Genomic DNA, 115,644 nt, shown 5'->3' with positions numbered 1-115,644 from the left:
AAACTTTTTTATGAAACCTTGATCAATATCACTATCATTGAAGTCATCAAATTAAAATCTTACGTAGCAAACAATTATGAGATATGTTGACGCATGGAAGCGCTCAATAACTAACTATAGTTGTGTAATATTTATATGTCAACAAATGTTGGTTTAGTCGGTAATAATTCAACTCAATTTGAAACATCATTGTACAATACTAATGTATAGGGTGTTTAATATATCTATCTATAAGCAAAGCCTGCCTCCTAATTTAAAATTTGAATTATTTTCTTGGCTCTAAACCTATGGTAACCTAATAAAAAAGTTGTATGTAATTAAGTTTGAATAGCCAAGAATTTCCCAAAAGGAAGCAAATATGAATCTGTACTTAGGAAGCCAGCAAAGCAAAGGGAGAAGGAAGTGAGTGACTAGTGATGAAAAATTTGAAGTATATAATGAAACAAAAATGGATGTACCCCACTTAATTAAGTTAAGCTATTGCCAGGCTAGCTCTCAACCACCTTGGGTGGGTAAATATGGCAACCTAAGCTGCTTGACTCCTAAAATAGACAACGTATCCAAATGAAACCAACACACAAGGTTCATTTTGAGCCAAAGCTAGTAACCCCACCACCATCTGATGCCTACCCACCTCAAATATCATCCATACATAACACTTGGTACAATTATTGTTTTTGTTTTTATACAGGATATCCAACAAAATCTTTTATTCAAAAGTGTTCTGTATCCTCCTCAGACTCAAACCAATGCATAGATTTATTAGAAATTTAATTTGGATTTTTAGAATACCGACACCATCCAATCTTTTCATTAGTCATCTCATCCCTGCCTTTTCTGCATTCTTTTAAACAGTATTATAGTATACATCAATTTTGTTCATATTATCAAACATTATTTTTTCATAAATCTATCAAACCAATCAATAATAATAGTTTAATGCATATAGTAACACAATTTCATAATTTTAAAATGTAAAATACACATCTTTATTCTTTCTTATTCAACATCAATATTTTGTCAAAACAACTCTGGACCAAATAGGTCAATTGGTTGAACCATAAACCGATCGATCAGCTTGTTGGTTGATTCAACCACAATCAACTTAGAGATGCATAGAACTAAATTGAATTGGGTTAAATAGAGTTTAAACCACAACACAATATATAGTACTATTTATTTATTATTAGTTATCCAATTTAACTATAATAATAATTTAATTCAGAAATGTTATTTAAACATTAAAACCCAACAAAAATACCAATAAAAATATGGTGCTATTCATATATACCTTCATTTTTTTTTTATTTTGTTTTATTTTCTTCTTTTCCGAGTTACTACCGTCCTTCCTCCTTCCATCACTGAGTCACCGCCCGTCAACACCACCACCATCACTGTTAGCCTCGCCGCAGATCTGGAGCAGTGCCAGTGTCCTCCATCTTCCTCCATCATAGCCACTGCCACCGCCACCACCATCCTCATCCCTCTCACTCGCCGGATCTCTCTCTAGCTATCAGCCCTCTATCCCCCTTCGTCCACGACATCCGTTCTCACCACCACAATCTTCGACCTCCACCACCACCGCCCTCGTCCATCTCACACTACAAGAAAAACTGGATTTATTGGCGGAAATTATCCCTCACTAAGTGCCATTTTCCGCCAGTAAGTGTTAATTTAGTGGCAGAACAGGTCTGCCACTAAAACGCTCGCCAGTAAATTTTGTGGCATAAATATCTGCCAGTAAATCCGTTAGAATGTGTGTGTCAGGAAGGCTGCAGATTGCTGGATGTAGTGGCGGAAATATCCGCCAGTATGTGGGTGTCAGTAAAACAGATTTAGTGGCAAACGTTTCTGCCACAAAGTCAGTCAATGAATTTTTAATATTTTGTGGCGAAATAATCCGCCAGTTAAACAGCCACAGTTTATAAAAGAAAAAACAAATAAAATTAATGTTGTGGCTGAATATTCCGCCACTAAATGAGTCGTTTTAAAAAATATATTAATTACGTTTTATTTCATTATAATAATTATATTTCTATATCCCACATTTTATAAATATATTAATTAAAAACAAAAATTTAAATTCAACATAAAAATAATTAAAAATATTACATATTTAAATAAATATCATACCACATAAAATATAATTTTGTTTTTTGATAAAGACATAAAAATATAAAACTAATGGCGATGAATGGCGAGCTGGCATCTGTGGCTGCGGCACATATCGTGCGTGTTGCTGATAAGGATTCGAGCTGGCATATGCTGAGTGGCGAGCTGGCATGTTTTGGGAGTTTTGTTGTTGTGGTTGGTGTTGTGATAATCTCCTTTGGACAATTAATTCAATGTCATCCCTTGCTTCAGCTCGGAGCCGCGACCTCATTGTGTCCATATGAGATTGGAGCTGAGATGCAACCTCGGCTTGAACCCGAGCATCATTGTCAGCTTTGAGTCGACGTTCCATCTCTTCAAAATCAACAGCTGCATTAGATCGAGCGAAAGAACTACTCGAGCTAAAAGTGGAGCTAGGATCAAGTCTATATCCCATCGGGGTCCTTATGACCAATGAAGATGCATTGCCTTGCCCCCCTAAGATGATTTCTTTGCATCCCGCCAGCAACCTCGACAAATTGATCCAGCATTATTGTATCTCTAACCTCCTCAGGAGCCCGCTCACTATAATTAAGTTTTTTTGTTTTAAAACCAATATGAATAATGACAAACTTTTCAACTTAAAATTAATCAATAACGAACAATTATTACACTTACATAATTTATTTTAAAGATTAATTAAAACAGAAAGTAATATAGAATTTTCTTTATTTTACTTACTTGGTATGCCGAGTAGAGTCTGACTTCGCGCTTTACCAAATAACCCGGAACCACTTAACGAAACGTCTGCCATCCAAATTGACTCATATGCCAACGAACACTCCTAAATTAAAATAATAATAAAAATTAGGACAATTGATTATTAAATTAAAATTACAATAATAGATAAAATATAATTATGAAGACTAATAGACTAAACTTTTTAAAAATAATACACTAAACACTTACCGAGAATATATGAATTGAGTTGTGGAATTCAAATGGTAATAATAGAGAAATGAGAAAACGAAATTTGAGGTGAAAAAATTTGATATGACGAAAAAAATTCAAAAGGTTCAAAGATGTTGGAGTGAATTGAGAGACAAATTAAAGAAAAATGGAGGTGTATAGGTGTATGAAGAGAAGAGAATGAGTATTATTTTTTGACTGTAAAGAAGAATGAGTATTGATTTTATAGAGGGGAGGAAAAACTAGCCGTTTAATGCTCTTAAGTTACTGGTGGAAATTCGAATTTACTGGCGGAAATATTCTGTTAGTAAAGATTTGACTGTTTCCATTTACTGGCGGAATATTCCGCCACAAAGTGGCTGTGTCAGATTCCGCTCCCCGATGTAACATAGTGGCGGAAATATCTGCCACAAAGTAATAGCCGTTTGATTTCGACTTAGTGGCGGAAAATTCTGCCACAATGTCTGTCCTAAGATTTCGCCCTTAAATTTAGTGGCGGAATATTATGCCACTAAGTTTTATTTTCATTTTTTTTAAATTTTGTTAAATGTTCTGGCGGAATTTATGTTTTAGTGGTGGAATGTTCTGCCACTAACTTATTGAGGGAAATATTCCGCCACTAACTGATTTTAAATTTTGTTTGTAAATCAAGGTTTTCTTGTAGTGTCACTCTACAGATCTCTCGCCATTTGTTGTTGTTTCTAAACCGGTGTACAGTCTTTGTTTCCATAGATTTCATAGATCCATCTCACTCTCATCGATGTTTTTCTTTTTTGTGGTTTCGATGGAGACAACAATGGTGTTGTTGTGGTTGGTCGGAGATACGGTGGTGGTGATGAATGCAGATCCGGTGGTGGTCTTTGAGGGAAAGAGAAAGGACATGAGTGGTTTGACAAAATTAGCCTTGTTTTAATTATGGAAATGACAGAAGCACCCTTACTTGTTGTATTTTTGTCTTTAACAATGTGTCAACATAACATTTCTGAATTTAATTTTGTTAAAACTTGAAACATGTGCCACATATAAGAACAATATTGTACAGTACTTAGGAACATGAAATATAATAATATATAATTTTGTTAAGGGTAAAATTAAAGTCAGTGTACTACAGATAGAATTTATCTGCGTAAAAATACGGAATAAGATTTCCTACCATAAAAATCCATGCATTTTTCTCACAGTTTTAAATCATGACTGAAAATGAAAGGCTGAGATTATTTTGTACTGATTTTGTTAAGATACAATATGAGTTGACCAATTTGAAATGATGACTAGGATCTACTACCGCGTGTAACTGTGGAATTTTGTTACATCAGTGCATCATGATCCAAACAATACTCAGATACATGAATATCGACAAACAGATGTTTGAGAAGCATGTATGTCATAGGGTTTGTGGCCAGAACTCCATCTCACAAACTCTTCTCGGTCTCAATCTCTCAAGTTCTTCTTGTCCTCCATTTCCATGTTATTCTAGCATTGTCTATGATTAATGTTACTTTGTCATCATACGTTTGAACGTCAATGTTAGTTTGACCAACATCTTTCACGACAACAAAGTAACATTATTACAACAATGCGAAAACCAACATATTTCACCTCTTTAACAAACAAAGCCCATATTATGTTGTCTGAACCACTCTCGTTGTCTTTCTCTGACATACATATTTCCATATCTTCTAGCTCTATGGTTTACACAAGCCCTAAAAATGAAAATCGGTAGAAAGACAAAGTATTGATATGTCTTGTTGCCTTTTGTTGTAGGAAAATATTTGAATATGTAGCACTTGAGTTGGATTTTTTTTGTTTTGTTTTCACCACCAGTTTAATCTGGTTCGGAGGTTGAGTTGGATTATTAAGAATCAAATAAATATTGATCACATGTTATTTATGATACACCAACTTAGCATCGAACATGTATTTAGTCACTCTTCCCACCTTTCTTTAATATATTAATAAATTTTAATTTTCTCGAGTTTGTTTTGTGTTTTATGTCTCCCACCTTTATTTATGATTCACCAACTTAACCGAACATGTATTTAGTCACTCTTCTCACCTTTCCTTTATAATAGATGAAATACTATCCAATTTTGTTTTTAAACAAAATTGGAGAGGATGAACACTTATGTTGTACTCCAATGCAATAGTAATACCAATTCAATCACTCTAAAAGATACCACACTATTGATTCAATCATAATTGGAACTAACTTACCACTCTTGGGTTTAGGTTAGTTAATCAGTTTTATTCTCCAATCAATCAATTCAAATGAATTTGAATCATAAAATAGATATTAACATAAACACAAACAATCTATAATAATACAATATTAGCGGGTATATATGCCCTAAACAATGAAGCCTAAAGCCTATATAAACTTATCTTATGAATAAATGATTGGGATTGTCTACAAGTCATACTTTTTCTAGCAATCTTGATATTGTTAAGTTTGATGTTTTTATTTGGATCCGAATTTGATTTTCCTAGTATGCGAACTTTAGTTATAGTATTTGTCATTTCGTCTAGAAATAATAAAAAAAAGTGATTAAATTGATTGATGAACTACATATTAAAAACTAATTTATCATACAACAAATTTAAAAAATTAAATTATTTCACCACTACTATTTAAAAAAAAACCAAAAAATAATGATTCAACAAATAAAATAAAAATACCTTAAACCAAAACACTGAACTCAAGTAATTAATCAGCTCTCGACGGATCTTTGTTTGGCTTTAGAAATTAGAAGGTAAAATAAAGAGAGAGAAAAAAAAAAAAGTGGGACCCACGTAAATATTTTAACTAACCCCTCCGCTGCTAAGAAACGAAACCGGTGAGATGAAGGAGAAGTAAATCTACATTTCCCTACTACACCTTCTCTCACTTACGCCTCACTCTCTTAGCAGAAACCACCGCATCTACACGTGGACTCCAGATCGTAACCGCTTTTGCCGCCGTTGCGATTTCTTCCGTTCCGTTTCCAGAAATCGCAACTCCGGCTTGTCGTCATTACAGGTAGGAAACTCTTCACTGTATGATCAATTTTTCCCCCCAATCTTTAGATATGATTTGCAAATGTAAATTTGTTCACGAATTTCTCACCTGCACGAATCAAATCACGTTTTCTGTTTAATATGATTTGAGAAATTTCATCAATCACCACACTGTTCTCTATTTTTCTCATTTTAATTTGAATACTTTGCGCGATGGATCATTACTTAATGCTTTGTTTACTCTTGATTTGCGTGCGAAGATTTACTGTTGCTGGTAATGAAATTTGAGGTAGTAATTGGTGCAATGGAAAGAGAGAAAAATATGGATTAATAGGATCCTTCCTTATACATTGAGTTGGAGGAAAGCTATTATTTAGGGAAATCTGAAATATCCGAGTTCTATATCCGAGCTCTTAGCATGACTTGATTGCAGCTAGTGTTTTCTTTAGATTTCCATTGTATGGGGTTCAACTTGAGATTATGCTGGATTCCTATTGCATTTTTCAAATTCACTTGCCTTGCATCCGTTTGCATAGGTTTTAGATTACGAAGAAACTGAATATTTTGGAAGGAGGAGGTTTGAGAATTAGCATATGAATTATAAGTTAGTTTTACATTGAAGTTTAATCTAATGCACTACTTATTGCTGGCAGAATCTAGAGTGTACTTCCAACTGTCAAGTTGTGTTAACTGGCATTGAGCCGTGGAAATCCCAAAACAACTGGGATGAAATAGGCCCAAATACGACGTTGCTTTATTATAAAGGCTCTGTTGCCCCCACATTGGTGATAGGCGTCAGAGAACACTCAAAGCCAGCGAGACTGAAAATCGAAGAAAGAATTGGGCATGATATCCACACATTCTCTTTCTCTTTCCATTTGAAACTTCAAGCAACACAAAACCTAGTTTCTGAGGCTCTTGTCTCCAATCAAATTTTCCAGTCATGGACGACGCCTTTGCTAGATCTATTCCCGAGGTAAATTCCTACTCCATATCTAACTTTATTTTATTCTAATGCCAGATAAAAAATCTGGAAGCAAACATTTTTTTTTTAATATAAAATATGGGTATCCTAAGACACTACCGGCTTGGAATGTGAAATTGGTGGTTTTCTGTTGTGCGACCTTGATCTGGTATCTCTACCTTGCACAATTTCTAGTGCTTTTAGATGCTGAGTTTTTAGGAACACACAATGTGATAATGTTGATAAACTACTCTCAGTGACCTTCCTCTTGGAAAATTGATTATAAATTTTAATTCAACTTGTCTCTCTAGTCTCTGCAACTATGATTAGGCTTGTACTGAGATTGCCAGAGCCAGTTTATTATAGAATGAACCAGTGAATCACCATTTTGGTACTCAAAATTGTAGGGGTCGGACAATTTGGTCCCCCAAATTTACGAAATGCCCAATTAGTCTCTGGAATTGAAGGTTGTCAATCAGTTTAGTTCCTCTGTCAATCAATTCTGATGAATCTTGATCGATTAGTGGAAGCTCTAAACAAAATTTCGGAAACATGCTCCTACTAAGCATGCCCTAAACAATGTGGCAACTAAGATTTCTGATGTGACACAGAGACTAAATTGATTGACAGTTTTCAATTTAAGGTACACTAGCCCTCTCGTAAATTTGAAAGACTGAATTGCCTAACTCCACAATTTCAAGGACCGAAATGACGATGCACTCATTTATTATATTTAGAAAATGCCTCTCAGTAGCAATGATTATTATTATTTTCTGGTTGGTTAGGTCCTTGATTTCTTTGGGGTGGACCCAACAAAGGGTTTATCAGACACTCAGGTACTTCAATTTTCTTTTCTTTTCCTTTTTTGGGGCCAGTCAGATTTAGGAGTACTGTACTGGGGTTTTCCCTATCTTCTACGCTCGATCATGATGTTAGTGGTTCCAAACAATTTATTTTTTTTCATTTTTTTTGTCTCCAGGTTGTACAACATGGTAGACTTTATGGTGAAAACGGTATGCCTTCTATAGGGCCATGCACTTATTAACTTTTTTCACTTCTGTAATTTGTGGTTTATGCATGGATAAGAGATATCATGGAACATGGTTTTATATTCAAATGAGTTTGTATTAGTGTATGATGTAACAACCTAGTTTATATTTAGGGTGAGCTGGGATATGGTATTTTAAAATTTGAAAGAATTTAAAATACAAGGGAGTTTAATTGTTTTACTTGAATTCTCTTTATTTTTAAAATCTTTTGTTGTTATAAAGTGATTGAGTTTCCTTCATTTATAAAATTATTAAAATTCCTTCGCCCCTCTGTGTTACAAATACTATTTCATTCAAATCACTCAAGAAGAAAATCAACAGTAAGGACACCACTTTGTTGTTAGAACAAGCTATGATACATAATCCACAGCACTTGCACATATACAATCTAAGACTCCAAACATTTGTCACGAACTCGAAGCATATGATCTAAACTGTTTCAAACACAGAAAGCAGAACAAACACTCATTTTATTAGCAGTTTACACAGAAACAAGCATGAAAATTTCATTGTACACTATTAGCTTTTTATACCGAGCCTAACTCATCCTTACAAAACCGACTTGTAAGGTGAAGGGTGACACTCTTTATAAACTCATTTCAGGCCTTTATCTTTTTCCTATGTGGGGATTTGGGTTTTTCCCAATACATCCCTTCTCACGCCCAGCATAATTGGGCTTGGTGCGTGCATAATGGTGGGTGGCCCGATCGATAGGCTTTGATATCATATTATATTTTTATATTGGGCCTAACTCATACTTACCAAACCGGCTTGTAAGGTGAGAGGTGTCACACTTTATAAACTCATTTTAGGCCTTATCTTTATCCTATGTGGGACTTGGATTTTTCTCAATATTCACGACATTCCAAACCCATCTAAACACTAATAGAGAAGAAGGGAACTGAAAGGTGTGAATGAGAGAGAAGGGCTAAACTTTAACAGGAGAGAGTAGAGAGGTGATTGATGCAAACTCTTTTGAGTGTGCTGGCTCAAGGCCAAGGATGAATAAGCCAAACTTTCAACCATGAATAGATTTTGAGAAGTCTGAGATAGCTAAGTTACAATTCCACCTATCCAGGTGGAAATAAAAATTCCCTATTTTAGGCAAAGTAAATCCTGGATGAATAAAATTTCAGTCAAATCACTATAATTTAAATTGAAGTACTTTGAATCCCTTAAAATTTGCATGTCACAGTAACAGTACATTGTAAGGAAGTTCATCTAATGCATATGTTCACGCTAGTTTTATTCAAGTATTCAATTTGATGCTTTTTTATTGATCTCATAACACTTCTTTCTTTTTCTCTTGCTGCATGGTATCCGCTTGCTACACAGTGCTTCATGAAGATCAAAGTAAGTATATGGTGTTTGTACTTTTTTTTTTTTTTTTAATATAAAAAATATGTAATGTCAGGCAACTCAATGGTTTTTCTTTTTATGCATTCACATTATGGTTTGCATTTGATCTCAATTGGCAATATTTCACCAATACTCTTCAATATTGCATCTGATAGATGGCAATTTAGGTTTGGTAGATAGGTAGTTGTTTTCTGGCTAGTCAAGGCTGTGCAAGTTATAAAACAATATAAATTTATATTTACTGTATTGTGGATGTAAGCAATTTGAAGGTCATCCAAAAACCCTATTAATGATTGTACTACTACCGCTATTAAAAACCTCATCTTATACAATTGAGGCATTCAGAATTCTTGCTCCAGTTCATTGTTGTTGCATTTGCAGTACTGTAATTTTTTTCTCAATGTACAAAGCTCATCTGATGCTTGTTGCAACTGATTAGTTCCTGTCAATTTTGAAATGCAGGAGCTCCGTTTTGGAAATTGGTTTTGAAGCAATTTGATGACTTGCTTGTGAAGATACTAATTGCAGCTGCTCTTATATCATTTATTCTGGCATTAATTAATGGTGAAACAGGCTTGATGGCATTTCTGGAGCCTTCTGTAAGATTGTTGTGCACTTATGTGTTGTGTTTAATGTTTTTTTTGGACAGTTCTATTCAGAGAAAGTATAATTTTCTTTAATGGGTTCATGAAACTTCATGTCTAAATAATGATTTTACACAAAGATTTGAAAGTTGTATCCTTCCAATAACAGCTGTAGATTATGAGCTTATTGAGTTCTTTTGCAACTTGTTGAGTTCACATGTACAATGCTCCATGACCTTGACCTTATCATATTGGGAAGATTATCTTGGATTAGTAGATTAGTTTCATTATTGTACTGGTTTTCTGATACCAAAAGAAATTCATTGCATGTGCAGGTTATTCTGATGATATTGGCGGCAAATGCAGCTGTGGGAGTGATCACAGAAACAAATGCTGAAAAAGCTCTTGAGGTAAATTTGAAAAAATTAGCTATCCAAACAATATTGACTATAATAATATTGTATATCAAAATTTCACTGGTTTTGCACAAGATTTCCCAAATTTAACGCTAAGGACTTGTTTGGCATATTAGGCTTGATAGGCTAAAATTAATGTATTCTATATGACATGACTTAATTATTAATATTTGTTAGGTCTGAATAATGTATTCTATAAACTAATTCATTACATTCTTTTTATCCGCAAAATGATGGATAATTTGATCAAACATTAAGTGTGGGATTATACATGACTAGATTTTGATGTATAAAGCTAAGCTCATATATAAACTTCCACATTATAAGTTATGTATCAATATTTTATAATTAATACAAATAATTTTTTTTAAATAAACACTGTAGTAGACTCTAGTATTATAAGGTGGCTTGGTGGTTTGGGGGAGGAACGTTGGGGTTGGAGTGATAATGTGGTCATAGCTTCAACTCCCCCCAACAACAAAATAACAACTAACATTTGCCATTTCAAAATAAGAAATAACAAGTTCATTTGACTAGCCTAAATAAAATCAATTTTTTTAAAATTAATCAACTATAAACATATACCATTAAATTTAAATTAATTATAATTTTAATTATATATTAGTGCATAGCTAATAAAAGAACTAGTTTAATTTGCCTCTGACTTGGAAGCTTTGCTCCCTCTTTGTCGCCAATAAAAATTGTCATTTAATATTGTAGCTCGATTATGCATAGCTAATAAAACAACTTGTTTATTTGACCACCAAAATATTATCACAGACACACACACAAGCTATAGCCTATTGTGAGAACTCGATACTCTTGCAAGAGCTTGTTAAATTTGTTTCTGACTTGGAAGCTTTGCTCCCTCTTTTTCATAAAAAATTGACATTTACTACTGCAGTCTGCAGCCCAATTTTTGTTATAATTTTAGAGTCTTTATATGCAAACCTGATTTTTTTTTTTTTTTTATTAAATGTATACATTGGTCATATTTCCTTCTGCTATGGTATATGCTGTTATTCCTCCAAAAGTGAATATAACATACCAAATTTATTTAAATTTAGTATATTCATAGTAAATTGTATTATGTATAAACTTTTGATGTTATTTTAATTTTTTTTATCCAATCTTACATTTATTATAATTTGAGTATACATTCATCTATTCCCATTTTTTCCCCATTGTCTTAGGAGCTGCGTGCCTATCAAGCTGATGTAGCAACTGTCTTGCGAAATGGTAACAAAAACTTCTGTACCTGTCTGATTCTGTGTAGTAAGAGTAGTACGATAGTTTGATGCACTTTGATTGTGATATGTTTGATGTTAGTTGGTTCTTTTTTTTAATGACGAATCTGTAATGCTAGTGCAGTGTGTTTTACCACAAATTTTCTATAAAATACCTTGCAAATAGTGGTAGTTTTAGCAAACAAATCTGATCTTGATGATAGGCTTTTAATTCAAATTCAAAAGAACTTGGTAGTAGTTTATTTTTCTGTTTTCACATTGTCTAGTAATTTCTCTGCTTCTTCCTTTATTGGGGTGTGGGAGTGGGTAGGTGGAGGAAACTTAATTAAAAGAGGGTGTGTTATAATTGATCCATATAATCACATCACCTTTATTTAAATAAAGGGTGGAATAGTTTTTAAGATAATATATTGTTGTTGCCTCTTTTATCGGTAATTTCTATTAGGACAAAACTTATATGTTGTTCTATAGGGGTTGTTTGTGCTGTTCTCCAATTTTAACATGACACATTAAATTGACTATATTTAAAATGGTTCTCTTTATACTATTAGATACGCCATCAATGTGTTGAATTGTGATTGGAGAAGAGTAAAAATAAATAGCACACAAGGAAATACACCTTAATTTTGTGTTACCTATTAACAATTTAGATTAGATCCATTTCTTTTCTATTCCCTCGCTATACTTGGCTTGTTCCCATAGTCTATGGCTAATGGCCGTATCATTGTTGACAACTGAAAAACCTTTGTATGTTAACTTATTTATTGTTGTGTCTCTACATATTTCTGAATTGTTCTCCATATTCAGAGTTTTGGGAAACAAATTAGTATTATCCTACTGCTGGCATTTTTGCAACTTGCAATAATAAGCCATATTACTGGTAGAAAAACACTTTGGTTGTTGTTGTTGTTGTTCTCCATATTTTGAGTAGACTTCCCAATCCATTACGAAAGTTAAAAGGAATGGAAACGAAAAAACAGAAAAACATTTGTGAGTAGTTTTAATGTTCACCTGGGATAGAGGATAGCATGTGTATGTTCAAACCCCTGTATTCCACTCTACCTCTGTTTCCCCTACCCTTCTTAAGTACGTGTAATTTAAATTAGTAGATTTCATGATTTAAAATTATTTTATATATTTTCTTCCATCTGGCATGATGATATTATGGGTATTTTTTATATAAATGGTTAAACCTAGTTCAGCACATACAAAATTTGAAGAATGTGGGTCTATTTCTTGCAGGTTGTTTTTCCATACTTCCTGCAACTGAACTTGTTCCTGGGGATATTGTGGAAGTTTCTGGTGAGCTGGTTTTGCAGTGCCTAAAACAAACTGGTTTATTTGAGTATCTGAACCTGGAATGCTGAAAGTTGATTTTATTTTGATTGTGAATTAAATAGTGGGGTGCAAAATTCCTGCTGATATGAAGATGATTGAGATGCTAAGTAATGAAGTACGTGTTGATCAAGCTATTCTAACAGGTATGCCTGGTGTGTGTGTGCGCGCGCGCACACGTATTGTGAATAGAACTACTGAATGTTTCCAACTGGGATTATTTTCAATTGTCTCTCATGTGGCTGAAAATTGTGAAATTGTACCACATAACCTTGTATTGACACTAACAAGCATTAGGGTAATTTATTGCTATTGCTTTATTTGATTTGTATTCACACTAACAGGCATTGTGGTAATTTATTGCTATTACTCTATCTTTTGAAATAGACTGGGTCATTAACTTGTAGTTTTGTCTGATCTGGCTTATTTTCATACCTACACGTGTATGAACATATCAATTTTGTTGAACACTCATACATTAAAGCCCTCCTGCATATATTAAATTTAAGTTCTCACTCAAAATTATTAAATTCTCCTAATTTACTCTCCCTCTCAATGCACTACACGGCATATTTATTTTACCAGAAGTATTTCTTTTTCTTTTCTTAATACTTATATTCCATTTTAAAATCATAGAATTCTCAGATACTCATATCAAACCTTTTCATAATTTTAAGTGTAAATTTAATATTTATGTATCTATGTTATAATTTCAAATATTTTTTCTTTTAATTTATATTTTTACTTTACAAATTTTTACTTTACAAAAACTGCACAACTACAATGCAAAGGTCACTTGCTTCTTAACTATATCTATCATTAAGAGGCATCTCATTTATTGGATGGGTGGCCAATTTTCTTCCTAATTGTAGGCGAGAGCAGCTCGGTGGAAAAAGAGCTTACAACTATCACAGCAACAAATGCGGTATACCAGGACAAAACAAATATTCTGTTCTCGGTATGATTAGTCCATCCTGATTATTCCATCCTGTATTCAACCTTGTAACTGATATGCTTAAGAAATGTTTTATGACTAGTTGTTTGGCTATTATCAGTCCAATTACTAATCATTTATGATATAGATGATGTTGAAGGTATGGGTTTTAGATAAAATTAGTAGAAGAATGAAAAGAAATATGATCATGGTGTAAATAGGGAACTCCAAAAACAAATTATAATAATATCCAAGCAATATGGAAAGTAATCTTAAGAGATGATCTAAGATACTCTAAAAATAGAAATTAATCTTCGGAGATAAACTAAGATATTTTACTATATTGTAATAGATAGTTCCATGTTCTTGTAGATAATTTGGCACGGTGTTGTGTCATTTACCAATGAATTTTCGTAATATTTATTTGAAAATAATATATGGCAAATATATATAAATCTAGAATATTAACAATACATATATTAAAAAAAAAAAAAATCAGAATAGCGATCGTTCTAGTTTTTGCTCCCTTGCTATAACATTTTTGTGGTCACCTGCTCCTCTCTGCTTTCCAGAATTGATAACGCTGTTCAAAACTAGGCAAGAATATAATGCACTGTTTCCTGTAAACTGGGATCTTTTTGCTAATTGAATTGACATTGTTTCTCCTAAGTTCTGTCTATTTTCTTCTATATAAGAGTTTATTTTGTCTGTCAGGGAACAGTTGTAGTTGCTGGTAGGGCAAGAGCTGTTGTGGTGGGAGTTGGTCCTAACACTGCCATGGGAAGCATACGTGATTCAATGTTGCGAACAGAAGATGTAAGCATTCAATTTCCCTCACATAGATGCTTTTATTGTGGTAATTATATCATTACAGCATGCGATTTTTGTGTGCTGCTGACTTTCCCGTAATATTCAACACACACACACACAATAAATTTCTAAATGTTGTCATATCATTATTGGAAACCATAATTACAAACATCACAAAATGGTGCTTGATTTTGCAATGTCTAGATGATATATAGAATCTTGTTTTTATTATTTTCTTCAATGATACTGGAGTTGTTATACTACATAAGGAATATAAGGGTGGATAGACAGTCTTGTGTGCTATGTTGTTTGCTTGAGGAAGCTTAAGTTTGGCATCCATTAGTGTTGTTGGGCGATAATTTAGTGCTTCAGATGAAATCAAAGGAAGGTTTGGCAGACTTCTAATGTTTGTGAATTATTTGTGATTTTAAAGAGTCTAGCTGATGGTGTATAAATCTGTGGATTAAGAAAGGTGGATTTTTTTTTAATATTTTTTATCATTTTTGTAAATTTGATATTTCCAGTTGTAGTATGAACACTGTTAGTCTGTATCTTTGCAACCTCTACTGTGTAGTCGTACTGACTCAGCTGATGCTTGGTTAACTCTCAGTCAGTCAGTTAGTTAGTTAGGAATTAGTTTCTGTTAGCAATCTTTTATAGATTGTAGATAGTAGATGCTCTTGTGTAAAGTTTAAGATTTAGTCACAGTTATCAATAATAAATTTCAGTTTTCTCCATACTTTACACTTTCTCGTCCAACCTGTTATCTATACCAATAATGTAAGTATTGCCATGTTTAGAGATTGTTGTTTGACAGGTAGTCATTTTAGGGGTCTAACATGTGTATATGAAGTCGAAGGAAACCATGGTTTACCTTCAGAATGCACTCACAGTTATGACTGTGGTACTAAAGCCAGGGAATCTTATTTGATTGGAACAAGTTACTTTGGACTGTTAGAAACACATCTTAAGCATTTGCACTTTTTTCTATGATTGGTTACAGGAGGTGACACCATTGAAAAAGAAGCTGGATGAGTTTGGCACTTTTTTGGCCAAGGTGATTTATAATTGTCTTTTTGTTTTTGGTGATGATTGCATTGTTTTATTATAATTTATATCAGATAAGCTATACGGTGTTTGTATTTTCAGCCCGGCAAATTTAGTTATCTGATTTTAGCCTACATTTGGTTTTTAATACAAAGTTCTATTGAAGATGAGCAAGTAATTGTTTTTGATTAAAATGGAATTTCCATCTTGGGACCTCATTTTCCACTTAGAAATTGTCATGCTTCAGTAAATAAAATTTATTAATGGAAAATTTATATGGCATTTTTTTATTGCTTAACATTTTACTGTGGATCCCACTTATTACATTTATTTTGAATTCTAATGATGGTTCTTATATTTCTGTGTTACAGGTTATTGCAGGGATATGTGTGTTGGTTTGGATTGTTAATATTGGTCACTTTCGTGACCCTTCTCATGGTGGATTCGTGCATGGTGCAATTCATTATTTTAAGGTTTGTTCTGAAATTTAATTTTAATTTTGTTTTGGGAGTTTTATTAGCTTAATTGTTCTCTGTATAGAGATTTCTATTTACCCTTGTAACATTTTGCATGTACTGTGTTCTTAATTTATGCCTAATCCCTCTTCGGTTTGGTTTGCTGTTAGTTATATCATGTGCTTTTCAATAAAAGAAGATATCATAATTAGGTCTAACTCATCATACAAAACTAGTTTTTAGGCCTTATCTCTTTCAATGTGCGACTTAGATTTTCCCAATACACCTCATGCCCGGTACCATTGGCTTGGTTTTTGAATAATAAAGTGGCTGGTCCCACGAATAGGCTCTGATACCATATTAGGGTTTTTATATTGGGTTTAATACCTCCATACAAAACCGACTTGTAAAGTGAATGGTGTCACTATTTATAAACTCTTTTCAGACATTATCTCTTTTCAATGTGGGACTCCAGATTTTCCCAATAATCATATAATTATTTTCTCCTTAACGTGAAAATCTTTTAACTTCTAATCACATTCCTTCTAGATTGCAGTTGCTCTAGCAGTTGCAGCAATTCCTGAAGGGCTCCCTGCTGTTGTAACAACGTAAGTCTATGATTTTTCTTTGTTTCTTTGTTCATATTGAATCTAAAATTTGTTTTATATAGTTAATACCAAGCAGCTTATTTTTTGGAGTTAGGGTGCGTTTGATTTAACTTTAAAAAAAGTGATTTTTTCTTTGTATTTTTAAAAATGATTATGATAACTTAATTAAAAATAGTAAAATTTATTTCAAATTTATCTTTTTATAAATTAGAAGAGTGATTTTGACATTCAATAATTTAAATATTCATGTTAGAGATTTCAACTTAATAAAAATCGTAATTTTTTAAAAAAGTTATCTCTAAAAAATGATTTTTATAAAAAACTATTTAAAATAGCTTCTTTTTTAGAGATTTTTTTGAAATTTTATGATCCAAAAAAATTTGTAACATTAAAACGAGATTATAAGAGAAGCTATTTAAATCAATTTTTCATCTGAAGCTTTTATAAAAAAAAAAAATCTTTGTTAAAAAACTTTGAACACAAAAAGGAAGAAATATGCACCAAAATTCTAAGTTGTTTCTTTGTCCTGATGTGTACTAAAATGATATTGAGTTCACCTCTCAAATAAGTTGTAGTTTATACTATGTTGATGATGTTCAGTTCACTAGTAGTATATACCTTCTTTACATTGATCAGAAAAGAAATTCATTTATACATAGACTAACCTTTAACCAGTTTGGATGATAAGAACTTGTTAACGTAAGAAAAATAATAATAATAATAATAATAATAATAATAATAATAATAATAATAATAATAATAATAATAATAAAACATTAAAAAGAGAAAATTCAATGAGTAAAGCTGTAGTTCGTCAATATAATTGTCGAGAAAACTCCTATAAAAGGCCACACGATTTACTCTAAATATTACTAATTAGGTGCTAATATCTAATCTTAGTATGCTGTTGTCTTAAAAACTTTTCTAAATTTGTGCATCAGAAGAATCATTTGGTTCCCTGTTAAGCTTATGCTGAGATGCTGTATTTGAATATCTTTTTATAAGATATATCCAATGTATAAAAAAATTAATATGTGCTTGTGTTTTACTTTTTCTGTAATTATATTTTATTGATTGATTACTTTTCTTTCATAATAGGTGTTTGGCTCTTGGAACAAAGCGAATGGCTAGGTTGAATGCAATTGTGCGCTCTTTGCCATCCGTTGAAACCTTGGGCTGTACCACTGTAATTTGCAGTGACAAAACTGGGACTCTAACTACCAATATGATGTCAGTTGCAAAGGTAAATTTTGCTTTACATTTATTACGTTTGTGTGTGTGTGTGTGTGTGTGTGTGAGAGAGAGAGAGAGAGAGAGAGAGAGAGAGAGATTACATGTAGTCATAATATACAAACTGAACGCTTGCTGGCTCTAGCTTCTAGCTTCAAGAAGAATCTAACTCCTGCTATATTACAATAGGGCAACCAATACTATTACTATTTTCCATTGACATTAATGCATTCAAATTTATGTATGCATTTGTTATTTTTATTTTATTTTATTGCGATTGAGCTGAAGGTATTAATCACAGTCAATCTTTGGGTCCTGTATTATTTCAATTAACTTATACCAACTGCTGCATATGGGAAATATGCACATATTATTAGGCTCAGGTTGAGAATGCGATGCAAAATTGATATGAGAATTGCTTTGTCTGCATCTTCATGAAAATTCAATCTGTATGTTATTTTGGTACATTGATTCAAGGACACTAATATTTCAAATATTCATGTCCTAATCTATTTTGTTTCCTTGGGGCTTACAGATGAATATTTGTAGCAATTTCTTTAACCATCATTTGCCCTCCTCATGCTTCTTTATGTACAGATATGTGTTGTTGAAACCGCAAAAAGTAGTCCTTTTGTTACTGAATACGGTGTCAGTGGAACAACATATGCACCCGAAGGTAGAATCTTTGACAAGGAAGGGTTGCAGGTATGATTCTCTTATTTCTCATACTTATACATTCATGCAGAAGTAAAACATATCATATTTAAAACTAAGTAGTTAACTAATATATGGAGGGAAAGGGTTGCATATTTCAAAGAAGGGGACCTTAAATTCCTCCCTGAAGATCTGAGGATATTGAGTTTTATGTATGTTGTGTCTATGGCTTTGTGGTGGGGATCCATGCTGCTTTACTTTGAAAATATTTGCACGAGTAAGAACTGCATTAGATTGAACCCTCTCTGTTATGTCATTTGCAAAGCATTCATTTATAATTGATACCGTTGCACAGGTAATATACTGAGTATGTCAGTGTGTGCATAAGTATATGCAGCTTTATTTAGAGTTAAATCAATGTGGCATTTGATTGTTTTGCAGCTTGACATTCCAGCTCAATCGCAATGTCTTCTTCACATGGCAATGTGTTCTGCTCTTTGCAATGAATCAACCCTGCAGTATAATCCTGATAAAGGGAAGTATGAAAAAATTGGTGAGTCAACTGAAGTAGCACTACGTGTTTTGGTAGAAAAGGTATGTATTTGTACCTTTCCTTGTGTCTCCTATGTGTGAAGCTCATTCCTTACTCAAGTATAATTCTTGGTCATTTGTATCATTAGGTCGGTCTCCCTGGTTTTAATTCTATGCCGTCAGCATTGAATATGTTGAGCAAGCATGAGCGTGCTTCTTACTGTAACCACTATTGGGAAGAACAATTTAGAAAGGTGTGGTTCAGCAAGTTTGTTACGTTTCTTTTCTATTTATTTTCTTCCATTAATATATTTTAGCAAAGTAAGAATATTGAAGAGTACCAGCAAAGTTTTTGATTGCCTTTTTAGTTGATCTGAATACACTATTATACAAGAGAGGTTTCATAAATTCAAAGAAACACACAAAGGCAAATAAAAAAATAGTAACTAATAATATATACACAATGTGTGAATTTGGGTTAGGCCTGACTCAACCTTACAAAAATGGCTTGTAAGGTGAGGATTGCCCCAACTTATAAACATATCTTCAAGTAATCTCTCATCCAAAGTGGGACTCTTAACACACACCCTCATGCCCAACACTATTGGGCTTGGTGCATGGATATAAATTGTAGGTAGCCCGATAGAGGAAACTTAATAACAGGTGGCCCAATGGATCTTAGAGGAAGCTTTAATACCATGTCAGAATTTGGGTTAGACCTAACTCAGCCTTACAAAATTGGCATGTAAGGTGAGGGTTTCCCCCACTTATAATCATATATTCAAGCCATCTCTCATCTAATGTGGGACTCTTAACACAATGAATCTAGACAGGTGCAACTAATCTGGACACAGTATCTAAAACAATGTCAGCTAAAATAGATTTAAATAGTTTGACCACCAAGGGTGAGATTTCATCCAATAAATATGAAATTTCTAAATGTCTATTGTTTGTTAGGGCTTTTAGTATTTATTCTCACTCTTTGAGCTTGATGTTTTGCAGTTAGATGTTTTGGATTTTTCTCGAGATCGGAAAATGATGAGTGTCCTTTGCAGCCGGAACCAGTTGCATGTTTTATTCTCAAAGGGTGCTCCAGAAAGTATAATTTCTAAATGTACAACTATTCTATGCAATGGTGATGGTTCTGTCATGCCACTTACTGCTGATATTCGAGCAGAGCTGGACTCAAAGTTCAACAGGTTAGGTTTTGATTATTTATCATGTTATCTGCACACACACACACACACACACACACACACACACACACACATATATATATATATATATATATATATATATATATATATATATATATATATATATATATATATATATATATATATATATATATATATATATATATATAGGTCAGGATCGAATGACACCAACTAGTTTGACACCAAATGTTACACCTCTCAATAACGTTTTAACCGATATAAATTTTATAAAATCCACCGTTGGATTGAAAGATTATATCATATAGATCATTTGTGTAAAACTTATATATATGTTTTTTCTAGGTTTTACATTCCTTTTGGTGCTTAATTCCAAATAGGCATGTATAAGAAAAACTGAAAACTATTTGTGGTTTACCAGCTTTCCTTGCTAGAGAATTAATTCCCATATTTATTAGCAAAGTGTATGGGGACTGTTAGTTATATAACCTACATCCCTTATTCAGGGAACTGGGGCAGCAAATCAAGACCAGAAACAAAGCTTCTAAATAAAAATAAGTTGCCATACAAGTTTTTGAATATAATATTATTTATTAATATTATACATCACCTGATTTCACAGTCCGATCTAACCAGTTGACCTGAATTGAAATTTTTTTACTGGTTTGCTGTCTAGTCTTGCTTCAACATAATAACATAGTAATCCTGTGACATCTGCAACTTAAGTGGCATGCGACCATTACTGCCCACAAAGAAGAGAATTTTTCATCCTGTTAAGGAGATAATGGATGGACTGATGGAGTAGTTTAGTTAAAATGATCCTTATAAATTATAATGATACCTCTTGTATTATGCAGCAGATAAAAAAAAAAAAAGTAATGCTAATTTTGAATAGAGAACATACCAACCTAATAGAACTTTTTAGACAATTGCAGGAATCTGATTAGAGTGGTGGAAACATAAAGGTTTAGTTGTAATTTTGATTCCTTTAATTTGGACTGTGATTTTGGTCCATTAATAACTATTTGAGTGATTTTAATTTCAAATTTTTTATTTTTTACAAGTAAGTCCATCGATGATCCATCCCTTTCTATTTATTTAAAACTCAAAATCTCATAATCCACTAAGTATTTTTGTAAATTCAATTGATTAAATTATTTAAACATTCCTTGACTTAAAACTCATTAAAATATCAATCTTTATTTTAAACATTCATTGATTTAAAACTCACTAATTAAAATATCAATCTGAACCCCCCCAGTAATTTTATTTTTTTACTTTTTCCCCAAATTTTTAACTTTCAACATTCTTTCAGATTCTAAATTCATTACCAAGCCCCAATTATTTATATAAAAAAAAATGAGACTTTTAAGGTTTTTAGGTGAGAAAGTAAATTGACAGCAAGATCATACTTCCTTAATTTTTTGGAATTTGGTTTGCTCGGAAAAGTTTGAGTGACCAAAATTGTACATAGCCCAAATTAGAGAGGAACATGAAGTGTATTTAAGCCAGACATAAAGGACCTTAGTGTCACACACTTCCTTGTCTTGTTTATTTCATAAGATTAATATGGTGATGACGGCTAAGCACAGTTTCAGTTTGGCCATTTTGTATTCTTAATACAGTTCCGTTCGAAATTCTGATATAATTTCTGGACATAAATAATATGTCTGTTGATTGTTGTTTCCCTCATCTTCTCTATCCATTTTTGGTTTTTAAACTCTTCACTGAACACCCTTTCATATACGTTGTGAACATACATTTGTTGGCCAGTTTTGCAGGAAAGGAAACATTGAGATGCCTAGCTTTGGCCCTGAAATGGATGCCCTCAGTTCAACAGACACTGTCCATTGATGATGAAAAAGATCTCACATTCATCGGATTGGTATGCTCTCTTTGCAATGTATAATACGCGATATAGCTTGCCATTGCGGCAAGAAGTAGATTGTTAAAGTATGTCACTTGTTGAGATATTGATATTTATTATAGTATGATTTGTTAGTATCTTTTGGAGTTATGATAGGATTGCATTCCTATTTAGATTGTATCTCTTATGTATATAAATAGTTGTTTTCAAACTTTTTCAAGTTAATGAGAAATATTCATATATGTTTATAAGTGGGAGCAATCCTCGCCTTAAAAGCCGGTTTTGTAAGGTTGAATTAGGCCCAACTCTCAATTTTAAGATATATACTATATATATTGAAAACAATGGGGAAATTTCAATAGGTTTAAAGAACTCTATTCTTGTTTTGACTTAGTTCTGTTGTCTTAATATGTTTGTTTTACTATATTAACCTTTTCATTTCTGGGTTTCTGTTATCCCTTATGTAGGCTGGGATGCTGGATCCACCAAGAGATGAAGTAAGAAATGCCATGCTTTCATGTATGACTGCTGGCATACGTGTTATAGTTGTCACTGGAGATAACAAGGTTTTTAAATTCTGGCTTTTTTTTTGGTTTTATCCTTCAATATTCCATGTGACTTGCCTAATGTTACTTCTTACTTAATCAGTCCACTGCTGAGTCGCTTTGCCGCAAGATAGGTGCTTTTGACCATATGATAGATTTTACTGAACATTCTTACACTGCTTCTGAGTTTGAAGAACTTCCAGCAATACAACAAACTATAGCATTGCAGCGAATGGCACTTTTTACCAGGTATATTATCATATTATGGCATGAATAGAAGCAACCACACTTGCTGTCTTTGTTCATTCTTTTGTAGATAAAGAGAACTCATATATTAAGATTTGCACATCTTTATTTTGTTAGGGTCGAGCCTTCCCACAAAAGGATGCTGGTTGAAGCATTGCAGCACCAAAATGAAGTGGTATGATTGCTTCTACGTTCACAACATTAGCTGTAATTACTAACTGCTAAAGGTTTTTCCTTTGGGTGGGTTCTTTTTCAGAGGTCTCTTTAGTTCTCAGTTCTTGTCATAAAAAGTGGTCTTCATGAGATTGGAGTTGTTGTACGGCACTTTTCCAGCAGATAGATCATGAGGATCATCTTTGGCTACAATCCTTCTAATCTTACACCTATAGCTGTTGGTCAAATTGTCAATAGATAGACGCACAACACAACTAACCCTAGAGATCATATAGAGGAATAGAAGATCTCAAGAGTGTCCGGCATACCAAAGATAGCATAAAATTGTAAATAATTTATAATACACACTTAAATGCTTAAAATTAAATACACTTTTGCCATTAATAATTTAAAATCACGGCTTCAAGACTATCACCATTACTATGAAGTACAGCTAACAATTCAATAATAGTCCAAGAGCATGACAAATACAAAAGTACATTACCAAATGAGTGTTTGGGGCCGGAAAATCACTGAGCTGCTGAACAATGAAACAGAATGTTTGAAAAGAGTCTTGCAAAGTACTGATAGCGTAGGGACAGAGGTGAAAAGTGCAAAACGGATTTACAGACAAGTCTGCCTGGCTGGTGACCCCCTTATCCGGTGGAAAAAGGGTTTCAATGCAAGACAAGTGGTTCGCCTGATTTTGAAGGCTTTTGTGCCTGAAGTTGAAAACAGAGGTAGTTGCAGTGGGTTTTCTTTAAATAAAAGGGGTTTCGAACCCTAGAAGGCAAATATGCATTAAGGAAAGATTACTGTGATATCCATAAAGTAATGGTCAGGGAAACTCAGAAGGGTGGGAAAATATTGGTTTTTGACCCTGTACGTGGCACGACAGACCCAATGAGTAGCACTGCAATGGCTGTAGTTAGTACCCTTGATGTGCACGACAGAAAAGATCAACATGATGGAACATCATTTCTGGCTGGGGCCATGAAGCAATGCAGCTGCGTTAGGGCATTCTATAGCTCTCCTATCCTAACTACTCTGGGACCTGATTTTTTAGTTTTTTGTATCATTATCATTATAATGGTGGAAAACTGGACATCAGTATTTCTACAATTACTAAAAGCATTTATTTCAAATTTGGGGAAATTCATTATGTTAATCTTTTAGGTTGCAATGACTGGTGACGGAGTCAATGATGCACCTGCCCTGAAGAAGGCAGATATAGGAATTGCTATGGGTTCAGGGACTGCTGTTGCTAAGGTGTTATCAACTGTCCCTACTTTCCCCATTTTATTCCTTGTCTAGTCAATAACCCTGAACAGTTTGATGTTTTTCTCCTTTTGTTGTTTACAGAGTGCTTCAGACATGGTCCTGGCTGATGACAACTTTGCCTCAATCGTTGCGGTATGCTAGCATATCCATTGTTCTTATCACGTTTCCTTTCCTTCTCTTTGCTTATTGCTTTATTTCCCTTTTCCTCTTGAATGGAAACGAAATTTCCTCATACAACTTCAGAATCTGTCTCTGTGTAGGCCGTGGCAGAGGGAAGGGCTATATACAATAACACAAAGCAGTTTATTAGATACATGATTTCTTCCAACATTGGTGAAGTAGTATGTATATTTGTTGCTGCAGTGCTTGGAATACCTGATACCCTGGCCCCTGTGAGTTTAGACTATTATTTACCAATTGATTTCGTAATAAAAGAGTTTAAAAGGAATTCTATTATATATTTTTGTTGATTATCTTATAATCCTAACTTTTATATAATAAATACTTCAACCCCTATTTACCCAATATAAATTTCCTAATATTTTATTATTTTCAATGACTCTGGACCCTGGAACTTATAGTTGGTTCTTCATAGTTAATGTATTATCACTGGACCTGGAACTTATAGTTGGTTCTTCATAATTAATGTACTATCACTGGAAAATAATTAATGTATTATCACTGGACTTGGAACTTATAGTTGGTTCTTCATAATTAATGTACTATCACTGGAAAATGGTAGAATGTAACTTGAAGGTGGTAGACAGTGTGTCTCCTCATTCAGTGCTGCACAAAATGAGATTTTCATTTTTCCTTCAGTGAATAAAATAGCTTTTAATGTTTTTCATTTTATCTCCCCTAATCCTACCAGGTCCAGTTGCTTTGGGTCAATTTGGTTACTGATGGATTGCCTGCCACTGCTATTGGCTTCAATAAGCAAGACTCTGATGTGATGAAGGTTAAGCCTCGAAAGGTACGCTACTAAAAGTTCATTGTCGGAGTTGTATTTGATTCGGTCATTCAAAACTTTAAGAATCAAGATCATTTATTGGAGCCCATGTGAAATGTTGACTTGAAAACTTTAGCATACTTCTTAGAAGACATTCATTTGGTATGTCTTTGGGAGGTGGAGTGGAATTGTTCATACTGGCATACAGTGAGAAACACTTTTTATCTAGATGTTTTAGAGGCGGATAGAATGGTCAGTCTTTAGTAAGATATTGATTTTGACAACCTTGCTCTTAGCACTCTTTGACTACATTTCTAATGTGGAATGATACTACATAGCATGAAAAAGTCAACCAGAATTCTTCTAGAATTTAGCTAGATTTGTGAATGGTTGTTGGGTAGGAGTAGGAACATATGGTGGACCGCAAATCAGCATGCCAACTCATTCTGTCTATTCTAATGAACAACGTTCTAGCTTACTTGCATTTTCTTATGAATGCTATTAGACATTTCTAATAGGGCAGCTCTATATCGGGGATTCTTTATCTCTTTCCAGATTATGTTGCAAAGTATTATTCTGTTTTATTTAGCTGTGAAAATAAGACTGTTTACTTAAAAATATATTATATTTGTTATGGTTTTACAATTGATTTAAAAAATATCAATTTATATTTGGATATGTTATTTGATTGATATAAAAATGATATTATCTCTCTCAGACCTGTGAAATAAAATAACCAATCTCATTAGCCAAGTGAACTTTGGACACCAATACAAACACTGTAATTAACCAAAAATTGCTTGTCATAAAAAAGACCATCTTTCAGAAAAAAATCCCAATCACCCTCTTATTTTGTCATGTTTATTCCATCTTGCATCTACAGGTGAATGAAGCAGTTGTTACTGGTTGGCTCTTCTTTCGGTATTTGGTAATTGGAGGTAATCACAATATCTCAATTTCATTTGTTTTTATCGACTTTATCAATTAATTGAAGCATATGCTGGAAACCATGTGTCTGAACCATATCATGGACTTATATTTGTATAATGAATACAAAGTGATTATGTGTTTATGATACACTGAACCTAGGATTTTATATTAATGTGTTTTAGACACATGGAAATAACTAGCTATTTATTATTCCAAAGAATGTTGGAACTTGGGTACATGTTCTTAGTGCTGTTCATGTTGCTTCGTTAGTTGAATAATCTTAAATCTTCTATATTTGATGCAGCTTATGTTGGCCTTGCCACGGTTGCCGGTTTTATTTGGTGGTTTGTTTACGCTGATAGTGGTCCTAAACTACCATACACTGAATTGGTGAGTATGTATCATATACTCGTTTGTGGGCTATGCTTTTGAGTCTTGTATTTTCTTTATAGATGATAACATCCGAGGATATGTGACACAATACAAAAATAACTTTGTATCATGAAATAAAAGAAACAAAAATGCTAAATGATACGACGCGATATTCGCACCAAACCCCACAAACGCGTCTGTACTGTACTTGCCTTCCCAAGTGTAGTCTCAATTATTTTTAACTTTTTATTTTTAATTGACATAAAATCACCGATTTAGCCCCAAATCTTTGACAATGAAATTTAGGCGGTGCTACGTCGTTGCCGGAGAACTTGATGGTTCTATTATTCCGTCATACGGTGATACTTGAAGCCAACCCATTTATTCAAGAAATCCGAAGCACTATATCAGTCATTTTTTTCTTCTCTAGATGCTTCATCAAGTGATTCTCACTTCTCCAACAATCTCAAAACACTGAATATCCTCCCAAAGACTTAACCACCGTGAGGATATCTCTCATGTGATTTGTTGATTGAAATGTTTTTCCAAATGAACTTGGTTGATCGGAACCAATTATTGATGCGAACCTAAGATGATAATGGCCACAAGCTTAGTTATGGAACAAGTCTCGCAGCAGATGGATAAGCTTTGAAGCTCGACGGAAACCACACTATCCAGTTTGGAGATTTCCGCTGTCGATGGATAAGTTTTCTTTTGTAAAACGATAAGTGTTTTATTTTGATCATTTATTTGTGAGAGAAAAAACAATTTTGCCAAAAAAAAAGTCAAGTACAGACGCGTTTGTCGAAATTCGTGAGCAAAGGAGTCGTGCCATATAGCACTGCTCTAAAAGAAATTCCAAACTTTGAAAGCTACATTCAGGAATAAAAAATTAATCAGAAAACGGTGCAAAATAGATATGAACAGAAATTTTTATTGTTGATTGAACTTAAATTGGGCTTTTACTAATTAACTCATGTAATGTTTTTGTTTTCTGATAGAAAAGAACTTTTTTTTGAGAAAAGAACTTGTATAAAAGGATGTGTTGCAATATGATTTTATTTCCTTTCCTTATTTTATTTTTTTTTAAAAGATTTCCTTTCCTTATTAATCATCAATTACGAGGGTATCAAATCTGCTCCAAATATCAATACTGATATTTGGGCCGATCATATGTATGTCCTTTTAATGTCAGCAGAATTGTTTCCTAGTTTAGAACCAACTTTGCTCCTATATTAAGAGCTGTATTCCTTCAGTCTTAAACATCAAAGAATAAAACAGTTTTTCTACTCTCTGTTATTTTAAGATGCACCAACATTCAAATAGTATTATTTTCTGAGAAGGTAGAGTAAACAATCAACGTAGCTACTAAAAAGGCTCCTAAATCTTTTTGCATAGTAAAAAAATAACACTTGTCAGAATCATTGATAGATTAGAGTTGAAACCATTGTTGATACTCAACTATTACTATTAAAGAACACTAATTTGAACACATGATTAGTTGTTTCTTGATTTGCTTCAAGCCACAACAATGTGTTTTTTTTTATTCCAAAATAAAAAATGTTCCTTTTTGTCTGCAAGTAATAAAGTGGCATTTGGGTAAACAACTTAATTAAGTGCTTATGTATAAGCTACTTTTACAATTAAAGAGGGGTTGATTCAATAAGCTATTCTAAAGAGCTTATGAAAATACAATGAAAACAACTTATGGCATATTATAAGCTATTTTATAAGTTTTCCAAATATTGGCACAAGTTTTTATGTCATCAGATAAGATATTCCAAACTGCAGGCTACTTGACAAAAAAAAAGTATTCCAAACATCCCCTAAATCTATTTCAGGTAACCTCAGTTTGACGTTTTTCATTTGCAGATGAATTTTGACACTTGCCCGACCAGGGAGACAACTTATCCATGCACTATATTTGAAGATCGACATCCATCAACTGTAGCAATGACTGTGCTTGTCGTTGTTGAGATGTTCAATGCTTTGAACAATCTTAGTGAAAATCAATCCCTCCTGTAAGTAATTCTAATTCTGTCCAATTTAATTTGACTTCATTTGGATTTTTGTTCCTTCATGGTTCCTGCATAGTATTGAAAGGATATTGGATGTTACTGTTGCATATCAAATCATTAATGTGTTTTTGTCCATCGACTTAATCTTTTGGAATAGTTGGTTGGTGACATGGTATCGAAGTTTCTATGACCAGGTGATAATAGGTTTGATCATTGTCCTCCTTTTATATGCAACTTGTTTTTTCCAAAGATAAACTAGGGTAATATGTGCAGTTTCCATGCTGTACATACTAAATATGAAATCATTCAAGTTCTTCACCTATAAGTAAAAGTTTTTGAGACGGTTCACAACAATTACTAAACTATTAGGGTAGGAAGTTGTTAAGATTCATATGCCAAGAAAATGAAGGATGAAGGAAAATGAAATCTTAATTAACAAACTGAACTCAATACACCAGAGGCTATTCGTAGAGGTGACAAACAATTGCAAACTGTTGAACAGATTCTGTTGACAACAGAATCTTACATACTAGAATATTCTATAATGTGCAGCACCTAAATAAGCCATAACCTAATCTAGTGAATACCAAGGTCTGAGTCCACAATGTAAGCAAAGTTTGATTCACCTATTGATGAATTATAATTGGAAATTGTAAGAGCAACTTTTGCTGTAACAAATTTTTAATAATGATATGACAATGACAATATTCATTTATCTGTTTCAGGGTCATCCCTCCCTGGAGTAACTTGTGGCTTGTTGGTTCAATAATCCTTACTATGCTTCTTCACATACTAATTCTGTATGTTCGACCACTGTCAGTTCTTTTCTCTGTAAGTAATCTTCTGAAATAGTGATTGGCATTTTATTTTCGTGACAACTCTATATTTATCCTGTTCATGGAGAATCAGAAATATTTTATTACCATTTGTCTTGGCAGGTAACACCATTATCTTGGGCTGATTGGATGGCTGTCCTCTATCTTTCTCTACCGGTACATATTTTTGTTCATTCATTCTCAATGATTTTTTTATTTTTTTTGGCCCTTGCATCCCATCCCTGTTCCGGTATTTAGGTAGATAGTTCCTTGAATGAGCACTACGGTGAGTATAATATATAGTTTTGGAATGCTATGCTTTTATTTTAGCTTAGAACATTAATATAGATCATGATAGGATTCAATTTAGTAATCTAACAAAAATCAGTAGTGAAACAGTAGAAAATAGGGAAAACGACTGTATATTATTTCTGGAAATCCAATTAGAGTTCAAATGGGATCTAATTGTGAAGTACAACGGAATAGTAAAAGAAATAACAATGGATGAAAGCATAAACTGAGTAATTCGAGCTACTCAGGGTCTCCACATGCATAGAAGCATCTAAAACTTAGACATGACTGACTCCAATGATGAGTCCATCATTAATAATGCCCAAATCTGTCAGATCTGTTTTTCTCTCTCTGCCATCTGCACCATTAATGGTGTTTAAAAGGCAATTATCTCTCTGTCATCTATCCATCGCACCCCTGACTCACTGCAACAGAATATTTTCCTACATTCCTTTTGTTTCCTCTTCTTTTGTAGACCCTACCAAAGCTATCAGATCATAATGACCAACATTTGCTAGATTGCTGAAATCTACCAACACTTACCTAGTTGTTTTCTTCATATAAGGCAAAGTATCAGGATGCTATTAGAAGTATTTATTTACATTTTTTCCACTCGAAGATGCAAAGTGTCAGAATCCCATAGCAACTTAAATAAGTAATGTATTGAGCATTTGCATTACTAACTTATCAGTAACCAAAATAGTTGGCAGAAAATCTTAATTCGAATTTTGAAAACTAGATTAGGGCTTGATATCTGCTTTTGCTTTCTTCATTTTTTTTTGAAATTTGATACAAGAGTAATCAAATTTCTGAATTGGGGATAAACTTCACTCTTATCTATTTATATTTTATGCTTTGTGGTAATATTCTCCTTCAGAATTTTACTATACTGTAAGGAAAATAATTTATATTATTTAGCACTCCCAGTACGAACCATTCTTCAAACCGGACGTCTCTATTTGGGGAAGAAAAGTGGTTTTTACTTTTTTAAGCTTCTGCGCTTTTCACCTTTTAACTTGCAAAATGCAAATGATTGTCCACTTTGGTTTGGTGACCATCTTCTAAGAGTAATTTGGTTTTATGGCTGTATCACATGTAATATCCGCAAAAAGCTCCTTGTTGATCTTGATTATTGGGATCTCTCTGGAGGGTTTGTTTACTGCCAGATGCTGAGTCCTGCAACTCATCAATGTGTTGTTTTATCCTTTGTTTTCTTATACAGGTTATAATGATTGACGAGGTGTTAAAGTTCTTCTCCAGAAATCCTAGTAGTGGTAATCTTTATCTGATCATGTTAAATAATTACATATTCCCATTTTCTGTTTCAATTAATAAATACAAAAAATATCATTCTGCTGGTGTCTCGGTTTCTTTATTCTTGAGTTATGTATAAGAAATGGTGAAAAAACCAAAGTTTTGTTTGCAGTTTGTTTATGCAAATCTCGAAAAACATAACAAAATTAAAACAAAGTGTTCTTTCTTCATTATTAAGACACTGGAAATTGCAGGACTGGTTGTCCCATTTTCATTATGGAAAAAATTTCAGGGGATACATTTTCTACCGTGCTTTGTCATGGGATCTATATAGCATTTTGTGATGCAATCGGACGTCTATATAAAATATTTTCCTCGTTGCTTATGTGGTAACAATTCCTATGGTTTTAGGTTGGAGGTTCAGATTATGGTTTAGGAGGTCTGATTTACTTCCAAAAAGAGAAGTGCGTGATAAGTAAGATAGTGTGTACTATTCGAGCAAATTCTGCACTTGCAAAGTACATATTTAAAGCGGTATCCTTGATCAAATCTAAATCGTCAACCTCCACATACATGTCCAGGAGTTAAAAAGGTACCATGAAAGATACTGTATAATATTTACCTTTTTGTATTATTTATATTTCCTGAAAATGCCTGTGTTGTAAAACAGCCAATGTAGGTGTCTATAGGGTTTTATTATCATCAATTATTCATTTTTATAAGGTTTGTATTTAATCAATTTTGTTAGCATAAGTACAATAAAGGCCCTCATGTTTCCTTTTCTGAGAATGTTGTATTTTTTTCATTTGTGTTTATCTTTAAACAAGTAACCTATATATCTTTATGTCAACGCGTTGATGGGAACAAAAAAGGAATCCACATGAAAACCAGAGAATAAAAACAGTTTTGATCATTTACCTTTCATCACATTTATTTTAGTTGCATTACATCATGTATATCTTTTTATGTCAATAACATTGAGTATTTTTAACATTCTATATTAGACGTGGTGGCACACAATTGATATTTAGTGATATAGTACCTTTTGCCATCTATAAATATGATTAAGTCCATCTTCTTAGACTAAGTATGCTCCCGTTGATTCTGTGACAGGGTTTTGAAAGTTTATTCATTTGATTATATAGTCTATAGGCTATATTTTAGATTTTATTTCTATTACTGAACTTTTCTTAACATATTTTGGGCATGTACTCGAGTGACATGTCATCTACCTTGTAAGTAAATTCCTCACTAACACAGATCAGGGTTAATCAACTAGTTACACCTAACAAACTAGAATATTCCTATTTTCAAATTAAATTTTCAATACCCATCTTCTCTGTTTCTACGGGTTCTTTCTCTTCAATTCCTCTTTTTTCATATTTGTCATCCATTCTACCCCATTTTCACAACCATTTTTGCAGTCGATCTTTGCTTCCATTCAATATACCCGCACGCCACCAGGCAAAATTGAGCAAATTCATGTGTCACCTAAAAGCAACATTGTGATAAACCCCTTCACCTCAAATTGCATAGTAACATATCCTTTTGGATTGCCTCAATCGCAAGAAACAAACTTCCAATTCTTAATTTACCATACTGACGCAATATCAAACTTCCCCTTCATAACTAAGTTCACGTATCTTAACCAAAAAAAACTAAGCTCATGTATGATAAGTGAATTTAGGTAACGTGCTAATCCTCCTATAAAACAATATACACGTGATTTTATTTTTATTTTTGACAACTCACAATACACACGTGAGAATTATTCACGTAATATGTAATTCCCAATAATAAGGGTTATGTTAACTTGTGCCCTTAAGGGCACATGTTAAGGAGATAAATGTGGAAAAAATTTATTGAACTTGTGGTGTATTCAATTCTCTAAACATTAAATTTTTTCTATCATTAAATGTTATATTTTTATTTTTAGGTAGCTTAACATGTGCCCTTAGAACACAAGTTAACATAACCCTACTGTAATAACGCAAAAAATTACTTAAATGCATAAACCACTTGGTATTAATAGAAGATCTTGTATTTCAATCGTTAGACCATCCTTTTGGCAAACATGATCATATATCTATCCATAGATATTTGTGAAGATTTTGAGTGAGAGATGAAAAAAAATTGAAAAATTTATATAAAAAAAAGGACAATTTTGTATTATAATTACTTTTTAAATAAATTTGGACGTAACTAGATATTATTTGGGTGTTAAAAGAAAAATTCTTAAAGTTGATTTGTTGAATTCAAGTAATTCAAGTTCAAATACCGCCTAGAATATTTTTTTTTGTCGTATTTTATTTACTATCAAGCCAAAAATTCAAATTACCAAAACTACTTTTCTCTAAATATCTGTTTAGATAAAAACAAAACTTTCGTAGCTTGACCAGCTTGTTTGTTAACATTTCAGGTCGGGTTAAACAGGTCGCACTCTAACCTACGTAATCAAACTAGAAAAGCAATCCCTTTCTTTTATTTCATCGAAGTTCACTCCTTTCTTCTTCTTTTTTTTTTTTTTTTTTAACTCAATAGTGTTGTTTTAAAGTAACGAAAACACTTTGTCATTATTATTGTTTTTCTCCCACTTGTCTCATTCACTGGAATTATTTTTCCACTTAAGACAGACAGATAAAACAAGTTTAATATATTTTCTCTATCCCACATTATTAACCGAAATGTGTGTAAAAATTTTATATTTTAACAATTGTGTCTTCTAATTTATTATATAGATCATTTTAAATTTCATATTTTTCACTATATATTATAATAATGATAAATACAACAACATTTGATAAGACTAATAATTGGGATCCTCTCCATTTTCTATTGTTTCCATTTCTTCCATTATCAAAGTTTTTAAATATTTTTAGGTGTATAAATGATATTTAGACTCACTTAATATCACACTTTTACATTTATATTTCTAAAACTATATAATAATGGAAAGAATTGAAAATGGAGAGATCCTAACTCCATTTATCTATACATTTTTTTTAACCCGTATAAAATGGTCAAATAGAGCGATTATTATAGAAGGAAGAGATATATAGAATAATAAACTTATCTTGACTAACTAACTTGTTTGCCTATTACTCTTACACTATTGATGAATGCAAATATTCTCATAAAAAAATTGCTGAAAGGACCATAAATTAAAGAAAATAGCAGAATGAAAATATTGAATACATTTTATGTATGAGATATTAAATTATACTTGGTATTTTATTAAATTTTATAATAATAATTTTAGAAAGTTTATCTTAGCATACACTTTAATTTAAAAAAATCTGGGATAGTATGAATAATTGAACTGCATTGATTGAAGGGGCATATCAAGTATGAATCAAGCATCCAAAATGAAAAATCACATAAAAAAATTCAATCAAATAATAGAAATTCAAAATTACCACAACATGAAAATTGAAATAATCAATTCTCAATAGAGATTGATTTTTCTGAATTTACAAGGCACCATTTCTCTTTCCAACAGCATAGCTTCTACTTCTTGGATAAGAATTTGTCACAACAGGAACATCACCTTCACCTAAATCACCAGCTTTTTCTTCATCAATCCGACCCATACCGACACTAACAGATTTAGGTAACCCGTTTGAAGAAACGGGGCGTGAAGTAGTTTCTTGTTGATGTTGTTTTAGAACCATATCCATATCAATTCGGTTAACCAAAGTTCGCGCTGAAGCAGCTCTCATAAGTTCATTAAAATCTTCACTATTGTCACCACCACCGGATCTAGAAGTTACTGCGCTATAACTTCGCGGTAAATTCTCGAATCTTCCAGTAGGATCTATCGGGTTGCTATAATTCATGTTGTTACCACACTTTGTTATACTTCTTACGTACATGTCTCTTGCTTTTCCCAACACTCTTATTGGTGTTGTTATTATTCTCACAATCTTGTTTTGTTTTTGTTCTTTCCCACTTTTCCTCATCTTAAGGTTTGTGTTGTGAAATTGTGTTATGTTGCGGTGGCTTCAAGTTGAAATGAAAAGTAATAATAATTTTTTGAATTATTGAATGAAATGAGTACTTTAGGATATGAAAATCTATAGATATAGGAGTTGGTGTAATAAAGAGGAATTTATTTATTTAATATGTTGTGGAGAGGAAGGTAGGTATGAAGATGTGAATTATCACACACACCTGATGATAAGATCAAATTATGGAACGTGTTGGCCTATATTACTATTCTTGTTTATAATAATAATAATGTAGCCTTATATTAGAGTCAAAAAAATTAAAATAATGTAGCCTTATAGATATGCAATATGTTTAATTATTGGAGTTTTTTTTTTGCTTATCTAATAAAAAAAATCATTGGAGTTTATTATTTTTAACTTTTAAGGTGGCTTGGATTAGATGAACCGGTGTTATACTTTAATTCAAATTAGTGTTCTGTTTTAACTCTTTTATACAAGAAAAATACCCCGTACTGTACATAAAGTACATTTTCTACCGTAACCGTTGGTTATAGTAGATTATCATCACTTAAGATATATTTATTATTTTGTTGCTTTTCTTTTAACAAACAAATTTTTTTATTATTTTGTTGTTATAATTGAAGTGGTATCAATTAAGCAATTATCTTAATCTTAAAAATAAAAAGACCATTAACTAATTCTTCTAAGAGAACATTTGTTATCACTAGAGTTTTTAACATTTTCTTGGTGTTAGCCTAGGTTGACCGTGCTCTAGGTTAAAATTTGTCCATGAAATATAACATACATGATATTTTCGTGCAATTGCATTGATAGAATTATAAAAATAGTTTGATAATTGAGATAGACTTTTTTTTTTTTTTTTTGTAATTTCATTTTTTATTTTTTCATTCAGACATAACCAAAGACCGTTTGAAGTTTTAGGTGCCCGCTCAAAATGAGAAAATCATATCTTATTGATTAGTATTTAAATATTTTTTGTCGATGAATAAGATAAACAATTATTTTTTATATCCTTCAACAAATGAATTTAAATTCAGTTGAAATTACACGAACAATTTCTTTTTTTTTTTACTAATACATATAAACATAGACAAGTTTTTTTTTTATGCAATATACATAAACAAGTTCTTGACATTAATAGCTGTGTTCCAGTTTTTTCTTAATGAAATATGTTTAACCTCAAAAAAAAAAAAAGTTCTTGACATTAGCTCAACACGTCTTTATATATAATAGTTTTTTTATCAATTCGTTATATCAATTCGTTTTCATGAGGATAAAGTTATATTTTCCCACTCTAGGTATCCAACTAAAATTACAAGTATTCGCCAGTTTCTAGTTAAAGTTGGTAGGCCGAATGAAAGGGAATTTCTGAGAAATGTGTTATTGCTAATAAGAGGTAACTATGTGTTATCAATTGATGGGGAACAAATGAAAATTTTATGGCAACCTAATCTTAATGTTACACTCATTTCCAATAGTTTTTCAAATACCAACATTTTGTTGCCTTGTTAAACCTTTCCTCTAGTTCTCACTAATCATTGTTTTTTATTTCGTAGGGGTGAGGATTCAAGATGAACCGGTGATTGGTAACGAACCAATGATTGAGGAAGACGTTGTCCAGGAGGATCCAAAAGCTGCAGAGATCTTGTCATAATATAAAATCGGTTATTGATGGTAGAGACACAATTAATTTACATTATTTTTATTGCGGTCGTATATTGTTTTTATTGTTAATTTATTTTTATTGGCAGGTGACTCGAGTCAGGGTTCTAGTTTGACATTAAGTTCCGAGATTGATAATTTAAAGATTTTTGTTGGAAATTTGTCAAAGGAGACTAACAATAGAACCGTGCGACGATATTTTGAGCTATTTGGAGAAATAACCAAGGTCACCGTCAAAACTGATTATAACACCGGAGAATCTTTGTGCTACTCTTTTGTGAGTATATATTAAAGATTACATTATTAAGCACCGACTTTAGTTGGTTTTATGAATGATTTGGATGTGATGTTTAACTTATAATTGATATAGGTGAATTTTCGTGAAGAAGAAGCTGTTAATAGAGCTCGTTACAATAAAAATCCTATTATAGATGGAAGAAAGACTAACTGTAGATTGGCTTTGCCTTCTCGTCCACAACAATGTATCTCTTTTTGTATTATTTTCGTACTCCTTACTTGTTTACATAAAATAAAATATAGATCTCTTATGTCATATGTTTGCTTTTTATATTTGGTAAAAGCAATGTTTTAAGAACCGGACCGGAAGTCGAACCGTTGTGACCACCGGTTCAAGGTTCAATCGGTCGGACCGATTCGACCGTTATTGAACCGTTTATATTGAACCGTTCATATAATTTTACTATAATAACAAAATAGAATAGAATTTTTTTTCTCTATAACAAACTAAGAAAACACAATTTAAGAAAGTAATAAATAAATAAATATTAAATAAAATAAAAAGAATAATACTTAGCTCAGCAATAAGCCCAATTTATTAGTGAAAAAAGAACATACTTGACCCAAGCCCATTTACTAAACCCTAATATAAATATCTAATCTAATCTTAGTATACAATACAAATAATATGCAAAGGTAATGTAATCAGCCGTCACTGTTCATCTTTCTCTTCTCAATCACGTGAGATTTTTTCTTTCTTATTTTTTATTGGCACATCCTTTCTTATATCTCTTCTTCAAGCTCAATCTTGTTCTTTTTCTCTCTTTTCTTTCTCTTCTTCAAACAAATCTCTCTCCTTTCTTTTACTTTTTTAAACAAATCAGTTACTTTTATTTGTATAAAAGCAAAGGAAAAGAAAATTGAATCCTTCTGGTCTCTGTATTTCTATGTACAGATCTTTTTACAACTCTGTTAACTAATTACCGTAAAAGACAAAGGCAAATCTTAATCAATTGATAAAAGGAAAAAAAAATCTTGACAATAAAAAAAGCGTGAAAAGAAAAAAATAGGGAAAAAAATGTTTTTTTTTTTTTAAAGCTAGATTCCGAACCGGCCGGTTTTTTAAAACCGCCCCCGGTTCAACGGTTTGAGCAGTTCAGGGCGGTTCAGAACGGTTCCAAACGGTTTTTTTCCGGTTCTACAGACTATCGGTTCTTAGCACTCATCCGGACCGCTGCTGTGTCCGGTTCCCGGTCGAACCGGCTGGTCCGGTCCGATTCTTAAAACATTGGGTAAAAGGACAATGATTACTATCCAAATGTCCAATTCTATGGCAATTGAGTTGTTCTACTGAATTGAGATAGTAAAGGGACAATTCAGTAGAACAGATTGATGTGTTTATGCTAGAATAGACATGTTTTAAAAAATATATATATGTCTAAGGTTTTTATTTAAACAAGCTTCAGCAGATATAAATTATTAAATTAATAATTAACATACGAATATTGTAATTTAAAAAAATAAATTGAGCTGAAAGGAGTGACTTATGATGTGATGATGAATTGTTGATTCACAACAAGACAATTGTATTATTATTATTATATAACGAATTGATAAAAATAAAAAAACAATTATATATATGAACGTGTTGAACTTGTTTATGTATATTGCGTCTTGCGTCAAAATTTACTTATATCTATCATATTAACTGCTACTACTAACACAGAACAATTATCATCCTCTTTGAAATAAGAATCAAACGATTACATTAAAAACAAATTACTAATAAATGGAGGCTTTGACTCTTCTTGAACAAGACATAAAAGTCTTCAATTCCCATTTTGGCAACTAGTTCTATTATTAAAGATATTTTTTTATTTTATTATTTTTTTTTTTAACCTTCAAAAAAATAAAAATCAGTTTTCAACACACAAATAAAAATCAACTACGTATTTGAAATTGCCAATAACTGTGTAGCCGTCTTCCATTAAAAGATGTCCAAATGAAATTAACTTAAAATACTATAACACCAAATACTATACAATACTTCAAAATATAATTTTTTTTAACAAGCCAAAATTACTTAAAAATATAGTAATATTGTTTTGCAACATATAATATTACCGAATATTGAAAAGGTTATTTCTTTCTTTTATGACAAAATAAAGGCTAAATCGTCTCATTAGAAATGATTTTTTTTTCTTATTTTTACAGTAAATAGAGTGAAAATCTTGAAACAACATAAATTCATAGAACATATAGAAGCTAGCTAGCTAAATAATGTGATCACCATTGTTAAGCATTGGGCAACGTCATTAACTTGTACACCGATAAATTCAATGTAGAGTTTCACAAAAATAAAAAATAAAAAAATTGAGATGCTAATCTCTACATTCAAATAAATTTGCACCAAAATTAGAGACATTTTTTGAATGTTACTAATGATATTCTAAGATGTTACTAAAATCCTTTAGTAACATAAATTTTATGTAATATTTTTTTAAAATGTTATTGAATCTAAATAGTGACATTTTTTTGGATTTAGTAACATTTTTTAAATATTAATAAATTCCTTTTTTTTTTGTTTATAATAAATTCCATATTTATTGTAGTGAAAGTCTTCATAAAAATTAATACTAAATCTTAGAAATGGGTAGGTGGTCCGATAGCGGAAACCTGATAACAGGTGGCCCAACGGATCGTGGAGAGGCTCTGATACCATCTTAGAAATGAGTATTGGGCCTAACTCAACCTTACAAAACCGGCTTGTAAGGTGAGGATTGCCTCTAGTATATAAACACTTAGTCAGACCATCTCTCAACCGATGTGGGACTCTTAACACTAAACAAGTCGTTAAAAGGAAAGTACACGAATATGTCAAGAATATTGAAGGGGAACCATATATGCTTTGTTTGAAGCAATTCAGCTAGTCATCGACAAGAGATTTGATCATGCGGTATTTGACACTGACTATTAATTATTTCTCATTCAAGATTGATATCTTAGTCAAACATAGTCATTTACACAAAGATAATTGTCTTAAAATTGAGTTTAACATGACTTAGTTATTTTAGTTTTTGGTAGATATATTACAAATGATAAGTCGATGGAAGTTGTACATAAAATGAAGGGATCGAAGTTTAAATTCCGATCATGTATCAGATCTAATAATTTTAACATTTCTACTTAGTTAAATTATAATTTGTAGACCATGGCTTAATTCTAAAAATTCAATTTCTCCACTTATAAATATATTTTTAAATTATCGCTTATTTAATGTAAACCTCTTAACATATTGTTTTAAGAAAAATGCTTTTGTGCACCACATCCCTAGAACAACACATGGAGTATTTTACATGCAATACGTAAAAGCACACTAACTTAAAAAAAATTAAAACAATAAAAGACTTAGATAATAAGTTTAGAAAATCGTAGAGATTAATTGAGATGTTTTCTCTTTTGACACCGTGTTTCTTTTATATCCCTGAATTTTCAATTTTTCCTTTGCAAAAAACTTCGATTTGTAGAAATTAAAGTTTTTTTTTGGTTTGAAAACAAAATTCGATTTTTAAAAACCGAAATTTACTTGCACTAGAAAAAATTCGATTTCTACGAACTGAATTTTTCTACAAATTAATTAATAACAACCGAAATAACATGTGTGTTGCAAAAGCTTTGGACGTAACAATGGATACAAAAATGAGCCCAGTCCAACAAAAAAATGAATTGGGCCCAACTATATACCCTGCTATCTCTCACAATTTCTTTGCGACTCAATTTATTTTCTAACAGAATCAAAAATTTATAAAACTTAAAGTGCAAGTTGTTGAAGTGTAATTCAAATGTGCTAATAGATGTTGGAACATCTGTAGAGTATAGATGTCCACAGTTTTGATACTTTGTTAGTTTGAAAGTTAGTTTTAGTTTGTCAATAAGTTGGTTACAACAAATAGTTAGTTAGTTGGTTATAATCAATTGTGGAGTTAGTTGTTTTATGTGTAAGTGAGTTAGTTTTTGATAGTATAAATAGTGATCAATTGTACTATTCTATAATAGCCCTATGTGATGAATAAATTTTTTACTTTGCTTTCAATCATCTTTTTCATTCTTTTCATTCATTCATCAATTTTCTGGATTTTGCTTATCTTACCTTAGTTTATGTGTTCTTGTTCATAAGCTCGTCGCAAGCCTATGAGCACCAAGCCTGCAACATTTCAAAGCTTGCCTAGATTGTGTGCTTATGACATGGGTCTTTTGTCTTAAAAAAATATACAAATAAGTGACGATGTGGCAGCTTCGTATCCGTTATTTTTGATATATATTTTTTGGAATTTTCAAATGCAAAAAAATTCTCCACCACCCATCTACACAATCCATTTATATCCAAAAAAATTCCTCACAAAATACAAAGCATATTAGTAACTGAAAGGACTAACTATATATCTATTAAATTATCTTATCATATTACTATACACAGTGTATTGTGATGAAGAAACATAATCTCAAAATTTGCATTGCCACAACAGTGAGAGTATTTGTGATGCTATCATTAATATGTTGCACAAATGTTGCAATTAGCACAAACAACAAAAACAACCTTAATCCGCTGATTCTAGTACCAGGTAATGGAGGGAACCAATTAGAAGCAAAATTAACCAAACAATACAAATCTTCTAGCTTAATTTGTGATCCATGGTACCCACCTTTCAAGAAGAAAAATGGTTGGTTTAGATTATGGTTTGATTCAAGTGTCTTACTTGCTCCATTCACTAAATGTTTTGCTTCACGTATGACTCTTTATTATGATCAACAACTTGATGATTACTTTAATGCCCCTGGTGTACAGACACGTGTCCCTCGCTTTGGTTCTACATACTCTCTTCTTTATCTTAATCCTCGTCTTAAGTAAGTTTATTTCATAATCATCATGCTTTTAGTCTTTAATTTTGTTTGCTGCACTTTGTTTTTGGAATTTTAGTCTCTCTCTCTTTGAAGTTAACATACTAGTAGTTCATTATGAGACCATCCAATTTTGGTATGTACGAACTCTGCTTGGATTGACTTATTTGAGCTTATCTAATTATATACGCTTTGTGAGACTCGTGATACTTTCATAAGTTTTTTTTTACTTATGTTTATAAGTTCTCTAATATAGTTTATGAAAACGGCTTATATTATATACAAAATAGTTTAAGTGTTTATTTTATAAGCTGCAAATAAATTATCTATACAGGGTTAGTCCTTGATTTAGTGTATGCATGTTTAGACAAATTTATCATCACTCAAAACATGCACTTTAGTTATGTATATAATAGAATATTCTATCTTTCATGTACCAAAGAAAAAGAGCTTATACACTAATGTTCAATGTTTAGGCTTGTGACAGAGTACATGGCAACCTTGGTAGAATCATTAGAACAGCTTGGTTACATAGATGGTGAAAATCTGTTTGGGGCTCCTTATGATTTTCGATACGGTCTAGCAGCACCAGGTCATCCATCTCGAGTAGGATCCAAATTCCTAGATGACCTAAAGAATTTGATTGAAGAAGCGAGTAATTCCAATGGAGGGAAACCGGTAATACTTGTGTCACATAGTTTAGGAGGTTTATTCGTTCTCGAACTCCTTAATCGGAACCCTTCGTCTTGGCGCAAGAAATTTATTAAACATTTTATAGCTCTTTCTGCTCCGTGGGGAGGAACTGTTGATATAATGTTCACTTTTGCATCAGGAAATACTTTGGGGGTGCCATTAGTAAATCCTTTGATTGTAAGAAATGAACAGAGAAGTTCTGAGAGTAACCTATGGCTTATGCCTAATCCTAAGATGTTTGATGCTAAAAAATCATTAGTTACTACTCCGGATAGAACCTATTCAGCTCATGATATGGTTGATTTTCTTAAAGATATCGGTTTTCAAGAAGGGGTTTATCCTTATGAAACTCGCATTTTACCTTTGATGGCGAAAATAGAAGCACCAGAAGTGAATATGACTTGTATTGTAGGGAAGGGTGTGAAGACTCCGGAGGAATTAATTTATAGGAACGGTGATTTTGATGAACCGCCAGAGTTCTCTTATGGCGATGGCGATGGAACTGTGAATATGGTGAGCTTGTTAGCACTTGAGAAACTATGGAAAGATGAGAAAAATCAGTATTTGAAAGTGATTAAGATTGGTGGGGTGTCTCATACTTCTATATTAAAAGATAAAGTTGCACTTGAGGAAATAATTGGTGAGATTAGTAGAATTAATTCTCATGCTCAACTTGGTTTGAGCAATCTTTCTTTGGCTACATGGGATGAGAAATGATCGCGGACATGTATAGTACCAAACGAAAAGCTAGTACTTGATGCGATGGAATCATATATCCATTGTCAGCAAATTTAATTTTCGGTTGAGTTTTGTATTGTCATTTTACTTATTGATATAGGGATCAACTATTATGATGTGAATATATGAGACAATTTTTTAAGGATTGATGTTTCGAAATTGTAGCGAGTTTGAAGTGTGATAGTATGTCCGTCTCAAAATATAAAAGCACAACTTTTCAAGTATGAAATTGTGCTATACTATACTGATGAATGAAATTCCAGAATTGTTAAGTTCGATAGAAGCACAAACTTTTGAAGTATGAAATTGTAGTGTGTTCAACTTGGATAGAACCAGAAGCACAACTTTTTTCAAGCTTGTAGAAACAAATTTATGAAGCACTTTTTCCTTCAAATTTTGCAACATTTCAAGAAACAATTATAACAGCGAAATCAGTGACAATAGGTTAGGCCTAAAGAAACATGAGATTATTATCTAATTTTTTATTAGTGGCCATGTTGAGTGCTGTTACACAAGTGAGGATGAGGCTTTCAAAAAGACTCAAAACACAATAAATAGCCTCCACTACAGTGGAGTTTAGATTCTTAGTTGCAAGGATAAATATGGCTTTTTCACACATGTTTGATTAACATTTTTCATTCAAGTTAACCTTAAGATCATATTAAAGGGTGAATTACACCAACTAATGTTAAATTAAGATGTAAAATACTTAATTTAATAAAAGAGGGTGGAAAGTGCAACTAGGCTAATAATTTAGGGACATAAATGTTTTGAACTCTTATTTTGATAAAAGAAAACGATATTAAACCAAGACAAAAAGAAAGTATATTTTAGACAAACAAAAAATAATTCTCATGATATGCAGAGAAGTTGTTAGGACTTAAGCATATGAGGAGAGTCTAACTCAAAAAACTAGTTTAATAAGTGGAAGATCGAGCCTCATGACTTAGTATCACATTGAGTCTTTGAAATACTTGACTTGGGACTCCTAAAATTGTCACGCTCATTGCCACACCCTTTAAGAGTCAACGTCCACAACAGTTTTCACTCCATCGACACTGATCCGATGGTAGCCCTCTCCTTTTTGGCGGCTTCACTCACATATCAGTATTCGGTGGAGCACCTTAATCCAGCCTATAGATATCCCTTTTTGTGATCCAGCTCTCAATGAAAGCACCAATTGTTAGGACTTGAGCACATGAAGAGAACCCAATGCAAAAGACTAGTCCAACATCATGTGGGAGAGCCTCATGGCTTAAGTAGGAGCACTTTGAAATACTCGATGTGAAACACCTAACAAAAAAATTATTTAGTTTAGGTCTTAAAGATTTGACTTAAATAAAATTTTACGCCTAATAATATTTGTTATTTTGAAACTTACTAATCAATTTTCTTTGCGGTTGCACTATATTGGAGCCTTTGCAGAGACAATAATTTGCTCATCTTTTATGGAAAAACGAAGTTTCAATTGAATATTGACTTTCATGTTAATCGTCTGATTTGTTTTATTTGACGCGATCTTCTTAAATCGACACCTATATATTTTGGAAAAAAAATAACCGAACTTCATATTTCTACTAACTATTCTTTATCTTGTGGCAGACTTATTAGAGATTAATGTAAACCTATAAAATGTTTTCATAGAATATTATTGGAACCTCCACTATTGTCCATGTCGACCTTTATGGCTTGTATTATGATTTATGGCCTAAAACTTGCTTGCCAACTTCTTTTTCCTTTGATCTCTTCTTGCTAAGGTTGACTGAAAATTAGTGGTTAGTTTTGTCAACAATGAATATTGTGGGAAATGGATTTACTGCAGTTTTATATGGTGCAGTAAGTGTTTTTTGTGAGAGATAAGACTTTTAAAATAATAAATAGGGATCATTTTGTGTGTAACTTTGGGACTGGAGGAAAAGTTGAACTGCAGTAGATCTCAATCCATCACATTTATAGAGAAGTCAATAGTTACGCTCAACTTCTTGATCATAGACTTCTATGATCACATGACTATATAGACACAATCACATAATTATTTTATTATAATTTACAAAATAATTAAAAGCATAAAATGAAAAAGTAAATTTTGTAAACGTGACTAAGAGAATTATATTTGATCACATATATAAGAATAATTCCCCTACAATTTCTTAAAGTAGCACCTTCATTTTTATATTTATTTTTATTTATTTTTTGTTAAGTAGTCTAGTGACTAGAAAATTCACCTTAAAGATGGATAAGTAGAGTGTCCCGAGTTTGAACACGAACTCCTACATATATAGTGCGATACCAACTGAGCTAAACTCACGTGGACAATTTTTATTTTATTTTATGGAATAGTATTATTTGGGTTAATGAGGATGGATTAAAAGGTGATAATAATAATAAGCCCAATACCCAATGGGGGATGTAAGAAAAGAAAACAAAACAAAACAAAAAACTGAATGACATCTTGCCTGGTTTGTCTCATTTATTCATTCAATTCAAAATTCAACTGTTCCGTATATATTAATTTGTTTTGTTTGGCTGTTGACATCTCATCTCATCTCAGAGAGAGGGGCGGTGATATGATATGTTTGCGTCTAAATTCCCAAAAGTAGACGACCACCGTAGTGAATCAACCACCTGATCCCTCCACCCCACCTCAAAAGTAAAGTTAGACACAACAACGTTGGTTAAAGTTAAACCATTCGCAGCTCCTTTTTGTTCATTTCAAAATGTCATCATGGCTCGCTCGTTCCCTTGCAAATTCTCTTCGACTCGATGACGTCGACAACATTGAAAACGACATCGTAACCGATTCCTCAACCACCACCTCACCCACAAATCAACATCAACAACACCAACACAATAATAATGCTCTTAGATCACAATTAGAACAATATAATGATGAAGACGATGAAACGCAAGGTCGTGGTGGTGGTAGTGTTAAAGAAGACCTCGACGAAATCAAACAAACCCTAACCCGCCAATTTTGGGGTATGGCTTCATTTCTCGCTCCTCCTCCTCCTCCAACTATTTCGAATCAACAAGTTGATGATGCTGTAATTTCGAATCAATCTTCGGATGTGGAAAATGGTATTGTCCGTAGGGATGATCCTGACCCGAATTTGAATACATTTGGATCCGATTCGGAAGGGGAAAGAGAACAGGAGCTTGATATTCAATGCGCGGTTGGAATTACGGACGAGGTCCTCACTTTTGCAATGAATATCGCAATGCATCCTGAGACTTGGTTGGATTTTCCTATTGATGAGGAAGATGATACACATGGTAATCTTCTTCAATCAACCTTATAATCATTCGATTATTATTATTATTATTAGTCATTTCTTTGTTTAATCGTATCACATGATGATTTTTATACATGTTTTTTTTAAAATTGATTATAATGTATCCATTCCATTGTTCAATTGAAGGTAAATTATAGCATAGGAGTAGATTTTAAAGACTTTAACGGACATTACACTGTCATCCAATAAGAAATCGTCAATTTTCCATGTCATATAATAAATTTCAAAATATCATTATGGCTGGCGGAATACAAGTTGTTTATTGGATGTCCGTGTAAAACTATTTTACATTGTCGGTGCATATTTCATTTTCTCTGATTTAAACGCCTTCATAACTTAGATAACACTCGTGCTAGTTTTACTTTTACCTTTTTATTATTATTTATTTATGGTAGCCTTCTCGAAGGAAAATATTTAATTGTTAACCCGATCTAGTTAGGGTTGTCAAATAGCAGCTATAGCGTAGCGTAATTTGAAACTACTATTATTCTGTGATACACTAGTTAGTACAAAGTGTTCTCCAATAAAAGCTATAGCGGCATTTCAGCATTGTGGAATTTGAACAAACCACTATTTTCCGCAATCCATGATTGACAACACTGGATTTAGTTCATGGATATAGCGACATTTGATCTGTTACACGCATCGATTTCTGCAACAATGAATTTTGAATGTAGGTGTTTTTATTGTAGATTTTTACATGTCCGACGTCCAACGAGATCATGCTGTGGTTGTTGAAAGACTTGCTCCGAGATTAGCTGCGCTCAGAATTGAACTTTGCCCTTGCCATATGAGTGAAAGTTACTTCTGGAAGGTCTATTTTGTACTTTTGCATTCAAGGCTTAATAAACAAGATTCAGAGATTTTGTCTACACCCCAGGTCAGTTACGTGGCAGTTTCCTTTGGTTCTCACACTGCTATTGTTATTTCTTGAAACTTGAAAGATGTTTTCGATGAAGTACAGATTTTGAATAATTATTCATATATTTATAATTGCTTGAATACTTTAGACTAGAAAATAGAAATGATGTTGCAGTATTTCTAGAAATAGGTGGTTTTCAATGCTGCCTTTTGTTTTGGGACTTCAAATGGTTAACCTATGAAATTCTCTCATTATAAGTGATCAGTGTAATTTATTGTGCTATGTAATTTATAGATTCTAAATGTTAAGATATTTCACTTTTTTCCTGTTTATTGGGGGAACTCACTCTGTGTTTCTGCTCTGTTTTAAAAGATAAGCCACTTTAGTCTCTACATGTTTTTGTTATTGTCAATAGTATACTCATTTGTTATGTAAAGAATACTTAAATTTCTACTTCAGCTGGGGGGATCTATTTACCATCAAAATGTTGCTTGCATTATAAGTCTATCTCTGTCTTTTTTCCGCCTAGCGAGATGTCAATAAGGACATATATTTCTGATGTATATTCTTGTCTGCTTCATTCCGGAAATTCCTTTTGCTGTTTAAGTTTTCTAATTTTGTAGAACACATTAAACAGTTTTAGATGCAGACTTAAAGTTTCCAAATATTGATTATTGTTATGCGTCCAATGATAGAGATTATTGGAAAGATATAATGGATATTGTTATAACCCTTCTTCCTTGTATGAATTTTGGTGGCTTGTATTATTAGACTTTTAAGTTATAATACAAATGGTTTTTTTTTTTTTTTGACAGAATAATACAAATGGTTAGTATGCTTAAAATGTACCCTTCTCGTATATTAATGTCTAATGCGGCTATGTTTGTATTGATGAAAAGGGATAAATGGATGGAATCGTTAAACATTCTATTGTTTGGATTGTTTGAATTAGGATAGAAAAGAATGCAACATGATTTCATGGATTCTGCCTCATACCATCCAATATCTAACTAACCCTCGCCCCCATTAGATTTTAGCGGAATAGGATGGAAGAAGTCTTTTCATTAAAAGTAACAATTGATGGAACAGCAACATTATTTCATTATTATTGCAGTCCTCTCTACTCTCCATTAGATATCTCTAAATATAGCCTCACACACAGATTACAATTCTTGAGAAGAAAGTGTTATTTTATGCCTTAGGTGTGTTCGTGACTTCGTGTTATATTTGCCCCAACTTCTTATAGCTATGCATTTTGATTGGTTGTCTATAATTGAATTGGTAGCAGAAGTTGTTTCTTTTGGATTGCAAATTTCAATGCTTACAACTATTTTTAAAGAGAAAGGTTTGTCATCGGGATACGTTTAGATCTATTATTGATTTACTATGGAGAATATTTGCTTTATTCTTTATTTGAAAAGGTTAGGGTTGTTGAAGTGTTCCTTTTTGACCCGGAAAGTAGTGTTGAAGCTTTCCTTATCTTAGTTTGGTTCATTGATCACAAGCAATATTTGTCTCTGATGCTCATGTCTAAAGTATACATGCTCTTCTACATTCAGCTAGTATTTTACTTCTGTGTTAATGGGTAGATCAACTTTTTTTGCAGGTCATGGCAGCCAGAGCTATGTGGATGCAGGAATTGCAGAAACAAACTAAGCCTGAATTTGAACTTTACGGAAGAAGTTATCTCTACTCAAGAGACAATGCTCAGCATCATGATTCTACTCCCAGCTTATTAGATGACACCTATTCTGATGACATGCCTCATCAAACATATGGATATAGAACAACCTCTTCCTCTGTGGTGGCAGATAATGAGTCTGAGAAGTACACAGTCGAAAGTTTTGGATCACATTTCTATGATAAGTCAGTTACTGAGCAAAATCCAATCATTAAAACTGAAAAAAAGGATCTAAAAAGTGGTCGACCATCTCAAATTATTATTCAGGACCATGATGACGACGGAGATGATGATTGGCCAGAAGATGATTCTGGATATGGAGGAATAACACTCCCTATTGTTAATGAAGAAGACATATCTTTCAGCGATCTTGAGGATGATGATTATGGCATTAAGCATGTTAATACCAATTCAAGTTCAAAGGTGGTATAAACTTCAATCCAGATGACACAGCTGTGGTGATTTTAGGGGCACCGGAACCTCACTCGAAACATGGAATCATAAAGATGATTGCCGCATGTTCGGAAAAACATGGATACTGGTGTGTGAACTCTAGCTTTTTTTGTTCATAATGGTGAGCGAAGTTGCAAAATTGTTGTGATGCTATTTGAGGTTGTTAAGCGAATATGTAAATCCTTTTCTCCCAACATTTTTTTGCCACATGGCTAGGTGGCTTGGTAGTTGGGTCTTTCATATGATGAAAACAACTCAAATGAAAAGGAAAAGGAGCAAAGAAAAGGGATATGATGTTGTGGGTTGAATTCAATACGAGCATCAATCCCAGGGACAACTTGTTCGAAGATACATCATATAGGTGCTAGAATGTATATAAAATGCCTTGTTTGTCATCAAATATAGATTTTTAATTTCTCTTTGATTTAATAGGGTTCGGAGTTTGCTCCCCCGGTGTTGTTCTCCTGAATCCTAATTGCCTTGGTGTGTCAACTGTGTTTGAAAACCATAGTGATTATTTCAATAACTTGATTGATGATCAACTGGAATGTGTTTTTCATCTTAGGATATACCCCTTCAGAATTCTTGGCATAAAGTTTTTAGGTTAAACTAAGGAGAACCTGAAGGATTTTTTTTCTTTTTCTGAAATGATAAATGTTCGTGTTTGCTGTATTTTGTTGGAGTAGGGATTCAACATTCTCTACATCAAACTGAACTTATATCTCCTAGAAACCGAAGGTTAATTACACTTTGGCCGTTTGTAAAAATGGATTTTCAACTATCTTATTACTTGCAGATGTGTGCAATTTATTCCTGCTGTTGATTTAGTAATTAGTAGTTTGGTCCTTGTGATACAAGTACTACGTTTTACACATCTCTACTTCTTCCTACAATGAAGGGGGAGTCGTCATGTTCTTTAATTTCATCGCCCAGTTGGTAGAGTTTGGAAACCACACCACACCTAATTGATGGTTTTGGTTCTAAACCAAAACCATTTCAATGACAAACTGGTTATTTTTTAAAACTAATTTGGATTTGGTTATTAACCGGATCGAAACCAATTTATAACTAGTTTGTAATAAAATTTAGGTTATTCACATGATCCAATTTTAAATAGGTTTTTTACTTAAACTAATTTTTTTTATTAGATGATTAAAAAAAATAGATTTATTAATTATTTTAAAAACATAATTTTTCATTAATTTTATGATTGAGTTGGTTTATAATCAACCCACAAAGTTTTTTTTCTAAACCCAAATTATTTTTTACTTAGCCGAAAACTTGTTTTTTATATTGTTTTAAAAATATTTTTTATTATTTAAAAAAAGAGTAATTTTTAAAATTAAAAAATCTGATTTTTAAATACAAAAGAAACTAATATATATTATAGGAAAAAAATTAAAGAGTAGATTACACCGTTTTAAATAAGTGTCCCTTTAAAAATATAAGTGTCTTTAAATTATAACGAAATAAATGCGGAAATATTATCTTGAAACTCGTGTATTCAATGTTTTAAGTGTTAAATTTTCTATCTTATTAATAAATGCTAATTTTAACATGTGTTGGGCACATATTAAAAAAAAATTACTACTTCCTCCGGGCTCATGTGTAAGCAAAAGTAGTTTTTTTAGATTCATTGAAAAATGATGTATTTGGTCAATGAATCTAAAAAAACTACTTTTGATTCTATACGAGGCCGGAGGGAGTATACTTAAAAGATGGTTGTAGTTTTCCTTTCCTAATGTGACATTAATTAACTTGTTTCAATGTTATCTTCAAGTTTACAGAACTTTGAATAATTTATCAATATATTTATGATAGAGTAAAATATATTTATGATAGAGTAATTGTTAGCAGCTACGTGTTCCATAGTTTTTTTTTTTGTAAGGTGTTGATGTTCTAGTTGATGGGATAGTTTTATAAAATTATTACTATATTTATTGGTATTCTTAACGTGTTTAAAACAACACTTGTTTTAATAAAATAGAGTACTAATAAAACTCTAGTATGACGTTTGTTACAATCAAATGACTTTTTTTTTTTTCTTTGATAAAGAGGGAATCATATTTCCTAGCCACCATAACATATAAAGACCATCTAATTTTAAATCGACGGCTATATCTATATATATAAATCCTAGATAGTTGTGGAATTGCCTATCTAAACCCTAATCCAAAAACCAATGAAAACTTTTCATTTAGCCACATCATCCACTTACATCCATTTAATGTGGGGTACTAAATCTAATTATTATTATTATTATTATTATTATTTTGGGTTATTATTCATTTTAATTTTTTTGTTCATTTTATTATTTTGTGTATTTTATTGTTTTTTTTTTTCAAAAAAGTTAATGTTTTTGCTAATAATCTTTTGTCCAATCTTTGTAAATATAAGGAGTTGGTCGATTGTCAGAACTACTTTCTAATGTTAGTAAAAAAAAAATAGATAAAATAAAATTTACTAATGGTTGTTATGCCCTGTATGATTTTTATCATATTCGATATTTGAATATGAGTTAAGTTAGTTTATCTTTGCTGCAATCAGTTTCAAATTAATATAAATGTCAAATTCGATAATACAGTAGTTTTTTGGTAAGAGATAATGAAGTAGTTTATCTAACTCAGAATCCCCCAATGAGATTTATAATATAAATAAAAACTTATGTTTCAACATCGATTGTTTTTCATGGTCAATTATATGTTGTCATTTCCATAGTTATTTTGAAGAATGAGTTAAAGATATTGCTAATCAATGTTAATGAAGAAAATACCAAAGTAACTTCAAATGTGATGTATAAATAAGTTTTTTAAATGTATAAACATCTATCTATATCTATCTATATATATAATTCCTAGATAGTTGTGCAACCACTAATCTAACCCTAATCCACGTCAGCCACTTATATCCAATTAAATCACTCAATAATGCCACATCACTTCTACTTACATCATTGTCATCTCTATACACTTTTTCATATGCCTACATTTATATATACCTATGACTTTTCATTATACACTCACTCAACTAATAATAATAGTTTTTACTAAATTATACGCACTAATTAATCTTTTATACTATATATTAAATTATAGTGTCCAATTAAGAATCAAATGTACAGTGTATGAGTATGACCACAAACCGTTTTCATAGTGACATGACAATTTATGGATTACCAACTTATTTTGGTAGATGCAATAGGATCCATTGTAATCTTTTCGAAATGTATAAATACATCTTAAATATCTATCTTATATTTATATCATAGGTATTATTATTATTATTATTATTATTATTATTATTATTATTATTATTATTATTATTATTATTATTGTTATTATTATTATTATTATTATTATTTTGTTGTTGTTGATGTTATTATTATAATTTTCATAATACTTATTGTTTCAATTTATACGAATGATTTTTCAACATTATAATATAAAATACCGCATAACACCCGTGCATCGCACGGGTGCGGGACTAGTAATTTAAAATAATTAAATAGGCAAATCTAAATCTGAATAAAATTTCTCTGATTTATAGGTAGTTAAGATATACTATTTATGTTTGGGCCTTGTATAATTTTGATCTTTATATTTTTCTTTTTGTCTCTTTGTAAACTTTAGTAGCTCATCTAGGCACACCTTGTGCTGAGGTGACTATTTTTGGTTAATATATATATCTCATTTTAGCTTCTTCAAAAAAAAAAGTTAAGATATACTATTGGTAGTTGAAACTCTTTAATTTATAATTAAAGATAGGAGATAGCAAGTTGAAAAAATTAGTTGGAATAGTATTATGGACTATGGAGAAAATGTTGTAAAAAAAAAAAAAAACTATGGAGAAAACAACATCTAATAGTTTGTTTTTGGTCTTTTTTTTTTGTCATCATCCGAATTCCACAACCAACCACTTATTTGGCGCGATAATCTCTCCTTTGCCCAAAACGTCGTCGTTCCCACCACATTCAATTCTCTGTGCTGCAAAATCAATTATAGTAACACCACAAACTTAATTATACTACTACCTTCTCAAGAGATTAATTTCCAACAACAACAAACACATTCCAAATCATCATTAATTCATTTCCCTAACATTCATAATTCACTCATTTATTTAATTCAATTTTCTTTTAACCTCAAGATCCATTCTTGAAATTTCACCTTCTAGGGTTTCAATTTCCCCTTTCTTCTTTGAATGGACCTTCTCCCATTCTCTCGAAGAAACCAAAAACGACTTCTCCTAATCGCCGTTTTAGGAGCTTCTGGTTATGGTGCTTACAAAGCCTATCATTTACCCTATGTTGTTCAAAAGAGGAACCGTTTCACCAAGCTTCTCAAAGCTTTCGTTTCTCTTGCTGAGCTTGCTTCAGATTCCGCAGAAACAGTTTCAATCGTTTCTAAGGATTTGAATCGATTCCTCACCTCTGATTCAGACGAAATTCCCAATAGTTTGAAACAATTATCGAAAATTGCTACATCGAATGAATTTTCGATAACAATTTCTAGGGTTTCGGAGTCTTTAACAAAAGGAATTTTGATAGGGTATAATGATTGTAATAAACCCTCGGAAGTTGGTGCAGAAAGTTCGAATTTTTCGGATAGGGTGTTGGAGAGGCTATTTTCTAAGGCTGGAACTGGTTTTGTATCGGTTGTGGTTGGAAGTTTTGCTAAGAATTTGGTTTTGGGTTTCCGTTCGAAATCGGAGAGTGTTGATGGTGAATTTGATTCGGGGTCTCGATCGGATGTTGTTCCTAGATGGGTGAGTGTGCTTTGTGATGAGAAGTGTGGGAAGGTTATAGGAGATTGTGTGCAGATTTTTGTGAGTACTGCTGTTGCTGTTTTTCTTGATAAAACAATGGATGTTAATACTTATGATGAATTGTTTGCTGGATTGACTAATCCTAAACACCATGAGAAAGTGAAGGGGGTTTTGGTTTCTCTGTGTAATGGTGCTGTTGAGACTTTAGTTAAAACATCTCATCAGGTTTTGACGAATCCGAATGTGAAATCCAATTCTAGTTCGCCGAGGGAAAATGAGTGTTTGAAGCCAGAGGCTTATGTTGGGCAATTCAAAATTGGGAGCTCTGTTAGTGGAGTTGAAGATTCTGGGTGGCTTGAACAGATTAAATCAACTCTTTCTGTGCCAGCTAACCAGAGGTTTGTGCTTGATGTTACGGGGAGAGTGACATTTGAAACAGCGAGGTCATTTGTGGAGTTCTTGTTATGGAGATTATCAGAAGGCTTCAAAAAGGGTGCTAATAAGGTTCATGATGAAGTTGTAGACAGAGGAATGCAGGTCGTTAGATATGTAGGAGCTAAGTCGTCAGTTATTCTTACCTTGTGTCTTGCTTTGTATTTACATATTTTGGGTGGTAGTAGGATTATAATGCCGGCGTAGTATGATCACTCATCCTAGCCTCTTGTAATGCAGATGGAATATAATTTTCAGTTAGAATAGATCTTTACACTCTTGAGATTTCCAATTGTTAATTAAGGTCATAATTCAATGGATGAAATAACTAGTCAATGTAATCTGTAAATTACTCCACCTCTTTTAGCCTTTTTCCATACCCAAAAATGAATGGTTTGAGCCATCTTTATTGCTTATATTCATGTTGCTTTGGCTCTGGATGCAATGAAACATAACTCGTCAGGAAGAAACAATAATTTACACTGTTTTCTGGAAATGAAATACCATTGTGATATTTATAGTAAGTTAATATGGATTGTGGATTCCCTATAGTCTAAGAATCACACATTGTTGCAGTCAAGAAATAGCTCTGTTGGATAGATATAAATTCAGTTTAATAAGGGCACAACGTGAACCTTATGATTTTGATCTAACGTAAATATGTTGATTTCTTGGCTACAGTGGTGTTATGTTTTTTTTACTGCAGCAGTGTATGAATAAGTTTTCCATTTTACCCTGCCTCCGCAGTCCTCATAATCTTATTCACCATTCAAAAAGAAGTTTTGAATCGATTTGTCGGTTTGTAACTGATAAATTGAAATTGCAATTGATTGACAATGTTTTCCTTCCTTTTTTTTGTCTATAAATTTGAGATCATATAGCAGATTTGACTTTCTGCAACTGCCAACTGAAACTTATGGCTGGGAATGCATCTCAATCCAAGTAATTTCAAGATTCTTGATGTAGTTAGGTGAGTTTAGCTTCTCCTATGGTTAAGTAATGAGCATTAATCCGTTTCTTTCTGTTGGGAATCCCTAATCTTTATGCACCGAGACTTTGGTTTTGTCAATGTTTAAGGTAACTTGATATACTCTATCATAAGATATCACAAGCATATACTTAATACATTCTATACATCATTGTTAATATGTATTATTATTTATCAGTATATTCCTGTTTCATGCATCTTTATTCTGCAACGGTATGTTGTAAATATCTAATATTTTTGTATTTCTAGTTATTAGCCTTATATTTTTTAATAATTAGTGATTATTGTATTTGGACTTTTAATCAGGTCCAATAGGTAGAGTGTACTCTATTTAGTTAGATTAGTGCTAGTACACTTTACTCAATTGAATAATAAGCCCAAATATTTTTACACATGGTATCAGAGCTTGTACTTGATATGTTGTTGGGTGTCGGTGTTGTGTACAGGGGCGTGTACAGGAGCTTGTACACCCCAGGCCCATTGGGCCTATGTGTGAAGGGGCGTGTTGGAGATCCTGCCTTAATTATAGCATCATTGTGCTACAGTTTAGTCCCACGTTGCCTAGAGGTATGATCTTTGTAGTGGTTATAAGACTTGGTAGTTTGCAGCTTGTAAGTTGATTTTGTGGGGTTGGGTTAGCTATAAGCCCAATTTCTAATATATCTATGGGGATTAGGTTTACAATTCATCATCTTGAATTGTTTTCCATATTGTCACTTCTGTTGAAGCAATGATACACTCAGAGTTGTCAAATATCTGCCATGGCGGATATCAGTGGTGGATTTTTGGAAAACCGATATGGCCATTTGTGAAGGATGGGGGTGCCATATGTCGGATGATGTTTTACTCTCCACCATCGATAACATTGGATACGAGTAACTAATCATTAAAATCAGAGTGTTTTCCCTGTATAGCCATTAGCCTCGGTATTCTTAACTGTTGTACACTTTAAAATGGAATAGAATCATAGGTGCATTCTGTTTATTGCAATGATTGTAGGACAGTGCAAAAGAGTTTCACGTTTTGTTTAATGCAATCACTCTATTCAGTTGAAGGACTTCCCTGTTTAATCACTTCTGTTGAATCAGTGATGCAGCTCATGGGTACCTAAATCTTTAAAATCAAAGATTTTTCTCTGTAGAGCCTCAGCATTTCCCTGCTCTACACTCAAAGGGGTCAGATGCCTTCTATTTTTGGCAATGATTCCAGTACCATGTCAATAGAGTTTGAAGTTTTCTTTAATGTGCTCAATTCAGGTAAATAATTGTTGCTTTTACTAACCTTTGAAGTATCATTTTCACTTTCCCCTTAAATCTTCATTTTCCTCTTAACTAAATAGGCGTATACACAGGGTAACTCAAAAAAAGGGATCATATACATACACCCTGCCACATCATACCTCTATTTCTTTTTATTTCATTTTAAGGTTATTTGCCCAAACCAAGCAAATCAATAATTTCTTATTTTTTATGAAACTTTTTATGTGATGCATTGGAATATTTATTATCTTAGTGCTCATATTTCTCCCTCTGTAGTTAATAGATACTTAAGAAGTATTATTGACAAAAGAACAATTAACGTAACATTAACCTGTTATTTCTAAAAATTTACACCTATAAAGGAATGGAGAAATTGTTATTAGATCATGCCTATGGTCGTGATTGATTGAAAAAGTGTGGTATGTAGACTATCTCCAATGTTGTTCTTAAAACACAAGAACACATTTTAATTATCTCAGAGAAACATGCTCTAGATGCAACTGTATTAGAAAATAGTAGAAAAAAAGAGAGAAAATAGGGGAAAGGGAAATCACAAAACTAGAAGAAAAAGAAAATTGCAGACCAAATGAGATGATAAGTGGACTGAGGTGAGGGAGAACATTCTGATCATGGATCTCGTCTTTCATGGCTGCTGCGCATCTTGGCTGCCGTACTCGTACCTCTGGATTTGCTCTGATCTTTCGAGTTGTTTGTGCGCTATGAGCGAAGTTGGGGAGGAAGGCCAAAAGGGGAGAGGGAGGAAGTGAAAAAGGAGAGAGGAGACTATCATTGGAGATGCTCTTATCCATGTCAAGTAGTACTAAAATAAAGGAGTTTGGTGATTTGAGAGTGACAGCAGAGACTTTCTTAATTGTTATGGGCACATGGCTCGAAAACATAAACAAATTAGTATGATCCATAAGCAGGAATATTGTGGTATCAATTATAGAGGGTTATGCCGGTGGAGGTGAGTAGTGTCTTCAGAATTTGACAAAGAAGGTTCAATCATCAATCAATATAAAGAATTACACAATTGTAAACATAAACATATTATTGTTAATTGTTATAACACACAAGAATATCTCCCAAAAGAAATCCTTCGACACATATCGCATGCTTCTAGTGTCTAAATGTGGAAGAAAACACTCTTCAACTGTTTTGCCACTGTCCTTGTGCAATTAGGTATGGATTAGATCAGTTTCTTTTGACTGTATAACTTTTTATTCTTTTCTCGCATGGATTATATTTTTAATAATATCAGCTAGAACATTATTGATCATCATTGTGCTATGGTGCCCCCTCTTTATGATATTTTGATGGTACCTATGAATGTAGTAGATCATGCTTGACCTAGAAGTCCAATGGGTCCATTTTTGCTGCTATGCTAAAGAGAATAAAAATGACAAACGTTTGAAGAAGAATAACCTTCACATGCATTTAGAGTTATTCACGCTCATCGGCAGCATGATTAACATAATTGGATCAAACTCAATTGCGATGGAGTTTGAAAGCCCAATTTATGGCTTTTACGAGACTATTCAAGCCGTTGGGTCAAAGAATGTGCTAAATAAAATGGACGCCACGACGCTCTTACTCTTGATGAGCGAACTGTTGTGTTATTATTATTATTATTTTTTTTGACGAATGTTGTGTTATTATTATTATTCTTATAATAACCATTATATATTTCAAAAGTCATTATTATTATTATTATGGTTCGTCAAGCCACGTTTTTTATCAAGTCCTTATGAATAGAAACCACTACTCAGCATGATAATCTCTTGGGTAAATAGTGTTATACCCCCCTGCAAAATAGACGAGTTTTGCGTTACCCCCCTGCAAAATATTTTTTTGAGATTACCCCCCTGCAATGTCAAGATTCTTTGCGTTACCCCCTGGCTTAACAAGTGAGCATATGACATGAAAGAATCTTGACGTGGCATGACACGTGGAAATTAATTTATTTTTTATTTATTTTTAATTGCCAACTCATTAATTAATGTGGGTTTTCAATTAAAAAAATGAAAAAAAAACCTTAAAAGTTGTTATATTTTTATGAATTTACTTAAAAGAAAGTTTTGTTTTTTTTTTGACTAAAAGTTGTTATTATATATATAAAAAAATTCTTATATATATATATATATATATATATAATAACTAATAATAGAGTAACAAAAAAAAACGAAGATGAAAAAAAACTAATAATAATAATAATAATAATAACTAATAATAATAGAGTAACCAAAAAAAAAACTGCAATCACATATTTTAACTAATATAACCAAAAAAAAAACTGCAATCACATATTTTAACTAATAATAATATTAGTTATTATTATTATTATTAGTTTTTTGGTTACTATTATTATTATTAGTTTTTTTTCATCTTCGTTTTTTTTTTTTTTGTTACTCTATTATTAGTTATTATATATATATATATATATATATATATATAAGAATTTTTTTTATATATATAATAACAACTTTTAGTCAAAAAAAAAAAAACAAAACTTTCTTTTAAGTAAGTTCATAAAAATATAACAACTTTTAAGTTTTTTTTTTTCATTTTTTTAATTAAAAACTCACATTAATTAATGAGTTGGCAATTAAAAATAAATAAAAAAATAAATTAATTTCCACGTGTCATGCCACGTCAAGATTCTTCCATGTCATATGCCCACTTGTTAAGCCAGGGGGGTAACGCAAAGAATCTTGACATTGCAGGGGGGTAATCTCAAAAAAATATTTTGCAGGGGGTAACGCAAAACTCGCCTATTTTGCAGGGGGGTATAACACTATTTACCCTAATCTCTTTGCTGCCAAAATTCTAGGAACCTAAGAATCCAAATGACCATATATATTGATACATCAGTATAGCATCAAAAGACAGAAAAATAACGCAGAACAAAGTTCTCACAGTCTCAAAACCAATTACCACTGTTTCATTATTTTCTACCCTCACATATCGAGTCTCTGAGTTTAACATCAACTTGTTCTAAATTAATCCTTGCTAGTTCTTTTTACCTCAGATATGATTCATATCTGGGATATCAACACGCCTCAGGTTTGTATCATGTTTTACAATTTTGCAGGTCTAATTCGTGGTTGTTTACTATACGGTTATCGACATCAAATTACTACACTCACAAGAGATAAGTTTCTATGAACTTTATTTTAATTTTTCTCTATAATATTTGTTGAGTATTTCAAATTTATATGTTGTTTATTATTGTGAATATGTCCAATTTTTACTACACGAACAACGTGCATGGAATGGAGATAGGATGGGAGTGATAGAGTCACAAATGTTGTTGATGGAGAGTGACTCTTAAGTCTTAATTGACATGATTATTGATGAGGCTATGGTCCTAGGGATGATCACACTTTACCAACTTTGGTCCGAATAATAACAGAGTTGGTGAAAATGGATTGACACATCAATTTCAATCATACATGACATGAGGGAGATCATTGTGAAAAATTCAGCGTTTACTTGTACAATATGGAATTTTTTCATTCTTTCATAGTATTCCTAATTAATTGAAGATTTGTTTAATTGATAACACTCATAGCGTTTCTTTCCCTAAACTTGTTAGAATTTCTTGATAATCGATTTTTTTTTTCTCTCCTTTGTTAGTATTTCATAGTATTCCTAATTTTTTGATATGGCCCTCTTGTATACACAAAAAAAAAAAAAAAAATTACTGACTCAAACAAAATGAACATGAGGGAGGGACTAAGAATACATAAATTAAAGTGCAATTTTCCCAATTTATATCGAGTGTTAACACACACTCCTTAACACATATTTTGCAACACTCTTTAACACTCATACACCCCATTAAATCATGTGAATGTGAATCTCATAAATTTTATGAAACCTATGTGAAATTTAACGAATACTGTAATAACTAATAAAAATGAGTTAGAGAGTGTTTTGTTGACATTTTTCATGTTTATAGGTGTCTTTAATACTTGTTCATTTGTCTTCAATTATATTCTATATAAAATTAGTAGAATATTACATTATATATGCAAGGGTCGGGTTTGAACTCTGGTCATCCACTTATTCGTATCAAGAGTCGAAATTTTAAAAAAATAATAATAATTGTTTCTAAATACAAAACTCTCTACACATTTTTAGACGATCCAGTGAGCCGGATACCGGTGGTGAAAACTATTTTATGTCACAGCTGATCCCGAATCAGATTAGACAGTTCAGTGGACCGGATACCGGTGGTGAAAATATTAAAAAAATAAAATGAATTGTGAATAAATAAAAGGAAATTTGCACAAACGGTAATGATGCCGGAAACAAGTTGCGATTAAAGTATAATTAAACTTAATTAGCTAGAGCCTATAATCCATTATTCACATCACATACAAAACTCTGAAGCTTCTTAATTAAAACTCTTATTTCATTCCTTCATATATCTATCTCTGCTCTTGCTCTGTCCATTTCAGCACAATTCCATATGGCAGCCACTACTACCTCTTCCACCTGCACAAGTTTCTTCAATTTCCGATCATCATCATCAAATCCTTCTGATCAGTCCTTCAGAGTCCGTGACTCATCAAGTCAAACCTCTTCTGCAAGTAATTGCAGTGGAAAACTTGATGGGGTGGCTATGTGGTTCATTAATGGTGTTACAATGGCTTTTTTTGCTTCTTTAAATCGTTGCTCTTGTATCCGCATCGCTACTGAAGAAGATGGTGAAGATGCCAACGATTTACCGTTGGTGTTTAACGATGGTAATCTCCGCCATGATGGTGTCGCCGGCACCACCAGCAGGAGAAGGACTGGTAAAGGGAAGAAAAATGGTAAGTGATAATATATATATTAATTATGTATTATAATGCTACAAATTAAATATAGTATATGTGAGAGTTTTTAGAATATAATTGTGCGTTCAAATCAAAGCTTGTGTTACTTTTGGAGTGATTTTGGAGATCGATGAAAATTATGAATATGAATTAAGAAGCTTTAATCTTCTTCCTTTGAAATATATATACGGATAATGAAGAAATATGGTTCATGATGTGTATTATTAATTCTTTATTTGTGTAGTAATATGAGTTCTTAATTTCTGTTTAGATTCAAAATATACTACAAAATAGCCATCAAATATTATGCTATTGATCATGAGTTGACCTTACTTTAACCCAATTAGCCACTCGATCGTTTTAATATTGAGTAAATTATCGATTCGGCTGTTGAAATTTGGATTGGGCAAAAAAATTCCAATTTTGAATTATGTCTTATGCAAAACTTATATCTATTGATTTACCATGGAACTAGTCCGTTAACTATATCACAAATTAGTTCATGAATCATATGTCATTCAAAAAAAAAATATGTTCATCAATCATATCACTTATTACTTAGTCTTTGAATTTTTTATTATTTAATATAGTCCTTACAAGTTAACAAAATGACCAAGTGGATGATCGTGATTCACAAATTTCACACGTTTAAAATATTAGTAGCATTAGATCAATATTTTTTGTCAAACAATCTAATAGTTAAAGTCGCACACAATTTAAGTTTGAATTTCAGCTCTTCGTTAATATCTCAGGTTAGCTATCAACTGAGCACTTACGGGACTGCATTAGATCAAGATTAAACGGTGAATAAAATACACAGATTTTGAATTTTATTAAATTCCAAAATACCAAACTTTAAATTTGGATCATTCCATATAGATGATGCAACCATTTGAAGTTTATAATATATGTATGACAATGTAATGAGGTGATATTTCATTATGCATAAAAATTAAAAATGAATAAATTAATTAAAGAGAGGAGTGGAGTGGGGCTGGAAGATGAGTTGGGTTGGTGTGGCAATGGCATGATTACTTGAATTCCCACCCCACTCACTCATTCCACCGTTATCATCATACTTTGCAACGCAACGGGTTTGTTTTGAATGAAGTTCATTGCTGATTGAGTGAGCACGTTCTGGGGAATAAAGTTACTTTAAAAAACAAATAAAATAAGCACACATTTTATCTCAATTATTTCATCTCAAATGATATTGTCGTTTGGTCATCATCATTGCGTCGTTTCCGTCGACAATTTTCTTTCATTTTTTGAAAAAAGAATGGTCTCATAAGTCATAACAATCAGCAGTTCAGAACCAAGGAATCCAATGCGATTGAAAAATGCTGTTGCCTGTTGGGACAAATAAAGAAAAACTGCGTCAATCAGACTAACCCATCTTTTACTTTTTACTTTTTACTGCATCTCCTTTCCCATCACTTTTTTTTTTTTTTTTTTTTTTTTTTTTTTTTTTTTTCCTTTTGTCGATTTGAATAGTGGCTAATGTACTCCCTCCGACTTTATTTATAAGTAAAAGTTAACAAAAAATTTTGACCTTAAATATAAGTAAAAGTCATCAAAACCAACTTTATTTAATGCTATTTTTGCAAAATTACCCTAATTAATTGTTCTACTTTTTAAGATTATTGTAAAGTCTCAATGCAAAATTAATATATTATAATAAGGTCATTTTAGTAATTGTAATACAACTTTTACATAAAATCAAAACAAAAAAACAACTTCTTAATACGTGTGCAAATTGGAATATTTCCTTATAAAAGAGGCTTGAGGGAGTACCTTTTAAAATAAATAAGTAGAAATATCAAATTTCGAACCATAATTTTTATATATTATATGCAGTGTTCTTATTAACTGAACTACGCTCACGAAACTCCTATCACTTGGAGAATGATTTTGTCTCTCATTTTCTTTTTTTTAGGGAACCGTAGTTATTATTGTTTTTCCTCGTATACTACGTGTTATTGACATTTTTTTTGTCAAGTAGCCTAGACTAAGCTCTTTTATTTGTTATTGACATTTTATGATGGTAGTACTCCCTCCGTCTCATTTTATAAGACCTTCTTTGAATAAAGACACTATTCATATGTCTTGTTTTGACCGTACTTTTCTAAAAGTATATAATGTAAATATTATCAAATAAAATCTTGTTTGATTTGTTTCGATATATATTTTTAAAATATCAAATTTCTATAATTTTTACTAATAGATAATAAAAAATATTCATAATCAAAAGTATGTATTGACATACATGCAGTGGTCAAAGAATTCTTATATTTTGAGACGGAGAGAGTATTTTCTAAATCATGGCTTATATATAGGGATTAAACATTGTTTAGCTTCTGCCAAAAAATTATTTGGTGTAATTAAATTATTAACTATTATTTATTACAATGACCTATTTAAATTCCTTTTTTATTAATGTAACATTTTGTAGTAAAATCATTTATTTATGAACACCATAATTTCTTTCTTGAAAAAATAAATACAAAATGCACCCGAAAAATATCATAATCTATATAAAAATTTAATAGTAGTTAAAGGTCATTGGTTCGATCATCAGCTTCATATCCAAATAATATGCACCGGTACATATACAAATAAAATGTGTATCGAAGAATTTATCAACTAATATATCTCAGCATATCTCATTTTTCTCTTACTATACTAAATAATTAGGAGACCAACACATTCCGCTAAACCTAATTCCCGTGGTCCGTGGATTATTATCTTATACTTCAATGATCCTCCTTATCAATGATTTTTTTTTGTTGATAAGTTCCTTATCCATGATTTAATATTAAATAAAAGTTTGAATCAATGTACTAAAAATGATTTCATAGATATTGATCCCAGAATTCTACGTATGAAAGATATCTATTTGAATAGGTCAAATTCATTTCACATAACTCGTAAGTTTTTTAGGAAATTAGTCACGTTTAAATAGCGAAAATTTTGTACCTATAAAACATGTAACAAAAATAATCATAAAAAATGTGGTAAGAAAAGAGATTTAATCCATTATTTTAATCCTCTTTCTTTTTGTCACGTGTAAATTGTTTAAAGCTTAGAAAATATTATTACACATTTCTTTTTGTTTTAACTTGTTTAAGGGACGTTTAAAACAAAAATTTGTTTATGGGATAAAATGGTTTGGTCCAGTTCCCTGTCTCGTAGATAGTTCGGCCCATTTCATATGGCCTCAACGCAAAACAAAATAAAATCGGAAAAGCCGTAAAAACACCGTTGCCGGGGATCGAACCCGGGTCACCCGCGTGACAGGCGAGAATACTTACCACTATACTACAACGACAAGATGTTAGTCTGTTCGCAATATATATATATATATATATATATATATATATATATATATATATATATAATGCTAGCAACACACTCTTTAACCAACACACTCTCTTTTATTGGTTGAAATTTACATGAGCCCCATAAAAAAATGTGGACCCATATAACTTTTATGGGACCCATATAAATTTTAACCAATAGAAAACAGTGTGTTAGAGTGTGTTTATTAAAGAGTGTGTTGCTAGCACTCCTCTATATATATATATATATATCTTAATGCACATAAGGTTTTACTCACGATGCCACAATCTCACCGAGCAGTTAACTAAATCTCTGGATACTTAACATAGAAAACTCTAATTTTATGAGCTGAATTTAATTATTGGGTAATATATAATTTACCATGAAAGAATAAATAAATTTATCTCATGATGTAATGAAGCATAATCAAAGAAGGCAATATTATAGATGGTTAAAAGGCCTTGAAACCCCTATGACCAGAGCAAGATTTAAGAAGGCAATTAAGAGGTTCAAAAAAAATTGGTAGCCACATTGTTTGAAGCAAATTTAAGTGTCTTGTTTTAGGAATGAAGCATAATCACGTTGTTTAATCCAAATTGAAGGAATGGCAGGAAGGTTTCACAATCAAAATTATTACTCCCTCCGGTCCTTTTTATAAGAAACACTTTGGAATTTTTATAAGAAACACTTTGGAATTTTTATTTGGTCCTTTTTATAAGAAACACTTTGACACAATTCCATTTGTACCCATATTAAATACAATCAAATAATTCATTATAATGCTAGTGCATTAATTAGAGAGGCATATTTCCCATGCTAGTCAAAGGTTAGCTTTGGAATATAACATAAAATGTTAGAATCATTAATGAGAAAATTTACCTTCCTTGGTTTGTGTGATTTTGTCAAAGTGTTTCTTATAATAAGGACCGGAGGGAGTAGTTTTATATAGGCCAAATTTATCTACAAGTTAGATTCTTTAAGTTTTTTAGGTAACAGTTAGTGACTTAATCCTTTAATATTTTTAAGTAACAAATAAAGATTATAACTTGTTACACCTTTACTCTTTCAGTTATCCTTTGCTACAAAAATTTGTTGCATCATTACCATTCCAATTATTTTGTTGCTCTATGGTCGTTAATGTTGACTTTCACCTTGGTGTATATAAGTATATTTTGATAAAAATGCACATATGTTGAAGGAGATTAATGGTGCAACAAATGTGACAAACATATATATATATATATATATATACTAGACCCTTACCCGTGCGATGCACGGGTGTGAATACTATTTTATATTAAATTAGACACTTGTTATAGCAATGCATAGATTAAATTTCATTTTGGTTTGTAAATGAGCATGAGAAAACTAAAAATGTTTTCTATAATAATGAAAAAAGTAAGGTAAATATTTCTATATTGATATAGTATATATACACTTGCCTGTATGTGACTTGAGAAATGGATTTGTGGAGATAAAAACCATCACAACATTTCACCGAGAAAATGATGAATATCTATGCACCGTTTAGATATCCATATAGGTATAGAGTGCATAGGAATAATTTAAAAATGAAACTGATCAATTTAATATAATATAAAGGATTTTTAATGCATTAACTATGGAGCATGCATGATGTAAATAGATGGATTTTTTTGCAACCGATGGAATATATGGTGAGTAAGTAGTAAAGTGTGGCTCTTTAGTATAAGTTCCTCATGTTTTAATGTGGACGATATGAAAAGTCATCTATATAAATGTAGGTATATGAAAAGTAGATAGAGTGTAGAGATGATAATGATGTAAAGAGAAGTGATGTTGCATTGTAAGTGGCTGACGTGGCTAAATGGAAAAAATTCATTGGCTTAAGTGGATTAGGGTTTACATAAATAGTAGGAGAACTATCTAAGAATTATATATATAGATAGGAGAAATCAGTGGGGCAATCTCCTGGAGTTTTGATTCTATAGAAAGGCTTCCGAAGAGCAAGAGTCACAAAACCAACAGAGGAAGCAATTGTTATCGTGAAAATCCCCAATGCCAAGCTCTTTGTGTACTTACCCAGACAACACCGGTAATAGCTCCAGGAGTTGAAATAAGCAAAAGCCAATACCCAATGCCAAAATCAATGATGTGTAAAACATGAATCCCATTCCACCTTTCATACAACCTGATTTCCCACATGCATTTGGATGTAAATGATCTGAAGCAGCTTGAAAAGTAACAATTGCCAAAGCCTGCAATAACAATTAAGTAAAAAAACAAGACGTTGAATGTTGTAAACTCTGAGTACCGAGTCCGATATCTATTGATAAAAAAAAAATTAGGATTTAGCATCCTCTCAAAAAGGTGGAAACCACTGTGGCGATCAATCACAGCTTATCATCCGCTTAGACGATAAAACTTTTCCAGACGCTTTAGCCTTTCGCCAATTTTTAAACATTGAATTGAATAGTATATAAAATTTGGTGACATTATTCAATTTAAAAGAGTAAATTGCTAGTATTTCTAACTTTTGAAGGACTAGATAGATAGATTGATAGACCCAAGGACTTATTAATTTCACAAATAAGTATTATGTTTCTGTAACTCATGCAGCTGGGGCCCTTTGGTTTAGCTACCATGTTTCACAATTTAATCCATGTGGAGCTTATATTCGACTTCAACTATCGATATCGATTCGGCTCACAGAAGTGTAGGTGGCTGACAAAAATTCTTAAAAAATCCTTTAGTTATTATGTTTTTATATGCAAAATCATGTTATAATGTACAGGCAAAAGTGCATACATTTTTGTGGACAACCAACACACAAAATGATCCCGAGCTTACCATTGAAGCAGAGGATAATAACAATCCTGACAGTTATTTGAACAAACACAAAGATCCAGAGCTTACCAATGAAGCAAAGAATAATAACAATCCATACTGTTACTTGAACGGGCCGGTTGTATTGCATTTTGTATTGAGATCTTTGAACTTGTCCTAGGAAAGCCCCATACCACCCGTGGAGTGGCTTACCATAGCATTCATCATTGCAAGCATTGATGGCCTTTTTTGAGTGAAAAAATAAAGTATTAATCAATTTGGCAAATAAATTAAATACACATATACTTGAGAAAATCTCTGATAAGTGATAACAGATAAAAAAGAAGATTAAGAACACACCTCATTGAATTCAGTTGACGGTAGTAGTGGATTATCAGTTTCTTGATGATGATTCTTGCTTTAAGCTTCTTCTAACCATTCTTAGGCCACTTAAACTAAGAGATGGATTCCAAATACAAGTCCCACATCGAAAGTTTTGCAAGAGCCATAGAAAAAGGTTATCTATAAAAGTATGTGATGGAAATTGGAAAGGTTCAATTGAATTTGCATTTGTGCAGTGTCTTCGTCCAGGTATGAAGTTTAAATGCCTGGTTTAGGAAAATTTGTCAACCATTTTACACTAGAAAAACACTTATTTTCCGAATTTATTTTTTTCACGGTTTAGTATTAATTTTGCTTTGCCCAAATTATGAAAAAAATGATATGATTTGCAGCCTGTTTGTTTTCTGAGAAGTACCGCGAACCAATAAACCAGCAGCGAATTCTGTGACTATGACCTTTCCCCATCAACCACGAAGGCTACGGTTCTGCTCGCGGAGAGATGGATTGAGTTGTCTACCGGACCCAATACTTGAAAAAATTCTCTCATATCTTCCGACGAAAGATGCATTTGCTACAAGCATCCTCTCAAAAAGGTGGAAACCACTGTGGCGATCACAGCTCATCCTCCCTTTAGACGATAAAACTTTCCCAGATGCTTTAGCCTTTCGACAATTCTTATACTCCGTCATGGCAATGCGAGACAACACTCTACCCATCCTTTCACTCCACCTTAATTGTTGTTACCGTTTCTACTCCAACAAAGATTTCTACAATTTACTTTATGAGGCAATCACACGAGGAGTTCAAAACCTCAGCATCGATCTCCCTCACTGCAGCATAAGCATAATGACCACATTGCCTACTTTCCTTCTAACTACCAACACCTTGTCAGTACTCAAATTGAAGGGAGTAAAAGTAACATTGAACGAGGATGACCCAGACATTCATCTTCCATCTCTTAAAGTCCTTCACTTGGAATCTGTCGGTTTCACATATTATCAAGATATTATGAAACTTCTATCTGGCTGTCCCATTTTAGAGGAGTTGGAAGCAAAGGATTTAATAGTATACACACTTTGTAAGGAGTTTCCAACAGATACAGATGTTCCAAGCCTATCCAATTTGGTCAGAGCTAACATTTCCGATCCTCATATTCAGTTTGATTGGATTCATAACATCCACCATCTCCGCACACAACTGGTATGTATCTATCTATCTATCTATCTATTTGAGCAAAAATAATCTTTTTAGTAAACATTAATCATAAAACCAATTGAATAGTCAATCAAATTGACTGACATTTCTCTTCACAAATAATATTATGTTTCTGTAACTCATGCAGCGGGGGCCCTTTGGTTTTGATACCATGGTTCACAATTTAATCCATCTCGAGCTTATATTCGACTTCAACTTTCGATATCTATTCCGCTCGCAGCACAAGTGTAGGTGGCTGACAAAAATTCTTAAAAATTTTCCCAAGCTACAAACTCTTATCATTGATGAGATTAATAAGGTTAGGCATTGCCCTTTCTTTTTTTTCTTTTTTTTTAGTTCTTCTACTTCTATATATTTATAAAAAAAATGAATTGTGTATCATTTTCAGGTTGATACAGTTCACGATTACTGTGATGGAAAGTGGGAAGACCCAACAATCATTTCAGAATGCCTTTTATCTCATCTTACAACATGCTCACTTAGAAATTACAGCCACTTAAGCTGCGAGCTTCAATTTGCAAAATATATAATGAAGAACTCAAGAGTACTCAGTACCATGACAATTCAGTGTGCCAAATTCCTAGAGACAAATACAAAGCTCCAAATGTCAAGGGAATTATCTTTGTACCCAAGGATTTCAGGCGCATGTAAAATTTTATGTATTTGAATGATAATAGCAACCTTAAGTTTGTAACAAACTTTATAATAATTCCAATAACTTTTGTTTAAAACTTATTTCTCAATGTTGAGATTGTTTGTCCGTGTACAATAACTTATCCTTTAGTTATTATGATTTTATATGCAAAATCATGTTATAATTTATAGGCAATGAAGTGTGGTTAGGATGTGTTGAAGAAGTTGCATATAAGGTTATTGGTAGAGAGTGTAAGTAGAAAGATGTATTTATGCTCTTGAATAACAATTTTACTTTCAGGACAAATTCCTCGGGGTGACATATAATTCCAGAGCGATTAAATTGACTTGTCCTTTTGTTTTGTTGGACTGAGGTAAATGAATTGCAAGCTAGGCTCAATTTTGTGTATGAGGATGTAAAAGGCAGTTAGGGGAGAGAAAGATTGAACTGTTCGAGTTGGGTAGTTTTCTAGGCATGTAAAATAGTCTGGAAGGAATGCATTTGTATTTCTGCAGATATTAAAGGAATTTCCTTCTTTACAATACAACCATGTGATAATTAATACATGTGCAACCAATGCTATTGCTGTGAGTATCAGCTCGCCTCCCTGGGGAAAGTAACTTGCAAAAAGAGACTCGAAGAGCTTTGTCATAGGCTCCAAAAAATATCATTGAAGAAACTGCTCCAAAAATGTACATATGTAAGTCGAGTAGAATATATTTTACAAAAAACACCAAGGAGAAATACCAAAATTATCATTTTATAATCAATACTAATAACTAAGGAGAAAGAAGACACACACACGTTTCAAATTCTGCAATTCCGAATCACCCCAACCCATTATTTCTCCTTCTCCTCAAATTAAGGCTATATTTTGCAAACGATAGAAAATAGCCCAATAACATGACCTAATATATATGGTACAGTAACGACTATATATTTTTTTTCCCAACTACAGTATTCTCCAACAAACCCATATTCTCATTCTCCTCTCTCAAACCTGGATAACGGCTCTATTTTCATCTTCTCCTCTCTCAAACCAAAACATCAACAATGGTGAAACCACCAATTGTTGGCAATTCCTATGCTGTAAAATCACCCCCTCCTCCTCCCATTTTTCTCAATGTTGGCCCTGAGTTTAACGTGAATGCTGTTGAACAATGGCTATATGGTGATTTCAAAGGTCCTGCAAGGAAATCTCTTACCATTACTGTCATGAGACACCTATCTCACATGGGATGGATGATCCATTACCATTATGGGGTTCATTACTTCAAACCACTTACTGATGATAAACAAATGTTCACCAACCTCATTGATGCTTGCAATCATGAGCAACTGCTCAACAACAAAGAAGAAAACAACAACAAAGAAGAAGAAGAAGAAGAAGAAGAAGAAGAGGAGGAGGATATGGTCCACTGCTTTTTGTGCAGAAATGTAGGAGGTAACAATGAGGAAACTTTTTGTACAAATTGGTGTCTTGACACATTTATTTCACTCAGCCACTTGTTATATCAAAGAATACCAACTGTGGAAGAAGACACAACTTGGACGGTACTTCAAGTTGATAGAACAGTGGCTAGGGAAAACCAAGATATGAGGCTATCATCTGCCCATTATGTACTTGTTAGTGCTTTCGGTGATCATTTTTCGAATATGTTAGAAAGTATTGTGTACAGCATAAACGAATTTTCTGGATTCTACACGGCTGTGGTTCATAAGAACAATGAAATAGCCTCTGTGGCCAATTTCAGGATCCACACCAATGGGGATGTTAAATTTGCAGAGATCCCCTTTGTCACTACCGCAAGAGAATTTCGTGGGCAGCGACTTTGCAGTATACTGATGAATACACTACAAGATACTCTAAATAAATTGGGTGCTGATGAAATAATCCTTCCATCCGTTCCATCCACGTTTTCCATGTGGAATAAGAAGTTTGAGTTTTGAATCATTGACAAAGATAAAGAGGAGCTTATTTTTGGTGGAGGAGGTATCAAAATTGTTAATTTTAGAGATACAATCTTGTGTGTGAAAACATTGAATCATGTTGGATAAGCTAGTGTGTTCTTATGACATTTGGTTCAGTGATACGATACTGTGTGCGAAAACATTGAATGGTGAGGTAACATTGAATGGTGAGCTCTGATGTACTGTTGATCAGTACATTTTAATGCACATTCTTCTACTATTGTACTTAAGTATTCCTATGGTTTATTTTATTATTTTCACTATTTTAATGTGTTTTTATATTTAAGTTTAATTCTAGCTTTATTTTATTTTCGTTACTTATTTTTTGAATTAATAATAACTTGACACTTTCTCAGTCTGTAGGTCATAATTGGAGCTACGAATATCGGATTGAGGCGCGGGAAAATGCGTTGAAAAACTGAGATAGAGAGCTGCAACTTTTGTGTTGAAGTCTAAAGTCAATTCAGAGCGCAAATAAGTCGAATAATTACGTTTATGTTCCAGACGTGAATTAAATTATTAACTTTCAGCACAACTTTATGTTTTCGGCCTAATTATTTTAAGGCCCGTTTCCATGTACTATTTAAACTGAAGAGAAAAAAAAGCAGCTAGGGGATGCATTCAATATTCACGAAATTAGAAAAAACCTAGAAGCCATCACTGATTATGGAGAACTAAAATTCTTTATCGATCCATTGGTGTAAGGAACTCCGTTTATGAATTCTTGAGGTTCGGTTTATAATTGCAATTCCGTTTGAATGTTTATTCTATTTTGAATTTGTATTGTTGAGATTGTTCGAATTGATTTTCCGCTTGTTAAAATTGATTTGAATAGAAATTGATACAAACTATCGCGCTTAGCAATAGGGTTGATTGGAAGTTGCTAGGATATTAACTCTGTTTTTGTGATGCTTGATCACTGTCATAGTTAATTGAATACATATGATGCTTAATCAATTGAATTCCGTATAATACTAATTTTCGCTTGTTTAATTAGTTTTATGATCAACCGAAGCATAAACCCTTGAATGAATATTTTCGAGAACCTGTCATAAATAATAAACGAAGTTGCCTAAAACCAATGAATTGTTTACTTTCACATTGATTAAATTCATTATCGTTGTTCCTGTTTTCAAAACCGAAAACCCCCAGTTTGCAACCTTTAAATTGATTCTAACATTGTTAAACGGATTGTGAGTCCTTGCGAAACGACCAAGGTTACTATCTTGTAATACTTATTTTAAAATTATTTTGATCACGAAAAGACGGTGATCAACTGTTGTGACGGGGTTCTGCTGAGTACAATGCCATATTGTACTAAGGAAATCTCTTTCCATTACTGTCATGAGACACCTATCTCACATGGGATGGATGATCAATTACCATGATGGGGTTCCTTACTTCAAACCACCTATTGATGATAAACAAATGTTCACCAACCTCATTGATGCTTGCAATCATGAGCAACTGCTCAACAACAAAGAAGAAAAAGAAGAAAACAACAACAAAGAAGAAGAAGAAGAAGAAGAAGAAGAAGAAGAAGAAGAAGAAGAAGAAGAAGAAGAAGAAGAAGAAGAAGAAGAAGAAGAATGAGGAGGATAAGGTCCACTGCTTTTTGTGCAGAAATGTAGGAGGTCACAATGAGGAAACTTTTTGTACAAATTGGTGTCTTGACACATTTATTTCACTCAGCCACTTGTTATATCAAAGAATACCAACTGTGGAAGAAGACACAACTTCGACTGTACTTCAAGTTGATAGAACAGTGGCTAGGGAAAACCAATATATGAGGCTATCATTTGCCCATTATGTACTTGTTAGTGCTTTCGGTGATCATTTTTCGAATATGTTAGAAAGTATTGTGTACAGCATAATCGAATTTTCTGGATTCTACACGGCTGTGGTTCAGAAGAACAATGAAATAGCCTCTGTGGCTAATTTCATGATCCACACCAATGGGGATGTTAAATTTGCAGAGATCCCCTTTGTCACTACCGCAAGAGAATTTCGCGGGCAGCGACTTTGCAGTATACTGATGAATACACTACAAGATACTCTAAATAAATTGGGTGCTGATGAAATAATCCTTCCATCCACGTTTTCCATGTGGAATAAGAAGTTTGGGTTTTCAATCATTGACAAAGATAAAGAGGAGCTTATTTTTGGTGGAGGAGGTATCAAAATTGTTAATTTTAGAGATACAATCTTGTGTGCGAAAATATTGAATCATGTTGGATAAGCTAGTGTGTTCTTATGACATTTGGTTCAGTGATACGATACTGTGTGCGAAAACATTGAATGGTGAGCTCTGATGTACTGTTGATCAGTGCATTTTAATGCACATTCTTCTACTATTGTACTTAAGTATTCCTATGGTTTATTTTATTATTTTCACTATTTTAATGTGTTTTTATATTTAAGTTTATTTCTAGCTTTATTTTATTTTCGTTACTTATTTTCTGAATTAATAATAACTTGACACTTTCTCAGTCTGTAGGTCATAACTGGAGCTACGAATATCGGATAGAGGCGCGGGAAGATGCGTTGGAAAAATGAGATAGAGAGCTACAACTTTTGTGTTGAAGTCTAAAGTCAATTCGGAGTGCAAATAAATCGAATAATTACGTTTATGTTCCAGACGTGAATTAAATTATTAATTTTCAGCACAACTTTATGTTTTCGGCCCAATTTGTTCAAGGCCCGTTTCCATGTACTATTTAAAATGAAAATAAAAGCAGCTAGGGGATGCATCAGTATTCACGAAATTAGAAAAAACCTAGCAGCCGTCACTGACTATGGAGAACTAAAATTCTTTATCGATCCATTGGAGTAAGGAACTCCGTTTATGAATTCTTGAGGTTCGGTTTATAATTGCAATTCCGTTTGAATGTTTATTCTATTTTGAATTTGTATTGTTGAGATTGTTCGAATTGATTTTTCGCTTGTTAAAATTGATTTGAATAGAAATTGATACAAACTATCTCGCTTAGCAATAGGGTTGATTGGAAGTTGCTAGGATATTAACTATGTTTTCGTGATGCTTGATCACTGTCATAGTTAATTGAATACATATGATGCTTAATCAATTTAATTCCGTATAATACTAATTTTCGCTTGTTTAATTAGTTTTATGTTCATTGGGTGCTGATGAAATAATCCTTCCATCCGTTTCATCCACGTTTTCCATGTGGAATAAGAAGTTTGGGTATTCAATCATTGACAAAGATAAAGAGGAGCTTATTTTTGGTGGAGGAGGTATCAAAATTGTTAATTTTAGAGATACAATCTTGTGTTCGAAAACATTGAATCATGTTGGATAAGCTAGTGTGTTCTTATGACATTTGGTTCAGTGATACGATACTGTGTGCGAAAACATTGAATGGTGAGCTTTGATGTACTGCTGTGACGGAGTTCTGCTTAGTACAATGCCATATTGTACTAAAACTTCTAGGGTTTATAGTTGATTTTTTGGATTTTGGCCGATTTTAGGTTTTCGGCCGATTTTTTGGGTTTTCGGTCGATTATTTTTTTTCGGCCGATTTTTTGGGTTTTTCAGCCGATTTTAGGGTTTATAGTCAATTTTTTTAATTTTGGCCGATTTTAGGTTTTCCTGCCGATTTTAGGGTTTACAGTCGATTTTTTGGATTTTGGCCGATTTTAGGTTTTCGGCCGATTTTTTGGGTTTTCGGTCGATTTTTGATTTTTCGGCCGATTTTTTGGGTTTTCAGACGATTTTAAGGTTTATAGTCGATTTTTGGAATTTCGGCCGATTTTTTGGGTTTTCGACCGATTTTTGGGTTTTTGACCGATTTTAGATTTTTTCGGCCGATTAAGCGTTTATTGTCGATTTTAGGTTTTTCGGCTAATTTTAGGTTTTACGATCAATTTGTAATTTTTAAAAGTTATAGAGAAGAAAGAATTTCAAATTATTTGGTTTTAGGTGTCATTTTGAAATTCTCTATATTTAACTTGAACAAAATACTTCATAAATTTCCATCATTTTGAAAATTCTTCAAATTTTCATCAAAACAATGGAATTCATCTCAAATCATTTGAATTCCCTCAAAACATTACTTTACCTCAAAAAATTTCTCCATCCAAACACACTATAAATAAATTGGGTGTTGATGAAATAATCCTTCTATCCGTTCCATCCAAGTTTTCCATGTGGAATAAGAAGTTTGAGTTTTCAATCATCGACAAAGATAAAGAGGAGCTTATTTTTGGTGGAGGAGGTATCAAAATTGTTAATTTTAGAGATACAATCTTGTGCGTGAAAACATTGAATCATGTTGGATAAGCTAGTGTGTTCTTATGACATTTGGTTCAGTGATACGATACTGTGTGCGAAAACATTGAATGGTGAGCTCTGATGTACTGCTGTGACAGGGTTCTGCCGAGTACAATGCCATATTGTACTAAAACTTCTAGTTCTCAACAGAGGAGGCTCGCATGCATGTGCGAGGTGTGCGACGGCATAGGGTAACTCAAAATTTTGAGGTCCTATAATATTACTTATATATTATTTATACCTATAAAACATCAGATGTATATTAATAAATTAATTTTTAGGCCCTAAAATAATAGTTATATATTGTTAATGTTCATAAATATCATGAGTATCAATATATTAGTTATCTATACTCGTAAATATAGTTCTAGTCCATTTTAATCTTTGCATAAAATTTAATCTTAGATTATGATTTTCCTTTTTGACGTTATATTCAAAGATAATTATTTTGTATTTCTTGTTCCATTTAATTTAATGTAAGATTTAATATTGATAATTTATATGTTTACAAGAATATTTTTTTATATTATATGCAATTTAAATCGATAATTTTTTTAATTTTTTTTTATTAAGGGGCCACTTTTATATTTTGCACAGAGCCTCCTAAAACTCGGAGATGCCCCTGGTTCTCAAGATCTCTGCCTGTTTTTCCTTTCAAACTTTTGTTATATCTGTATTTTGGTATTACACAACTATCAGTGGTTTTAAACAATATGAGTGGTTATTAGTTTCCTATTTTTGGATTTTTTAGTTTCCTATTATTGTGCTATTATTCTGCTGCTACTGGATTTAGTTTCTATTATTGTGCTATCTTTTATGTTTTCTTCTCTCCACTAACAGATAACTACAAACACCATTCTCAAACAAGTCAAGGTGCAACTTGCCCAATTCTACCCTTTCCTTCTATTTAATGTTAGGAATATAAATAAATTGTATGACTCACTCACTCTGAACATGTATATCCGTATTAAATTTTCATTTTTTTTTTACTTTATTGAATCTAGAGGGGATATATCCTAAGTTTAATATCCCCTGACTTTACTCCATCAATTAATTAATGCTAGGATAAATTCAAGTATAATAGGATAAATTGTCAAGAGGCTAGCTAAGTCAATATCCTGGAAATGAAGAACTCAAGAGTACTCAGTACCAAATTCATAGAGACAAATACAAAGCTCCAAATATCAAGGGAATTATCTTTGTACCCAAGGATTTCAAGCGCATGTAACATTTTATGTATTTGAATGATAATAGCAACCTTAAGTTTGTCACAAACTTTGTAATAATTCCAAGAACTTTTATTTAAAAATTATTTCTCAATGTTGAGATTGTTTGGTGACGGTGTTGCTGCATATTGATAGTCTTCACCAAGGTCTCATAGTCGATCTGATTCAAATATAACTCTTTGAAAGTAATAATCAATTGCTAAATCCACCGCATATACCAACGCTCGTGCTCCGGTTGCTATGGCTTCGTGTTTTCATTTTCGAGCCAAGTCATTGCCGTTGCTACCACCAGCAAATTGTCTTTTTAAATTATCGTTAGGGGCTTAATTGTCCCTTTCATCATATATTATTTTACAATGCTAATTTAGATAGGAACTAAGGGTGTGTTTGGTAACACAAATAAGCTAGCTTATAGCTTATTATATGAGCTTATAAGCTTGTTTCAAAAAATTAGAGGTGTTTGGTAACAAGCTTTTTATACTAGCTTATAGCTTTTTTTCAGATGCTATTTCAAATAGCGTTTGAGCTTATAGCTTATAGCTTTTTACACTTTATTCCATTTTTACCCTTTAATTTAATAACTACCCACTCTAAAAAAAAAAACTACCCACTATCAATTATGTAATTTTATATTTAATAACCACTTTAAAAGTTAATTTTACCAAACACTTTAATTTCAATAAGCTAGCTTTTCAGCTATCAGCTATAAGCTAGCTTTTCAGCTATCAGCTAGCTTATCAGCTATCAGCTAGCTTATAGCTTATTTTTACCAAACAGACCCTAAGTTGTCCTAATTTTTTTTCAAAGACTAAAGTTTATTTTTATTTCTCTAGAAACTAAACTAGGTTTTCCAAATTTTTCTTACTGATTAAAATGAGTTTACAGTTTATGATAAATTGAAGTATGTATAAAAAGGCACAGATCTTTTAAAACTATTTAGGGTCTAAATATTAGTAAATAAAAAATTTAAATTCTAAATCTCACAACATTATGAAAAACTGAACGCAAAACAAATTTATGTCATAGTTATTTTCTGTGTCACGTGACACGGTCTCAAAGCTTCTAAGTTCTAACACAGACAAAACTGAACGCAAGACAAAATATGAAAAAACCGCAAAATGTTTAAAATTTCGCCGTTGCCGGGGATCGAACCCGGGTCACCCGCGTGACAGGCGGGAATACTTACCACTATACTACAACGACTTGTTGATGTTTAAGTTTCAATAATGCTTAATATAACTTTCGTCATTCTAATATTTTGTGACACCGACTGAACGGTTAATTTCATCTCTTTTCATTCGTCGATGAATTTTGGCAACAATCTGAGAATTTGTTCATGATCCATAACCTCTTCACTCTAATAATTTCACGAACTGAAAATCAATTCCAGAAGAAAAAAAATGCTTGGCGATGGAAGCGAAACTCCTTCAAGGTACATTCACAATCACACTCGTAATCTCATTTCACTTTTTATTCATTACTTCATCATTTCATAATTCGATTCTGGAACATTCATGCAACTTCACATCATACTAAATCTGAAACTTATCCCTAATCAACAAACTAAATTCAGTTAATCAAAATTAAGACGATGTTAATAACTTGCTTTTCCTTTTTAATTAAAATTTTAGATATGAATTGTTGACTATGGTGAAGAAGCACTCAAACTTAATAGGAAAAACTGTTGTTGAAGAACAAGATGCTCCTGATGTTGAAATGGATATGAAATTTTGGCATGATGTATTTGATTTGTATTTTGTTCGTGGTAAAGAATCTAGAGGACGCCAAGATGATGATCTTGTTTTCTTTGTCAGAAAATTGGTATTTGTGATTTTTAATTTCCCTAATTTTGGATTTATTTCTTGTTTATGTTAATGATTATTCATCTTTGTTGACCTTTTTAGAAGTTTTTACGATTCAGGTTTCTCGAGGTTCTGGTTCTAATAGCGATACAGAGAATGTTGATCCGTATTTTGTACGCAGGTGGGCACCTGAGGTAAATCCAATATATATATATGATGCTGCTGAAATTTAAACAGTATTATTTTTTAAATTGTTTGTTAAACATGCTATTGTTGTCCTGCATGTATGCTTCATGCATATAATATGATGATATTAGTATTTTTAATGTTACTTGGCTTTCCGTTTGAATCATTTACATCTCCAAAGAAATGGCAAATATGTTGGAAAAAATATGTTTGTTATAGTTTCACTATTCACCCCTTGTTCATTCAATCAAATGTGAAAACTTGTAGTGCTGGTGTTTGAGTATGAATGAAATTCATTGAAATTCATTTTTTTTTTTTATGTTGTTAAGATTGCTTATAGTTTTTTTGGTCTGACCTCTACGATTGGCTTTGAAAAATCAGTTAGAACTTGTATTAATTTGCTTGAGAATTTTGCTTAGTGTACCTTATGGATTCATATTAGTTGGCCTTGGTATAGCATGAGTTGGATTGTGAGAAGTATTGATAACTTTAAGATGTTTGCTTATTATGTGTGTTGATATTATTTAGTTTGTGTGAAAGTTATTGTTTTGTATTGCTAAAATGTTTTAGGTTTATTGGATAGCTCATATGGTGTAGGCTTTGGAATTCTATTCATTATGAATTTATGATGCCGAATAACTTTTTAAATTTTTTCTCCTCCAGTTGAGCAACTTAATTGATGAAACTTCAATTGACGTGGATTGGAGGCGTTCATTTTACTTGAATTTAATTGCTCATACATCATTCACTGTAACTGTTGCAATTTGCAGGTAATGATGCTCCTCCTTAATTTTGTTTCCACTATTGTGTTTCACCTTGCCTAATCTGTTAGAAGGTTTCACAAGCAATTAGACCGCCTTTATAATTTTTCCAGCTGTATCACTGCAAAATGTGTGCATCACTTAATCGATGCACAGTCTAGAGAAATGAATCTCTGATTAATTTGTTTTCACAAAATGCTATGAAGATGGGTTATCTGTATGATTTGATCAGTGTGTGGGCTACTTCTGTTCAGCAAGATTTCCTGTACAATGACTGCTAGTTTTCATTTCTGTTTCATCAGCTTTTCATGCTAATATTGGTTTGATGACTTGATCTTTTTGTTTGTTGATCATGATTGGAGCAACTTTTAAAATTCTAACTGAAACATTCTGCAACATTGAAAACAGAAAATCGTATATGCTTTAACTAAAAGCTATGAATGGGTTTTTATGAGCAATATAAGGTTTTTAAATGTTTCAGTGAGTAATTTGATAATTATATCTATTTCTCTAGTCAACAGGTTCTTCAGAACCATCAAGCTGGGAAGGATACATCTTTATCCCCTATATATAAGGTAAACATAGTTTAATGAATCTTTGTCTACTAGTTGAATTATATTTACTTCCTTTACTTGTAATTATTTGTTAAAGACAAAAATTGATTTCTTTTATATTATTTCCACCATTTTGTGTTTGCGAATATCCTCAAGAAGAATACATTTTTTTTAATGCTACGATAGATACCAACCTAGGACAAAGTATGGCAGATTTATCAATCCCAAACCCTTTAGCAAGGTGATGGTGAAACGTGTCCTTTTTAGGAGTTAAATTGATTTTTGCAGACACTGTTCAAACCACTGCTATGGCAGGCAGCAGGCTTTAGTTTCTTCAATGTATGTCTAGTTAGGGTTTGTTCTGATTTTTATTTCAGTCTTTTTGGGCTGTTTATATATTTTTCCCATTGCATGTGATTTCCATATCAAGTTCCATTAATTCTTTTGTTGGTAGCTATTAACATTTCCTACTTGTGCCACTTTTATTCAATGACGAATTTCAAATTTATTGCCTTTAGATTTTGAAAATATGTTGCTTTCTCTTGCAAGGGTCAGCCCAAAGTGAGTAAGGTCTAGAACAAACTTGAAATATGTCTTTTTGCTTTAAGTGAGAGAGCTGCTAGGCCTTTTTACTAGCATGTGAGGCCTGATTTTTTAGATTTTGAAAAGAAGATGCTTTCTCTTTGCCAGGAGTGATTTCTCTCCTTCATAGCTCATAGTAATGGATTCCCCAGCTCTATTGTCTCAGACAGAGACAAGGTTTTCTTCAGTTCATTTTGGGCAGAAGTTTTCAAACAGGCAGGTACAAGATTGAAGTATAGCAGTACTTATCACCCTCAGTCAGATGGGCAAACAGAGGTAGTGAATAGATGTCTAGAAACATATTTAAGATGCTTGACTGGTAGACAACCCAAGCAGTGGCCTAGATGGTTAGCGTGGGCAGAATATTGGTATAATAGGAATTATCATGCATCTCTGAAATCCACTCCCTTTGAGGCTTTGTATGGGAGAGTACCACCAGTGTTAATAAGCTTACAGCAGAAAGGAATGTTATGTTGAGAGAAATGCAAGAACAGTTATTGAAGGCACAAGACCAGATGAGGGCACAAGCCAACAAACATAGAAGAGAGGTGGAGTATCAAGTAGGAGATATGGTGTATTTGAAGATCCAACCTTACAAGTTAAGGAAGTTGGCTAATAGATTTAATCAGAAACTAAGCCCAAGATATTATGGGCCTTATGAGATAGAGCAGAAGATAGGTGCTGTGGCTTATAAACTGAAGTTACCTGATGACAGTAGGGTACATCCAGTTTTTCATGCTTCTTTATTAAAGAAAGCTATCTCTCCTAATGTAGAATCTCAACCTCTACCTGCTTGTATGAATGAGCAGTGGCAGTTAGAGCCAGGGCCAGAAGAAGCAATGGATACTAGGAGGAATGAGCAGGGTGAAGTGGAAGTATTAGTGAAATGGCAAAGGCTACCAGAATTTGAGAATTCATGGGAATCAGTTGAGAAAATGAGGAAAGAGTTTCCCGGATTTCTCCTTGAGGTCAAGGAGAGTTTTGAAGGAGGGGGTATTGATAAGTACGACATAGTTTATACACGTAAGCACAATAAGAAAGGAGGAGGGAATCACTCCTAAATGATAGCAACAAACTCGGTGGTTTTTGGATGACTATGCCAGGTGGCAGAGAGAAAAAATAGAATTTAGATGCTATAATTATGGAGTTTACGATGGGGAATAATCATTCAGATATTTTGTCAGTATTGTTACTGCTCTGGGAGATCCAAGGGTTCTCGAATTGCCTTACCTACCTGTTACAGTCTTTATCGTTATTTTTCCTTTTCTTTCATCTCTGTAATAGTTGGCTGAATCCCATATGAACTTCAGCTATTTATATTACTAAAATAAATATACCAGTTTTACCTATTTGTCTGCTATTTTGTGTTAGCAATACAATATTGATCCTATCAATTTGGTATCAGAGCTGTCATATTTTCTGAAGTGTGAATTAGACGGAAAAAAATACACCATCCAAGGAGATCAATATTACCCAATATAGTTCCCTATACCAGTTATGCTTTAAATCATCATGTACTTTACCTGATACATTATCTTTACAGAATACTTTAATCCCTTTGAAATAGATACGGATTTGAGAATGTGTGTGGGTCTGTGATTGTGTTCTGCTTTCCTATGACAACCAAGTTTTGGTGTTGATCAATTTGAAAATAAGGCCTGTTCTGTTCTTATGACTTTGGACTGTAGGGTCCCTTTTTAAAAAACTTTAAGCTAACTTGGTTGTTTCCCTGTTACATAGACTTAACAAACATGTGTTTTATATTATGCAAGATGTCTAAAAATCTAAAACGTAAATATATGTATAAAATAAAATTTGATTCGTCAAACATGGCACATTGCACTTTCTCAGGTTGTGAAGACTGTTTATGCATCTCCAAGTCGTGTCAATTTTCAATTGGACTCTAAAAAGGCAAGTGTACCTATCTTTGTTATATACCATTAGGGAGAAAGAATACTGTCTTTCTTATAGATTCATATCATTTTATTGACAATAACACCTTCACTGGCATGTCTATAGGAAGTGGAAACAACACCTGCTTATCCGGATATATGCTTTGCAATTGATGATTTCGACTCCACATTTGATGCTGTGGTAATATACCATTTTTAGCAAGTTATTTTAGATTTTGAATCGCATTTTATGTATGGAATGTATAAGTATCCAGTATGCTATGGGAATCACATTTTTTAATTAACTAATATAGGAATAGCACTTCAAAATCGCTATATGTTATCTTGTTGGTTTCATGTTTAAATATGTTACCTTGAAATACCCCACATTCTTACTTACGTGCAATGTAACTTCCATTAGAGAATATCTACTGGTAAAAAAGTTTAGTGCAGATTAATAGCTTCTCTTGTTAATTCGTAATGCTTACAATGTGCTGTTTAAAGCTGAAAATTTTGTTTAAAATAGATGCTGAGTTCTTAATTCACATTGTGATATTGTATTTATTTTCTCTCAGAATGCTTACTCCGATTCCATTGTTTGTGCATCTTGTTCCTTATTTAGGAATACATCTATCATTAAATATTTTTGCATTCTGGCTCTGCTCACTCCATAAGTAAGCCTTTGTAATTCCATTTCCCTACAGGTTTTGACTGAAAAAGATCATTGCTATTGTGTAGTTCTTAATGCACATGACGGGGCAGCATTTCCTAGTGAAAAGGTGTCAAATGATTGCAGTACTAGTGATGATTCCTCAGTGGAAGTTTGTACTAGTACTAGTTCTACTACAAAAACAGACACTAAGGTTTGTTAATTCTTAGTTACTGTACTGAAATTCATTTTCTTTTTAAGGTTTTTGAAAGTATGATTGGTGTTTACTCTAGAGATTATTTGAGTAATTGTTCTTCATACCTCATTTGCTTGTTTAACTATATGCTATCTGTATACATTGTATAAGTGTATATACTGTCTCTTCTATGTACTTACAGTCTTACATAATGAAATGCGCAGCTGAAGCAACGTACCTTCTTCATACCTCATTTGCTCGTTTAACTATATGTTATCTGTATACATTGTATAAGTGTATATACTGTCTCTTCTATGTACTTACATAATGAAATGTGCAGCTGAAGCAATTGTCACTTATGCACATGGCTTGGAAATTATGGGTTGTAACTATTCTAACCGCATTATGGTGTTTACACTTATCAGATGAAGTTTTGCTGTTTAAAAACAATTTGGTTACAGGTCAAACAACTTGATCCAGAGCAATAAAAAAATACCTGAAATACATGTTAGTTCCAAATGAGTTAATATATTGGTATAGCTTTTCTTGACAAGTTCTCTGTCAACCCATCAATAAAAAAAAGTTGTGGAAATTTGAATTGTATCCTTGCGCCCAATAATACATAATCTTTTCAACAAAGTCACTGTTATTTTCAATGTTTTCTCATGGATGAACCCAGTCACTTTCGATCTTTTTTGTCTGATGTATTGTATCTAAGTATCTTCGTAATTAGTACATAATCAACAAATGGTGACATTCTAATTCTCTTGTTTCTCTGACTTGCAGCTTACCCTTTTCTCAGGATTTGTCAGCTATCAGATGGTTAGAGATGCATATGATGGTTATTTTTCCTTCAATGCCCTCTATTTAGATATTTATTTTGTTTATATTTCCAGCTGTTCAGCAATGTTTTTCAATGACTTATCTACGGAATGAATGATTTCAAACATATTTTTGCACAGTTTACATTTCGTGTCACCAGAGACATTCACAAAGATATGTGGATGTGCATATAAATGTGATCTTGAATTGATATTTCATTTCTTCGGCACCTATGAAACTTTCACAACTTAACTATGGTTGAAAACTTTTATTATTTATCCTTGCCAGTAAAACCACTGTACTTTGTCATGCTATGATATTTCAAGTATTTACAGATTTCATGTATAAAGCAGTTTGATTCCCGTAGATTAATCTTTAGGAAACATCCGTTTTTTACTTCTGTTAGAAGAGACTTTTCCCTTAAATCAGCATATAACATTTATTGCCTTTACAGAGTGAAACTTCAATGTTTATTATATTTTACGTAGTTAATGGTTGCCACAAACCATTCCCTGGCCACTTATGCATTCCCTGTTTGCTGTACTACAGCCGGAAAATCTCGATTTGGGAGCCTTTTATCAGGAGGCCATTATTCTGGCAAAACAGATAGGATTTACATGAAAGGTCCCGGAGGCCGTGGGGAAGTTGAAGTAGCTGTTTCTGGTGTTGCAGGTAATGAAACTTTTTCATACGTGGGTTTTTTGAATTTTGTATTGAAAACTGAAAAACTTGCGTTTTCCACCCTGAATTTCTATATTGTAGGAAAATAAGATGAAGTATAAATAGCTAGCGTTACTGTTTGGTTCAATGTTACATGATTGATTTAAATTTTAGTCTATCAGGATTGCAAGTACGTTTTGGATACTTGATAGATAGATCCAAGCCTCACTGGCAATACTGTTTAGTGTCTGACTAATCTCACCAAATATGTTGTGAAGCTTGTGTGTGCAATAAAGCTCTAATTCTATTATTTAAAAGGTATATATTAAGAGATGGATGAAATGGAATCTGTCTGTTGCAATGTCAGATCAAAGCCAGCAGGATTCAGGACCACATTCTCCAGTTATATCGAAGAAAGGGTTTGGATTAGGTGTAATTGTCCGCAGAGCTGCATCGGTTGCATCAGTAGCAGCAAAGCATGCTTATGCTGCTGCCTCTAGCCCAAATTTGGATGAAATGATACCTTTGAAGTGCAGCTTAATGTCCATATCGTTGCCCTGGGAATATATAGCTTATGATCTTCTGTTTAAGGTGAGGTCTTGCATTGAGTATTTATGGCTAAATGAAATGACAATCTACATGGTTTGGGAATTCATGTTATCAACAGTTAGCATACATTCCGCATAAAGTAGTATTCCCATTTCTCAGCGCTACTCTTTGATTTTATTTCACTGATACTATTCATTTGGAGAACACTGATTATGATCATTTGATTGTCATATTTAGGGAGCTCCTCCAGTGAACATGTGATCATTTCTGGGTGCAAAGAAAATTGAATTGGAGATATGTAAGTTATGAAATTAATTTCTGTTCTGAAAGTTCTTTTTGGTGTATGCTGCTCGTGCACGCATAGGTGTGTGAATATTTTGGTGGTGGGGTGAAAGTCCCGGGGGAATTCGTTGCACATGTTCGACTGTTTATAAACATTCGTTGATATGTAAGTTAGTATATAAGCTGGATTATTGTTAATTCCCACACTGCCAATTACTAAGTTCCTTATTAGTTAAACCCAGTTTTTTATGAAGAAAAATTGTGTATCCCTTTCAAACCTGATGTTATCACAGTTTCAAGGTTATGAATGTAGAGCCACATATATAGGTAGCAATGGGTTCCACACATTTATGCACTACAAATCCCAGTCGTCCAATCTCATCAGACGACTCTTATTTCAAGATCTATTCAAGAGCAGATCTCTGAAGTCAGATGCGGGCCATTTGATTTTAATTCAATGGCCGAAATTGCTCGTACCCGTGCTTCTCTAACCGCAAGCAAGGAGTTCATATTCACTTAAGTGCGTGTTTAGAACTTTCTCAACTCAAAATTTCTTGCATCTTAATGGAATTTTGCCAGTTCCATAGAAGGTACATCTAGTTGAATATGTTTTCATAGGCTAAGGAAGTGGCTAAAGGAAACAAACGTGTAGATAAAGGAGAAGCACCTAAATTGTACTATTCTTCTTTCCATTAAATTTTCTTGCAGCACATGCAACCTAGTTACTTTATTATTACGCCAAAAGACACGGTTACTTAATTATCTTTTTTCTTCATTAAATTAATCAAGGTTAGCTAAAATGGTAATAGAAGTGATTGCATGTTATCATCCACCCACATTTTGCTTTAATAATATTTGTACTTGCAGTCCATGGGGATCCAACTAACAACCAAAATAAAACTTCCCCAAAAGAAGAAAGCTTAACTAAGAAAACTACCTGAGAATATTCCTTTCAATTTTGTGATAGTAATAAACATAAAAATAAACTAAATTGAAGCTCACATATCAGAAATCGTTATTATGTGTGTCTTTGCCAATAGTTCATATGATTGATTTGGTAAAACTATAGTAGGAAAACTAATTATATTTTTTATTGGCTAAAGTAAATCAAGACAAATAGATGTATGATTAATACAACCATGTCTCTGTCGACATTTGATAATTTAGATGACGAATTTGCTTTCTATATTTTTATATCTACTTTTCTAGCTTTTGTAAAAAACTACTTTTCTAGCTCAAATCTCCACACATCTCTTTCGTGTAGACAATGTACACAATTGTGACACTGACACTTGCAAATTGAACTGTATTATACGTGTCATTCTTTAAACTACTATTCAATAGAAAATATTGTGTCATATATATTTTTGTGGATGATATTAAAGCTGTTCTCTTATTAAAAAAACTTTTAACATGGGACATAATAATATGCTTAAACATTTTATGATCTCCAAATTACAATCACTGAATTAAAATTCCTAAGAAAAGAAAATTTCCATCCGAGTCATAAGGATGCCACCACAAGTCGAGTGGTCTATAATACAATTTTGAATAGGAGAATGTTAACTTGTGCCCTTAAGGCATATGTTAAGAAGATAAATGTGGAAAATATTTATTGAACTTGTATTGTATTCAATTATTTAAACATTAAATTCTTTGCATCATTAAATGCTATATATTTCTATTTTTAGGTAGCTTAACATGTGCCCTTAAGACACAAGTTAACATACCCTTTTGAATATAATCCACAATGACCTTAAAAACATTAGGAGATAGATCAAAAACCAACCAATTTGTCACCACCTTCTCTGATCATCAAAAGGGCAGAGAGATGCATAATATCCTTATCAATCCAATGCATTTGATGATTAATTTTCAACCGGAGCTTATTTTCTACGACAATCCAATGCACACACGACAAGTTTATGTTGTTTGTGCTACTTTTTTTTTCGGATACTTTGTTTGCGCTACTTTTAAACTGAGAAGTAACAACCAATAGTTAATAAGATTAATTTTCTAAAATTATTACAACATTTTTAAAACTATTTTGCTTTTTTATGAAAAATTAAAACGACAATTATTTAAAAATGGAGGGGTAGTAACTTTTATTATCTTGATTATCTATGTCAAATTTTGTTATTATGGATATATAATAGAACAAATTAGTTATATTTTGTGCCAAATACACATTTTCATCCCTAGATGTGAGCCGACATGTGTGTGCTTGTAACCATGGAAATTTCTTGATTTTTAATTTTGCAAGATTGATATTTACTTTCGAGCAGTGTAAGCTGATTGTGTATCTATGTGTCTAGTAAGTATCCACAATAATTTTCTGAATTTAAAATTTTAATTATTTGTATAAGTTTTTTTTTTTTTTTTTTTTTAACCCCTAGTTCCTAGCGTAAGGGACCTCTGGTAATTGTGAGGTAAGTAAAGTATATGACTAAGAATTGTTTTTATGGGGAATCAAACTCAAATTCTCCCAAACAATTTGTTCTAAAGGAAACTTATTAACCACAGTGTGAAATTAAACTTACAAAATAATTGAAAGCATATTTAACATGTAACTAACGCGTGGATGCCTACTAGGGTGGGGGAAAGGGAGAAAATAAAACACTTTTAGCTAGCCAAAAATACACATTAAATAGTGCCTTAAGCTTCTTCTTTTTTTCCTAGGTTTATATCCAAAAAGAGGTAATAATGAGAAGAAAACAAAACTATATTAATAGTTTTTTTTGTGACAACCTGACTATCCATTTCATAAAAATGGGTCATACAGCCCATTTTACGTGTCTTATTATTAGTGGTTGAAAAAAGTGTCATTTATAATATCATTAAATATTATTAATTTTCAATTGTGGCAATATATCTTTTAATAATAGTGGATTCACCCCTTCTTATTCCAATAAAAATCATTCCTCGTGTGAAGTGTAAACCACCTTCATTAATGAACCTTGTAAAAAACAAAAACTTAATTAATACTAGCATATCGATCCAATTCCCATATATTCACATATCAATGAAGTGATTAACCCAATTGAAAAAGAAGACACATTTTTCCTTTGTTTTCGACGAACAAGACATAGGAGTTTTTTATTAATATTTTTTTACAATATATATATACAGGATACTCACTCTCATTTTAAATATAAACAAAAATATATATTTTTTTAAGTATAAGAAAAAACAAATTTTTAGCTTTATTAAATAATTAATAAATTTGGTCTATATTATTATAGATCAAATTCGTCGATAATTTATTGAATCTAAAAAAATTATTTTTTTGCTTATATTTAAAATTAGGGGAGTATTGATTTTTTTTTTGTTTTTGGTAAGCCTCTTTTTTATTTTGGGCTAAATAAATTTTTTGTTTTTTTGTTAAGTAGCCTAGTGGATAGACTCTACAGTTAAATGTGAAAAAATGTGGAATCCGGGGTTCGAACCCTGGCCACTCCAATAATGTCCATGGTAAATTTTTAGTCTTTAGAAATAGGATTTGGTAATACCGAGCCTATGGGTGTCCGCGGTTCGGTTCAATTTTGGGCGACAAATTAAAAAAATCTGATATCATTTTATCCGGTTTAATTTGGATCAATTTTTTAATATCCAAATTGTAAATTTTTTAATTAACTATTAATATTATAAAAACACTATAAAATAATAGTTTAATTTTTTGACGGAATAAATAATAGATTTGATGTAAACTTAATCTCACTTTCAATAACTTAAAGCTGAAGCTTTATACTAAATAAAGCTATCATGGATAAAACTTAATCTTACTTTCAATAACTTAATCTTATACTAAATAAAGCTATCATGGATAAAACTTAAAGCTGAAGCTTTATGGAGTATCAATCTTACGGGAGCTTGCAAAACTCACAAACCTAAGAGAAACATGATAAATTAATTTAACAACAATTGACGATTAATATTTATGTTTGTCATCATCAAAAAAAGGGAGATTGTTGGAACAAAATTGAATTTTGTAAAATTCTCAATTAATCACTATTAAAGGTTTTGACGATAACAAAGTATTAAATGTACAATTGGATGTATTAAAATTTGATTTCAAGTATGCAAATATATTTTGAAGATAAGTTCTGAAGATATGCCAGAAGATGACCATTCAGAAGTTCTGAAGGCCCAGAGGTTATCAACATTCAAAAGATGCAAGCTTCAGAAGTTGAAACCTCAGAAGATAATGAACCTCTGGACAGATCTCTGATCTTTTCGAAGAATATGTTTGTTTTATTGGTGGTCAACACGTTTATCAAAGACGAAAGCGACTGTACCAAAGATTCAGGATAGCTTTCTTACATTATCCCTAGTCTTAAGGGAGTAACGTAATATGTCTGGTCTTCTTTGCTAAGAAAGGAAAGTTTCTCTGCGTCGAGGCAAAGTTATGGAAACTCTTGTTCAAAAATGGATGATAATTCAAATCCATGTCAAGACAATTTAACTCAGACCAAGCTGGCAATCATATCTTCATCAACGGTCAAATGCAACGTCTATATTTCATTAGCCTATTTTAGTGAAACTCTCTTGGAAGTGCAAGAGGATTGGACTACTCTCGATTTGTGAAATGAACCAGTATAAAATCCTTTGTGTTCTTCTTTTCTCTCTATCTCCTTACCTCGTGTTTTAGTTTTATCCGCTGCTACTCGAAAAAATTTTAAAATACTAAAACACAATTCAACCCCACCCCCCTTCTTGTGTTTTTCCACCTTCATATAATATTATAAGAATCTCTCATACAAAAATTTAGAATTTTTTAACATAAGATGAATTATTTATAAATTTTCAAGCACAAAAAACAAAAAAAATCATATTTAATTCATCATTTGTTAAAAAAAAAAAATTTAAGTTTTGCGAGAGAGATTTGTAATGTACTAAAGATGATCGCATGACTTTTTCTAAAATTTCAAATGATATATACCAGTTGACTGAAAATTGTAGAGAACAAAAATTATGATAAAAAATATTTGAGAGACTAAACCCGCGGAAATGTTTTATAGAGATTAAAAACAAAATTCGAGATATTTATTTGGACTAAAAATATATTTAACTAAAAAATTAAACACATGGTAAACTTATATATATATATATATATATATATATATATATATATATATATATATATATATATATATATATATTTTTTTTTAAAAAGTAAAAATAAAAGTTAATTATTTAAAAGGATAAAAAAAACATCGACTATAACAAAAATTAGTTTACTGTTCCTATCCACAAAAGAAGAAATAAAAAAGTAGTTTAAGTGAAAGAAAAAGAAAGACAATTATTAAATTACTTATAAAAAACAAATAAGTTTAAGTGAAAGAAAAAATATAAATTGAGAGAATCAAACCCCGATATAAATATCATATTCGGTTAATAAGCTATTGGAGTTGTCTTCAACCTTTAGTCGGGTCATTCTGACCCAGTTACGACCGTCGAACCAAATAAAAAATTTGGCGGTTTATGCATATACACAACACCAAAATATAAAATAAAATCGTAAAAAGCTTAGAAAATACATTTACAAATGACTTTTCATAGTTTTGATTGAAAAATATAAAATTTAATTCCAATTTTTTTAAAATATAACAATAAGGTAGATGTATCAATGAACTCTAACACAAACTCAAAAATCAAACTTGAAAGACCAATTGCAGTTGAGGAGGTCTTAGCCATAGGTAACAGATCTGAAATGTAGTTGAAAGATGGAGGATTTCGTTGTGTTTTCCGCTCATAAACATTTTTTTCTCTTTTTGTTGTGTTTTGTGTATGCAACTGTCCCTAAATTCAATTAGATTTTTTTATTTATTAAATTTACTGGTTAATTTGTGAAAATAAGTCTTGTAGTGTAGATCCACAAAGCTCGTTGTGAAAGACATGAAGGTGCGTACTTGAAACTTGGAACAAAACTCCTCTTTCAATGAACTAATCATTAATGAAAATAGGGTTGAATTGCAATTACATGAAATAAATGATTAAAATTAAAAATTACACGCTTTTTTAATAAAAAATAGAAAGTGATATAATATATGTGACCATTCTTATTCTTACAACTAGGATGTGCTACTTTACCCAATTTGTCTTGATGGGTAGATAAGAATTTGTCTTTTTTTTTAAAAAAAGGAGAATGAATGAATAATTAATTGGACCGTTAAATCACTATGAGTTCGATCAGCAGCTCTCTTGAACCATGGACTTCTAACTTCTTTAACCCATAGTTCAATTAGTTCAATCGGTTGAACTACTCATTCCACTCCATCTCTCATTTTTGTTTGGTAATATTTCTCTCAATTTTATCTCATGAAATAACAAATATTTTTCCTTTGTGTAATTACTTTATTATTCCTTCAAAACAAAATGTCTGGTTATATATCTCTAAGGCCTAATGTTCGCTAGGAGCAAACTTTCACTTATTTTTTCCACTTGAAAATTTGTGTTTCCAATAGTTTTCGGCAACTTTCTAATCTAATCCAATTTGTTGTTTATGTTTGATCCTTCGTCATTAAGCTAAAACTAATCTTCCCCAAAGTAAATCAATTCCCTTACCAAAACAAAAAGCTTATACCCCTATCCTTAAATCCCCACCACATTCCCACACCCGACATAAAAAGGTTGCATGCTTAAAAGTTGAATAATCCTGATTAGTGGCAGAGCCGGCCTGCACACATATGCGGGAACTGCGACGGCATCGGGCCTCAGAATTTTGAGGGTCTCAACTCAAAATTTTGAGGTTCTATAATATTATTTATATATTATTTATACCTATAAAATATCAGATGTATATTAATAGGTTAAATTTTAGGTCCTAAAATAATAGTTATATATTATTAATGTTCATAAAATATCATATGAGTATCATTAGATTAGTTATCTATACTCGGAAATATAGTTCTGGTCCATTTTAATCTTTGCATAAAATTTAATCTTAGATTAAGATGTTCTTTTTTGACGTTATATACAAAGATAATTATTTTGTATTTCTTGTTCTATTTGATTTAATGCAATTGGTTTAATATTAATAATTTATATGATTACAAGAATAAAAATGATTTTTTTTGTATTATATACAATTTAAATCGATAATTTTTTTTTTAAAAAAATTATATTTTTTTTATTAAAAGGTCACTTTTAAATTTTGCACAGAGTTTTCTAAAACTCTCAGAGACGCCCCTAATTAGTGGTGTGCATTCACATTGTTGTAAGTTAAACTGAAAAGACACCTGAAGACTAATTAAAGCCTACTTTTAATTATATTAATATAGACCGTTCAAAAAAATTATATTAGTTTAGACTAAAGATGCAATTTGATACCTCACAATTTGTTCTTTGTCGAATTCAGAATAATACTTAATTTAGTCTTTCAATTTTCATAAGAAAGACAAATTAAATAGTTTAAAAAATTGAATTGATCAGTGGTTATGCTTGTTGCTATGCCAAATAAATTGAATTGATTAGCTAAAAAATATAAATTACCAAGTTGATTTTTATTGTTTTTTTTGTTGTTGTGTGAATTGTGTATCGTTTGCATGTAACTATAGATATTACTTTTTCAAGTCTTATAAAATAGGAGACAATATTTTAAAGAGTTTTAGGCTTTTAGCGTTGTAGCATATTCAAACTTGAAATTGAATCCAAAATTTTAAATAAATTAAAAGAAATTTGTGTCATCTCATCTAAACGTTATAAGTATGAATTTATTTATTTGTTTTTACTTTCACCGTCAGTTAAATATGATTTGGGGATTAACTCTGTCATCGAGTGGTTTCAGTCTCGTTCCGATCGTAGTTGCTAGATATCTAACCTTGTCATTCCTACCAAATTCAGCGTCAATTATCACTGAACCAACTAAATGTATTAATTGATTTATTTTATGTTATTTATTATTATTTATTTTGAGAACCATTGTGCTATTTATTTTCCAAAATCTTTTGCTCTAGTGGACCCCACGTGTTGCCATTTTTCTCCCTACAAATACTCCACCCCTCACCTTCATTTCCTCCCTTTTCCCCTTCCTACCTCCCTCCGGTTCACTCTTTGGAACTTACCGGTTTTTTTTTTTAATTTCTCTTATAATTTCCGTTTTTTTAGCTGAACCATGTTATTCCAAACCGAAGAAGCGGTTCAGTTACCATATCCCCCGGTTCTCGAAACCATGCTTTCTGAAAGTGAAATACAATACCTCATTTCCCTCATTAACCAACCAGAAGACCCAACCAGTCCTAGCTCCGGTTCACAAGGTTCAAACCGGACGGTTTACTCTTCAGAGGAAAGAAAACTAAGGCGCATGCAGTCGAACCGGGAATCAGCTCGCCGGTCCCGTTGTAGAAAGAAGACACATTTAGAGAACCTCACTAACCGGTTGAACCGGTTGAAAATTGAAAATCAACAACTAAAAAACCAACTAGCTTTCACAATGAATCAACATCTTCTACTTTCACTAGAGAATGATCAACTAATATCTGAATCTGTTGATCTTTTGGCAACACTTTCAGATCTATGTACTATTTTAAGCAACACTAGTATCACCATGCCTTAATAAATCACAATGACCAAATTAAATATACTTGCACCAAATAGTATATTTAATTTAACAAATCAATTAAGTTACAATTACAATGTCGTTGCAGAGACTTCATCGTTTATATTGTGGCCGTAATTGCATATGTGTGCCGAATCTTGGAGGAAATGACTTGTTGATGGATGTTAGTGCAAGCTAGAAGCTACTCCTTTATTATTATTTTTTTCTTATTTACTTATATTTACTAGGAGAAGAGAACATACTTTTCAAACATTGTAGTGGCTTAGATAAGAAGCCCACGTTGTTGGAAGTACAATGTAGTGATTTTGTGGGTTAAGTTTACTTTTTATCATGTTTGTAGCCTTTATATCTTTTTAGCTTTTGTAAATTTATAGTATACTATACTCTTACCCGTACGATGCACGGGTGTTATTTGTTGTTTATAATATAACGTTAACTAAAAAATTTAAATAATTGAAGGAGGATGACCTATAGTTGAAACTTGAAATAAAATAAAAAATCATGAACATACATTTTTTTTAAAGCAAGGACATACATAGTTCATAAGTTGTTTTTTTTTGTACAAACATAGTTCTCCAAGTTCTTCCAATTTTGTAACCAAAAATCAAACAAACAAATCAATTATTAAGCATATACAGGGTCAATTGCTTGGAGAAACACAATTATAATATAAATCATTTATACATATAAATCAAGTATATCAATCTCTAAATTAAAATCAAAAAATATATAATGCAAACATAAAAAAGTAAAAATAAATAAAAAACAATACACTATTTAATATATACTCCCGTGATAGAAACCCAAAATAAATAAGTAGCATATATAAAGGCAATTGCATAATAGTAGTATTACATTAAAAATATATAAGCAATTACACTAAATCCTACTTCCATGATGATAACAACATCTACTTGGACAAAAATTAAAATGAAGTATTTGTTAGATCAACCAATGTAAATTAGTATATCCACAAAACAAAAGATTGGGTCATGCTAAACAGTGCCCCCGGGGCACTTGTTAAGCATACCTAAAAAGGAAATAAAAAATAAAATTTATATTGAAAAGACAACTTTGTTTACTTTTGAGGCATTGAATGCACGCATTTCAAGACAAAATTCCTATTTTAACATGCTTAACCAGTGCCCCGGGGGCACTGTTTAGCATTTTCCCAAAAGATTTTATAGATATTCAAAGCATATGAATTAAACCTATTGTTGCAAATATCTTGAATGCAAGCTAGTAATTAAGGGAGGAAACATAAATAGTTAAAATGACGAATTATTACCTAATACCATGAGCAAACACATTAAAAAGGAACAAAATGAAAAAATAAGAAGGATGAAGAGGTGAATGTGAATGGAAGATAAAAAAAAAACATAGGTAAAGAAGAAAATCAATTCTTTCCAAATGACTTAGGTGGTGGAAAAAATCGAAAAAGAAACAAAGAAATAGAAAAGTATTTATAATGTCCACCATAAAAATAGGTGCTTATATGAAATTAAATTTGTACAACTTTTCATTGCTTCAAAAAAAACTTTTCATTGAAAACCATTAGATTTCTTGGTAATTAAATTGGGCATATGAAAATCATAATTGTGTATGCATAGAAATGAAATGAAAAGACATATGAATGCTTCAGATTAAATGTGGCATATGACAAATCATTAGAAGTAATGTGGCACGTGGCTAAATAAAAAAAATTAATTACAATTGTTAATTTTTTTATTATTTATTTTTTAAAGAAAATGATTTAAAAGCTATGATTGGTTAATATAATTAGGGTTATGAGTAGTGGTAGAAGAACTATTTATGCTTTATATATATATATATATATATATATATATATAGATTAGTGAGTGATGAAACTGATGAGATGGTGAGTAAAGTTTGAGAAGTGTTTAGGGTTTATATTGGAATCTTGATTTATGGAATATATATTGTTGTCTCAATTCAATGTAATGTAAATTATGCTATAGCTTATGTGAACCAAACAAGGTCAAGGAATATGCATGTTTATTGTTTCTTCTTTTTGTGTGTCTTTTTGGATAATTTTAAATACTTTTTCAATTGCATAGACTTGACTTAATTAGACTAGCTTGACCGCTAATACATTTTACAAAGACATTTCTTTTTGAATGAATACAAATTTAAGACATATATACTCATGCACATTGGTGGATTATTCATGCATTATGGCTTTCCCCCCTAAAGAAGAACAAAGAAACGAGTGGCCCATAATTTGATATCGTGAGATCATACGGGGGACCATCCTCTTGCATGTATAATAAATCAAATCTTACTAATCATGTGACGAAAATACCTTTTTCAATACCACAAAATGGATTTTGAATGTCATTTGCACCTGTGGGCGGACCTCTAGCTAGGGTGGGATCACTATAAGAAATTCACTGTTTAGCCACGGTGTTTTTGAGGGTGGCCTATATGGGCGTTGCAAATATTAGTCACGGTTAAATTAGACTTTTGCGACGGCTACTTAAAATGTGATAACAAATTTTTAGCCATGGTAAACACTATAACAAATATTGGGTAGGGAAACGAAAGATCTCATTGATATTTTCCGGCAAGGGAAAGTGAAATATTGAGGAAATTGGTAAAGAGAGAGTGAAAAAAATAAAGAGGGAAAACGTATAATAAAACACGCGAGAAAACTCAAATTATATTTTAGCCACGGCTAGATCATGACAAATGAAGTTCTTTACCCACAATCCAAATAATCGTGGCTAATAGACCGTGACTAAATAGTTTTTTTTTTTTTTTTTTGTAGTGGATGTGTCATGGCACCCCTCGCAATTTTTTGAGAATGGATTCTCTCAAGTGTAATTTACACTTGAGAGAATAAAGTGTGGTTTGTTACCATTGATCAAGAGAGAGAAACATATAAAAATTTAGAGAAAATGAATTTAGATGGTGTTAGATTACACTTTATTCTCTCAAGTGTAAAATTTTATTGTTTTTGGTATAAAGTATTATATTAAGAGTGTCCATGCTGAACTTACGATGCTAAAATTGTTAGGTTAGAAATGACATTTTCATTCGGGTTTAAATTTGAGATCTCACAATATGTGAGTTTTAATGTTATATTTTTTTCACGCTTTATTTATGGTCTATAAAATATCATAAACGAAGTTGCAATAGTATATAAATTTATGGATTTCTTGTAAAAAAATAAATAAATAAAACTTTGGGCTTTGGTTGTATCACGCACAATGAGAAATATAGTTGCTACTGCATTCATGATTTCACCATTACAAAGTACTTGTAGGGAATATATAGGAGCTAGGGGTTGTCCTTGAGTGTTACTTTCCTTGACCTCAAACTTGAATCGAATGCTATTAACATTATCTCATGGTTTAATTTTGTTTAGACATCTCAAAAATTGCTCTTTAGGCTCCCAAAATCTCAAAAACATTCTCAATTTCCACTTTGGATTCTAGAATCCGAAAAAGATTGATTTCAAAACGTAAGTTTCGAAATACTAATTTACGAACAAAACGTAGAAATCTACACACAGAAACAATGTTAGAATGAGCACTTTAAGAAATTTGATTTTTGGCAGCGCCTATTTTTGTTACAAGTCGTTGGCAAAACTACATTTCTAACGACTTGTAACAAAAAAAGGCGTTGCCAAAAATCAAACAGAAAATTTCTGATCTAGCATCTGAAATTGAAAAAAAATTGGCTTTTGTTTTACTTGGATAGTTGGCATAATTATATGTCTTGTTTCATTTGAAATTTTAATAATTGCAGGTCTTACACTTCTTGAAAAATAGGCAAGGTGCACCATGGTTCCATAAACTTTTGTTAAGAAATTATGCGGAAGAAAAAACAGCATTTCGGAATCTACATTCTGAAATTGATCTTTTTTGGATTCTAGGATCCGAAGTGGAAATTGAGTAGGGATGGCAATTTGAGTATTCGCAAAAATTACCCATAATGGGTAGGGTAAAAATCCGCATTTTGGGTACGGGTACGGATATGGGTAATTACCCGCAAAAATGAACGAGTATGGATGCGGGTACGGGTACCTTAGTACCCACCCCGCCCCATACCCACATGATATATATTTATTTATTTTATTTATATTATTATATAATAATATATGTAAATTAATTTTAAACGATACAACTCTGTTAAACTATTACATATTTTTAATAAAAATATTTATTTATAACATAATACAAAAATAATGTGAATATTTAACATAAATATGAACTCTAACATAAGGTTAGTAATAATTTTGTTTATAATTTTCATGAGTCAATAATAAAATCTTTGAAATTTTTTTAATTCTATTAAAATTATATGATATTTTATAATTAATCAATTTATTTTTAGTAAAAATGCGGGTAACAGGTACGGGTATGGGTACCTAGGTACCCATAGGGTATGGGGACGGAGGGAAAAGTTGTTACCCACGCGGGTATGGGGATGGGTACAGGTATTTTTCCAATCCGTGGGTATGGGGATGGGTACGAGTATTTTTCCAATCCGTGGGTATGGGGATGGGTACTATAGTACCCTACCCATTGCCATCCCTAAAATTGAGAGTATTTTGAGTTTTTGGGAGACCTGGGAGCAACTCGGGAGGTTTAAATAGCAATTTTCAAACCTCATGGTTTAATTGCAAAAAGGCTTGCTTGTTTAAGGTATTTGGGCTTCCTCTTTAAGGATACCAATTAAGTCCCAATGTAGATCTATTCTCGTCAATCTCACTCATCATAGGGAATGACAATATATAGTGTTGAATTTTTTTTATCAACCCCTACATTTAATCATTTACCCTTTCATATTTTAAAATATTTTCATTTTACCCTTATTTTACTATAGTATTTTTCAAGAACTGTTTATTTTTTTTACCGAAACACTTGCAAAAAGTGTTCGGTGTATACAAATTTTCTGAATTTTTTTAGTTACCGGAACACTTTGTTCAGGTGTATAAAATGTGTTCCGGTTTTTTGTTCATCACTCACAGTAAAAAAAAGGGAATTGCATTGTGTGAGTGATGAGCAAAGATTTATGTTTGTTGGATCTAAACTAGCTTGCCCCTTGGTAGTGTAATTGGCTAACTGATTTGTAGTTTGTCCTTATTTCTTTAATTTATTTGAGGTAAACTCGAATATAAAAACACTTCCATACAAAAAAAAAAAAAAATTAATGTAACATTTGCAGACTTGAGAGTAAAGACATTGCTACAAATATTTTGATTTTTAGATGAAAACTCTATTGAATGTGATTGGAGTACTCTGTGCTCATTGTCCCCACTCTCCGCTAAGTGAGGTTTTTTTCGTCTAAATCTCCATGAATCTCTAGTTTTCGAAGAGATCCATCAACAAGAAAAAATAACTTAATTTTATTATTTATTTTTATTGAATAAGCTAAAATAATTAATAATTTAATCCATAAAATAAATATAATATTAACACATCATACCCATAGTAGACATTATATATAAAAGAAGTTTCTTGTAAAAAGACAAATAAATATAACATAAAATACTTGTATATATACACACATAAAAGACATTTTAGTGAATTGCTCATCCTTATCGGAGTGGAGTGGTATGATCCTCGTCCCCACACTATCACCAAGGAGACTTTTACCTCGTCATGTGCGGAAAATTTTCATGTCCACGAGTTCCTATATGAGACAATCTCTGTAAAAATCTTCATTTACGAATACAATTTGACATTTATATACTCCACCAATACGTTAATGAAAGCAAATTCTTTGCGGTCAATAAAATGTTTCATTCATGCATTGGACACATCTTCGGTTGTTGGATTAAGATCATATAGCCTATATTTAAATGCAATTTTTAATCTGTTTAAAGAAGACAAATTTAAAATATGAATCATTGATCTTGATTCAACTACTAAGAATGTGCCGAATGCATGAATAAAACAAGTGGACTTATTGTTTTGAATATAGTGAACTGTATATGCACACGCATTGCATTTAAGTATAGCAATGTTCATGTCCTTGACGCAAGGTTTAGATAGCATGTAAGCATCACAAATTAATGGTTGTACTGTAGTAGTATTTTCAAAAGAGATTTTCTCTTGGATTTGAAACCCTTTGTAATTGCATTGTATTCAATCATTGTGCCATTTTCAAATTGAAAAAACTCCACTTGTCCACCTTAAATAAAATAACACACATAAAAAAAATTCATAAAAACAACACTAAACCTATGTAAGATTAGTTTAACTAAAACGTCATTTCAATTGTTGTTCTCATGTCATCGTTATGAACAATTTTCTTCCCTACCCAATTATGTGCATATTAGAACTTTTGTAGTTTTACCCTTTAAAATATTTTATTCACATACCATTGCTACGTGCTAATGCCTAAAAAGGTAGCTAATAGTACCTTTAGTATGTTATCCTATCAATATCAATAATTTAAAACATTAAGTGCTCTAATTATGTCGTGGAATAATCATCACACATTCCCTTACTTTGATTTAAATATCAATGTTTTAAAAATAAAGCATCCCAACATTATTAAAAGTCTTTTGGTGTGTCCAATTTCACTTGTTTGTTTGATTGTTCAATAGTATTTAATATATTGATGGCTAAACCTCTCATACACAACAATGATATTCGAGTCAAGCTCGGCCGACCTCATTATAATCCATGCTCAGAGGCACTTAGACCCAATAAAAGGAACTTTCATTCCAACGATGGATGTCTCCTATCAATAATAACAGCCGTACTCAGATTCTTAAAAAGCGTAGTGCTTTCGCAACATTCAATTGCACCGATGTTCAACATTGATCGGCAACATCTTGTAACCGCCACCCATCAATGCCTTAGGGGCTCCATTGTCACTCCTATACAACATGTTCTCGTTTTAGACCTTTAAGGTATGAAATTCTAATCGTAAAAACCTTTCATTCCATGTTTTCATAGTGACTTAAACATTAGAGTGTTTGCAACTACATTCCCATCAACTTCAACTTTAATGGTTCGCTGCTCAACGTTAGCCGGTACCTAGAGGAGGTTAGAAGAAAAAGACAGAAGGGGAGGTAGTTAAACTAACCCAATTAAAATATTGAATCCTAGATCAATATTATATGCTTGCAGTGTCCCAATCTGTCAGATATCCAAATTTATTGCTCAGCACCTTATCACGCTAACATTTAACTGCCGCATCTTTATATTTCATTCATTCATTCCCATCCAATTCCTTTTGAATTCAACCGTGTGTGTGAGTGAATCCCTCAAATTCTATGGCCTCACCAACATCCAAACCAGAGAAAAAACTTGTAGAATTTCTAAAGGAGCAACAAGAACCTTTCATCTTAGAACTTTACTTACTAGAAAAATCAAAATCATGGAATTCAATCAAGAATTTTGAAACACCACCTTCAAATTCTGTCATAAACAAAAAGCATAAACCTTTCTTTCCATTTTTTAAAGTTTTATTAACAGCTTTACATCATAAGAAGAAGAAGAAGAAGAAACTTTTCGCAACGATCAAAGACTCCAACACTACAATCAAACATGCCAACGTTGTTGATATCACTCAAGAAGCTAAGAACAACTTTGCTCAAACAACTATGGATCAAACAGAACGTTTTTCAACCGCCAGCAGCTCCACTATGTTCTACTCATGTTCAGATATTGATGATGATGATGATGATCATCATCATGATCATGAGGAGGAGGAAGAAGACATAGCTTCATGTGTCGGCAACCAAAGGTATGAAATTAACTCAAATTCTTATTTACATAAATTTTTGAATTTGAATAATAATAGGTAACAAAAAAAATGACATGTTAATGAATTTGGTTACTAGCCAGCAAGATACCATCAACAGAAAGCACCGACAGAGATGTATAGAAGGTAAAGTTAGTCAACTTCTGTTATTTATAAATAATTCAGTTACAGTTATAGTTACAGTTACAGTTCCATAATCTAAGAATAGTTTGTTATGTTACTTGTGTATCAGTGTGTGTGACACATGAAAAATTGAATAAGGATATTTGTGTTTGTGGTATGGTTGTGCCTAAGAAAATGACAGAGGATTCTTTATTATCAGCTGCACTATTTAGTTCAATTTTTCAAACATCAAAGAAGAATTATACTAAACAACTGCAAGAGATTCTTGGGCACAAGACAAAGAGGTTACTATTTGATTGTGTGAGAGAACTCACTATAAAGCTGAATAGAAAAGATTGCAAAGGATCATCAACTGAAAAGTTGGGAAAGATTATATGGGAGAGGACAAAAAAATGGAGTCAAAGGGGTGGAAATTTTGAGAGAAATTTGCTGAATTTGGATTACTTGGATTCAATAAATGAATGGAGTGAATATAAGACAGAGGTGAAAGATGTTAGTTTTGAGATTGCAGATGCAATTTTGGAATGTGTGATGAAAGATGAAATTGTGTCAGAGATGTTTGAAACTCTGACACCAACTACACAATAGACTTAAATTCTCTTTGTAATATCTTATGTGTATATAAACCATTCCTTCTTAAATGTATCTTTATTTGAATTGAAAATTTGAAACATCAAACATATGCAAAGGTTTCAAAATGGAATATGGATTTTGATGATTCTTTGTTGGTTTGAAATATATGATGTCATTTATGGATAATGAGAAGTTGAGAACCAAATTTAAGTCTATGCAGCATGTAGATAAGCAGCTTTTAATGCTGCAATATAGACATTTTTTTAAGGAACAATATAGTGACAATGAAACTTGAATTTATCGCTTCATGTATGTTTCTTAAGATCTTCTGCACAATCCTAAAAATAAAAATCTTCAATGTGATTTTAAGTAACAGGACTCTCCTACTTTTTTGAAAGAGAAAGATAATAGAACACACAATATGACAACCACAGCGTATTTTTATACGTGATCAAGCACTTGAAAAACTCTTGCATGAATTTTGAAGAGTTCAGACCACGTTTATAGTGTCTTTCTCGATACTCAATGTGGTTTTGATAAAATTAGTGATGTTTGGTACAGTGATTCCAGTGAGAGCTCCGGTCACCAACACTAAGTAATGAATCTTATAAAAATAAATTTTTCTTGTCCTTCTCGCCCTTTCCTCACCTCTCATGATGTTTTTTTTTAATGAAATACGGTTCACAAGTTAAAGTGCGAACTCTTCCTTCGTCCAACAAAAAATATTTTGAATGAAACATCGTATGAGCAAGTGATTTATAAATGAAAAAAAAAAAGTTTCAATTTAAAGAATTATACGGTGTGTGTGAGATTGATCAATACTATGTTACAGTCACTCCAATGGCCAATAAAAATATGGACTTGGACGGTGGTCAAATTTTTGTAAGGTTTACTTGTTAAAGTGCAAACCGAATTCACACTATAAATAGCGAACTGTGTTTGAGTTCGCATTCTGAGTAGCGAATTGTGGTTTTTCATAATATTTTCATTCTTCGGGGATGTTAAGGGTGCCGATATTGGGGTTGGGTAAAAAAAAAAAATTGGCACTCGCTACGTAAATGCAAACTGAGTTCGCTACCTAAATATATAGTATGATATTCTGGTCATTTTAAGAGATGCATGAGAAATCTTAGATAGCGTGAAAAGAAAAACTCTAAGATTTAAGTTCATTACGAACAGGTCCATACAAGACATGACCTAATTTGAGATTTTCTTTTGCCACCATATTGGCTTCTCGCGCGCTCGACACGTTTCAATTTTTACTTTTCCGCTACTTAAATAGTAGACGTTATAAAAATGAAAAAATTTTGAGAAATTTTGTAAATGTCGTCCTTTACTTAAGTAGCGGACGTTATAAAAAAAAGTATTTGGTAAAGTGTTTTTGGAGGGAATATTTGCTACTTAAAAAGCGAACATGGGTATTTCGATAAATTCGTAGGGGCGCGAGAGAATGAATAGGGTGACAAAAGAAATTATCACCTACTTTAGCAATTAGATTTTGTTTGTTTTCTTATGAAATTTGGACATATAATTTAAGGATAAGTTAGGTCTGTCCGAAGAGATTTATTTTTATCACCCTACCCATTTTTTCGTGCGCCTTACGAATTTATCAAAATACTCTCATCCGATACTTAAGTAGCGGACATCCCTAAAAACACCCTATCTTAAGTAGCGGATGACAATTTTCAGAAATTCTCATTTTTATAACTTCTACTACTTGGGTAGCAGAAGGGAAAAAGAGAAAGGCGTAGGGCGCGTGAGTAACGAGTAGGGTGACAAAAGAAGATCTGCTGTCCAAATGGGTGCCATTAAAAAAAAAGTCTGTCTAAATGGGCTTGGGCTTAACCGGGCCTCCAAAAAAACAAAACAATATTACCAGTTACCACTAACGACGAAGTAGAGTTAGTTTGAGAGCAGTAAAGTACAACGGATCTTTAGGAATAGAAAAAAAAAAAAAAAAAAAAAAAAAGGTGTTTGCAATTGAATTGGGGATTTAGGGTTTTATGTACAGTACGATGAATTTCAAGATGGATCCTGACAAATCCAAGCTCTTCGTTGGTGGCATTTCTCGCGACACAACTGAAGATACTCTCAAACACCATTTCTCCAAATACGGCACCGTTTTGTTTTCCACCATTTCTTTTGACCGCACCACCCGAATCCCTAGAGGTTTTGGCTTCGTTACTTTCTCCGATATCTCTTCAGCTCACAATGCACTTCAAGACACCCACATTATTCTCGGTAGAAAGGTTTTTTTTTTTTTCCTACTTTGATTTTTCCTTTTTTACCCTAATTGTTTGTTTTCACTTAAAAAGGATGAAATTTGTTTATTTTGAGTTTCAACGTTAGTTGTTTATAGTTTTTGAGTAAATAAAATGTTGTAAAGTGTGTGTGTTTTTTTTATGGGTTTTTTATTTTTTTATTTATTTTTAATTATGGTTATATTTTTGTTTGGTTATGTATATAGGTAGAAGTGAGAAAAGCAATACCCAGAAGTGAACAGCAACAACGATATCAACTACAGAATAGAGGGGGAAATTACTATAGTAACTATGAATGTAACAGTAATTACATTAGGACTAAAAAGATTTTTGTGGGAGGTTTACCTGCTAATATGTCTGTGGAGGAGTTTAAGAGATACTTTGAGAAGTTTGGTGCAATAACTGATGTGGTGGTGATGCAGGATAGTGTAACTCGTAGGCCGAGAGGGTTTGGGTTTATCACTTTTGATTCTGAAGATTCTGTGGAAAATGTTATGATGAGAAATTTTCATGACTTGAATGGTAGACAGGTGGAGGTTAAGAGAGCTGTTCCGAGGGAGGGGAGGTATGGTTATGATGATGGTTTTAGTAATAGGATAAGATATCAGAGTGATAGAGGAGCCGCTGAAACAACTTTGATTCCTTCTAGTCCTGCGAACACGCTTCCTGGATTTGCTCCTTTACCTTTGTATACTGGCGGTGGTGGAGTATATGGATACGGATCAAATCCCTATGGGTGCTGGTACCCTGTGGGTGGGTATGGTGGGAATGGATATGCTGCTCCATCAGATGCTTATAGGAACTTCTGGTATGGGCAAATGGTAACTGGTCCTCAGGCATGTCAGATGCCTTATGCTAATGTTATGCCCAATGTTGCATATATGGGCGGTAGGGTTGAAATTGTAGGTAGTGATGCTGCCGGAACATTGGGATACAATGCCTTTCTTGGGTCAACAACAAATTATAAATTTGACCAACCTTTTATTACTAATGGATTTGTTCCATGCAATGTACCATCGCCTCATAGTGTAAAGCTGAATGTTGGCGCTTCAAGTTTTAAAGGAAGCAATGGGGAAAATTCTAGTTGACAGACCAAAAAGGTTGTTGGGCCTTAATTCATGTAGGTAAATACTTGCTGACTGCTGCATCTGATCTATGAAAGGTCAGTATATTCTTTCGTAGATGGTGTTATGGGCTAGTAATTGGGCATTTCTATGTGTCATAAATATGTAGTATAGCTACTTATCTTGTTTAACTATGGAGATTTATCAGTAGAGGATTTGTGGCATTTGTAAAAATATTTCCGTGCAAATCATTTTATTCATGCGTCTTTTTTATAAGTTCTACAGTTAGGCACAACTTGGTTTGTTTGTAGCAGTAACTATATTCCCCTCCACTATCACATAGTGTCGTTAAATAGAGGCTATAGGGTGGAGGAATTTGAACAAATTGCTATTGTTATAGCATTACTTTCGCACTGTTATGTAGCTGAATTTGAACGAGCCGCTATTTTCCGGATTTTCAGTTGACAATAGTATCACAAACTGTAGGGTCTTGAGCTCTTTGCACCCTACCGTTCATATACACTTTTATTTTTGTTTGCTACCCTTTTTAACAAGTTGGTTATGCCTATTATTTGCTTTATAAATTCAGTTAGTACATCAATATGCATCATGAAAATGTGTTGATTTGAACTTGGAAGTTGTTTTATCTGTTCTTCCCTAGGAGATTTCAACTTATATGTGGTGTTAATTTGCATTGTGCTACAAGAAGCATGTTGCAAGTTGCAAGTTGCAAGTACATTTTTGACACTTTTCCAAGAACATTCTTTATTAAACTGTCGATTACAGTTTCACTAAATAGTGCTCACCTAGGTTATTTAGTGAAATGAATGTATAATTTTAAAATTAATCCCTCCACTCTGAAATTTTTCTTTCTAGCATTTCTAATCAATGTCCTCTGGTGGATAGAAAATGCTAGTTTTTAGCATTCATTTTGAATGTTGTACAAATAAAAAGTTTAAAAAGAATCAGTCTACTCTGAAATTCTCCTTTTAACATATAGAAAATACAAATACAGTGACCTGTATATTTTTACATTTTTGATATATATTCAAAGCTTCATTCTTACAACTAAAACATTTTTGGTAAGAGTTTGAACGTTTTTTGGTTTTTTGGTCCAGTAGCCTAGTAAGTGGCTAGAATTTCACCTTTAAAGGTGAATAGGTGGGAGTACCAAGGTTCAAACCCCGGTCTCTGCATTTTACATGTAATGTCCCTACCAACTGATTTATGCTCGAGGGACCGTTTGAATGTTTTAAATATACCGTACGAGGGATTTGCTAGCTCTAGGGTAAACATGTGCCCAAAATAGTGGTAATGATTGGTCCTAAAAAAAAGATAGTAGTATTTGCATCGTTTTTTTTTTTTGGGAGGGTGGGGGCAAGGCCGGTTTTGGGTCAGGGCAAGCAGGGTCGGAGCCCAGGGCCTCCAATTTTTGGGGGCCTCAATACTTTTTTTTTCAGGCCTAACATGTACACAGTAGTTAAGTAGTTTTTCCGCTAAATTGTATCACAAAATGAAGAGTGTGCTCCGGTAGTTGGTGATTGAGATGTTTTGAGTTCAGTACCAAGGGATCGTTGGTTCAACTCCCACTCATGGTACTTTTTTTTATTTTAATCAATTTAAAATGAACATTTCAATGTCTGACATTTTCTTTATGTTAGTTACACGGATAAATGATTACATTTTATGTTGGGCTTCGGCTCTCTTTTTGTGTCAATAAATAAATGATGTTTTGCGAACTGAGCTCGTCTTGCGGTCAGTTTCGTTATTAATAAAATTTAGCCGTTTAAAAATAAATAAATAAATAAATGCTTTTTTTAATTTTTTTTTATTATGGGTCCATTTTTATTATTTGTCCCGGGCCTCCAAAATCTCGGAGCTATCCCTGAGTGGGGGTGGGGGTGGGTGGTGGTGGGAGGGCGTCAGCAAAAGAAAAACAGAGCAAGATTGTTATTGGGCCTCAGAGTTGAACTACAAATGGTTGTTGAAGGGTATGATTTCCTTCAAAGGTGCCTGGGTTGAACCGCTGGAGGAATGTATTAACAATGTAACATTCATTTGTGTGTAGATGTCATCTCAAATTTACACACAATTAGCATATTTTTCAAAATGAAATGTTAAAATCAAATGACTAGCATCTTAGTTAAAAAATTCTTATGAAACCCTCAAATAAGCAAGAGTTCGTTTGATCAAAGTATGTTGTGATGTTCTTTTGTATCTTAAATAAGACTAATTTGACACGATAATATACTTTTTTTGTTGTTATTTCTCCGATTTTTTTTAGAAGAGGACTTTGATAATTTAGAGTTATGTCACGAGATAAGTAAATCTAACAAAAAATTGTTTTTCCATAAATCAAACATTATATTATAAATAATCATTATATCTGAAAATGTGAGACAAAATTCAAAGATAGCTTCTCTTTATGCCCCATGTTTCTTTTAATCCCATAAAACATGCGAAAAAATTTGGTTTTTAGAAACTGAAGTTTTTTTAGTGTAAAATTTACACAAAAAAATTCGGTTTCTAGAAACCAAATTTTTTCGCATGTTTTAAGTGGTGAAAAGAAACCTGGGGCCTAAAGAGAAGCCAGCAAATCCAAATTGCACTATCTTCACACAAGATATGCTCTAATCGCGCCAAGTAGAAAATACACACAGGAAATGGACTCAATTTGCGCCTATGAGAAACACAGATAATAGGCTCAGGTTGAGCTCAATCACACACACTAGATCAAAATTCAATGAAGAAAAAGATAAGGAAGAAGAATATTTTTTTATTAATCACACTATATCACAAAGTCTCACTTTACATCTCGTATTTATAATCAGGGTTGTTAGACTCGAGAGTCTACTCAGACTCGCAAAGAGTCGCAAACTCGATTCGTAGACTCGTAAGAGTTTATCACGCACGCGCGCGCGCACACACACAACTCAAAGCAAAAAAGCTCCATAATAAAACAAACAAAATAGCAAAGCTCCGATTAAATATATATATGATAATGACTTCAAACATCAAAAGCTCCGGTGAATTCACCACCACCAATACAATCATCATCACCATCATCATCATCATCATCATCAAACTCTGCCCAGATAAAACACCTTCTTCGTCGACGGCAACTAGTTTCATGGTTTTTAATTCCAAACATTGGGTACTAATGTACTCGTAGGAAAAAAAAGTTACGGGTTTTCAATTGTTTTGTTTTTTTTTTGTAAAAAAAATTGTGTTTTGGGCTTTTTATGGGGATTTTTTGTAAAAAAAAAAGTCTTTAGAAAAATTTATAAACTCGTAAACTCGCCAAAAACTCGCGAGTTTATACGAGTTTATGCGAGTCTATTCGAATATAATCGAGTTTATCAAAAATCGATTCTATGAGCGATTCAATTCGTTTTTGCATCCTAGATACTCAAACTCGTACGAGTTTGAGAGTCTACTCGCAAGTTTGACAACCATGAGGATGAGGGATGTGGTGATGAGGATTGTGTCTGTTGTTCTTGAGAGATTGTGGTGGAAGGAGGATGATTCACTAGAGGTGGTGGAGAGGAAGACATTGTTGTTATTTGTGGTGGAGCTGGTTGTTCTGTCATTGTTGTTATTTGTGTGAATAATTTGAGAGAAGGTGATGGCTTATAAATTAATGTTTGATACAAGGAGTTGGTTGTTCTATCAGTATAGTACTATGTGATCTCTTTTGAACATGATGGATTCAATTTTAGTTGGTTACTTGGAGAATGCTAGGGGTCTGTATTACTTTAAATCATTTTGGAATCGATCCCATAAAATGAAATACAGCAATAGATGGTGTGTGTGTGTGTGTGTGTGTTTGTGTGTGTGTGTGTGTGTTTAATAATGGTTCATCTAACTCAACTAAGGAGTAGTAATACTTTTTTTTGGACTTTCTACGTCTCTAGTGTACTACTTCAAAGAGAAAATTGGAATCCCATAAAAAGAAATGCAGCAATAAACATTACAATAAATATTAGACAGGAAAATGGTAGAATCTCCAAAACGGAGACTGGCTACACTCCTCATACCCTTTAATTTTATGGTACGTACTTTTGTGAAATTCTTACTACTATGTTGTGTTGTTGGAATATTTATAAAAAACAAGTAGTATGAAATTTATTGCATTAATTTATCACATTAAAAGGAAAGGTTGTGTCACATTTCAAAATGCAAAGAGTTGTTGATCGATGAAGAAAGCTAAAAATGGAACAACACATAAATTATTAAAAAAACTAAAATTAGGGTAGCAATTTTGTGCTTTACTTTGAGGCTTTCTGTAGTGACTCTACCACCCTCAACACTTGATCCATGTTTCTTCCAGTTGTTGCAGGATAAAGAAAACTCCATTTAATCTGCAACAAATTGAATAACACCATATCAAAACATATAAATAGTATAGAGCTACAACATTTGAAAAATACTATTAATCTATTATAAAATCAGTGCTAAAACAACTAAAGATTCATTTCACTGCTCAAAATAAAAAAAAACAGGCTTAGAGTTGCTAGCATTTTCTAACAACATAAATAAAGTCATAAGATAATCATGATGGTTCATCGAACTTGGCATTACAAAAAAGCTTTAATGTTTTTTGTTATATATGCATGGTGAGATCTCAAAATCACATTCTATTTGATAATTAAAGTTCAAAATGTCTCGCACAACCATGAATCTCACACAAACAACATGTAAATTCAAAATGTCTTCAATTTAGCAGAAAGTTATGTTAAAATATTTTGTAGATTAGTAATTCAAAGGTAACACCCACATGTAATTGACCCTTTGATTTACTAAAAGACCCACAAACAATATGTAATTGACTCTTATGCATCAGATCACTTATAGTTTGGATTATGCAGAATGTAATTGATTCAAAGTGTTCATAAACATTGTCATCATAAAAAAAACAATTATATCATTACCTATGGATTTGCCACCGCATTTGCATTTGCATTCTCTTGGGCTTGGCGCCTAAGTTCATTATCTTTGTTTGTCCCCCATACAACAAAGTAGAGACCCGAACAGATGATTAGTGCACCTATCACCCTACAATACGTACATAATCAATTAGTAGTAATTAGTTAACTAAAAAATTATTTGAAAATTCTAGTATTGAAAAAATTAAAAGGACACTTGATAATTACCTTCCTAAGAATTGTTGCTTGTCAAGAAAGAAGTAGCCTGACATAGCAACCAAGATCATGCACACAGGATTAAACATGGTTCCGAATACGGGACCTCTAGCTTGCATTACTTGTCCTCGCAAGTAAAAATCTAGCCCCGAGCAAAATATACCCTATAAAACATTTAAATTAAGTAAATAAGTTAAATTATTAAAATCACATTAGAAATACCAGTTTGCATAAAATAAAACATAAATATTGGATTAATTGGTTTCATGGTTTGGTTTAGTGCTTACCACGTAAATAGCAGTCAATAATTTGATATCCCACTAAAAAACAGACCAAATCGAATAATATGCAGTTTTATTCATAAGCACAGCCACCATTATTGCTTCAATTGAGCCAAATAGAAGCATCAGTGAAGTAACTGTGAGTGGTAGGTTCAGCTCTTCTAGTGTGATGGTCTAGAAAAATTAAATAGACAAAACTTGTGTTAGTACTAAATTAAAAAAAAAAAAAAACTTCAAAAACTGTTTCATTTGTATGGTGTGTTTTTGTTCTTAAATAAAGTTAATTTTGAAATAGCAAATATATTGACAAAACTCTATCATAAGTACAAGAAGTACTCAGAGTTAAAAGCATAAACAACATGCATAATATATAGCAGGGAAACAAACACAAACACACTAGGCCACCAAAAAGGAGCAAAGAACCAAACCCCTTGCAATTTGAAAGACAAAATCTACTAACACAAACTAAAATAAACACCAATCACCAAAACAAATATAATGCAGAAATTCAAAACTGTATGGTGTGTTTTTAAAATCATTTTTACTTCTTCCGAAAACGAATTTAATTAACAATGAGACAATATTTTATAGTTTTTTCATTTTTATTTGAAGAGGCAAAGATCTATCCTTAATTAAATATAAGGCACAAGATATGCAATGGTCAAAGAAAAGAACAAAGGGTATAGCATGACAACATAAACAAAAATATAAGACAAAATAAATTTACCTGAAAGATGTTTGAAGTAGCATTGCTTAGAGTTGATAACAAGATGAACACCACTTCAAGAATTGTATGGAAACCATTATGGTGATGACTAAGGCTAATGGCTCCAACCTTCCCAAATAAGACTGGACCTTTAACTAGAGTCATCACCAAGGTACCTAAAACAGTTATGATTGTGCCCAATATTTTTGTTTGGCTTGGTTTAGCAGTTATGTTTATAGTTTCTCTCCTAACACACACACAGACACACACACACACACACAAAAATCTCAATAAGTTAAGTTACATTTTTTTGACAAAATAAGTTGAAGTTACATAAAGTGTGTTAAATCTAAATACGTGACTGATAATATAATTTTAAAAAAACAATTTATTTGTAATTTTGACATTTTTTCTTCTTGATATATAAAGATTATGAATTTCCAAATGTGCATTTATAGTAAACAAAGTGTTAAAGGATTAGTTGAAACAAAGTGTTTTAAACACTCTTTTGCAATTCAATTTTTAAAAACTGTTTTCAAAAATGGTGATACCAGCATGAAGACTCATATGGCTCTGTCTTAATTCATTCCTAACATGAAGACTCATAATTTTCTTAGAACCACCTCTGAATTGTTGTTCAATGAAAACAACAGGTACACTTGATTCAATCTAATAAATTCAATTTATCCAAAACAACATATCTTCAAGAATAAGATTCATTCTTAGCATATTATAATTTGCTTCTTATCATAACAGTGTGATATTAACAGTATGTTTAATCCACTAGTAGTCTTCTAAGGTCACATATTTTGTAATCTCTCTATCATACAGATCATATAACAACTTTTTATAAGATAAATGTGTTAGGATTTTGGACTTGTTTGCTTCAATTTAAGTTGGAAAGGGATCAGTTTTCACATCAATATATCTTCAAGAATAAGATTCATTCTTAGCATATTAAAGAGTGAAAATAATATTATACCTTTCACGATAAACCGCAAATGGTGCAATGACCAGACATGCGGGTATGTTGCGATATGCAACAAACACATAGTTGCTCATCCCGTTGTTCATTGCCAACTTTGTTGAGAAGTTCATGATGGCAAACAAGAATTGCAATAGGATGACTATTGCATATGGTCTGGTTCTTTGCCACCAATTTTGAGGTTGGAGTTGTTGATTTTGCATTATGATGTGAGGTTGAAGCTGTTGGGGGTTCTCTATCCGGACGATTTGTTCACTTGAAGGAAAATGAAAATGAGATGTTTGTCGTGGAATAAGGGTGGTGGAAGATAAACCAGTTTGTGTATATTGTGGAGATGAATGTATTTCTTGTATGTCTTCTGTAGATGTTCTTGGTTGTGAGGATTGTTGGGGCTCTTGCTGCTGTTCTTGAGAGGTTAGTGTGGTGATGGGGTTGGCGGTGGAGGAGGAAGGTGCTCCTGTCTGTTGTTCTTGAGAGATTGTGGTGGTGGAGGATGAGGATGAGGATGAGCAAGGTTGTTAGACTCGAGAGTCTACTCAGACTCGCAAAGGGTCGCAAACTCGATTCGTAGACTCACTCGTAGACTCGTACGAGTTTATCACGCACGCACGCACGTGCGCGCGCGCACACACACACAACTCAAAGCAAAAAAGCTCCATAATAAAACAAACAAAATAGCAAAGCTCCGATTAAATATATATATGATAATGGCTTCAAACATCAAAAGCTCCGGTGAATTCACCACCACCAATATAATCATCACCATCATCATCATCATCAAACTCTGCCCAGATAAAACACCTTCTTCGTCGACGGCAACTAGTTTCATGGTTTATAATTCCAAACATTGGGTACTAATGTACTATTACGTATATATAGTAGGAAAAAAAGTTACGGGTTATCAATTTTTATTTTTTTTTTTGTAAAAAAATTGTATTTTGGGCTTTTTATGGGGATTTTTTGTAAAAAAAAAGTCTTTAGAAAAATTTATAGACTCGTAAACTCGCCAAAAACTCGCGAGTTTATACGAGTTTATGCGAGTCTATTCGAATATAATCGAGTTTATCAAAAATTGATTCTATGAGCGATTCAATTCGTTTTTGCATCCTAGATACTCAAACTCGTACGAGTTTGAGAGTCTACTCGCGAGTTTGACAACCATGTTTATAATGTGTTGCTTGTGAGCTAAGTTACTAACAAATTAGTTACAAACCAAAACAAACTCCCTAAAATCAAGCAACTGTCAACACCGAAAAACAAACACAGTAGTGCTCACTTAGCTAGCACATGCACAATTTGAATTTTCAAAAACTAACTTCCTTAATACAAGTGACATTACTTAGCTAATTATGGATTGATCTCAACAATGCATTTTATTTCATTTGTTAAATTTTTAAGGATTTCACAAAATTAGATGGGTTTGATATGAATATTATGGTTCTACAAACATTTAATCAGGTAAAGCTTCTTAACATTATTAGTTTTGATCGTACCTGGATCAAAGATGACCTCGTCAGTGATGCT

General features: G+C 32.3%; 11 protein-coding genes and 2 non-coding genes across 16 annotated transcripts; 9 read left to right on the top strand and 4 right to left on the bottom strand.

Moving 5' to 3' along the window:
- The first annotated feature begins 5,757 nt into the window (after nucleotides 1–5,757).
- LOC123894275 (calcium-transporting ATPase 3, endoplasmic reticulum-type) lies at nucleotides 5,758–31,956 on the top strand. Of its 2 annotated transcripts, none has more exons than XM_045944231.1 (35): nucleotides 5,758–6,076; nucleotides 6,708–7,030; nucleotides 7,804–7,854; nucleotides 7,998–8,031; nucleotides 9,403–9,420; nucleotides 9,889–10,025; nucleotides 10,346–10,420; nucleotides 11,620–11,665; nucleotides 12,916–12,975; nucleotides 13,074–13,154; nucleotides 13,881–13,966; nucleotides 14,657–14,758; nucleotides 15,756–15,809; nucleotides 16,171–16,272; nucleotides 16,804–16,862; nucleotides 17,961–18,105; nucleotides 18,690–18,797; nucleotides 19,188–19,340; nucleotides 19,427–19,531; nucleotides 20,280–20,476; nucleotides 22,226–22,337; nucleotides 22,787–22,885; nucleotides 22,968–23,113; nucleotides 23,228–23,285; nucleotides 24,440–24,532; nucleotides 24,626–24,676; nucleotides 24,805–24,936; nucleotides 25,416–25,517; nucleotides 26,377–26,431; nucleotides 26,728–26,813; nucleotides 28,668–28,816; nucleotides 29,539–29,644; nucleotides 29,752–29,805; nucleotides 31,142–31,193; nucleotides 31,585–31,956. In XM_045944231.1, the coding sequence occupies exons 2-35, from the start codon at nucleotides 6,998–7,000 to the stop codon at nucleotides 31,650–31,652; spliced, it is 3,009 nt and encodes a 1,002-aa protein (XP_045800187.1). In that variant the 5' UTR covers nucleotides 5,758–6,076; nucleotides 6,708–6,997; the 3' UTR covers nucleotides 31,653–31,956. The 2 variants fall into 2 exon arrangements, with proteins under 2 accessions (XP_045800187.1, XP_045800186.1); XM_045944230.1 differs by having other exon boundaries at nucleotides 5,845–6,076; nucleotides 6,715–7,030.
- A 2,519-nt stretch (nucleotides 31,957–34,475) lies between these two features.
- Nucleotides 34,476–35,366, bottom strand: LOC123894274. Its single transcript, XM_045944229.1, has one exon. The coding sequence runs from the start codon at nucleotides 35,130–35,132 to the stop codon at nucleotides 34,644–34,646; it is 489 nt and encodes a 162-aa protein (XP_045800185.1). The 5' UTR covers nucleotides 35,133–35,366; the 3' UTR covers nucleotides 34,476–34,643.
- A 6,034-nt stretch (nucleotides 35,367–41,400) lies between these two features.
- On the top strand, nucleotides 41,401–43,512 carry LOC123894273 (lecithin-cholesterol acyltransferase-like 1). Its single transcript, XM_045944228.1, has 2 exons — nucleotides 41,401–41,945; nucleotides 42,416–43,512. Exons 1-2 carry the CDS (start codon nucleotides 41,527–41,529, stop codon nucleotides 43,347–43,349), a joined length of 1,353 nt encoding a protein of 450 aa, XP_045800184.1. The 5' UTR covers nucleotides 41,401–41,526; the 3' UTR covers nucleotides 43,350–43,512.
- A 2,273-nt stretch (nucleotides 43,513–45,785) lies between these two features.
- On the top strand, nucleotides 45,786–50,454 carry LOC123894272. Its single transcript, XM_045944227.1, has 3 exons — nucleotides 45,786–46,643; nucleotides 47,356–47,543; nucleotides 49,132–50,454. Exons 1-3 carry the CDS (start codon nucleotides 46,088–46,090, stop codon nucleotides 49,636–49,638), a joined length of 1,251 nt encoding a protein of 416 aa, XP_045800183.1. The 5' UTR covers nucleotides 45,786–46,087; the 3' UTR covers nucleotides 49,639–50,454.
- Nucleotides 50,455–53,568: 3,114 nt separating this feature from the next.
- On the top strand, nucleotides 53,569–55,133 carry LOC123894271 (protein PHLOEM PROTEIN 2-LIKE A10-like). The gene has a single exon (XM_045944226.1). It carries the CDS (start codon nucleotides 53,860–53,862, stop codon nucleotides 55,060–55,062), a length of 1,203 nt encoding a protein of 400 aa, XP_045800182.1. The 5' UTR covers nucleotides 53,569–53,859; the 3' UTR covers nucleotides 55,063–55,133.
- Nucleotides 55,134–61,445: 6,312 nt separating this feature from the next.
- LOC123894270 lies at nucleotides 61,446–62,172 on the top strand. Its single transcript, XM_045944225.1, has one exon. The coding sequence runs from the start codon at nucleotides 61,577–61,579 to the stop codon at nucleotides 61,928–61,930; it is 354 nt and encodes a 117-aa protein (XP_045800181.1). The 5' UTR covers nucleotides 61,446–61,576; the 3' UTR covers nucleotides 61,931–62,172.
- Nucleotides 62,173–65,181: 3,009 nt separating this feature from the next.
- Nucleotides 65,182–65,253, bottom strand: TRNAD-GUC. The gene has a single exon. It is a non-coding gene; the product is annotated as a tRNA-Asp (tRNA).
- Nucleotides 65,254–68,580: 3,327 nt separating this feature from the next.
- Nucleotides 68,581–70,327, top strand: LOC123894269 (F-box/FBD/LRR-repeat protein At4g00160-like). Its single transcript, XM_045944224.1, has 4 exons — nucleotides 68,581–68,660; nucleotides 68,804–69,611; nucleotides 69,754–69,924; nucleotides 70,015–70,327. The coding sequence occupies exons 2-4, from the start codon at nucleotides 68,862–68,864 to the stop codon at nucleotides 70,291–70,293; spliced, it is 1,200 nt and encodes a 399-aa protein (XP_045800180.1). The 5' UTR covers nucleotides 68,581–68,660; nucleotides 68,804–68,861; the 3' UTR covers nucleotides 70,294–70,327.
- An 8,552-nt stretch (nucleotides 70,328–78,879) lies between these two features.
- On the bottom strand, nucleotides 78,880–78,951 carry TRNAD-GUC. Its single transcript has one exon. It is a non-coding gene; the product is annotated as a tRNA-Asp (tRNA).
- A 62-nt stretch (nucleotides 78,952–79,013) lies between these two features.
- LOC123894268 (uncharacterized protein KIAA0930 homolog) lies at nucleotides 79,014–87,511 on the top strand. Of its 2 annotated transcripts, XM_045944222.1 has the most exons (12): nucleotides 79,014–79,180; nucleotides 79,380–79,569; nucleotides 79,670–79,744; nucleotides 80,400–80,506; nucleotides 81,012–81,072; nucleotides 83,485–83,544; nucleotides 83,653–83,727; nucleotides 84,230–84,388; nucleotides 85,157–85,211; nucleotides 85,742–85,864; nucleotides 86,220–86,443; nucleotides 86,639–87,511. In XM_045944222.1, the coding sequence occupies exons 1-12, from the start codon at nucleotides 79,149–79,151 to the stop codon at nucleotides 86,660–86,662; spliced, it is 1,185 nt and encodes a 394-aa protein (XP_045800178.1). In that variant the 5' UTR covers nucleotides 79,014–79,148; the 3' UTR covers nucleotides 86,663–87,511. The 2 variants fall into 2 exon arrangements, with proteins under 2 accessions (XP_045800178.1, XP_045800179.1); XM_045944223.1 differs by lacking the exon at nucleotides 86,639–87,511 and having other exon boundaries at nucleotides 79,024–79,180; nucleotides 86,171–86,310.
- A 14,272-nt stretch (nucleotides 87,512–101,783) lies between these two features.
- LOC123894267 lies at nucleotides 101,784–103,897 on the top strand. Its single transcript, XM_045944221.1, has 3 exons — nucleotides 101,784–102,968; nucleotides 103,066–103,112; nucleotides 103,219–103,897. Exons 1-3 carry the CDS (start codon nucleotides 102,496–102,498, stop codon nucleotides 103,695–103,697), a joined length of 999 nt encoding a protein of 332 aa, XP_045800177.1. The 5' UTR covers nucleotides 101,784–102,495; the 3' UTR covers nucleotides 103,698–103,897.
- Nucleotides 103,898–105,580: 1,683 nt separating this feature from the next.
- LOC123894266 (RNA-binding protein 1-like) lies at nucleotides 105,581–107,283 on the top strand. Of its 2 annotated transcripts, none has more exons than XM_045944219.1 (2): nucleotides 105,581–105,931; nucleotides 106,150–107,283. In XM_045944219.1, exons 1-2 carry the CDS (start codon nucleotides 105,686–105,688, stop codon nucleotides 107,029–107,031), a joined length of 1,128 nt encoding a protein of 375 aa, XP_045800175.1. In that variant the 5' UTR covers nucleotides 105,581–105,685; the 3' UTR covers nucleotides 107,032–107,283. The 2 variants fall into 2 exon arrangements, with proteins under 2 accessions (XP_045800175.1, XP_045800176.1); XM_045944220.1 differs by having other exon boundaries at nucleotides 105,610–105,923.
- A 4,655-nt stretch (nucleotides 107,284–111,938) lies between these two features.
- Nucleotides 111,939–114,233, bottom strand: LOC123895768 (WAT1-related protein At2g37460-like). The gene is made up of 4 exons (XM_045946258.1): nucleotides 114,118–114,233; nucleotides 113,157–113,382; nucleotides 112,161–112,312; nucleotides 111,939–112,062 (listed from the first exon to the last, which is right to left on the bottom strand). The coding sequence occupies exons 1-4, from the start codon at nucleotides 114,231–114,233 to the stop codon at nucleotides 111,939–111,941; spliced, it is 618 nt and encodes a 205-aa protein (XP_045802214.1).
- Nucleotides 114,234–115,644: the final 1,411 nt, after the last annotated feature.

The sequence above is a fragment of the Trifolium pratense genome, linkage group LG7 (genome assembly GCF_020283565.1).
Source record: "Trifolium pratense cultivar HEN17-A07 linkage group LG7, ARS_RC_1.1, whole genome shotgun sequence".
NCBI classification, from domain to species: domain Eukaryota; kingdom Viridiplantae; phylum Streptophyta; class Magnoliopsida; order Fabales; family Fabaceae; genus Trifolium; species Trifolium pratense.
This window is presented reverse-complemented; position numbering and strand designations above follow the sequence as displayed.

Bases quoted from the DNA above. Each gene is read 5' to 3' on its own strand.
- LOC123894275 (XM_045944231.1), top strand. From the start codon at position 6,998: ATGGACGACGCCTTTGCTAGATCTATTCCCGAG. The intron at 18,798-19,187 runs GTATGATTCTCT...ATTGTTTTGCAG, and splicing joins TTGACAAGGAAGGGTTGCAG to CTTGACATTCCAGCTCAATC. The intron at 19,341-19,426 runs GTATGTATTTGT...TTGTATCATTAG, and splicing joins TACGTGTTTTGGTAGAAAAG to GTCGGTCTCCCTGGTTTTAA.
- LOC123894274 (XM_045944229.1), bottom strand. From the start codon at position 35,132: ATGAGGAAAAGTGGGAAAGAACAAAAACAAAACAAGATTGTGAGAATA.
- LOC123894273 (XM_045944228.1), top strand. From the start codon at position 41,527: ATGAAGAAACATAATCTCAAAATTTGCATTGCCACAACAGTGAGAGTA. The intron at 41,946-42,415 runs GTAAGTTTATTT...TTCAATGTTTAG, and splicing joins TATCTTAATCCTCGTCTTAA to GCTTGTGACAGAGTACATGG.
- LOC123894272 (XM_045944227.1), top strand. From the start codon at position 46,088: ATGTCATCATGGCTCGCTCGTTCCCTTGCAAATTCTCTTCGACTCGAT. The intron at 46,644-47,355 runs GTAATCTTCTTC...TTTTTATTGTAG, and splicing joins TGAGGAAGATGATACACATG to ATTTTTACATGTCCGACGTC. The intron at 47,544-49,131 runs GTCAGTTACGTG...CTTTTTTTGCAG, and splicing joins AGATTTTGTCTACACCCCAG to GTCATGGCAGCCAGAGCTAT.
- LOC123894271 (XM_045944226.1), top strand. From the start codon at position 53,860: ATGGACCTTCTCCCATTCTCTCGAAGAAACCAAAAACGACTTCTCCTA.
- LOC123894270 (XM_045944225.1), top strand. From the start codon at position 61,577: ATGGCAGCCACTACTACCTCTTCCACCTGCACAAGTTTCTTCAATTTC.
- LOC123894269 (XM_045944224.1), top strand. From the start codon at position 68,862: ATGACCTTTCCCCATCAACCACGAAGGCTACGGTTCTGCTCGCGGAGA. The intron at 69,612-69,753 runs GTATGTATCTAT...TAACTCATGCAG, and splicing joins ACCATCTCCGCACACAACTG to CGGGGGCCCTTTGGTTTTGA. The intron at 69,925-70,014 runs GTTAGGCATTGC...TATCATTTTCAG, and splicing joins TCATTGATGAGATTAATAAG to GTTGATACAGTTCACGATTA.
- LOC123894268 (XM_045944222.1), top strand. From the start codon at position 79,149: ATGCTTGGCGATGGAAGCGAAACTCCTTCAAG. The intron at 83,545-83,652 runs GCAAGTGTACCT...GCATGTCTATAG, and splicing joins TTCAATTGGACTCTAAAAAG to GAAGTGGAAACAACACCTGC. The intron at 85,865-86,219 runs GTAATGAAACTT...TTGCAATGTCAG, and splicing joins AGCTGTTTCTGGTGTTGCAG to ATCAAAGCCAGCAGGATTCA.
- LOC123894267 (XM_045944221.1), top strand. From the start codon at position 102,496: ATGGCCTCACCAACATCCAAACCAGAGAAAAAACTTGTAGAATTTCTA. The intron at 102,969-103,065 runs GTATGAAATTAA...TTTGGTTACTAG, and splicing joins TCATGTGTCGGCAACCAAAG to CCAGCAAGATACCATCAACA. The intron at 103,113-103,218 runs GTAAAGTTAGTC...CTTGTGTATCAG, and splicing joins CCGACAGAGATGTATAGAAG to TGTGTGTGACACATGAAAAA.
- LOC123894266 (XM_045944219.1), top strand. From the start codon at position 105,686: ATGTACAGTACGATGAATTTCAAGATGGATCCTGACAAATCCAAGCTC. The intron at 105,932-106,149 runs GTTTTTTTTTTT...TTATGTATATAG, and splicing joins ACATTATTCTCGGTAGAAAG to GTAGAAGTGAGAAAAGCAAT.
- LOC123895768 (XM_045946258.1), bottom strand. From the start codon at position 114,233: ATGAACTTCTCAACAAAGTTGGCAATGAACAACGGGATGAGCAACTAT. The intron at 112,313-113,156 runs GTAAATTTATTT...AATGTTTTATAG, and splicing joins CTACTTCAAACATCTTTCAG to GGTATATTTTGCTCGGGGCT. The intron at 112,063-112,160 runs GTAATTATCAAG...TACGTATTGTAG, and splicing joins AAGCAACAATTCTTAGGAAG to GGTGATAGGTGCACTAATCA.